The following is a 144,179-nucleotide window of genomic DNA, read 5'->3' on the forward strand; positions in this document are numbered from 1 at the left end:
AATTATATTGGAGGATGAGAAGGTCTCTTTCATTTTCTCTAGTTTGTTTGATGAGAAAACCGATCTTCAGCTGTATGTTTATCTAAAGGATATCCCATGCAAAATGTAGAAAATGAGCACGGGGATTTTCCTCACCGTGACAGTTGTGAAACTACAAGACACCGCATTAGCAAACAATCATATGCTTTCAGGCTGTTGTCTGGGCATGCTTGAAGTTTCACAACAACTGGAATAAAGCTGCTGACCACTGTTCTAACATGTGGCTGAAGTTCTATTCTCCAGTCCATGCATACAGTTCAGATAATACACGAAAAATGGGCCATTTTAAATATTTTACAAAAAAAGCTCATCTTGTACAAATAAGCTCTTGAAGTACATGTCACAAGACAGTGTAACGTTAATCAATAAGGAACATAATGCATTTAACCATGATAGGATAGTAATCACTGACCCACTGCTATCTGCGCTGATGCGAGTTTCGCTGTTGCTTCATCAAAGCAGTTTTCATGCCAATCCCAGCCATGTAAACCCAAGTGAGCAAAACATGGACTGGGTGCAGCGGCGCCCTCCCATCCAATTCATGTAAAGATGCCCCATTTATTAAATGGCTTGTGCCTATTAATGAAAATGTCCCTTCATTAAGACAGGTGTGTACAACAGCAGGCTTAATGAATTGGGCCCATTGTGTTTTGTTTTTGACCCTATAAATACACATAGACTGAACATGAGTCAACAGTGTGATGCAGCAGCAAAAAAGGCAAATACAATTCTGGGATGTATTAACATAAGCATACAGTCTAGATCACGTGAAGTCATTATCGGTCTTTACTCCTCTTTGGTCAGACCTCATCTGGAATACTGTGTACAGTTTTGGGCAGCACATTTTAAAAAAGACATTGACAAACTGGAGCAAGTTCAGAGAAGAGCGACCAGAATGGTGACTGGTCTACAAACCATGTCCTATGAGGAACGGTTACAGGATTTGGGAATGTTTAGCTTGCAAAAAAGAAGACAGAGGAGACTTAATAGCTGTCTACAAATATCTCAAGGGCTGTCACATTGTAGAAGGATCATCTTTATTCTCATTTGCACAAGGAAAGACTAGAAGCAATGGGATGAAACTGAATGGGAGGAGACACAGATTAGATATTAGAAAAAACTTTTTGACAGTTAGGGTGATCAATGAGTGGAACAGGCTGCCACGAGAGGTGATGAGTTCCCCTTCAATGGACGTCTTCAAACAGAGGCTGGACAGACATCTGTCTGAGATGATCTAGTGAATCCTGCTTTGAGCAGGTGGTTGGACCAGATGACCCAGGAGGTCCTTTCCAACTCTACCATTCTGTGATTCTACACCAAGTGGCTAAGGTCGTGGTTATGAAGAAGCATCTATTTATGCAGTTTCCTTAGCCCTATGAGTTGTGTCACCTCATACTCATCAGTGCAGAATACTGTTTGTTTTGCATATCCTGTGGCATAGCAGCCTGACCCCCAAAAAGGGGAGACTAACAAACAATGGTAGGAACAAATATATGATTTCTTAATTAATATGTGCCATTATTTTGCATTCTCCTCCCTTTTTGGGTAGAATTCATACCATCATTATTTTGCACATAGCCATTATAGTCACATTTTATTTTTATTATAGTACATAATTTATTTTAAAACTTTACTTTTGTATTTTCTGTATACACAACAGCATTGTGACAAGCAAATTCTGTGACAATTAAAAACAAAACTTGGGCAGATTAAAATGTGTTTTATTGGGAATACTATCATTTTCTTATATAGCACCATCATATTCTGCAGCACATTACTGACATTATCATCGCTGTCCCCATTGGGGCTCACAATTCTCTATCATTATGTCTTTGGAGTGTGGGAGGAAACCCACGCAAACACAGGGAGAACATATAAACTCCTTACAGATGTTGTCCTTGGTGGGATTCTACTAACCACTGAGCCACCATTCCTTGTGATGATGTGATTATCAAAACACTTGTTCAATTGTCAAAATAAAAAATGATATAGACAACACAAACAATGTTTTAATAAATGTCCTTCACCATTTCCCTTGTAGTAATACTTGTCGCACATCACAACAAAACAAAACTAAAAATGAATAAAGAACATGCAAGGTGCTTACATTTTTTTTTTAAATGTAGGAATTGTTGAAACCTAGCAGCGTAAAAGTGACCCGCAAATATGGTACTGAAAACTGAATATATATTTCTCAAGTATAGTTATCCTATCTGTGGCCTTTCGCTGATATTGCCAGCCTTTCCTCCCTTCAACAAAAAGTCAAAGGGAAATGTTGATGGCAGTGATAAATCTGAACAACATTGAAGGAGCAATGGGCCACTAATGTCAGCAAGGGAGCTAGTAGACGCCAAGGAGAGGGTGTCAGGTAGGTTGACTATACAGAAGAAATATATGGTCACTTTATTAGTCCTAGGCTGCAGTAAAATCGCTTATGAAGACATGCTTCAACAATCTAAACAAAAATGTTCTTAAAAAGAGGGAGTATGCAGAACAAGTAACCACGGAAAATAGGCAGCTGTATTCACCAACATCAGGACACAATATTAATGCACTGCCGCATCCAGCAGCCCTCCATGATGAAGGTGGAGGCAGCATAGGTGTAAAATACTAGTTGTTACATCAGTATTTTGCACCTGTGCTGCCTCCACCTGTATCATCAAGGCTTGATGCATCCTACAGTGTATTGTGTCCTGGTGCTGGTAAATATGGCTGCCTTTATTCTGTGATGTTTCTTGAGTTTTATGTCCATTTCAGTGAGTTGTAAAGAGGAAGTAGATGTGTTCACTAGGCCACTTAAATACATTGAAGAGGATTCTAGCATGATTAACACTGCCATATTTCATGGTGCTTGCACCAACCACAAAGCCATACCAGCCATGTGGTACTTAACCCCTTAAGCCCCGCGGGTGGTTTGCACGTTAATGACCGAGCCAATTTTTACAATTCTGACCACTGTCACTTTATGAGGTAATTACTCTGGAACGCTTCAACGGATCCCCCTGATTCTGAGATTGTTTTTTCGTGACATATTGTACTTCATGATTGTGGTAAAATTTCTTCCATATCACTTGCGTTTATTTGTGAAAAAAACGTAAATTTGGCGAAAATTTTGAAAATTTTGCAATTTTCAAAATTTGAATTTTTAAGCCCTGAAATCAGAGCGATATGTCACACAAAAGAGTTAATAAATAACATTTTCCACATGTCTACTTTACATCAGCACAATTTTGGAACCAAAATTTTTTTTTGTTAGGGAGCTATAAGGGTTAAAAGTTGACCAGCGATTTCTCATTTTTCCAACAAAATTTACAAAACCATTTTTTTTAGGGACCACATCACATTTGAAGTCACTTGGAGAGGTCTTTATGACAGAAAATACCCAAAAGTGACACCATTCTAAAAACTGCACCCCTCAAGGTGCTCAAAACCACATTCAAGAACTTTATTAACCCTTCAGGTGCTTCACAGGAATTTTTTGAATGTGGAAGAAAAAAATGAACATTTAACTTTTTTCACAAAAATGTTACTTTAGACCCAATTTTTTTTATTTTCACAGGGGTAACAAGAAAAAATGGACCCCAAAATTTGTTGTGCAATTTCCCCTGGGCACGCAGATACCCAATATTTGGGGAAAAAACACTGTTTGGGCGCACGGCAGGGCTCGGAAGGGAAGGAGCGCCATTTGACTTTTTGATTGTAAAATTTGCTTGAATAATTAGCGGACGCCATGTTGTGTTTGGAGAGCCCCTGTGTGCCCAAACATTGGAGCTCCCCCACAAGTGACCCCATTTTGGAAACTAGACCCCCCAAGGCACCTTTATAGATGCATAGTGAGCACTTGGAACCCCCAGGTGCTTCACAAATTGATTCGTAAAAATGAAAAAGTGAAAAAAAAAACACTTTTTAATTTTTACGAATCAATTTGTGAAGCACCTAGGGGTTCCAAGTGCTCACTATGCATCTAGATAGGTGCCTTGGGGGGGTCTAGTTTCCAAAATGGGGTCACTTGTGGGGGAGCTCCAATGTTTGGGCACACAGGGACTCTCCAAATGCAACATGATATCCGCTAACAAATTGTCGGCTAGCCCCAAACCCAGCCCTAACCCTAGCCCAATCCTAACCCAAGAGTTTATTTTTGACGCCGTTCCTTGTGCGGTATAAGTGATTAGACGACTTTATTCTTCGGGTCGGTGTGATTACAGCAATGCCAGAATCATATGGGGTTTTTATGACTGACAGCTGTCACACACTAAAAGACGCATTTTTTGTAAAATCCAGTTTTTGCATCGCCATATTTTGAGAGCTATAATTTTTCCAGATTTTGGCAGACAGTCATGTGACGGCTCGTTTTTTGCGGGATGACTTGACGTTGTTATTGGTGCCATTTTCAGGCACGTGACGTTTTTTGATCGCTTTCTATTCCGATTTTTGGGAGGCAGAATAAACAAAAACCAACAATTCAGGAATTGTTTTTTTTTTTTTTTTTTTTTTAAATTCTGTTCCGCGTGTGGTAAAATTGATGAGGTAGCATTATTCTTCGGGTCAGTACGTTTACAGCAGTACCACATTTGTATCATTTTTCTATGTTTTGGCGCTTATACACAATAAAAGCTATTTTATAGAAAAAAATATTTTTTAGCATCGCTTTATTCTGAGAGCTATAACTTTTTTATTTTTCGGCTGATGGAGCTGTATGGCGGCTTGTTTTTTGCAGGACGAGATGACGTTTTCAGCGGTATCATTTTTATTTATATGCGTCTTTTTGATCGCATGTTATTCCACTTTTTGTTTGGCGGTATGGTGATAAAGCATTGTTTTTTGCTTTGTTTTTTTTTTTTTTTACCGTTCACTGAAGGGGTTAACTAGTGGGACAGTTTTATAGGTCAGGTTGTTCCGGACGCGGCGATACCAAATATGTGTACTTTTATTGTTTTTTTTTTTTTTATAATAATATTTATTGATGAGTACATTATATTTTTATTTTTGGTGGATTATTTTTTTTATTTTTTTTTTTATATTTTTGCTAATTTTTTTTTTATTTTTTTTTCTACTTTCACACAGTTTATACACTTTATTACTTTGTCCCACTCTGGGACTTTCACTTTTTTTTCTCTGATCGCCTGCATGGCACAGGAATGCAGCACCATCCCTATGCCATGCAAGCTGTCAGAAATGCACAGTGTGAAGATTGCTTGGAGATGCACTGCGCATGCCCAAGCAATCTTCCTGCTCTCTGGTGACCCGGATGTTGTCATGACAACATCGGGTCGTCATGGCAACACCCGGGAAGCCTTTGCAGACTGCGCTGGAAGCCGGAAGAGGAGGTGAGTATCGGCGATCACCTCCCCTTGCCCCCGCAATGCCGCGATCGACTTCGATCGACTTCGATCGCAGCATCGCGGGGGTTAATGTGCTGGGAGCGGTGCAGGACCGCTCCCTGCACATAGTACCGGGTGTCAGCTGTGACAATCAGCTGACACCCGGCGGCGATCGCGCCCGCACAGCCTGTGTGCGCGCGCGATCGCCATGACGTACTAATACGGGTCTGGCTCTTAAGTCCCAGGGCACAGACGCGTATTAGTACGGCAAATGTTGTTAAGGGGTTAAAGGGGTTTTCCTACGAATGAAAGTTGATTTTAATCAATAGATCTTGGAATAATAATAACTTCCACAATTGGATGTGTTTAAATAAAATGTTCCTGTGCTGAGATAATCTTATAAATGTGCCCCTGCTGTGTACTGTGTAATGGCTGTGTCTGACCATGCAGGAACATGGTCTGATCATACCACTGCTCCTGGGCAGGGGGAAGCAAAAGAGTATACAGACATTACAGCGGGGGATCACAGCTGATTCTTTTTGTGAGATAAAACATTTATCTTCCTGTTTTAAACAATGTTTTTCTTCAAAGAATCATCTGTGATCCGGTGCTGTAATGTCTGTATACTCTCTTGCTTCCTCCCCTGCCCAGGAGCTGTGGTATGACCAGACCATGTTCCTGTACAGTGAGACACAGCCATTACACAGTAGGGACACATCTATAAAATCTCAGCACAGGAACATTTTATTTAAATATATTCAATTGTGGAAGTTATTATTCAAAGATCTATTGATTAAAATGACCTTTTGTTCATGGAAAAACCCCTCTAACAGCCTCATAAACGGTCAGGAGACAAGTTTGCTTTAGCATGGTGTTCCCCACATGGACAATTAAATACAAGCCTGTTAAGATGGCCTAATTATGTATTCACACTTCAGTGCATCGCAGAACATTCATGCAACTCAATAGCTAGAACAACTGGTGTTCTTAAAGGGACTGTCAACACAGAATGACTGTTCAAACCAAGTACAGGAGCTCGGTGCATCATGGCAAGGCCAATCATTTACGTGCACATTCCCACCACTTGTTTTCCATCTAACCCCACCCTACTCTGGCTCTATAAAGCTTAGAGCTGTCAAAGAAGGGAGGTGGAGATAGAGAGAAAACAAGTAGGTGGGAAGGGGGAATTAAATGTTTGAACACGCCAAGGGTTTGAGGATTCAGAGGATGCCAAGGTTTGAACAGTCATGCTGTGCTGACAAACTCTGTTTAATACCTTGACTAAAAGCCTAAATGCCAACAAGGCTCAACTCAATGGACCATATAATACTGAAGGGTGACTTCACAATAAGCTCCGTATAGCCAGATTTTAATAAACTAAAACTGCTCATCACAAAAGTGACTTGCGTACATGACCATATTGTGGACGGGAAAAAGAGATGCCTGGCATACCATGCAGTATTGTAGTATTGGATGAGGTGATATTTATTTTCACAAATTTTTATTTTAACAAATTCAAAATTTAGAGAAAAATATGCTCAAATTCTGATTCCAAATTCTAGTAGGTTTGAGTATTTTGTTCACAAATATGCACTGAAACAAGGGAAGAATAAATTCACAAGCCAGTTTTATTTCCAGTCCATAATCAATGCACCACTCTTTGCTAGTATGGTACATCAGAATTAAAAAAATTTTATTAAGAATTTAATTTTTTTGTCATTAGGAAGGGATTTAAAAAAAGAAAAAAAAAAAAAAGAAAAAAAAAGAGGGTTCTCATAGCAAACACTATGATTGCATCATTGCGCTGACTTTTTTTCCTCACTTTCAGTTGAATAGATAAGTTTGCATAGCAAATTGGACCATATAGGGCGTGTGTGTACGTGTGCTGCCATTGAAATAATGACGGGTGAATGAATCCGAAGAGTGCATTTAGAAAGGAGGATAATATTGAACATTCATTAGACATGTATAAATAGTTATTACCATCTCTACTGGGAAATTAAATATACCGTAAATATACTCTACATGATCAGAATTGTAATATGAAAGTATCAAGTAGGACAAATCAATTTATTTTTTGAAATTCATAAACGTTTCACAGAAAAGCTTTAGCACCTTTAATAAAGTAATCTAAAAGCAGAACAAATTTTCAATCTTCTGGGTTGCACAGGGTTTTTACATTTGGTATCTTAGTAGTGATGAGCGAGTATGTTTTGTTAACCCTTTCGCTGAGTATACTCGGGTGAGCACAGAGTATTTACAGCTGCTCGGTGATGAGGTTGAATCGCTCCCGTGTGCATTATTTGCGACTGACAGTTTTATTACATGGGAGGAATGTCTATTTATTACACATTCCTCACATGTAATAAAGCTGTCAAACAGTTGCAAATCATACACACGGGAGCGATTCAACCATATCACCGAGCAGCTGTAAATACTCGGAGCTCGACCCGAGCATACTCGGAACAGAACATACTCGCTCAACACTATATCTTAGGCATTATCTCTGAACTTATTAACATAATAATCAGTACATCTGTGTGATATACAAGAAATAATTAGGAGTTCTAGTTAGAATAATAATATATTTTTTGGGGGACTAAAGATTGATTGAAAATGTACATTAACCATTTTAGTTGGAATAATCAGTGCACAAGAGCAATACAATACATATTACAATGTGTAATAAACATTATGAATATAAGGCGCCAAACTAAAACCAATCCAATTTATTACTAAAAACGCAAAGAACTACAGAGAATTATAATATAGTTTATGAAGAAATGTTTTTTTTTGGAGGGGGGGGGGTGTGTAAAGTAATATATAATGCAACCCGTGTTCCTAAAAAATTAGGTCGCTGTGTAAAATGTACAGAAAATACGGCAATGGTTTGGAAATCTTTTATAGCCATATTTTATTCACAACTTAGTGCAAAATACCAGAAATTGAAAGTTATTTTTTTTCAAATGATATGTAAAAATTACTAACAAGGGTAATTTAGAAATTGATTATTATAACATTGCAAAAAAGGTGGAACAGGGTTATCAAAAGGCTGGAAAAGTAAGTACAGTCATGGCCAAAAGTTTTGAGAATGACACTAAAATTATATTTTCACATGATCTGCTGGCCTCTGGTTTTTATTAGTGTTTGTCTGATGTTTATATCACATACAGAAATATAATTGCAATCATATTATGAGTATCAATAGGTTATATTGACAGTTAGAATGAGTTAATGCAGCAAGTCAATATTTGCAGTGTTGCCCCTTCTTCTTCTTCAATACCTCTGTAATTCTCCCTGGCATGCTCTCAATCAACTTTTGGACCAAATCCTGACTGATAGCAGTCCATTCTTGCATAATCAATGCTTGCATTTTGCCAGAATTTGTTGGTTTTTGTTTGTCCACCCGTCTCTTGATGATTGACCACAAGTTCTCAATGGGATTAAGATCTGGGGAGTTTCCAGGCCATGGACCCAAAATCTCTATGTTTTGTTCCATGAGCCATTTAGTTATCACCTTTGCTTTATGGCAAGGTGCTCCATCATGCTGGAAAAGGCATTGTTGGGCGCCAAACTGCTCTTGGACGGTTGGGAGAAGTTGCTCTTGGAGGACATTCTGGTACCATTCTTTATTCATGGCTGTGTTTTTAGGCAAGACTGTGAGTGAGCCGATTCCCTTGGCTGAGAAGCAACCCCACACATGAATGGTTTCAGGATGCTTTACAGTTGGCATGAGACAAGACTGGTGGTAGCGCTCACCTCTTCTTTTCCGAATAAGCTGTTTTCCAGATGTCCCAAACAATCGAAAAGGGGATTCATCAGAGAAAATGACTTTGCCCCAGTCCTCAGCAGTCCACTCCCTGTACCTTTTGCAAAATATCAGTTGGTCCCTGATGTTTTTTCTGGAGAGAAGTGGCTTCTTTGCTGCCCTCCTTGAAACCAGCCCTTGCTCAAAGAGTCTCCGCCTCACAGTGCATGCAGAAGCACTCACACCAGCCTGCTGCCATTCCTGAGCAAGCTCGGCCCTGCTGGTAGTCCGATCCCGCAGCTGAAATAGTTTTAAGATACGGTCCTGGCGCTTGCTGGTCTTTCTTGGGCGCCCTGGAACCTTTTTGACAACAATGGAAGCTCTCTCCTTGAAGTTCTTGATGATGCGATAGATTGTTGACTGAGGTGCAATCTTTGTAGCTGCGATACTCTTCCCTGTTAGGCCATTTTTGTGCAGTGCAATGATGGCTGCACGTGTTTCTTTAGAGATAACCATGGTTAACTGAAGAGAAACAATGATACCAAGAACCAGCCTCCTTTTAAAGTGTCCAGTGATGTCATTCTTACTTAATCATGACTGATTGATCCATTAACACAGGTGTGGGTGTTGATGAGGACAGGGCTGGCGATCAATCACAAACCATGTTAGCTGCTCGTTTTAAGGCAGGAATGCAATGATGTTGAAATGTGTTTTGGGGGGTTAAAGTTCATTTTCTGGGCAAATATTGACTTTGCAAGTACAGTAATTGCTGTTAAGCTGATCACTCTTTGACATTCAGGAGTATATGCAAATTGCCATTACAAAAAATGAAGCAGTAAACTTTTGAAAAATTACTATTTGTCTCATTCTCAATACTTTTGGCCATGACTGTAGTACTAATAAAAAAAAAAGCAGCTTGTGGGTCAAATTTCAACTAAGTCACATAACTTTATGAATAGAGCTTGTTAGAGAGGCAGAGTCTCTCAAAACCAAAGACAGTCAGATTCAGCAATCTGTAAACAGTGTAAAAATTATGGAACAATTTCAAAACAAATATTCCTCAACGTAAAATTGCAAAGAATTTGAAAATGTCTCCATCTACGGTACATATCAAAAGATTCAGAGGTTCTGGAGAAATCCACTTCAACTTCTGATCTGGGTTATATGTTCTGCTGTGAATAAAATATGGCTACAACAGATTTCCAAATCATTACATTCTTGTGTTTTTTTTTTTTTTTTTTTTTTTTTTACAGAATGCCAATTTTTTTGTAATTGTAGTTGTACAAACTTAATGATTTTATGTAATGTAGGATGTAGGTTGGCCAACCTGACATGACCCAATATATCAAGTAGATAGTTGCATCCCTGATTGTATTGCTCTGAGTGCTAATGGACAGCTATACACTGCATATTATATATGCACACAAACACTCAACATTGAAATTCTAACACTGAGAAGGACAAGACGTAAGGTTATGCAAATCAAGAATTAACAGATGTCACCAAGAAGTGCAAATAACTCAAATTTTCAAGCACGTAGCTCCAATCTGTGGCAAATGGGAGGAGAATAAATCAAGATTGAAAGCAAGTTATTTTATCTACATGAAACCTCGAAAATCAGATTATGATTTAGTCGACGGGCTAGTTATCGCCACCTGTTACAAATTGAGGAGGCTTGATTATTGAATAGAGACCTTGAGTTATCACTCCAACAGAACTGCCCAGATTCAAATTCAGCAAATCACACAAACTAACAGGGAAATTCAATTGCCATCAAAGTCATTCAATGCAAATTAAATGTTACTTATTATGCTCTTGGGACTCTCCAGGTCCCTGATCATAATAAATGTAGAATGTAAAAACTACAAAAAGAAATGAATAGTCACCTCACTGCTCACCTGTCCCGCTGCATGCATCCTCTTCGATCTGCTTTAGGCCATGTGCCCACGATGCAGAAATGCCCTGGATTTTTCCTGAGCGTTTCTGCATCTCCCTGGCAGAAAAAACGCATGCGGATTGTACATGCGGATCGTACATGCGTTTTCCTGCCAGGGACATGCGGATGTGAAGCGTTCTTCACATGCATTTCCGCATGCGGGTTGTCAAGCGATTTTAGCATCACTTGGAAAGTGCTTGACATCTTGGTCACACTATATAAATCCATGCAGCCGGCATGCATTTATATAGTGTGACCGAAAGAATGGTAAAAAATATACACATTATACTTACCTTCTGATTGCCCCGGGAGTCTTTATTCGATGCGTCTCGGCTTGCCGGCAGCTCGCGGTACACTGAAGGACCTGCCGACGTCAGCGGCCGCGTGACCCGTCACATGACTAAATTACGTCAGCGCAGGTCCTTTAGTCTACCGTGAGCTGCCGGCAAGCCAAGACAAGCACACCGGGGCCATCAGAAGGTAAGTATAATATTTATTTTTATTTTATTTACAGGTTCTATGGTACCCGGGTCTGGAGGAGAGTCTCCTGTCATCCACACCTGGGTACCATCCGTACATTGGAAAGCATGGAATGCGCATCTACATATACAGTGATGCGGATTACATGCGTTCCAATGCAAGTCAATGGCGGCGAAAACGCAGTGCTTCCGCAAAGTAATTAGCGCTGCGTTTTTTTTCCGCAATGATAATCCGTAGCGGAAATTTCCGCAGCATGTGCACAGCACATGCGGATTATCATTGGGGAACATGGCAGACCTTCTACCAAGCGTTTCTGCAGCGGTATTGCAGCTGCGGAAACGCTTAAAAAACGCATCGTGGACACAGCCTTACTCTGTGCCAGGAATCAGGAATGCTGCAGCCGACTAGGTCTCTGATGTCAGAGTGCCATGCTGTCGAGACGTGCATTCCCATAGGCACAGATTGGGCCTCGGCCAACGTTCATCGTAACAGGTTGTTCGCTGCGATGGCACAGTACACAGTGACGTCAAAAGGACTAGCTGGAGCCAGAAGCAAGCCGAAGATGATGTGCGCAACAGGCAAAATGAAAATAAGAGGAGGATTGCGGGGGTGACAGGACAGGCAAGTGGTGATTTTTTTAAATTTTTTTTTATTTTTAGCTTTTGACACCTCTCTACAATTGAGCAAACTCACAGCCTCATTTTGCTTAATTTGCACAGAGCAAACAGAAAAATATCTATTTCGGAGAATACAAATTTTTGGAAAACAAGGTGCATTTAATTTTATTTAAGTACATTTGCTCATCTCTAGTCAGCTTTGCACAATGTCATTCTTCCAACCATTGGGAAACACAACGAAATGGAATAACAGCAAGAAATGCACAGAGGAAAACCTCTGCATGGATGGAGCACTAGACTAGAAGAATGGCGCATAATGATCCATTCTGTACGCCAAGTGAAAATGGACGTCACATGACAAGTCAAAGGCATCACAGGGTCCAAACAAACCATTAGAAGCAGTTTACACTACAATGGGCTATGAGCCAGACATAATCTACAGGTATTCCATTGACCTCATATCACTCCTCTCAAAGGCCATCATGTTGCAGAGGAGCAAGATGGTAACGAAGGTCTATCCTCTTCAGCAATGAGTCCGGGTTGTGTCACGGATGAGATGATACTCTGGAGACCATGTGGGCAATGTCATGAAGACGACTTTACAAGGGAACATCACACCGATCCTACTTCTCAGGTTATGGTATGGAGTGGTATAATGTACAGTAGCCAGACCCTTCTAGTCTTCATTACATGTACACTAACTTGGTGTTACTTTGGTTGTAGAAGAAATGTTACAGCAGTTTCTTTAAGGGGTCCCAGGAGCAGTTTTTCAACACACCACCAGGCCGCATGTTGCTCATAAAAGTTTGAGCAGCTTGCATGACCTAATCTTGCTTCCACAGCCTCCAGACTTCTCTCACATCAAACCCATCTGGGACCTCAGTGGTGGCAAATGAAAAGGAAACTGCCAGCAGCGGCTCTTGATTTGTGTCTGGATGCCCAGGGTCTACCTGCACTATGTACTTTACAGGAGACTATCTACACAAGCAAAGTCCCTTCCTGTAATTAGTCTCTATCTCTGCAGCTAAAGATGAATTGTCCTAACAGACAGTGGACAACAACTTCAATAAGAGTCAGCGAGGGACCTGGTGGCAGGCACATTAGGGCAGTTTTACGGGCATAAGACGTAATTTTCTGTAAACAAAATGTACAATTTTGATATTTGATATAAAACAAATATGATTTTTGAAATGACAGTTACTAAGTACTAGTACTGTTCACGCAGCTTCCCCTTGATCAAACGAGTCGGATGAATAACTAGGGTATAGGACCTACTTTCTATTAACACTTCAAAGCAGTAGCTGGCTTCTTTTCCAAGGGCATCTGTTAAACTCATTTAAGAGGATCTATCACAAAGTCTGATCATTCAGGCATCATGCTCTTGGAAAACATTATAAAAAAAAACAAAACACAAACACATTACTGGAGTGTCCGAGTCTAAGTAGAGCTGTAGCATAGGGAGGAGAGATACCCCAGGCTTCTAGTAGGCAACATAGTTAACGATCCTAGTGGAAAAATAGGCAATCAACAATAAAGATAACTAGCAGGTAAGCATCAGCCAAAAGGTAGTGACTTAGTTTGTGTTTCTGGTGAAATTTTATAAAAAAAAAAAAAAAAAAAAAAAAGAAGTGTGTTGACAGTAAGACAAGCCTAGATACAGCGTTGCTTCGGAAAGCTTCATCCTTGCATTCATCTCTGCTTTCCTAAGGGTAAAAATTGTAAAAGTAACAAACATTTAGGTGCAAAAGAATAAAGTGACAATCTTGAGATGCAGTGACACACGGATTTAAGTGCTTCCATGATTTATTTTTATACATGATGTATTACAATTCAATCTCTTCAAAAAGCAATCTGATAGAAAGAAAAAGGAATGGTGTAGATAAGGCAGTGCTGAATTCTGACTTTAGCATATTTTACATGCAAACATTATACAGATCAATTGTTTTACATGCACATTAGAAACAGAGCAGACTTACAGATTGGCAGATGTGAACAGCATTCCAACCACACCAGTAAAAAAAATCCTTACATAATAGAAAGCTTTATAAAAACCCTAAAAAACAATTCTGCGAGTTAAATGTTCATTCTCCAACACCTCGCCCCAGTACTACGTGTACCATGGTCCCCCGCCGGTCCCAGTTTACATTTCAGCACTCACAATGTACCCTATTTGACTGCTGCAGACGATCACTTGACCCAGAGCTGATGTCAGTAAGTACAGCATGTGGGTGCTGAAGATGTCAGATGGCAATACATCACTGCTGTGGGACGAGGACCATGGGAGACTGCTGGTCATTTTGCTATTTTAACATTTATTTCCATGATATAAGTATCAGTAAGTTTCACTACTCATTGTAGTATTTTCTGGCCAGTATATATTAATAAGGCAACCATTTGTTTAGTTCAATGTACATAGAGATAATTCTATACAAAATATACAGAAAATAAAGGAAATTAAGTAGAATTTCAAAAGTACTAGACAGAATTGTGAACCCCCCGCTTCATATAATCACTCATGTTCAGAAGGAAATATCTTGATCTTGTACAGAAATGCCACTTTCATCTCCCACAATATCAATAGCATAATAAAGCACTATAATAAATATTGCTCAAAAACAATGTCTTAAGGCAATACGGTACAGCACTCGAGAATGGCAAAATAGTTACCATCCAAGTACAAAGCGCATGGAGGTGGAAATAGACATTTCTTGTCATTCATAATTTCTCATCTATGGTCTTTGGCAAATGTGAGGATGTGGTGCAGATCTTGTCCGGCGTACATACATTTCTATTATCGGATTCCATGTCTGCTGAAGACTCCTCAACCTGCAACCCAAGTGATAGGAAAGCCAATGTTATAATCATGTATGGTCTGTAGTGGAAACACAATCTTTTTATTTATATAGCGCCAACATATTCCACAGCGCTTTACAATTCAGACAATTTACAGACATTATCGGCACTGTCCCCATTAGGGCTCACAATCTACATTCCCTACCAGTAGCACACATTGCTGCCGTCCATGCAGGACAGTGACTCGTCAGACTAGCTCCTCTTCTCTCTATATATCTGGGAATCCCATCCAATCATTAAAAGGGGAATGAGGCGAGTGGGTGGGCGAGTGGGTGGGTGGGTGGGAGGGAGGGAGGGAATGACGGCATCCTATATGGCTATGGCTATGGCTGTCTGCTAAAACCAAACTTATCTAGCATGACTCCCTCAGTTACCGCACATGATTCTAAATGGTGTAAAATACAGATTTTTGGAATGGTTGTACATTGCCATAGGGTTCTCCACCCTCCCTACACCTAAGGTCTGGTGGCTAAAAGCTGCACCTTTCTAACAGTTATTTCCCATGGGGCAGGTGAGGCAACAGGTTTTGAGAGTACCGAGGTCTCCGGAATACCTGTCAACACAAATGAACAGGACCCGCAGAGTCAATTGATAGAAAATCTTGTTTTTTGGTCGTTTTGTAAAAATTCTGTGTGTGTCTATAGAAAAGTCATTTTACATAGAGGTTGTACAGGATTAGAAAATCATGGCAGCTTTCTTCCAAAAACAGTGGCACACCTGTTACAGGGTGTATGTGTAAGTGCAGTTCAGCTCCACTGAAGTTACAGGGTTGTACCAAAATTATTAAGCTATCCAATGGATAATGGCCAACTTACCGATCTCGGAAAACATGGCTCTAGAAGCAGAGAATCGGGCCCTGCCTGCAGAACCCTGTCTTGAATGGAGTGGATGTGCGCATTTTCGACCTCTGCTCCATTCAATGTCTACGGGACTGTTGGAGAAACCCCCTAATATGACTGAGCTGCAATACCATGTGCAACCTGTAGACAGACATGGAACTTTTTTTTTTCTTTTTTTTTTTTTTTTTTTAAACGTTATTCGACATCTACAGAAACCTTCTTAAATGCTTGGATCTTCGGATGAAAATAATTTTTCAAAGAGGAACTCATTAAAAATCTTGTACCATTTCAGAATGAGTTACCAGTGAATCTGTCAGCGAGCTTACCAGCTAGAGATTATAACACTTATCTTTCTTCTCTTGAACAATCTTGTAAGAGGATTTATGACCACATCAGTTCAGCTCAACTTTGATGTGGTTATAAATCAACTTAAAAGGGTTTAGGAGAATAAAGAGAAGCGTTACCAATCCCTGCGGTCAGAAGTTCACCGACAAGTTACCAGTGAATCAATTCTACAGCCTGCAATGAATAGGAATTCATAGAGGCTATAGAACTCTACTGTCCAAAATTTAAGGAAACTATTGCAAAAGGTACCTTGTCAAAAATGCATGTTTTCTGTAAAAAAAAATCCAAATCTTAATTGCCCTATACCAGCCTTCTAAGTCTTGTCAGATTCTTGGAAACCATGCAAGGTTTTTCTCACCTCACCCACTGTTTTTCAATCTTAAGGGCTTTCCGATTTATATACAGTTGAAACCAGAAGTTTACATACACTATATAAAAAGACACATATGCCTGTTTTTCTCAATATCTGACATGAAATCAGAATAAACCTTTCCCGTTTTAGGTCAATTAGGATTATCATAATTTTTTAATATTTGCCAGAATAATGAGAGAGAGAGAATGCTTTAAGGCATTTTTATTGCTTACTGCAAAGTCAAAAGTACATTTCATTAGTATTTGGTACCATTGCCCTTAAACTGAATGACTTGGGTCAAACGTTTGGGATATCCTTCCACAAGCTTCTCACAATAGTTGGTCGGAATTTGGGCCCATTCCTCCTGACAAAACTGGTGTAACTGATCCAGGTTTGTAGGTCTTCTTGCTCGCACCTGCCTTTTCAGCTTTGCCCATACATTTTCAATAGGATTGAGATCAGGGCTTTGTGATAGCCATGCCAAAACACTAGACTTTGTTATCCTTAAGCCACTTTGTTACCATTGTCCATTTGGAAGACCAATTTCTGCCCAAGCTTTAACTTCCTGGCTGATGTCTTGAGACGTTGCTTCAGTATTGCCACAATCTTCTTTTCTCGTGATGCCAACTATTTTGAAGTGCACTAGTCCCTCCTGCAGCAAAACCCCACAACATGATGCTGCCACCCCTGTGTTTCCCAGTTGGGATGGTGTTTTTAGGCTTCCAAGCTTCTCCGTTTTTCCTCCAAACGTAACAATGGTCATTATGCCCAAAAAGTTAAGTTTTAGTTTCATCAGACCACAGGACATGTCTCCAAAAATTAAGGTCTTTGTTCCTGTGTGCATTTGAAAACATTAACCCCTTTGCAACCCATGCCGTATTAGTACGCACATTTGCGTACCCCCCGTTCAGTGAGGGCTGCTGCGCTGAGCCCTCACTGAACCGAGCACATGTCAGCTGATTCTTACCACTAACATGTGCCCGCAACAGCCGCGGGTGGAATCGCGATCCACCCGCAGCTGTTAACATGTTAAATGCCGCTGTCAATCTCCGACAGCGGCATTTAATGCGCGCTTCCGGGTAGCGCGTCATAGGCCCTGCCGTAACGTGATCGCGGGTCACCGATGGGTGGGCATGACAACCCAGGGTCTGCAGCAGACGCCTGTGGTTGTCATGATCTGGTCGCTATGAGCGCCACCTAGTGGTCGGCGCTCATAGCACAGGACCATTTCTGCTGCATGCAGGGGGATCTGCTCGTCCCCTGTATGTAGCAGAGCCGATCGGATAGTTGCTGCTTCTAGTCTCCTATGGAGACTATTGAAGCATGCAGTAAGTGAAAAAAAAACGTTTTTAAAAATATTAAAAAAAATATAAAAGTTTAAATCACCCCCTTTTCGCCCCATTCAAAATAAAATATATAAAAAAAAAAAACCTACATAGACATATTTGGTATCGCCGCGTTCAGAATCGCCCGATCTATCAATATAAAAAAAGAATTAATCCGATCGGTAAACGGCGTAACGAGAAAAAAATTCTAAACGCCAGAATTACGTTTTTTGGTCGCCGCAAAATTGCAATAACGGGCGATCAAAACACCGGATCTACCCCAAAATGTTATCAATAAAAACGTCAGCCCGGCGCGCAAAAATTAAGCCCTCGATAGCACTATTTGGGGCTTCATATGGGGCACATTATAACCTCGCCCGAGTGTTAAAAATGTTGTCTCAACATGTGCTGAGAGGAGGAGCAGGGTGCCCAACTACTCTTTATACTGAGGGTCAGTGCTGAGGAGGCTAATAAATTGGTTTTACAATACTGAATGTGTCATGTTGCAACTTTTCTTGCAATTATTACCGTGGATCAGTCCTGATATTAGGCCTCCTTGTCTTCCAACTCTTACCAGTCATCTCGCTTCAAACTGGGAAAAATTGATAGTTCGCCAAGGTTTGTCACAGACCCGTGGTGTCATGACCCCTATTTGATAACTTAGCATTTCTTCCTGTAGTCAAATGACACTCATTATTGCCCTCTTCTTCTAATATAAGGCTTTGCCACATTCACTGGGGATTCTATCATTGCCCCACTACACTGTGTGCAGAATTATTAGGAAAAGTTGTATTTTAGAGGATTATTTTTATTATTGATCAACAACTATGTTCTCATTCAACCCAAAAGACTCATAAATATCCAAGCTTAATATTTTTGGAAGTTGGAGTGTTTTTTTTTTTTAGATTTGGCCATCTTAGGAGGATATCTGTTTGTGCAGGTAACTATTACTGTGCAGAATTATTAGGCAACTTAATAAAAACCAAATATAATCCCATGTCACTTGTTTATTTTCACCAGGTAAACCAATATCAGTGCACAACATTTAGAAATAAACATTTCTGACATGCAAAAACAAAAAAATTAGTGATCAATATAGCCACCTTTCTTTATGATGACACTCAACAGCCTTCCATCCATAGATTCTGTCAGTTGCTTGTCTGTTTTCGATCAACATTGCGTGCAGCAGCCACCACAGCCTCCCAGCCACTGTTCCGAGAGGTGTACTGTTTTCCCTCCCTGTAGATCTCACATTTTATGATGGACCACAGGTTCTCTATGGGGTTCAGATCAGGTGAACAAGGGGGCAATGTCATTATTTTTTCTTCTTTTAGACCTTTACTGGCCAGCCACGCTGTGGAGTAGTTGGATGCATGTGATGGAGCATTGTCCTGCATGAAAATCATGTTTTTCTTGAACGATACCGACTTCTTTCTGTACCACTGCTTGAAGAAGTTGTCTTCCAGAAACTGGCAGTAGGTCTGGGAGTTGAGCTTCACTCCATCCTCAACCCTAAAAGGTCCCACAAGTTCATCTTTGATGATACCAGCCCATACCAGTACCCCACCTCCACCTTGCTGGCGTCTGAGTCGGAGTGGAGCTCTCTGCCCTTTATTGGTCCAGCCTCTGGCCCATCCATCTGTCCCATCAAGAGTCACTCTCATTTCATCAGTCCATAAAACCTTTGAAAAATCAGTCTTAAGATATTTCTTGGCCCATTCTTGACGTTTTATCTTATGTTTCTTGTTCAAAGGTGGTCATTTTTCAGCCTTCCTTACCTTGGCCATGTCCCTGAGTATCGCACACCTTGTGCTATTTGATACTCCAGTAACGTTGCAGCTCTGAAATATGGTAAAACTGGTGACGAATGGCATCTTGGCAGTTTCACGCTTGATTTTCCTCAATTCATGGGCAGTTATTTTGCGCCTTTTTTGGTCAACACACTTCTTGCGACCCTGTTGGCTATTTGCCATGAAACACTTGATTGTTCGGTGATCGCGCTGCAAAAGTTTGGAAATTTCAAGACTGCTGCATCCCTCTGCAAGACATCTCACAATTTTGGACTTTTCAGAGCCCGTCAAATCTCTCTTCTGACCCATTTTGCCAAAGGAAAGGAAGTTGCCTAATAATTAAGCACACCTTATATAGGGTGATGATGTCATTAGTCAACACCCCTCCTCATTACAGAGATGCACATCACCAGATTTACTTAATTGGTAGTTGGCTCTCAAGCCTATGCAGCTTGGAGTAGGACAACATGTATAAAAAATATCATGTGATCAAAATACGCATTTGCCTAATAATTCTGCACACAGTGTAGAGTGTTCTTTCCCAGAGTGAATATTATCTTGGTATGAGCATATTCAATTTAAAAATCTCCTGCAGTCACTTCAGGGGGTGCTACTCCCACCACCTTCAAAGCACCATCTTCCCATGTGGTTTCTCTTCTTTATCGCTTACTATGAGGACCAACGGACTCAATCTCTTCTTTTATAAGCTCATTGGAGCAAAACTTTGCAATTAGTTTGTCTACAGCGGATCAGCAAAAAATTATTTGACTGACAAATTACTTTTGACTTGCCAAGTGAAAGGAAAGAATTAGATTATTTCCAGATGGTATAGGTGTCCCACACTTTTACATAAGCTTTACCCTGCGGTGCTAGAGGAGTTCTTGAGGTGCATTACAGAGGCAGGCAGTGTGGTTGCCATGCTCTAAGCTTCCGCAAGAAGAAGATAACTACCGAAACGTGCGTCGGGGTGGGAGCCACACTTACTATCAGGATCCTATACAGGTATAGGTTTATTTTCTTTTCTTTGAGCCTTGCCAATCACAGCTATTGAGAGAAATATATAATCCTATGTGTGCACTGCCGCAGAGATTTAATAAGCACAGATCTTGGTCTTAGACATGGCCCAGATCTCTCTGTTGGCCCCTCAATTGCAAAGAGATAGATCAGATTCTCCTAGCTCCACTGCCTAGCAGAGGTAGGTCACACACAACCTGCTCAAACTATTAGAAGGATGAAGTTTATGATTTTGTGATTTATTTACACACTGAAAATCAAATGTTGAAAAGACAATTAAGTCTCACCCTGTGTTTGAGATATGACAGGTAGGTGTCCCAGCCTACTGTGATCACATTAATGTAAATGACACGATACTTAGGTGACAGGAAATAAAAGTTGATCATTTGGGCAGCAGGCCACACAGTCCAGTCAGCCTGAAAAAAAAAAAAAAAAAACAATAAAAACCTTGTTAGTCAATGTAATTTATGGCAATAAGATTAATGTAATCCAGGTGATATGGCGCTCTAGTAAATGAGCATATAGATAAAACGTCACCATAAAAACAAAAAACAGTTTATTTAAAGTAAAACGCGTTTCAGCTGCAAACAGCCTTCATCAGGTATAGCATATGTTGTGTACCTGATGAAGCCTTTCGGCAGCTAAATGCATTATATTTTAAATAAAGCCACTTTCAATTTTAAGGTGACCTTTTAAGTCCACTGATTTTATTTCTTCTTTGTTATTGTCTGGAGCTCTTCTTATAGGCGACACCTTCACATTTCAGGTGGGTTGCACCTGGATGAAATGCGATCTCTCTCCCCCTAAATGCTACATGAAGTTGTGCCCTGATGTGCACATCTCAGCCAGGTGAGAGTCCTCATACTGATATACTATCATTATTTACCAAATTACTATGCTCAGATACAGCTGTATTTCTCCCCTTTTTCTCCTTTTAGGCTAAGTGCCCACGATGCAGAAATGCTCCGGATTTTTCCTGAGCGTTTCTGCATCTCCCTGGCAGAAAAAAAAAGCATGCGGATTGTACATGCGTTTTTCCTGCCATGGAAGAGTTCTTCACATGCATTTCCGCATGCGGGTTGTCAAGCGATTTCCAAGCGATTTTAGCATCACTTGGAAAGTGCTTGACAACTTGTTCACACTATATAAATCCATGCAACCGGCATGGATTTATATAGTCTGTCCAAGTTAATAGTTGAAAAAAAGATTAAAAATGGTAAAAAAATAATAAAAAAAAAAAAACATTATACCTACCTTCTGATGGCCCACGGTCTTTTCTCCGCTGTGTCCGGCTCGCGATTGTCTAAAAGGACCTGCCATGACGTCATTTAGTCATGTGACGGGTTATCATTGGGGAACATTGCAGACCTTCTACCAAGCGTTTAAGCGTTTCTGCAGTGGAATTGCCGCTGCGGAAACACTTAAAAAAAAGCATAGTGGGCACACAGCCTTAGATGAGATCAACTCCATTTATATTAAGAATATCATTCAAACCAGAAATCATTTGCACACACGCACCTTATAAAACTCCCAAAACTTGTCTTTAAACTCAGCAAAGCTGTCTTCTAATTTCTGTCCTTCCATTAGGCCCATACCTGTACACGGACAAGGGTATGAAGGAGAAAAAAAAGAAAAAGAATAAAAAAAAAAAAAAAGATTTGAAGCCTGTACTAGTTTCAAATATGTACACATCTGCCACAGTATAACATAGCCGCAAATTGATATTTTAAAAACTGCACAAATGTACAGTATTCATACAGAAGCGTCTATGGATTTACTTTGTAGACTGTAGTGTATGCAACAGGTATCGAGACTATGCCACAGCACTAGCAGGCATTGGGACTCGGGATGTAAATTGCTGATGAACACTTATAGAAACACTCAGAAACAGATCACACTGAAGGGTAAATCGCTAACTCTAAAAAAGGACATCTGCCTTTAGCCAGCACCTAGGGCATGTATAATAAGCCTTCGAGCAAGTGCACCCAGTATGCTGCCTAATAAAGCATCTTGTAAACTCAATTTCTTTAGTGCTGAGCAAGGAACGAAAATTTATTGCATGCTATATATAAGACTGATACACGAATGCTACATTCAGGTGACCGAGTTAAAGGGAATCTGTCAATACGAGAAGTAGGACAGCAGGAGGATGATTCAATTTATTATTACAATTTAAAAAACAATAGATCGATACGCTCTTGGGATTCACACAGTAAATACTGCTGCCAGAGATTGAAAGCGGATTTTAAAAGGTTAACAGCACTGGGTGGAGCTCGGCTCAGATTGCGGATGTTAGAAGCAGTTGATGGCTGAATATTGCAGCCAATAAAGCAAAATTGGGGACCCACCATATGACGCGTTCATCAAGAAGTGTTCTAATATTGTAAGGAAATCTTACCCAAGAAGTACCATAGTCCTAGAAAAGGGGAAGCCGCCAGTTGGTCAATTAGAACCTTTCGCAAAACAATTTTGATCCCACGGCCAGGAAAAGTCCTATCCAGCCACGAATACCAAAAGTGCATCATGGGGCCCATAGAGCAACCTATAGCAAACATACGACCTGCCAGGAAAATCAGAATAAAGGTCACATTTCATTACAATATCCCAGTACATCAAATCACACTTATGTTATATCTTATATTAGGAAAAAAAAATGTACGTACACAATATGCATTGTTTTGTAGCCAGACATAATTCACACCACTAAGTGTTTGCCCCCTTCCTTCTTATTCTTTTGCATTTTTGTCACAGTTAAAAGTTTCAGATCACAAAACAAGTGTAAATATTAGACAAAGATAACCCAATTAAACACAAAATACAGTTTTTAAATTAAGGTCTTTATTATGAAGGGAAAAAGAAATCCAAACCAACAGGGCCCTGTGTGAAAAAGTTATTGTCCCCTAAAATCTAATAACTGGCTGGACCACCCTTCGCAGCAACGACTACAATTAAGTGTTTGCGATAACTGGCAATGAGTCCTTTATAACACTCTGGAGGAATTTTGGCCCACTCATCTTTGCAAAATTGTTGCAATTCAGCCACATTGGTGGGTTTCCCAGCATGAACAGTCTTTTTAAAGGTCATGCCAAAACATCTCAGATTAAGGTCAGTACATTGACTAGGCCACTCCAAAGTCTTAATTTTGTTTTTCTTAAGCCATTCAGAGGTGGACTTGCTGGTGTGTTTTGTATGATTGTCCGGCTGCATAACCCAAGTGTGCTTCAGCTTGAGGTCACAAACAGATGGCCGGACATTCTCCTTCAGGATTTTTTTGGTAGACCGCAGAATTCATGGTTCCATTTACCACAGCAAGTCTTCCAGGTCCTGAAGCAGCAAAACAGCCCCAGACCATCCCACTACCACCACCATATTTTACTGTTGGTATGATGTTCCTTTTCTGAACTGCTGTGTTACTTTTAAGCCAGATGTAATGGGACATACACCTTTCAAAAAATTCAACTTTTGTCTCATCAGTCCACAGAGTATTCTCCCAAGAGTCTTAGCGATCATCTAGATGTTTTCTGAAAAAACTGAGATGAGCCTTTATGTTCTTTTAGCTCAGCAGTGGTTTTCATCTTAGGACTCTGCCATGTAAGCCATTTTTGCCCAGTCTCTTTCTTAAGGTCAGTGTTCATGACGCCACCATAACTGAGGCAAGTGAGGCCTGCAGTTGTTTGGATGTTGTTGTGGGGTCTTTTGTGACCTCTTGGATGAGTCATCGTTGCGCTCTTGGGGTAATTTTGGTCTGACGGCCACTCTTGAGAAATTTCACCACTTTTCCATGTTTTCGCCATTTGTGGATAATGGCTCTCACTGTGGTTTCATGAAGTCCCAAAGCTTTATAACCTTTTCCAGACTGATAGATCTTAATTACTTGGTTTCTCATTTGTTCCTGAATTTCTTTTTATTGCAGCATGAGGTATAGCTTTTGAGGAACTTTTTGGCTACTTTACTTTGTTAGGCAGGTCCTATTTAAGTGATTTCTTGATTGAGAACAGGTGTAGCAGTAATCAGGCCTGTGTGTGGCTAGTGAAAAGCCAGCTGTGATAAACCAGTGTTAATTTAGGTTTTAAGGAGGGGGGGGGGGGAAATCACTTTTTCACACAGGGCACTGTAGGTTTGGATTTCTTTTTCCCTTAATAAAGACCTTCAAAACGGCATTTTGTGTTTACTTGTGTTATCTTTGTCTAATATTTAAATTTGTTTTGTGATCTGAAACATTTAAGTGTGACAAACATGCAAAAGAATAAGAAATCAGGAAGGAGGCAAACACTTTTTCACACCACTGTATGTATTACTGTAGGCTTGGAAGGGGATATATTTCTACCACAGGACTTAAAGGAGTTGCTGAATAAAAACAAGTTATCACCTACCCAGAGTCCACTTCTGCTCCCGGTGTCTGTTATGGGCTAACATCACGATAAAAAGCTGCAGCCAATTTCTAAGCTCAGCAGTTCATACCATTTATAAGGGCAAAGTGCTGAGCTCACTGATAGGCTGCTGCACTGTCAATGTGATGTTAGCACCGTAGACAGTAGACATTGGGAGACAGACTTAGAGCTGGACCCAGGGACAGTGAATAAAGCATTTTTTTTTTTTTTTTTTTTAAACAAGCTGTGCCTGTGTACAGGGTTATCAGAAAACACATTTTAATGAATTAACATATCCCTTAAAAGGGGTTTGCCCACAATTTTTTTTTAAATGGATTGTTTTGAAACAATAAACAGGTCAGTTCTGACTTTTCAGCACCCCCATTGATTCAGCGCAGGACGAACTCCATTCGGAAGTCAACAAAAATACTGATGCCTGTGATTGCTGTATCCAATCAGGTGACTGGCCATCATCTGATGACACCGCGATTCTAGTCACCTGGCCGCTGCAGCCAATCACAGGCTTCAGCGGTCCTGGTAACTTTCTGAACTGAGAAGATAATGCTTCTGGATGCAGTACGGATCTCCGGCCTGCGTTCAATCCGCTAAAAAGGTGAGTACGCCTCTGTTTATGGCTTTAAAAACATCCATTCCTAAATAAACTTTTTTCTTCAGTGTCAGACAACTTCTTTTAGCGGTTCTTTACTTAGTGATTGTGAGAGAACATTTACCTGTCCGCATCCAGTCTCGCTGTTTATCTGGATGTCTTCTCAGCTCTCGCGTCTGCTGGATAGTATCACCAATGCCCAGCAATGCTCCACAGCTAACTGTGTTGGTGACCAACAGAAATCGTCCCCTAAAGAAAGGCTTCCAATAGTCCGATACTCGAGCTAACAGCACTCTACCCTGGGGAAGCATCTTGTCCGAATGTTACCGACTGCTGGATACAGTCCCACATGGACCTGGGACAGTACTCGCTGAGGGTTACCTGTAGGCTACATAAAACCAATAGGAATGAGTACCAATATGTTCTTAACTACATCACACCAGCTCACTCATAGAATAAATATTGGTTTAAAAAATGGAAAATGTTTAATTTTATTTAAAAAACAAAATATATAAAACATTTTTTAGTTTTAAAGAATATAAATTTGGTATTATGTTTTCGACCAGCAGAAAAAAATGTGGCATGTTTAAAAAAACAAAAGAAACAGGATTATTGCTACATTCCATCTCCCAAAAATTGTAATAACAAGCAAAAAAAAAAAAAAAAAAAAAAAGTCTTAGGTTCCCCAAAATGGTACCAGTGAAAGTAAGAACTACAAGTTATACTGTAATTTTTTTTATTATGACTTGTATGCTAGACTAATTTGTAGAGAGTTCAGAAAACAGTTTACAATAACAATCATTTTAGCAACAAGGAGAGAAGGCATTTAACTTTATTACTACACATTAGCGCAAAATGTTATTGTGGCCATTACCATCGTTCAATACAGCAAAGCGGCCCACAGACCATATAGATTGTGTAGCCTGGCTCCACATCCATCTAGCCGGACGGATTGGTGAGAGTATTTATGCTGGAGCCAGAGAAGGATATGAACAGTAATTTAACTGCATATAAAAAAGCAATAATAGTTGTACATCATGACGTGACAGTCAGGTGTCTGGATTTCTAGTTTAAGAAAGAAAAAGACAGTAAAGAAAAATGGAGATTAAATACCTCTCAAATCAAAACGGGACCAGCAGGATATGGGACAAGGTACATCCCACCGGATTGCGATTCAGTGACCTACAAAAAAAGGAGCAGAATGATCAAGCAATTTGCAGGGATTGCTACCAAACCATATTGGAAGCCTAGGATCTGAAGAGTAAGAATGGCCTGCTAGTATCAAGGTGTGATATCAAGAGGATGCTCTTCGGGAATCTTGAAGACAGCAGGAGATTGAGGCTGAGACACAGAATTCAGGGAGGTGTCACTTGTAAGTGCTGTTTACCAACTGTGAAGGATTTATCACTAAGATTAACATTGCCCGGTTACTGTAGTTCGGCAACACCCCCTCTTGTGATTAGAACCTCACTGTCTATGGAGATTGTACATACAGAGCCTGGTGTGGGCGGGGTTAGCTTTCTCAACTCTGCTTCATTCTAAATCTAAAAGCTCTGATTGTATCAGAACTGCTGCACCCAGTAATCTAAGTGATACGTCGCTGGATTCAGCTTCTCTTTACCTGCATCATACTGCTCTCAGATGAGATTGCAGAAACCTGCTGACAGATTCCCTTTAAGGATGTCCAGAGTAATCACTGAGAAGGAAGATATCCAACAGCCATTTCCAGAGGACTCTTCCAGCTGCATGGAGATTAGCTGATATAGCTGCACTATGCCATTTCCAGAGTCTCTGCTTTGCTTTATACAGGGGATTCCATGTGAGGGTCTGCTACATATATATCCAGTGTAGGTCACTTCTGAGAGCATTACCTGCAACTGTCCGCACCAGCAGATTTTGCTACAGGTCCGCAGGTAAGCCACAATATTTGGGCTTTGAAGATTTTGTCTTCGCCATGGAAATTCCGATGCAATTACACTAATTAAAATGGTACTTTCCCACTGCAGAACTACAGCAGAAATAAATCAGTGATTCTCCTAATTTGCTGCATTGACCCCCCTGAGGGAATATACTATAAATGCAAATTAACACATGCAGTGAAATGAGCATAATTAAAATGCAAATAAAAAAAACAAAAACAAAAAACACCACACATTCACATGACTGACACCAAGGAAACTGGTAGGGAAAACAAGGATATTCACTAGGTGAATATACTGTATATTTTCAGCATGCTTGGCTGCATGGATGACCCCACTAACCCATCAGAGTTAACTCTACATTTTTTTGCACTCTCTTTTTCCTCCCTTATTCACAACAGGCATAATTTTTTGACTTTTCCAACTACAGGTGCTTCTCACAAAATTAGAATATCATCAAAAAGTTAATTTATTTCAGTTCTTCAATACAAAAAGTGAAACTCATTATATAGAGTCATTACAAACAGAGTGATCTATTTCAAGTGTTTACTTCTGTTAATGTTGATGATTATGGATTACAGCCAATGAAAACACAAAAGTCATTATCTCAGTAAATTAGAATAATTAACAAAAAAAAAAAAACACCTGCAAAGGCTTCCTAAGCATTTAAAAAGGTCCCTTAGTCTGTTTCAGTAGGCTCCACAATCATGAGGAAGACTGCTGACTTGACAGATGTCCAGAAGGCAGTCACTGACACACTCCACAAGGAAGGTAAGCCACAAAAGATCATTGCTAAAGAAGCTGGCTGTTCACAGAGTGCTGTATCCAAGCATAATAATGGAAAGTTGAGTGGAAGGAAAAAGTGTGGTAGGAAAAGGTGCACAAGCAACCGGGATAACCGCAGCCTTGAATGGCCTTTTCTTAACAATCCTTTCAAAAACTTGGGGGGAGATTCATAAGGAGTGGAACTGCTGCTGGAGTCGCAGCTTCAAGAGCCACCACACACAGACGTATCCAGGACATGGGCTACAAGTGTCGCATTCCTTGTGTCAAGCCACTCATGACCAATAGACAACTCCAGAAGCGTCTTACCTGGGCCAAGGAGAAAAAGACCTGGACTGTTGCTCAGTGGTCCAAGGTCTTGTTTTCAGATGAAAGTAAATTTTGCATTTAATTTGGAAATCAAGGTCCCAGAGTTTGGAGGAAGAGTGGAGAGGCCACAATCCGAGCTGCTTGAAATCTAGTGTGAAGTTTCCACAATCAGTGATGGTTTGGGGAGCCATGTCATCTGCTGGTGTAGGTCCACTGTGTTTTATCAAGACCAAAGTCAGAGCAGCCGTCTACCAGGAAATTTTAGAGCACTTCATGCTTCCCTCTGCCGTCAAGATTTTTGGAGATGGAAATCTCATTCTCCAGCAGGACTTGGCACCTGTCCACACTGCCAAAAGTACCAATACCTGGTTTAAAAACACTATCACTGTGCTTGACTGGCCAGCAAACTCGCCTGACCTTAACCCCATAGAGAATCTATGGGGTATTGTCAAGAGGAAGATGAGAGACACCAGACCCAACAATGCAGACGAGCTGAAGGCTGCTATCAAAGCAACCTGGGCTTCCATAACACCTCAGCAGTGCCACAGGCTGATCGCCTCCATGCCACGCCGCATTGATGCAGTAATTGATGCAAAAGGATCCCCGACCAAGTATTGAGTGCATTTACTGAACATACATTTCAGTAGGACAACATTTCAGATTTTAAAACATTTTTCAAGCTGTTATAAAGTATTCTAATTTACTGAGATAATAACTTTTGTGTTTTCATTGGCTGTAAGCCATAATCATCAACATTAACAGAAATAAACACTTGAAATAGATCACTGTTTGTAATATACAGTATATATATATATATATATATATATATATATATATATATATATATATATATATATATATATATATATATATATATATATGAGCTTCACTTTTAGTATTGAAGAACTGAAATAAATGTACTTTTTGATGATATTCTAATTTAGTGAGATGCACCTTTATATAGTCATATGACAGCAAAGATATTTTTGAATGAAAACATTCACTTTCCATACAATGCACTGAACAATGGCGGGGGGGGGGTTGATTATTTAAGCATAGTGAAATTGGATAACAAAACGCAATCCTACAATTTTTGGGGTGGATTAGTTTTTATGGTGTTGACTGCGCTTTAAAAATACAAATTTCATATAAATAACCCCACAAAAATATACAAGTAGTGGACTTCAGATCCTGATAAGACTATCTGTCCCTCAGGAGATGCATAATATGTACATAAAGAAGACAAACAATTACCTCAGTCTCTCTAACTTCCAAAGTCTAAGGCCACGTGCACACGTTGAGTATTTTTTGAGGTTTTTACAAATAGTAAGCCAAAACAAGGTGTGGGGGATCAACACAGAAGTGGTGACGTGTTTCTATTAGACTTTTCCTCTTTTCGGCTTACAAATACAGTACGTTAAACCAACACATCTCACTAGCTAGTCTCGCGTTTCGCTGTCCCTCTCAAAAAAACAACTCCTCAGGAGGCACCAATTCATAAAGACTAGTGATGAGCTCAAGTGATGGTTACTGTAGTTTGCCTAGGGTGCTCGGGAATGCACCGAGTATCGCAGGTGCTCGAGTGACATATTCGAATCCCCATGGTCGCATGTTTCGCGGCTGTTAGACACAAAACATGCAGGGATTACCTGTCAAACACGGGCAATCCCTGCATGTTTTGTAGGTGTTTAACAGCAACGGGGATCCAAACATGTCACTCGAGCTTTTTAATTTTAAAAAGAATGTGTGTGGGAGGCCTAGTGATGTAATACCTTATCCACTAGGGTCCAGTGAATAGTTATATAGGTATTAGATGATCACCCCTATACATTCACAAGGCAAATCCTATCGTACTACAGTGTAATTTATTTAATGGCTTTCAGCTTGATCTCGAGCCATTGCAGCTTGGGTGAAAGCTGTGTAGGAAGATCGACCTTGTACAAGCCTCTAGCTCCGCCATGGTCTTCTTTGCCGTTATCTTGACTGCATCAAGCCATCAGGTTGCTGATCTTCCTTGTTCCTTCTAATCTTCCCACCATGATAAACATGGTGTACTAAGACAGCCGTAAAGGCAAGCTCAAATCTAACTCATGCCCCGTACATAGACTGGCCCTTTATTATCATTGTGATCATCGCTATCTGTGTTTGAACTGATTGTATAACTACCAGAAATCAATATATTTTCCTTATTTCACATCTTATGATTTCTAGGTCACTTATGAATGGGAGCCCCTTTAATCACATCCATCACTCTAATTCACAGTGAGAGTCCATACATAAATGCTAAGACCACTGTCACTAATGATGTGGCACTACCAGCCCGGTCTCCATAGCTCACAATGAAATAGATCACTCGGTGTGCAAAGACTATATAATATAGGAGTTTCACTTGTTGTATTGAAGAACTGAAATAAATTAACTTTTTGATGATATTCTAATTTTGTGAGATGCACCTGTAGGTTTGTTTTTGGAACGAGAAAAATAGTGTGAGTGTGGGGTGTCAATTTAATTAAAAAAAAAAAATTATTATAATATATATATATATATATATAACCCCCCCTGGATCTAACCATTTGCTGTCAGAGGCAGGTGTTGGCTGTGTAACACAGCTGGCACCCCTTGAAAATAAAACAGGCCCAACTTCTGAGCCCGCTCCAAACACACACACACACACACCTGACTGTGACCTACATGTACAGTACATCACATATCAGGAAGGGGTTAGCACAAAAAAAGTGGTGCTACTGAAAAATAACTCCTCATGCAAAAACACAAAAAAAACCTCATAGCGCAGGGCGGATTACAGCATCATCATCATCTCTGAAAGGGGAGACACAAAAAATAATCCTGCGCTCTAACACAATAGGTGAGGCTGACAAAGGGTTAATAGTGACTGTTCCTCCCTACAGGCAGCTTAGTGGAAACCGGACACCCCGGCTCCTCTAGTCACTGACAGCAAGCGCAGTGTACCCGAGCACGGTGTAACCCAGGGTAACACTCGCTGGCCCCAGATCCCCGCACAGTAACCATTGCATTCGGTGCGGTAATGGGGCATCAGTCATACTGCTGCTATATACAACCCGGGTGCACTCACCTGCTAGGAGGACAGGACGCAGCTCAGGTATCTGCTAAACATGTGATTCCGGCTTCAGACATATGACCAGAAGTGAGCCTCGAGCACCGGAAGTGAACTGTCTCCGCCATCTTTAGTGAGGGAAAGCCAAAGAATACATTCTGTTGAGTTTGTGACTAGCTTTACATCCGGGTGTTTGGTGCGGATACAGCCATGGCTGGGTTATGTGCTGTGTGCATTATACAATATATCTATAATAGATGTGCAGACCATTCCCACTGTGCTGGCCATCATAGCAGCCATGAGTCACAATGGATGTCATATGGGATGCTTTACTGTACACTAGCATGGAAATGACACCCCATGTGTGCCTACCACGGATGCCTGCTGCAGTGTCTCACTCCAATGCCAAGGAATATAAATATAATTAATGCGGAAAGTCATAATGGGGAGCTGCACAAAACGTTATTAGAATGACATCACATATGGGGCCACACCTAGAGGCAGGTCAGCAATAGATGGTATTATAACACTGCATAAAACATACACTGCTCAAAAAAATAAAGGGAACACTCAACACATCCTAGATCTGAATGAATGAAATATTCTCATTGAATACTTTGTTCTGTACAAAGTTGAATGTGCTGACAACAAAATCACACAAAAATCATCAATGGAAATCACATTTATTAACCAATGGAGGCCTGGATTTGGAGTCACCCCCAAAATTAAAGTGGAAAAACACACTACAGGCTGATCCAACTTTGATGTAATGTCCTTAAAACAAGTCAAAATGAGGCTCAGTATTGTGTGTGGCCTCCACGTGCCTGTATGACCTCCCTACAATGCCTGGGCATGCTCCTGATGAGGTTGCGGATGGTCTCATGTGGGATCTCCTCCCAGACCTGGACTAAAGCATCCGCCAACTCCTGGACAGTCTGTGGTGCAACGTGACGTTGGTGGATGGAGCGAGACATGATGTCACAGATGTGCTCAATCGCATTCAGGTCTGAGGAACGGGAGGGCCAGTCCATAGCTTCAATGCCCTCATCTTGCAGGAACTGCTGACACACTCCAGCCACATGAGGTCCGGCATTGTCCTGCATTAGGAGGAACCCAGGGCCAACCGCACCCGCATATGGTCTCACAAGGGGTCTGAGGATCTCATCTCGGTACCTAATGGCAGTCAGGCTACCTCTGGCAAGCACATGGAGGCCTGTGCGGCCCTCCAAAGAAATGCCACCCCACACCACTACTGACCCACTGACAAACCGGTCATACTGAAGGATGTTGCAGGCAGCAGATCGCTCACCACGGCGTCTCCAGACTCTGTCACGTCTGTCCCATGTGCTCAGTGTGAACCTGCTTTCATCTGTGAAGAGCACAGGACGCCAATGGCGACTTTGCCAATCCTGGTGTTCTGTGGCAAATGCCAAGCGTCCTGCACGGTGTTGGGCTATGAGCACAACCCCCATCTGTGGATGTCGGGCCCTCATACCACCCTCATGGAGTCGGTTTCTAACTATTTGTGCAGACACATGCACATTTGTGGTCTGCTGGAGGTCATTTTGCAGGGCTCTGGTAGTGCTCCTCCTGTTCCTCCTTGCACAAAGGCGGAGGTAGCAGTCCTGCTGCTGGGTTGTTGCCCTCCTACGGCCCCCTCCACGTCTCCTGGTGTACTGGCCTGTCTCCTGGTTGCACCTCCAGCCTCTGGACACTACGCTGACAGACACAGCAAACCTTCTTGCCACAGCTCGCATTGATGTGCCATCCTGAATGAGTTGCGCTACCTGAGCAACTTCTGTGCTTTGTAGAGTCCATCTCATGCTACCACGAGTGTGAAAGCACAACCAACATTCAAAAGTGACCAAAACATCAGCCAGAAAGCATTGGTACTGAGATGTGGTCTGTGGTCCCCACCTGCAGAACCACTCCTTTATTGAGTGTGTCTTGATAACTGCCAATAATTTCCATCTATTGTCTATTCCATTTGCACAACAGCATGTGAAATTGATTGTCAATCAGTGTTGCTTCCTAAGTGGACAGTTTGATTTCACAGAAGTTTGAAAGTTTGATTTACTGTACTTGGAGTTATATTCTGTTGTTTAAGTGTTCCCTTTATTTTTTTGCAGTCATCAAAGGAAAAGTTGGCTACTTTGAAGAACCTAGAATATAAGACATATTTTCAGTTCTTTCACACTTTTTTGTTAAGTATATAATTCCACGTGTGTTAATTCATAGTTTTGATGCCTTCAGTGTGAATGTACAATTTTCATACAGAAAAATCTTTAAATGAAAAGGTGTGTCCAAACTTTTGGTCTGTACTGTATATATACATACATACACACACCGTCAAAATTGTTGGTACCCCTCGTTTAATGAAAGAAAAACCCACAATGGTCACATAAATAACTTGAATCTGACAAAAGTAATAATAAATTAAAAATCTATGAAAATGAACAAATGAAAGTCAGTCATTGCTTTTTAATCCTGCTTCCACAGAATTAAAAAAAAAAATTAAACTCATGAAATAGGCCTGGACAGAAATGATGGTACCTCTGAAAATAATGTGACAAAAGGGACATGTTAAATCAAGTTGTGTCCACAATCTTGTAATCAGTCAGTGGGCCTGTATATAGGGCTACAGATACTCACTGTGCTATTTGGTGACATGGTGTGTACCACACTCAACATGGACCAGAGGAAGCAAAGGAAAGAGTTGTCTCAGGAGATTAGAAAGAAAATGATAGACAAGCATGTTAAACGTAAAGGTTATAAGACCATCTCCAAGCAGCTTGATGTTCCTGTGACTACAGTTGCACATATTATTCAGAAATTTAAGATCCATGGGACTGTAGCCAACCTCCCTCGACGTAGCCGCAGGAGGAAAATTGATGACAAATCAAAGAGACGGATAATACGAATGGTAACAAAAGAGCCTAGGATAACTTCTAAAGAGATTAAAGGTGAACTTTAAGCTCAAGGAACATCAGTATCAGATTCCACTATCCGTCGTTGTTTGATCCAAAGTGAACTTCATGGGAGACGACGAAGGAGAACACAATTGTTGAAAAAAAATCATAAAAAAAGCCAGACTGGAATTTGCCAAACTACATGTTGACAAGCCACAAAGCTTCTGGGAGAATGTCCTATGGACAGATGAGACAAAAATGCAAGTTTTTGGCAAGGAACATCAGCTCTATGTTCAGAGACGGAAAAATGAAGCATATCAAGAAAAGAACACTGTCCCTACTGTGAAACATGGAGGAGGCTCTGTTACGTTCTGGGGCTCCTTTGCTGCATCTGGCACAGGGTGTCTTGAATCTATGCAGGGTACAATGAAATCTCAAGACTATCAAGGGATTCTAGAGAGAAATGTGCTGCCCAGAAAGCTTGGTCTCAGTCGCAGGTCATGGGTCTTGCAACAGGATAATGACCCAAAACACACAGCTAAAAACACCCAAGAATCGCTAAGAGGAAAACATTGGACTATTCTGAAGTGGCCTTCTATGAGCCCTGCCCTAAATCCTATTGAGCATCTTTGGAAAGAGCTGAAACATGCCGTCTGGAAAAGGCAACCTTCGAACACGAGACAACTGGGGTAGTTTGCTCATGAGGAGTGGGACAAAATACCTGTCGAGAGGTGCAGAAGTCTCTGACAGTTACAGGAATCGTTTGATTGCAGTGATTACCTCAAAATGTTGTTCAACAAAATATTAAGTTAAGAGTACCATCATTTCTGTCCAGGCCTATTTCATGAGTTTAATTTTTTTTTCTGTGGAAGCAGGGTTGAAAAGCAATGTCTGACTTTCATTTGTTCATTTTCATACATTTTTAATTTATTATTACTTTTGTCAGATTCAAGTTATTTCTGTGATCATTGTGGGTGCTTCTTTCATTGGATGAGGGGTACCAACAATTTTGACCACGTGTGAGATATATATATATAAATGTATTTATTTAATTTTTTCCAAAGATGATACAAAATGGGAACAAAACAATATGATATATACAATTACATTAACAGAAAAAAGGAATAACGAAAGAAAATTACTAAACCTGATGTTGCAGGAAAGCACTCCAATTGGGAGCACACAGCGAACTGTGTCTTCCAGAATGAACAATGACCAACACCCAATCTCATTTTTATCAGCTAAAAGGCAAAACCCACATACCTTCCCTTGGTGAGCTAACATGGGGGCTGGTTATGGAATATGCTAGGTCCTTCAGCATTCCATGAGCTCCCCAACTTACAGTATATCTTCGCCCCTGGAGGTCCCAGGACGTGGATATTGTCGTCATGTTTCTTATATTGATTTTCTCTGTCTATATAAATGAAACACTGCATGGATACCACCATTCATTGACCCGTTAAGTTGGAGTTTTAGAATGGCCTTACAGTGATGTGAGTGAGTGCGTTATGTTCGTCCCTTCAATAGGACACTGAAAAAATATGTCCCATAAATATCAGATTGATGCAAACCCCAATATTCATCACTGGTTCTGACTGGTCTGCGATCAGTTCTTTGATCAGAGGGAGCACTGTCCTGGTAAGTGTACTTCCCCCACCTCTGCGTATACAAATCTCAGCCTTGGTGTATTCTTCCCAGTAAATCTCCGTGCTGTAATTACCTGCGCATTGCAGAGCAGCTGCTACAATGGAGGTTGCAGTGTCCGTTCTCTCACACACTTTCCCTGTTAGAATTAGTTTTCTCTCTTCCTCAGCCACAATTAATCCCAGATGTTTAATGTGTGGATGATATGTCCCCTCTCTGGAGATGTCTGTATGGATTTTACATTTTCTTCTATGACGCTTTATCATCAACAGATTAATAGCTGCTGGAAACGGACATCAAAATATGAAAAAAATCTAAGTAATACAAGTGTATTTTGTGTGCATTTTCTGCATGGCTAGGTTTGTAGAAAATCTGTAGTGTAATACAGGACCAGATACATAGATGAGATTTTGCAGATTTCAATTTACACCTTGCAGACATTTCACAATTTGTAAAGGGACCTCTGTTTCGGACTATGTCAATTCTCTGTGGATTTTTATTGTAAACTAGCAGTACCCGGCCACGCGTTGCTATGGCTCAGTGTTGCTAAATGGAAAAAGAAAGAAGAGAAAGAGCACGTTTCTAAAATATTTAATTTCACAATGCTTGTCGGTATACAATATTTTTTGTTGGGGGTATAGCATGTGTTGCTTTTACGTCCAACAGCTGGTATATAAAAACGTGTATTCGAATTGAACATCCATTTTTATATATACAGTTGGTATGGAAAGTATTCAGACCCCTTTACATTTTTTACTCTGTTTCATTGCTGCCATTTGGTAAAATTCTAAAAAGTTCATTTTTTTTCTCATTAAAGTACACTCTGCACCCCATCTTGACTGAAAAAAAAACAGAAATGTAGAAATTTTTGCAAATTTATTAAAAAAGAAAAACTGAAATATCACATGGTCATAAGTATTCAGACCCTTTGCTCAGACACTCATATTTAAGTCACATGCTGTCCATTTCCTTGTGATCCTCCTTGAGATGGTTCTACTCCTTCATTGGAGTCCAGCTGTGTTTAATTAAATTGATAGGACTTGATTTGGAAAGGCACACACCTGTCTATTTAAGACCTCACAGCTCACAGTGCATGTTAGACCAAATGACAATCATGAGCTCAAAGGAACTGCCCAAGGAGCTCAGAGACAGAATTGTGGCAAGGCACATATCTGGCCAAGGTTACAAATGAATATCTGCATTACTCAAGTTCCTAAGAGCACAGTGGCCTCCATAATCCTTAAATGGAAGGAGTTTGGGACCACCAGAAGTCTTCCTAGACCTGGCCGTCCAGCCAAACTGAGCAATCGTGGAAGAAGAGCCTTGGTAAGAGAGGTAAAGAAGAACCCCAAGATCACTGTGGCTGAGCTCCAGAGGTGCAGTAGGGAGATGGGAGAAAGTTCCACAAAGTCAACTATCACTGCAGCCCTCCACCAGTCGGGCCTTTATGGCAGAGTGGCCTGACAGAAGCCTTTCCTCAGTGCAAGACTTATGAAAGCCCGCATAGAGTTTGCTCAAAAACACATGAAGGACTCCCAGACTGAGAAATAAGATTCTCTGGTCTGATGAGACGAAGATAGAACTTTTTGGTGATAATTCTAAGCGGTATGTGTGGAGAAAACTAGGCACTGCTCATCACCTGCCCAATACAATCCCAACAGTGAAACATGGTGGTGACAGCATCATGCTATGGGGGTGTTTTTCAGCTGCAGGGACAGGACGACTGGTTGCAATTGAAGGAAATATGAATGCGGCCAAGTACAGAGATATCTAGGATGAAAACCTCTTCCAGAGTGCTTTGGACCTCAGACTTGGCCAAAGGTTCACCTTCCAACAAGACATTGACCCACAGCTAAAATAACAAAGGAGTGGCTTCAGAACAACTATGTGACCATTCTTGACTGGCCTAGCCAGAGCCCTGACCTAAACCCAATTGAGCATCTCTGGAGAGACCTGAAAATGGCTGTCCACCAACGTTCACCATCCAACCTGACGGAACTGGAGAGGATCTGCAAGGAAGAATGGCAGAGGATCCCCAAATCCAGGTGTGAAAAACTTGTTGCATCATTCCCAAGAAGACTCATGGCTGTACTAGCTCAAAAGGGTGTTTCTACTGAATACTGAGCAAAGGGTCTGAATACTTATTACCATGTGATATTTCAGTTTCGCTTTAATAAATTTGAAAAAAAATTCTACATTTGTTTTTTTTCAGTCAAGATGGGGTGCAGAGTGTACTTTAATGAGAAAAAAAAATGAACTTTAGAATTTACCAAATGGCTGCAATAAAACAAACAGTTGAAAAATTTAAAGGGGTCTGAATACTTTCCGTACTAAATATATTTTAAATAAAATCAGATGGGGCACTGCTGGCACTGTTGATAGCTGTGCTCATCAGGCAGGCATGGTGGAGGCCTGTACTCTGCACAGGTCACTAAAGAGATTGGCACTTGCTATCAGGTGTCACAATGGAGCCGGTCATGTCAGGGATTGCTAGTTATGCAATTCCCTAGTACAGAGGGAATGTGACAGGAGGGGGTGCAGAGATGAAGACAGGCGGCAGAGGAGGAGGGGGTGATTCGCTTCACATGTCCCGTGGCCGGTATCGGCCAGATCACAGAGTCGCTCCTGCCGGTGGCACGGTGCTATTTGCACTCACTCGCTATGCGGCCACTGCTGCGAGGGTCGGGCCCAGTTTAGCGCCCAGAGCAGAGGCCGCTGCCTGCGCATCTCTGTGCAGCCTCCTTCTCCCTTTCCCTCCCCCCCTTGTTGTTACTCAGTCGGAAATAAGACTCACCTGCCGGAGAAGAAGCCACAGCAGTAGCTGTGCCGGAGAGCAGAGGCGATCGCCTCTCAGGTGGTGAGCAGCAGCGTCTTTTGGCCTCGTCATTCCCCCCCAATCCCCACAGGGGACACAAAAGGAGCAGAGCACAGGCAGCGGCTGGTGCGAATGAAGGAGGGGGAGAAGAGTTTATGAATGAGATGTCACTAAAAGGGGGTAGGGAGGAGAGAATGGCGGGCGGCCGGGGAGAGTCAGCCTGGGACTGGGCTCATAACACCCCCCCCCCCCCCTCGCTGTTGCTTCTACATCCAACAGCTTGTATATAAAAACCATGCATGTATTTGAATGCAACGTTGTGTCAAAATTTCAAAGCAATCGGTGAAGAACTTTTGGAGATTTAAGATTTTGAACAAACGAACATTTACATTATTTATATAGATTTCTCCCTTTTTCATTGCATAGGATGAAATGCACTGCAAAACTGTAACCGATATAAATCAAATCCTGCTACATGTACTGATCTCCTTTGGGGATGTTCATACATTGCTCATTTGCTTCAGATTTTGTTGTGAAGAGTTCTGCGACTGTCCCATTAATCTGAACAAACCCTAATCAGAGGAGCAGAGACAGTTTTCAGTTACAGAAATTTGTGCAATAAAAATGTGTAGTGTGGGAATTCATGCTATAGACGATTCCACAGTTTTCAATATTAATACTTAGGTCTACAGCCACGTGGTGTACCACTGCTCGCCCTCCCTGACATGGGAGATAGAAGTCAGCAACCACCAAGAAATGGAGACTTGAGTCTTAGTGGAGGTGCAGTCAGCGAAAGGAAACAGCTGTTATACGATGGTGGCACTGTATCAAAGTAATGAGGGTACCCACTCTTTCAGTATATGAGATATAGATATACATACGGTTGCATTTATTTGTCGTGGTTGCAGTACTTGCCGTGTCACAATGTAATGCGGCAGAAACACCTAGTAAACTTTGGTTGCGCGACAGGTGTTGAGGCTAATGTCACTATATAGCCCCAGTCTAAAAATAAGCAGAGTACTGTTGCCAGAAGGCTCCTATAAGGTATCTTGATAAATGACAACAAAGTTAGTTAAAAAAAAAAATAATAATTATATATTTTTATTATCTATATACTGTCATGTAAGAATACATTTTTTAAACATTGTGTTGAATCAAATTACAAGAATTTCTTTGCCGCCTAATTATTCAGTTGAAACAAACAGAACCCTTCTTTAATGGGGCAACTTCTTTCTTCGAACAAGCTTCTGGTTTCACCCCCTGTTTTAGAAAACAAGCATGCATTAAATCAGTAACACTTCATAAGCAGTAATAACTTTCCATGAACTAAAAAGGAGCAAAATCACTTGAATCTTATTCATAGATATCCGTGGTGTTTATATAGTCCAGGGTTGTCCTAATTCAGCGAAGGATAGTGTTACCTGTATGATGACATGCAGAGATAGCTGTCAATCACTAGTAGTACCACACACTAGACTCCTAAGTATGAAACACCAGGGATTTCAGTGCAAAAAAAAAGGTGCTGACTATTTTCCAACAATCCAACATATTCTGCTCTTCTGCAATATGCAAGTTTCCCCTTTAAGCAGTTGCAGATATAGTTATGCACTAATTTATATATATACAGTGCTGGCCAAAAGTATTGGCACCCCTGCAATTCTGTCAGATAATACTCAGTTTCTTTCTGAAAATGATTGCAATCACAAATTCTTTGGTATTATTCTCTTCATTTAATTTGTCTTCAATGAAAAAAACACAAAAAGAATTGTCCTAAAGCCAAATTGGATACAATTCCACACCAAACCTAAAAAAGGGGGTGGACAAAAGTATTGGCACCCTTTGAAAAATCATGTGATGCTTCTCTAATTCGTGTAATTAACAGGTGCCACAGGTAAGTTACAGGTGCTAACAGGTGTTGGCAATAACTAAATCACACTTGCAGCCAGTTAACATGGATTAAAGTTGACTCAACCTCTGTCCTGTGTCCTTGTGTGTACCACATTGAGCATGGAGAAAAGAAAGAAGACCAAAGAACTGTCTGAGGACTTGAGAAACCAAATTGTGAGGAAGCATGAGCAATCTCAAGGCTACAAGTCCATCTCCAAAGACCTGAATGTTCCTGTGTCTTCCGTGCGCAGTGTCATCAAGAAGTTTAAAGCCCATGGCACTGTGGCTAACCTCCCTAGATGTGGACGGAAAAGAAAAATTGACGAGAGATTTCAACGCAAGATTGTGCGGATGGTGGATACAGAACCTCGACTAACATCCAAACAAGTTCAACCTGCCCTGCAGTCCGAGGGTACAACAGTGTCAATCCGTACTATCCATCGACGTCTGAATGAAAAGGAACTGTATGGTAGGATACCCAGGAAGACCCCACTTCTTACCTCGAGACATAAAAAAGCCAGGCTGGAGTTTGCCAAAACTTACCTAAGAAAGCCTAAAACGTTTTGGAAGAATGTTCTCTGGTCAGATGAGACAAAAGTAGAGCTTTTTGGGAGAAAGCATCAACATAAAGTGTACAGGAAAAAAAAAGAGGCATTCAAAGAAAAGAACACGGTCCCTACAGTCAAACATGGCGGAGGTTCCCTGATGTTTTGGTGTTGCTTTGCTGCCTCTGGCACTGGACTGCTTGACCGTGTGCATGGCATTATGAAGTCTGAAGACTACCAACAAATTTTGCAGCATAATGTAGGGCCCAGTGTGAGAAAGCTGGGTCTCCCTCAGAGGTCATGGGTCTTCCAGCAGGACAATGACCCAAAACACACTTCCAAAAGCACTATAAAATGGTTTGAGAGAAAGCACTGGAGACTTCTAAGGTGGCCAGCAATGAGTCCAGACCTAAATCCCATAGAACACCTGTGGAGAGATCTCAAAATGGCAGTTTGGAGAAGGCACCCTTCAAATATCAGGGACCTGGAGCAGTTTGCCAAAGAAGAATGGTCTACAATTCCAGCAGAGCATTGTAAGAAACTCATTGATGGTTACCGGAAGCGGTTGTTCGCAGTTATTTTGGCTAAAGGTTGTGCAACCAAGTATTAGGCTGAGGGTGGCAATACTTTTGTCCGGCCCATTGTTGGAGTTTTGTGTGAAATGATCAATGATTTGATTTTTGCTTCATTCTCTTTTGTGTTTTTTCCTTGCAAGCAAATTAAATGAAGATAATAAGACCAAAGAATTTGTGATTGCAATCATTTTCAGGAAGAAACTGAGTATTATCTGACAGAATTGCAGGGGTGCCAATACTTTTGGCCAGCACTGTATATAACTGTAATTATATATATATATATATCAGGGTTTGCTTAAGGATAATGAAAGGAATAACAAATTGTCAATTTAAAGGCTGTTGAAACATTCTCCCCACCAAATGCTATACAATGAGCGCAGACCTCACCCCACAGTATGCAGCATATAGTGTACTTGCAGGTCTGACAAAGCTCAGCCCGTGGCGGGCCATCACAGGAGGAGGACCAAGATGTCAGCTTTGGGCTTTCAGCAGGCTTCAGGCAACTATCAGTCCCCTGCGATCTTAGTGGCAGGGGGATGATGGGAGTTAATACATGTGCACTGACAATGGTGTGCTTTAAAGCTGCCGTCAGAAATTGACAAGTCACATTTGAATGGTTAAATTGCAGCGATCAGAGCTAACTATGGTTGCTGCAGTTACAGGCAAATGACGGCTATGGTAACGCAGCAGGCATTAGCCAGTGATGAAGCCAGCTCAGCTCCTGACCAGGATCCATACTTTCCTTGATGGCGACCTATAACTGTATTTCATAGGTCAAGTGGTTAATATACAAATATACAGATATTAATAAAAATCCCCCTGAGGATGCAACTATGAGACATATGTTGTGGGGGGTAAGCACTATTCTGTCTCTATAGAGTAAATAAGGCCACAGCCCCACTATTAGTATTTCTCAGGAGTGGGTGATAAATGCAGAATTGGTGACTTGTTTCTATTATACCTTTTCTCTGATTGTTCCTCACCTGGTTTTGGCTCCCACTTCTGAGAAAAAATACTTACCGAACACTGACCAAATACTGATAGTGGGGCTGTGGCCATAGAAGAGGAGTAGTGGTACTCACCCAATGACTACTACTTTTTTCACATGTTGGGAGTTATCACATATGCACCACAGACCTATAATAAGTCTTTAAGCCACACAGTGTATTGGCTGACTTGCATGCTTATTATACTCATAATAAAAGGGGTTATTCAGATGTAATAATTATTAACGTGTAGGCTAATATTCTCACCCCAGTCAGGAGAGTCATTCTTTGGAATCTCAAAAGTCCCTTTTTTACCATGCAGGGTTTTTTTTTTTTTTGCATGAAAGAATATGGTGTTTTTTTTGCCAATAGCACAAGATAGCAATTAAACACTTATTCCCTAGGAGTCCCGAAAACCCTCACTGATGACAAGGCCTCCTTCACACGTCCATGTTTCCAGTATGTGTGGTAGTTTGTGTATTTGTGGTATTCATGGGGGGGGGGTTTGAATCTATGGTGCTGTGCACATGTCCAGGTTTTTACATAAACAGTTTGTCCGTGCAAACCACATGGAGATATGTCCATGCTCTTCTGGTAGCACGGATGACAAGGGCCAATACAAGTCTATGGGTCAGTGAAGAACACGTACAACGGATGACATGTGCTGCATGTGTTTAACATTGCAAAGTATAGAATTTAATTCTCTTTATTCATACCGGAAAAACCCTGATGGTAAACATGGACACATGGATAAAACACTGATGGAAGACAGATGTGTGAAGGAGGCCCGAGAATGGAGCAGCGCCCACAGAACTGCAATGCTGTGCAATGCTGTGCTACCAACACTGTATAAGAAGAAAGCTTCTAGACTTCATAGAGACTTTGCCTATGGTACCCACAGGTCACCCATATGAGCTGTTGATCCATGCAATTTGTGTTCATTATGGAAAAACCCTTTTAAAAAGTACATTTTAATGAATAAATCATGCAATAAAATTGGAATGTGAAAAACAAACACGGTGGCTTCTCCCCGGCCGCTACACTGGATTGACTGGTCTCTCCCTGCGTGTGCCGAAGCCGCCAGGGACCTGCCTGTCCATGTAGTCTTCCATGAGGATTTTAGAGTAAGTTTTTCTTAGAAGCGCAGAGCGTTTCAGGGTCAAAAATACACAGCTGAGATCATACAGCTAGTGCCTGATATATGCCGATGGTGGATCAGGCAACATGTCAGGTTCACCTTAACGTGATATAAAGTGGTTTAGATGCGGTGTTCTCATACTGTAGAAGGGTGATTAGTACATGATGTGCACCGGAATAGGATGAATTATGACAAACACAATACTCACAGTGTACAGGTCACACACGAGGCTGAACAGTGCACTCAAGGCTGTATCCTGTAGTGTATCGTTGTGTTTCTAAAACAAAGAACATGAAACATTTCAAGATCTATAAAACATTGGCAGACAATTAGATTAGTAGAATGAGGAACTGTCAAAGCTATGTCCTATAATGTGCTGAAGGCTTGTAGAGGCTGAAGAATTAGAAGACATAGAAAAAGTGGGGAAGAACATATGAAATTTAAAATAGAGAATCATGCAGCCACGTGGCCATTTTGGGAGAAGCCAAATGTGTTAGGCCAGGGGTCAACAACCCTCAGCACCCCATTCAAAGCTTTCACGCTCATCATTGAGCCAAGATCTAAATCTCTGCATGCGCCATTTTCCTGAAACCCACCACCAGGAGATCAATAGCTCCTGCCTCCCACCACCAGCACAACCCCCTCCTCCCAGCCTAGTGCCTGCAGCATTACCCTGCTTCCACCAAGGCGACCCCGCCTCCTGTGATACCACTCCACAACCACCCCAGTAAACTACAGTCAGACTAGAACATTCACCCCCATTTTCCTCCCAAATTTGTGAGAAAGTGCATCTTCTAGTCTGAAAAATATGGACATGTGGTCATAGGGAGCTGAATAAAATGATACCTTGATTTCTCTGTCATCTGATGTTTTATTCCAGAGAAATCCACCTTTTTTCTTTAATATGTAAATGAGCTGTTAAGATCTGTGGGCTGGACATAGATTCTTGGGGAAATCTGACTCCAGAGATTTTAAATGTGTGAGGGCAATACCAGTGTGAGACATGCAACGACTGACCGTCTGCTCTTCTGATCGACATCTTACACCTGTATATCTTAAACAGCTCATAATATAATAAATATAATATACACACATTATATACATACTTCACTGGAATAAGACATCGGATTGCAGATATCAAGGTATCATTTTATTCAACTTTCTATGACCTACATGTCCATATAGACAGATTAGGAAGAACCCTTCTGAAAGATTCCTTTTAAGGCCACGGCCCCACTATCAGTATTCCGTCAGTATTAGGTTAGTATTTTTTCTCAGGAGTGGGAGCCAAAACCAGGTGAGGAACAGAGAAAAGGTATAATAGAAACAAGTCACCAATTCTGCATTTATCACCCACTCCTGGTTTTGGCTCCCACTCCTGATAAACAATACTGACCGAACACTGATAGTGGGGCCGTGGCCTAAGAGTCATTATCTTTCTGCCTCTGTCCGCTGGGAGGGCCGTTTGCTCTTGAAGACTGCCAGTTTGGACCAGCTGCAAAGCCAAGCCAATGGCCCAAATTTCACACTGATTCTGCAGAAGCAAAGCTGCCTCTGCTAGCCATATTGTAGAGCAAAGTGCAGGGGCACAGTCTTTTTAAAGGGTGTCGGGCAACATTCCCAGCTGTCTGGCTCAGAATACGGAACTCCCACTGAACTGAGGATAGGAAACCGGCAAGAAGGTTTTGTAATATTTAAATTATTTGTGCTACTAACTCTAAGGCTATGTGCCCACGATGCAGAAATGCTCCAGATTTTTTTCTGCATCTCCCTGGCAGGAAAAACACATGCGGATTGTACATGCGTTTTCCTGCCAGGGACATGCGGAAGTGAAGCGTTCTTCACTTGCATTTCCGCATGCGGGTTGTCAAGTGATTTTAGCATCACTTGGAAAGTGGTTGACAACTTGGTCACACTATATAAATCCATGCAGCCGGCGTGGATTTATATAGTGTGACCAAGTTACAATGCTGCAAATGCAGCATCAATAGTGAAAAAAATAAAAAAAAAATTATATATATTTTTATATTATACTTACCTTCTGATGGCCCCCGGTCTCCTGTACGGTGCGTCTGGTGTCTTCGACGGTTCGCGGTGGTGTAAAAGGACTTTCCATGACGTCATTTAGTCATGTGACCACTGACGTCGGCAGTCGCGTGACCTGTCACATGACTAAATGACGTCATGGAAGGTCCTTTTACACCACCACGAGCCGCTAAAGACAACGGGGGCCATCAGAAGGCGAGTATAATATATATTATATTTTTTTTATTATTGGAATTCTTTTTTAAAACTACAGGTACTATGGTGCCTGGGTCTGGAGGAGAGAGTCTCCTGTCCTCCAGACCCGGTACCATCCGCATATTGAATCGCTTAACCGCTTCCCGACCACCCACTGTAGATAAACGTCGGCGCTGCCTGGGCTCTGTGCAGCGCAGACGTTTAAAAACGGTGGGTGGTCCCGCAGCGCTCAGGACCCCCAGGGTCCTGCAAGCTCTGCGGGTGCGGTGCAGAGCGATAGCTCTGACAGGGAACATCATCAGGACCTGATTGGATCAGGTCCCAGTGATGTTAACCCTTTGCTGTCTTCTATATGCCGCGATCTATAGTGATCGCGGCATATAGAAGACAGCAGGAGGAGAGGGGGTCGTCCACTTACCTCTCCGACGGCCCCCTTATACCTTCCAGGACCTGACGTTGCTATGGCAGCTGGAGGTCACATGACCGCCTCCAGATCTGCCATATATGGTGTCCTGCTGCTGAAGCCAGGCAGGAGACTGACTGTGAAACAGTCAGCGAAGATCTCATGTAATGTAATATATGTCTATTACATTACATGAGATCAGTGATCAGAAAAATAAAAATTAATGTCCCATACAGGAACGAAGTAAAAATGTAAAAAAAAAATTACAAAATAAAAATAAATAAATAAAATATTAAACCGATAAATCCGTATATTTATGCAAAAATAAAAAAAAGTACACATATTTGGTATCGCCGCGTCCGAAACAACCCGAGCTATAAAACGGTCACACTAATTAACTCCTTCTGTGCACACCGTAATAAAAAACAGAGCAAAAAAAACTATGCTTTTTCCTCATATCGCCAAACAAAAAGTGGAAAAAAATGCGATCAAAAAGCAAAATGGAAATAAAAATGGTACCGCTGAAAACGTCATCTTGTTCCGCAAAAAACAAGCCGCCATACAGCTCCATCAGCCGAAAAATAAAAAAGTTATAGCGCTCAGAATAAAGCGATGCAAAAAAAAAAAATTTTTTGTATAAAATTGTTTTATTGTGTAAAAGCGCCAAAACATTAAAAAAATATACAGTAAGTGTAGTATCGCTGTAAACGTACTGACCCGAAGAATAACGCTGCCTGATCACTTTTACCACACGCAGAACGGCATAAAAAAAAACAAATTCCTGAATTGTTTGTTTTTGTTAATTTTACCTCCCAAAAAACGGAATAGAAAGCTATCAAAAAAATGTCACGTACCCAAAATTGGTACCAATAAAAATGTCAACTCGTCCCGCAAAAAACAAGCCGTCACATGACTGTCGGCCGAAATATGGAAAAATTATAGCTCTCAAAATATGGTGATGCAAAAACTAGATTTTGCAAAAAAAAAGCGTCTTTTAGTGTGTGACAGCTGTCAATCATAAAAACCCGATATAAATCTGGTATCTCTGTAATCGCAACGACCCGAAGAATAAAGTAATCTCATCACTTATACCGCACGAGGAACGGCGTAAAAAATAAATAAAACCAATTCTTCACCTGCTACTGATTTGTTTATTATGTCTCCCAATGTGCTCACCACACATCTAGATAAGTTCCCTAAGGGGTCTAGTTTGCAAAATGGTGTCACTTGTGGGGGGTTTCCACTGTTTAGGCACATCAGGGGCTCTCCAAAAGCGACATGGCGTCCGCTAATTATTCAAGCAAATTTTACATTCAAAAAGTCTAATGGCGCTCCTTCCCTTCCGAACCCTGCAGTGTGCCCAAACAGTGGTCTTCCCTCACATATGGGGTATCAGCGCGCTCAAGAGAAATTGCACAAAAAATTTTGGGGTCCATTTTTTCCTGTTACCCCTGCGAAAATAAAAAAAATTGGGTCTAAAGTAACATTTTTGTGAAAAAAGTTAAATGTTCATTGTTTTCTTCCACATTCCAAAAATTCCTGTGAAGCACCTGAAGGGTTAATAAAGTTCTTGAATGTGGTTTTGAGCACCTTGAGGGGTGCAGTTTTTAGAATGGTGTCACTTTTGGGCATTTTCTGTCATAAAGACCCCTCAAAGTGACTTCAAATATGATGTGGTCCCTAAAAAAAGGTTTTTGTAAATTTTGTTGTAAAAATGAGAAATCGCTGGTCAACAAAAAAAAAAATTTGGTTCCAAAATTGTGCTGATGTAAAGTAGACATGTGGGAAATGTTATTTATTAACTATTTTGTGTGACATATCTCTCTGATTTAAGGGCATGAAAATTCAAAGCTTGAAAATTGCAAAATTGTCAAAGTTTTCGCCAAATTTCCGATTTTTTCAGAAATAAACGCAAGTGATATCGAAGAAATTTTACCACTACCATGAAGTACAATATGTCACGAAAAAACAATCTCAGAATCAGGGGGATCCGTTGAAGCGTTCCAGAGTAATTACTTCATAAAGTGACAGTGGTCAGAATTGAAAAATTTGGCCCGGTCACGAAGGCAAAAACAGGCTCTGGCGCGAAGTGGTTAATATCCGCATGTGTACATGTAGTCATGCAGATATTATGCGATTCAACGCAAGTCAATGGCGGCAATTACGCCGCGTTTCTGCAAAATTAATGGATGTGCCGCGGATTTTTCTGCAATGATAATCCGTATGTGCTGTGCACATGCTGCGGAAATTTCCGCTGCGGATTATCATTGGGGACCATTGCAGACCTTCTACCAAGCATTTAAGCGGCGGAATTGCCGCTGCAGAAACGCTTAAAAAAAAAACAAAAAAAAAAAAACGCATAGTGGGCACACAGCCTTACAGTTGCTGTATCTTTTAAAAAACAAAACCACACATCACATGATTGCCAGTCGCTCAGCTACATCACAACACACAACTTACCCCATTAATAACCACCCAAGGCACATACTCATGCGGTGGATTTAGTGAATCTGTTTTTATGGCATTTTCATGCATGATTTTATTCCCTAGGTCGCCATTCACACAGTCCATAACAGTTTTGGCCGACAGGTCTGGCTGATATGCTGCAAGGCACTGTAAAAGTAAATCACAAGAGAAGAGAAGTTAGAGATTCACGCATTAAAAAGGGAACATCTCGCGCTTTATTTTTGTACCTTTAAAAAAAAAAAAAACACACACATATGAAGGGTACAGTTTTATTTGCGGATGTGAAGTGTCATGCATAAAGGCTTTTCTCCTCATTTTCCACAGGGGAAGCAGGGAACCTCTAACAGCGTATACTTGTCAATACAGGATACCCTCCTTAAGATGCATCCCTATGCATTACCTTTTATCCTATATACACTGATTGACCTCTGCCTTGTACATTTTGGGCAGTACATGCTTTATTCCAACCACCTACCCCCCCTCCACATGGTCACTTCCCTGATGACATCTCAATGCATGTGAGGGAACTATTTATTTTGGGATAATATTGACAGAACTACACTAGGGTACTGCCCTTGTTAGGGCGAGCGGGAGCATGTGCATGGGGCATGGTTGGGTAGATAAGCGTTACACATGACCTCTGCTGCACGTGGGACTCCATGGACTTCTATATCCTCACGTCTAAAATGGGTAAGATCTGAACCATCTTTTTATGTTCTATGGCACCTTCTGTCCAATAGGTTACATACCTATATTAGGTTTTTTATCCACTTGTAGTATTGTTATATACGGTATTCTTTTTTGCATGTGTTTTTCCCCTTGGGAATATCCCCATTTTATTCTATTTATTAAAAGAGTTGTTAAGAGCGTCTCTCCATGCTGCATAGATCAAACATTTACACAGCTAATCTGGAACCCTCATGCCATGGGAGACTGGCAAGTGTCTGACTACCTCTCCTCCTTGGACTCCTCGAATGTCTAATAAAACGTCTTTAGATAAAGAGAAATAAACCATAATTATTTGCTACTGTGGGTCAGCTGTTCCTTAAAGGATTTGTCACATGTAATAGTGGTCATTGATGAATCATGCATATCTGCAATCAGATGCTTCCCCCCCCCCCCCCATGACAGCATTTGGAGGTGGGAACAATAAATCATTGTATGCCTGTCTCTAGTCTTCTACGAAAGGAAATCTATTCTTTTCATAAATACGGTTACGCATTTTTTCTGTTACCCTTGATAACTAGTTGCTATAAGATCTGAGACCTGAATTCTTCATTTGTGGTTGGGTGCTTATTGTATGGCTGCCTTTAGTGATAAGCAAGTGTGCTCTGTTAACCCTTTCAGCGAACATACGCGGGTGCTCGCCGAGTATTTGCAGGGTGATTGAATGTTATGTTTGAGCCACTGTGTGCATGATTTGCGACTTTTTGACAGCTTTAAATACATGTGAGGAATGCCTAACAAATAGGCACTCCTCACATGTATTAAAGCTGTAAAACAGTCAAAAATCATGCACACGGAGTGACTCAAACATAACACCCAAGCACGCTGAAGATACTCGGAAAACATCAGAGCATGCCCGTAAATCTTGAGTAAGGAGCATGCTTGCTCATCACTAGCTGCCTGTCATTGACCCAATTTTACTAAAGTCAAAAGGTATTCTTGCATAGGGTTAACACTTTAACACTACTAGCACAGATGTAGAAAATATTATGACTCAGAACGCACAAGAGTTATATCACCATCTGGTGCGGGACTCGCCTTTGCTCGCTGCATTCTTGCCTTACAATACGCACTGACAGTGCGCTCCTGCTGGCTTCTAATTTGTAATTCGAGCCAGAGAGGGAGTGCATTGTCACTGTGCACAATAAGAAGGGAGCTTGTACTGAGTATATCTCACAGTTGACAACCAACGCATGCTAGCCCAGTCCCTGATGACACCATTTCAGAATGGGGACAGAGGCTGCGGCAGTGACTACAGCCTCTGCACCCTGATGAGGTCCCATTTGAGCATCACAAGATGGGGATTCTCAAACCGGAAGTAGGAGAGAGAGATAAATATCTGTCTCGATCAGGGACTAGCTACTCTTTTTAAAGCATATTAGAAAAACTATTAGATTACTACATTGAATAGATATTGATTTTTATCCCAAATGTCTTCGTTTAGGATCACCTCTTTAAGCATTACCATAGTCAAATATTAAACAGATGACTTGGTCCGCAAAGAGTGTGTCTGACTGCATCAGGTGAAATAAGTATGCCTCAGGAAACGACCTGTGTTCACTATAAGCTAATAAAGAATAGTAGTTTTTTTTTTTCCCTATATATTAAATACTTTATTTCGTTTTGACTTACTGGCTCCAAAGCACTTGTCAAGTTAGAGGACTGTTCAATGCAGAAAATAACGGAAAAATAGTTTTGCAGGTCCTTCAGATGATACATAACACAGGCCTAAAATAAAAGTACACACAAGAGAAAAGTTCATACAGCAAGAAATACAAGAAAAAAAAAAAGATGGTTTGTTTTGCTACTTTAGTGTTTTCCCAGTTGACATTTATGGGATCAACAGACCATACTGTGGTGTTAGAAGTTGTTATGGTGGTCTATAGTCAGAAGCATGGACACAAGTTACTTAGACTGCATTGAAGAAAAAAAAAATCCTAACTATGTGGATGGATTCTGATAACATAGCATTATATTAGTTACTGCTGTAGTAAGCGTATGCATTTTAGTTTGGTTCTATGGGTAAAATGATAAGTCGATTTAGGAGGTATGGAATAGGAAGGTAAGACTGTCATCTGGTCTTGCAGGTGACGGATTACCTAGTTGGTCAAGACTACATGCACAGTTAAAGGGTTTGCTACATTGAGGCATTATCGGAGTAACATTTCCCATCTCCCCTGAAATATGTCTATTAATTGTGACTGGCGTTGATGCAAATTATGGTCCATGGCCAGCATGTGTTACGTGTAATGTTTCCATTAGTATACAGACCTCGATTGTGTTTACATAGCATTCACTTGGTCCGTGCTGACAGGTAAACTCCCATTTTCCAGAGACATTCTTCTCCTAGACAGTAAACAAAATAAATGCTGTTTATGTAGAGATAAATCTGACTTTTCTAGCAATCCTTGGAATTTCAGTTCGAGTGGCATTACAAATCCATGTTCCCTGCACCTAACAATATATTTACCAGATGTCTCCTGCCCTTACCAGTAACGCTCTAGTCCTGTTCATCCTTCTTGTGACTGCACCTCCTGACTTATTGGAAGTCAACGCTAACAGGCCCAATCTCTCCACATAAGTGTATGAGAGCCTCAGTCTTTCTGGCACTCACACTTACATTGGAGTAGTGACTTCCATCTCATCCAGCAAACACTGGAGCGATCCAGCTGGTCACAGCCTGCAGAAGACGACCGGAGCGGAGAACATAAGAAGACTGCAGCTAAGGCCACAGCCCCACTATCAGTATTTGGTCAGTTTTTTTTTCCTCAGGAGTGGGAACCAAGAGCAGGAGTGGGTGATAGAAACAAGTGCACCAGTTCTGCATTTATTATACCTTGTCTCTGATTTTTCTCAGGCGTGGGAGCCAAAACCAGGTGAGGAACAAATACTAATAGTGGGGCCGTGGCCTTATAAGTATGATACTAGGGGCAGGGAACCTAGATTAGGGGCACCACTTCAGCAGAGACAAAACGCCACAGTTGTGCTTTAATCTTTTCTGGACCCAGATGCAAACAAAATGAATTTGGACCATCAACTACAGGCATTAAACAAAAGGACAAACCTTCAAACTGGCTGAAAAATAGTCATCCATGATAATTAGTTTTGATTTCTGGGATGATGGGTGGGAAAACACACACTAAATTTCTATATAGCGTCCGTTTCCGCAGCTTGTCTTATCAATAAAATCGTGACCTATAAAACATCAAATCTGAAAGTAGCTCCTACAAAAGGTGACAGCCGAAGAGGCAGCAGAACTTTGTTGCGCTTTTGAAGTGTTTACCCTAGTGAAATAGAAAAATTACCAACATCTCAGTAAAACAAAACACAAACTGTAATTATGCTGTATGGGTGTGGGAAACAGGATTTACAGGCTAGGTTTTATTATGTAGGAAAATACAGAAATCACAAAAGGCTAAACAAAATGCTTAACGTACGAGAGTGCTTCAACCCATCATGTTTACCTCTACATTTCTTCTCTATAAAGCTAAAATATATAATGTGTCTCTTAAAGGGAATCTGTCAGTAGGATCAACCCTCTTAAGCCACCTATATGGGCATGTGGGTCATAGAAAGCTGAATAAAATGATGAGGTCGCAGATATCTGCGACCCGAATAATTATATATATTAGTGTAAATGAGCTGTTCAGATCTTTGGTCTGGGCACATTGTAAGTTGTGTACCGAAAGTGTTCTTCAGGACATGGCAGAGCCATGGGCAAGAAAACCAACTCTTACACAGTTAGTTCCCAAAAGAACCCCCCACACTGGAGCTAGACCAATCACCAACTCTCTTTTGGTTATTGGGGAAATGTCACCGTTGCTACCCCCTAACAGCATGCACTGAACTCCCGATCATCAATATATTAACGGCTTATTCTTACATCCCTAAATAATCATGTAATATAATGCATTTTAAATCATACAGAGTTAAAACTTTAAATCAAAATATAAACAGTCAGTGTTATACTGGTGTGGATACAGATTTACACAAGGTTATTATAGCGCCATTTATTCCATGTCGCTTTACATGTGAAAGGGGGTATACATTGTTTTTGCTATGAGAAATCTTGACCAAAAATGCAACGCCAAACTGGTACGGAAGGAGAGAGGACCCTGCCCGTGAGGGCTCACGGTCTACAAGATTATATCACTCGTGAACCGACACATCTCACATCTCCCTGAGAATCTGCTCAGAGAGCTCATTTTAAATGGAAGAAGGCCAGTGCGAGACATGTAGATCAGGAGAGCAGACTGTCATTACATGTCTCACACTGGTAACTCCCCTTTTAATCTGTGGAGGCAGATTCTGTGCGTGTGTGTGCGTGTATCAGTGTCTGACCCATAATCTGAACAGGTCATTTACATATATTAGGAAAAGGGTGATTTCTCTGGAAGACATTGTATCGCAGATATTTTATTCAGCTTTCCAGGACCTGAATGCCCATATAGATGGCTTCAGAAAGCTGATCATACTGACAGATTCCCTTTAAAAGTTTGGTTTAACAGATGTAGAAAAATAGAAACCGAATTACGGTAAGTCTAATTCTAAGACCCTCGACGACTGCACCAACAGGAAACAAAACGTTAAATAGCCCTCCCCTTCTCTCTAACCTCAGAATTTTTCCAAGGACCACACTGTATGAATGCTTGAAATATTTATTAACACCAAGGAATTTAAATGAACATAGAGTTTTTATACGGGGGAGATTACCCGTGCTGTCGTGAAGGGTCTTAGAAACCAAAATTACCGGTTAGTCTAATTCTATTTTCTCTAATACCCTCCACGGACAGCACCAACATGAGTAATACCAAAGAAAATCGTTAGGGAGGGACTATAGCCTGCAGAACTTTTCTGACAAAGGCTAAATCTTTTACAGACATTAAATCTAATCTGTAATGCTTGGTAAAGGTATGGACCGAAGACCAAGTAGCAGCTTTGCAGACCTACTCGATGGAAGCGCTGGCCCTTTCAGCCCATGAGGCGGACATGGCTCTGGTGGAATGAGCTTTTAGCAACACTGGAGGAGGCAGATCTTGACTTTTATACGCCTCTGTGATTGCTTTTTTAATCCAGCTAGCTAGAGAACTCTTGGAGGCCTTCTTCCCTTTGTTCGGTCCCCAATATTGAACAAAAAGATTCTGATCCTTCCTCCAAGGCTCTCTGTTGTAGATAGTAAAGGATGATTCTTCCTGGGACCATGTGAAAATGGGATGATACCTTTGGAAAGAAAGAAGGGTCTAGGCGGAAGATTATTCTGTCATCCATGATTCTCAGATAAGGTTTCCTGACGGAAAGGGCCTGGATCTCGCCAACTCTTCTTGCTGTTATGGCTACTAACAGAGCTGCCTTCCAAGATAGTTTGTCCATCTGAGTTTGGGTCATAGATTCAAAGGGAGGGATAGTTAAACCCTTTAGAACTATATTTAGGTCCCAGATAGGAACCACTATAGGCCTTCTCTGGTGTAAAGATGTGCGGTTGTGGATTTTAATAATCACCTAGGCAGGTTATCGATGCAATTAGTTTTATTCCTTCCGACCATGGTGAACAGCAATTCCAGGTAAATGTCCAACAGGCAATTCTCTTAGTCCTTGAGCTTCCAACCTGGGATCAGTAGTTCCACTGCCCCGTACCAGGTGATACCCACTGTCCCCCAACTTTTTGTATCTCCTGCCGGTATATTGGCAGTCACAGCATATGCTCCTTCAGATGATGGATATCACGACCGCAGCCCGTGATTCCACCCAGCTCTCCGTCCGAGTCGCAATGAATCTTCTTTCTCCTGCACAGGGTTCAGCCCCCTGAATCGGCAGAAGAGCTCACCCCTCCCTCCCCCAGCTAATTGTGCCTAAAGCCCCCGTCTCACATAGCGAGATCGCTGCTGTGTCACGGTTTTGGTGACGCAACAGCGACCTCACCAGCGATGTCGCTATGTGTGACACTTTGCAGCGATCAGGCCCCTGCTGTGAGGTCGCTGATCGCTGCAAAGTGTCCTGGACCATTTTTTGGTCGTTGCTCTCCCGCTGGTCAGCACACATCGCTGTGTGTTACCAGCGGGAGCAGCGATCAGGCTGGTAACTATGGTAAACATCGGGTTACTAGGGGCACACGCGCACCTAGTAACCCGTTGTTTATCATGGTTACGAGCCTGCTAAAGTGAGCGGTAACCTCCCGCTCACTGTAGCAGAGTGGTAACCATGATAAACAACGGGTTACTAGGTGCGCGTGTGCCCCTAGTAACCCGATGTTTACCATAGTTACCAGCCTGCTCTTGCTTCAGCAGGCTCGTAACCAGGAGCAGGACATCGTGGAAAGATTCTTTCCACGATGTCGCTGCTCCCCTGATCGTTGGTGAGCCTGCCTGTTTGACAGCTCACCAGCGACCACATAGCGACGCAGCAACGATCCCTGACAGGTCGTATCGTTGTCGGGATCGTTGCAGCGTCGCTAAGTGTGACGGGGCCTTTAGTGGAGATATTTTCTCAGGTGGAACTCATCCCCTAGGTTTGCATGTGACACTACCTGTGGTGATGGAGAGAACAATGGCCCAAGGTCTCGGAGATCTGGTCAGTGAATGGAATAGATACCTGAGGTTGAACTGATGAGCAAACAAATCACTAACAAAACACAGCAAGCAAATTTCTAACAAAATACAAAAATAAGATCGATGAAAATGGGTGCTCAGTGCAGGAAAAGTATTTAGTAAGTGGCCAGGTCCTCACATCTGGCATATTCTAGAGGTTGCCGTTTCCAGACATTAGTACTGATCAGGAGGATAGGAGTGACCTCGCCTTCTTCTAACCATTCCTCCTGGGCTGAATTTTCAGTCTCAGTCTGAGAACATTTCTGGGGCGTACTTACTCTTTTTTGATACTGAGGGACCCCCCGAAAAAGATTGAGAAGGTGGCTAAGGACGACTGGATCTCCTGGCACACCATGCCCCTGACTTTATCCATTAGGGATGGTTGTTCCTCACGGACAATCTTCTCCGTACACGGCTGACATAGGGCCTTTTTTGAGGGTGGGAGTTTATCGCAAATGGCACATCTGCGACTTGCAGGTTTTTCTTTTGATTTTGGTGCAGGATCCTTGTCACCCTAAAATAACAAGGGAAAGACATAAGAACGGATCCTGCACCAAGACTGACTTACCTCACCAGGCATACTCACTGGGCCAGGGTTTGCGCCGGGCTGCGCTTTAGGGGCAGACATATCCATCTTTAGAACCTCAGTCCTACCATCAGGGTCCTTTTATACAGGAACCGAGATCCAGCGCTGTCCTCATCCAATAGGATGAGCCCCCCCCCCACAATGTCAGGTCCTCCAATCCTGATTGTGAGGAGCTGCCCATTTTCTAAAGACTGATACTTTTCCAGCAACAGACCACCATTTTTGTTATTATTGTGTTTTATTAGTGATTCACTTGTTATGTTTTATATAGTTCTACTAACTTGTCAGTATGTGCACTATATTCACTTGTAAAACGTCCAACATTCCACTAATCTGTATCTCAGGAGTATCTAACCATTGTTCCAATAATCTCGTTATGTGTGTGTAGATTGTAGACAGTGGAGCCGTCCCCACAGGGGGTCTTACATGCAGTCTCAGATGAAGGCTTCTAGAATATTCTTCATTGTTTAGCGAACAGTGAATGTTTAAAGGGGGAGGGTGTGATCACTTCTGAGCTGGGAGGGGACTGAGCCCAGTGGAAGAAAGGACAGACATGTTTTAGGAGAGTTGGGTGGAAGGATTGAAGGAAGAGGATGGAGACAGTGAGTATGGCCTTATACAAAGGCAGTGGAACTACTGAACCCAGATTGGGAATTTGAGGACTGAGGGAACTGTTTTTTGGCCATTTACCTGGAATTGCTTATTACCATGGCTGTGATCAATAAAAGATTGCTGCATCGTTAATCTGCCTAGGTGATTACTTACAACCCACAACCTCGGATCTTTACACTGATTATTGCGTTTGTTTTTTTTTGTTTTGTTTTTTTTTTATTTCAAAATTTCCTGCCAAAATGGAGGTGCGTTCCACCCTGGAACGCAACCGGAAGTGAGGACGTGGCCATTGAATGGACCGGCGCATGTCACTTCCTATGCGCTCTCCATGTGGCCGGCTATACACCGGAGGAGAGCGTTGCGCGCAGGGAGAGGGGGAGACATTGCAAATGGCTGGGGAGCTACAGGAGGCCCCAAGCCAATATCTTCTCACCATTCAGCATAGGATGAGCGCTGGAGGATAGTGCAATCCCGCCGGGAGGCAGGAGCAGCGGACATGGAAGGAAGGCACTGGGCGATTGATCCATGGCTGCCCAGCTGAAAAGGTAATGATTTTTTGGGGAGCCGATTGCCGGTCACAGCCCCACCAGAAGAAAACCTCTTCATCCCTTAAAGACCGGAAAAACACAGAGGTTAGAAGGAAGGGGAGGGCTATTTAACCTTGTTTCCTGTCCCTAATTAGGATGGGGAGGCAACCTCCTGTTGGTGCTGTCGTGGAGGGGATTAGAGGGGAGGAGAAAAAAAAAAAAAAAAAAGGTATAATACATTGACTAGTTTATAGTCCAAGACCTGACTTAGCCTCAAATCTGGACATAGATCCTTACCTGGGCATTTCCATAAGGCACCAACGTAACATTCATAATCTCATTTAACATTAGCCAAGTTGGGAAGAGTTGCAAAACAATAAATTTTCGACAAGCTCCACAAAGGCTCTCATAGTACAATTCAACCTGTACAGCCGGCTCATTTTTATTGTTCTGGTTGTGAGAAAAATACTCCATGCACTGTTGTTCTACCTGAAAATAATTGAAAACACAAACATTGTTTTTATATAAATGTGACCAGACATAAAGCAAACATTAAAAGGAGTTATTTTTTCCCCCCAAAGACATAATGAAATACGCAGTTGGAGGTGTCTCAATTTGTTAACAATTATACTAGGTCATGAATTATGGGGTTTACTAAAATTGAAAAGCATGTTGTTTAGTTATTTTTAAAGCTGATAAATCCCCTGCCGCCGGTGTTTACTGGGCGGCAGCAATGACATATCCCATCACCTCCTTACTAACCAAAATCCCACAATGTCTGTCTGCTATTTCATCCTTCTGCTCTGCTAGATTTCTAAAACTTAACATGGACAAAACAGAATTCATCATCTTTCCGCCATCTCATTCAACCCCCCCAACTGACCTATCCATCATAGTCAATGGCTGCCCACTGTCCCCAGTCCCTCAGGCTTGCTGCTTTGGGGTAACCCTGGACTCTGAACTCTCCTTCAAGCCACATATCCAAGCCCTTTCCACTTCCTGCCGACTCCAACTCAAAAATATCTCCCGGATTCGCGCATTCCTCAACCATGAATCTGCAAAACACTAGTGCACGCCCTCATCTCCCGCCTTGACTACTGCAACCTCCTGCTCTGTGGCCTCCCTTCCAACACTATTGCACCCCTCCAATCCATCCTAAACTCTGCTACCCGACTAATCCACCTGTCCCCCCACTATTCCCCGGCCTCTCCTCTCTGTCAATCTCTTCACTGGCTCCCCATTGCCCAGAGACTCCAGTTCAAAACCCTAACCACGACATACAAAGCCATTCACAACCTGTCTCCTCCATATATCTCTGACCTAGTCTCCCGCTACATACCTGCACGCAACCTCCGATCCTCACAAGATCTCCTTCTCTACTCCCCTTTTATATCCTCCTCCCACAATCGCATACAAGATTTCTCCCGTGCTTCCCCCCCTACTCTGGAACTCTACCCCAACACATCAGACTCTCGTCGACCATGGAAACCTTCAAAAAGAGCCTGAAGACCCACCTCTTCCGACAAGCCTACAACCTGCAGTAACCACCACTCCACAAATAATGCTGCACGACCAGCTCTACCCTCACCTACTGTATCCTCACCCATCCCTTGAAGACTGTGAGCCCTCGCGGGCAGGGTCCTCGCTCCTACTGTACCAGTCGCTGTCACATTGTGTTCAAGATTATTGCAATTGTTCTTGTATGTATACCCCTTCTTCACATGTAAAGTGCCATGGAATAAATGGCGCAATAATAATAATAATAATAATAATAATAATAATAATAATAATCTGCTCACTGAGGTTAATTGCTTGCCTCCGCAACATACAGCACGAGACTGTTGCAACCCGTGACTGGTTGCAGCGGTTATTTGACATTATTGCAGTACAGTAAATATAGACACGGAGCACCAGAGCAACAAACAACTTTGTTGCGATGTATCAGGTTTTTTGATCTCTGAAAACCCCTTTAAAATTTTCTGGATGCCTATAGGCAGGGATCCCGTTTTTTTAGTCTACTTTTCCACCTTTTTAAAAAAAAATGTATGCAAGAATTAAAGAGCATTGCAGAAACCCTATATCAATGCTCTGTCTTTTCTATGATAATCAAACCCAATGTAAAGGGTTATCAGTTTTGCTAAAAATGATATTTGGATCAGTGCCCAAGAAACTATGTATGGTTATTCTGCAGATGTAATGGATTGGAATGAATTAAGCATCTTGTTCTTGTGCCCTTTTACTATATCACTGGCTTCTGAACTGTAAAGAATGAGCGCAAAGACTGCAACATAGAAAAAAGTGTAGCTTATAAAAATAACACAATAGTAGGATTGGAAATTCTCAGAAATCGAGATACTGAGGCTAGAAAAGTCTTAATGATTCTTAATCCTCTCACATTTCTGATTAAGAGGAGCAGGTGACTATTTTGCTGCTCATCAAGTTAATACAGATTTAGTGGTTTTGCAAAAAAAATAAAATAAATAATATAGTAATATTGCAATTTGAACCCTGACACTGTAGTTTCAGAGGCTGATGCCTTACCATTGAGCTATCCAGTCAAGTGATAGTAACTGGCAGCCTTTCTTGTCTTATGAGATTCACCATGGAAACACTCAGGGTGACTAAAAGTAATTCTGATGTTTGAAGAAAATCACACATCAAAATCAAACATCATTTGAATTTGGCTTGGAGGAGGTATTTCTGAAAGTTCCAATCAGTTTCAGGCAGGTTTGCACTGAATCATATAACTCCTAGGTTTCATCAACTGAGTTTGTAGCTCAGTGGTTAGAGCACTGGCTTCTGGACACAGAATTTTGGGTTCAAGTCCGATCAGCGAACAGTGACTTTGTTTTTATTTTATTAGTACACTTGTCAAAGTCACTTATCAGAATGATGTCAGTTTGAGGCTACATACCCTGTCTGACGTTTGATTTTGATATCTGATCAGGTCCTAAAAATGGACACTGTACATTAGGCCATGGCCCCACTATCAGTATTTGGTCAGTATTTTTTTTTCTCAGGAGTGGGAGCCAAAACCAGGAGTGGGTGATGAATGCAGAATTGGTGACTTGTTTCTATTATACCTTTTCTCTGTTCCTCACCTAGTTTTGGCTCCCACTCCTGAGAAAATAGGAATTATTCCTACCGTTAATTACGTTTCCAGGAGTCCATCATAACGGCACGACAGGAGTTAAGTCCTCTGTTCCTCTAGGGACAGGAAACACATGAGAGGTTAAAAGACCGACCCCCCCCCCCCCATCACACCCTCAGCATTTGTACTAATCATTTACCTGCCTGAAGGACTTTACGGCCATAGGCTAATTGTTGACTGGACAATACATTCAATTTATAATGTTTACTGAATGTTGATATACTAGACCAGGTTGCTGCCATGCAGATTTCGCCTACTGAAGCTCCCGCTTTCTCCGCCCAAGAAGCAGAGATTGCTCGAGTGGAATGAGCTTTAAGAGAAATTAGGGGATCCTTCCCCTCTGATTCATATACGAGGGCGATAGTCCTGGTCAACCACCTTGCTAGAGTCGGCTTAGAAGCTTTCTTGCCTTTATTCACACCTGAGAATTGCAGAAAAAGATTTGGAGTCTCTCCTTCAGGGGGCTGTGACTTCTATATACCAAATAATTGCCCTCCTGATGTTCAAGGTATGGAAGGATTTTTCCTTTTCATTTTTTGTGAGACTCGCAGAAAGACAGCAGTATTATTTCTTGATTCAGGTTCGTACTGGACACCACCTTAGGGTGAAAGGAGGGATTCAGTTTAAGAACCAATCTGTCCTCCAGAATCTTAAAAGGTATTGGTCTAGAACTGAGAGAGTCTGTATCTCACCTACCCGCTTCGCTGTAGTAACTGCCACAAGAAAGGCTGATTTCATAGAGAGCAGGTCTACTGATGGTTCTTCCAGGGGTTCAAAGAGAGAGTTGCATAAAGCTGTCAACACCAGGTTCAGATCCCACGGCGGTACTAGACTCCTTATCGTGGGTCTTAAACGAGAAGTTGCTTTTATGAACCTTGATATCCATGGGTGGTCTGTTAAGGAGTAGTCCAAAAAAGCACTTAGGGCCGAGATATGAACTTTTAACGTATTTGGCCTCAGACCCCTCTTGAAGGAAATCCAGTATCTTTGGAATATTGGGGCGAGACAAATTTCCCACAGACTGACCTGCAAAGCTACAGAACTGTTTCCAGATCCTAGAATAGATGGCAGACGTTACTGGTTTCCTACAGGCTTGCAGAGTTGTAATTACTCGATGAGAAAGGCCCTTAGAGGCTAGGATCCGCCTCTCAGGTTCCATGCTGTCAGTTGGAGGAATTGGATGTTCAGATGTAACAAGGGACCCTGCAATAGAAGATCTTTCCTGGCTGGGAGTCTGGATGGGAGATCCAGTGTAGTAGAGGGAACCAGCTCTTTTTGGGCCAGCAAGGCGCTATCAGAATAAGAGCTCCCCTCTCCTCTTGGATTTTCCTTAGTACTCTTGAGATGAGAGGTACTGGAGGAAAAGCGTACACCAGTTTTGTTCCCCATAATTGAGAAAGGGCATCTATTCCTTCTGGGCTGTCGGCTGGGTCCAAGGAAAAAAAAGCGCTGCAGCTTCCTGTTTTTTTTTTTCTTGTCGGGAACAGGTCTATAAACGGGGTGCCCCATCGTTGAATGATTTGATGAAACACCTGGATTCAGCTCCCAATCTGAGGGACCAACTCTTGCTCTGCTGAGAAAATCTGCTACCACATTTTTTTGGACCCCCTTAGATGAATAGCCGATATTGAAAGAACATTTCTCCGCCCAGTGGAAAATTCTTGCCGCCAAGGATTGTAACCATTTCCCTCTTGGACCTCCTTGCCGATGAAGAAAAGAGATGGTGGTGCTGTTGTCTGTGAAAACTTTTACGTTATTTCCTCTGAGCAAATGTTGACATCTTTGAAGAGTTTCCCAGACCGCCTTTAGCTCCCTGAAATTTGACGACCTGTGTTGTATCTCTTTGGGCCACATCCCTTGTAGATATCGGTTTCCTATGCTTGCTCCCTAGCCTTTTTGGCTGGCATCCGTATGGATTTGGATTGAAGGAAGAAGGATCCAGTCTACTGAATTTTCTAATTTTGAAGGGTCTGTCCACCAGGAAAGGGAGTTTTTTTTAGTTCTCTTGACAGTCTCATTTTCTTGTCCAATCCCGACGGTCGTCTGTTCCAAACTGACAGGATCGATTTCTGTAACGGCCTTGAACAGGCCTGTGCCCATTTCACGCTCTGAATGCATGAGGTCATCAATCCTAAGATCCGCATGGCGTATCTGATTGAGGTGGTCTTCCGTTTCTCGAAGTTGTAAATTTCCAGTTTTATTTTTTCTCTTTTCTCCTGGGCCAAGGAGGACTTCTGAAGACTGGAATCTAAGAGTACCCCTATAAATACTTTTGTAGTACTTGGATGGAGGCTTGATTTTTCCCAATTGATGTTCCACCCCAAATATTCCAGGGTTTTGATCGTATGATCTTGTTGACTGAGAAGAAGAGACTGACTCTGCCACCAACAATATATCGTCCAGGTAAGGGATGATTACAATCCCCTGTGTTCTTAAGGCCGCTACTTCTGTCATAACCTTTGTGAATATTCGGGGGACCAAGGATAGACCGAAGGGTAGGCAAGTGAATTCAAAGTGGTGTACTGTGTCCTCTTGCTCTAGAGCGAACCTTAGGTATTGCTGGTGACTTGGAACATGGTAATATGCATCGTTGAGGTCTAGGGTGCATATTACCGATCCCTTCTCTATCAACGGAATGCTGGTTTTTATAGTTTCCATTTTGAACCTTTTGTATTACACCCAATGGTTTAGGGGCTTGAGGTTTATAACCGTATGGCGTTTGCCTGAGGGTTTTAAACACCGAGAAGAGGGAGGAATAATGGCCTAAACCCTGCTCTGAAGGGGGGACCTGTTTTACCACGTGCAGGGATTGAAGGACTAATATATCCTGCCATAGACTTCTGAGATCTACGGGGGAGCGAGGACGAGTGATTTGGAAACGACGAGGGGGGGGGGGGGGTAGTATGGGAGAAGTCTATTTTGTAACCTTCCCCTAAGGAACGTAGGATCCATTGATTTTTTGTAATGGACGCCCACTTGTCCTGAAAGAAACGAAGCCTGCCCCCTACTCCAATGGCGTCATGGTCTAGCTGGGGCTCCAGAGGCGGCCTGATCTGCTCTGTCCTTTCCTCCCTTCCTGTAAGACCATCTCCCAGTCTTACCCTTACCCCTGTAATCACGTTTAAGGGATCGACGGGTTCCACGAAAGGGCCGGTATCTTTTAACCCTATCCTCGGGAAACCCTTTTTTCTTGTCGGACGCTCTTTCTAGGATCTCGTCCAACACTGGACCAAAGACCCGGGTACCCGAAAAAGGAATTGAGTACAGCTTATTTTTTTTGAGTGGCTATCACCCGACCACGTTTTTTAGCCATATTGCCCGTCAAGCGGTATTACATAGTACACTACATCTAGCTGCGAACCTGACCGATTGGGCTGAGGCATCAGTCATGAATTGTGTCGCCAGTTTTAACATAGGAAGAGAGTCTGATAGCATTTCTACAGGGGAGTCGGACCTAATTTGATCTGACAGATCGTCCAGAGGCACGTGGATATTGCCACTGAAGTGGCAGCGATATTAGATTTGATTATGGCTGCTGAGGCTTCCCAACTCCTCTTGAGCATGCTCTCCGCCTTCCTATCCACTGCGTCTTTGAGGCAAGACGAATCTTCAAAGGGGATGGACGTTTTCTTACCCACTTTCGCTATTGGGACATCTACCTTAGGGATTTCCTCCCAAAGTTTGATGTCCTCCGGATTGAAAGGAGGATGGGATTTAAAGTCTCTTGGCACAATGAGTCTTTTTTCCACTTCTTCCCATTCCTCCATAATCATCACTTTTAGATGCTCATTTACTGGGAACACTCTATTCCTCTGAGTCCTTGGACCCGCGAACATTTTATCTTGTCTGGAGTGGGAGACCTGAGTGTCTTCCAAGTTCATAGTATGTCTAACGGATTTCAATAGCTCATCCGTATGTTCTGCAGAGAAGACATTTTTTTCTCTCTTGGGAGGGTAACTGGGAGAAGCGATCCTCATCCTCTTCCAGACTGTGCTCTGATGCCGAGTCTAAATATTCCCCTTCCATCTCCCACCCGGATCTTTTCTGGCGAGGAGAGGGTTGAACTATTTGGGGTGACGGTTGCATATGGGAAGGTATAAGGCTCGAGACTGTGTTCTGGACCTCCTCACAGATCATAGATCTCATGTCCATCAAAAAGGAAGCTTTTTCTTCTTTTAAAACTTCAGCTATACATTCTTTACACAGCCTCTTTTTATTTGAGTCCTGAAGCTTAGTGTTAGAGGATACACATCTTTTAGATTTTTTGGAGGACGATCCAGACCTCTAAGCTCCCCTATCCTAATTCAGAAAAAAGGGGACACAGGAGATTGCTAATAAAAGACCTGGGTTCAATTATCCAGGCAAGGGCCTGAGACTATACTCCCACTGCCCAGTGACTCTGAAGGGGCTTCTGATTGGATTCCATGGTGTCAGAGTGAGTGTGGCTGAGGTGTACCCTTTTATAGGGTCTTACCTGATCAAGGTTGGTAGCTACGCCCCCAACGATAACCGCCATTCCTAATGTGTCCTGGAGGCTCACCACCGCCTCGGGGCACCTGCGGTCTAGGCGCCGGAAGTCCCGCCTCCAGAAGGAGAAGCCCACGTGGCGTGCGTTCCCCAAAGCGGATGTCCGCTTTCCTGACTCCGCCTCCCGGAAGTTTCGGCTCCCGTACACAGAGCTCCTCCATGGAGCGCACGCCGGCCCTTCATAACAACGCCGGCGGGTCAGTGCAATGCTCAGTGCCCCCTGTCCGGGGGATACAGCGGCAAGCGGCGGTTTTCTGGCTGAGGGAGTATCAGCATTGGACTGTCAGCATAGAGCCTCTGGACCGAAGGAAGGGGAGAGTTTTCAGACCCCCTCCTAATAACCAACCCCCCCCCCCCTCCCGATTCCCCTGGCTCTCAGGTAACTTCAATCTTCAGAGAACCTCCCCATAGCGTCCTGTCCTGCTAGGGACAGGAAAAACACTGAGGGTGTGATGAGGGGGGGCGCTTTTAAACCGCTCATGTTTCCTGTCCCTAGAGGAACAAAGGACTTAACTCCTGTCATGCCGTTATGATGGACGTACTGGTAAAAAATACTGATCAAATACTGATAGAGGGACCGTGACCTTACAGGACAACTGGCCTCGTGCATCCTATTCCAACCACTCTTTGCTGATTGATAATGCTGTTTGAACTGAAAAATAAAGTCATCTGTGCGCACACCGACCCTGTAGGCACTTGTCACTGCAGGAGCAGAGTCGGTGCACACACATGCATCTCTCGTATTTGTACACTGCTGATTTTTCACTTCCGACAGGGTAGGGTGGGGTAGGGTGGGGTGGGGTGGGGTGGGGTGGGAGGGGGGGGGAATGGAACGTTGCACTTCCACCAAGCACCCACATTTGCACAGGGATTAGAGATCATATACCGGATAATCAAGCATAATAATTTTTATCTCTTATATGAACATCTGATTAATTTGTACTGTGCTGTCATACTCCTGTCGGCCAGTCCGAGCATTGCGTTGTGATCCTCGTGCCCATCCCCTAAAGTTTGTAGTGAAAGATACCATGGTATCTGAAATGTTATATTCATAAGGCAGGGAGAAACATCTTAATATAAAACTTCCAGATTATTCTCAAGAGCTTATTTGAAAGGCAATTTTTCATTAAAAAGCCTCAGTTCAAGAAAGTTTGCTAGCCACACCAGCAGACTTCTCAGTGGTGGCCAGTCTCCTAGGCAAGGAGTGCAGTTCTTACAAGCCTTTTGCAGTATTGGAGGAGTGCAGTAGCACTGAAGCTGGAGAGGCAAAATTGCATCTGCAAGCGCAGAGTTTTGGCTAGCAATGTGATGAAGCCACTGATCCAAACTGTCAGTCAAGCAGGAATACACACCACCTGGCAGCTGAAATCTGCCCAATGGCATCACTCTTGGTCTAGTAAGTAAATGCTCTATGTATAGGGTGGGCCATTTATATGGATACACCTAAATTAAATAGGAATGGTTGGTGATATCAACTTCCTGTTGTTTGTGGCACATTAGTATATGGGAGGGGGAAAAAAAAAAATTTCCAGATGGGTGGTGACCATGGCGGCCATTTTGAAGTCAGCCATTTTGAATCCAACTATTTTATTTTTTTTATTTTCAATGGGAAGAGGGTCATGTGACACATCAAACTTATTGAGAATTTCATAATAAAATCAATGGTGTGCTTGGTTTAACATAACTTTATTCTTTCATGAGTTATTTACAAGTTTATGACCACTTATAAAATGTGTTCACAGTGCTGCCCATTGTGTTGGATTGTCAATGCAACCCTCTTCTCCCACTCTTGACACACTTATAGCAACACCACAGAAGAAATGCTAGCATAGGCTTCCAGTATCCGTTGTTTCAGATGCTGCATATCTCATATCTTGATGGTATGGTGTGGTATATGGGGTACAAAGATAGTGGGGCCATTCTTCATCAATGGAAACCTCAATGCCACTGGATATCTAAAATTTCTACATGATGATGTGTTGCCCTCTTTATGCACTGAAGATGGCACGCTCCCTGAGTTTTTCCAACAAGATGGTGCACCACCACATTATGGGTGTCAGGTCCGAGCATTCCTACATGAACAGTTTCCTGGAAAGTGGATTGGTCATCGTGGGCCAGTTGAATGGCCACCAAGGTCTCCCGATCTGACCCCCTTAGACTTTTATCTTTGGGGTCATCTGAAGGCAATTGTCTATGCTGTGAAGACACAAGATGTGCAGCATCTGAAACAGATACTGGAAGCCTGTGCTAGCATTTCTTCTGCGGTGTTGCCATCAGTGTGTCAAGAGTGGGAGAAGAGGGTTGCATTGACAATCCAACATAATGGGCAGCACTTTGAACGCATTTTATAAGTGGTCATAAACTTGTAAAAAAACTCATGAAAAAATAAAGTTACGTTAAAACCAAGCACGCCATTGAGAATTTCATAAGAAAAACAATAAGTTTGATTTGTCACATGACCCTCTTCCCATTGAAAAAAATAAAGTTGGATCCAAAATGGCCAACTTCAAAATGGCCGCCATGGTCACCACCCATCTGGAAAAATTTTCCCCCTCCCATATACTAATGTGCCACAAACAGGAAATTTATATCAACCATTCCCATTTAATTTAGGTGTATCCATATAAATGGCCCACCCTTTATTTAGTAAGTCAGCAGGGTCTGCTTTATGCCTCTAATATGGGAGGCAGGAGGCAGGCATATTGGCTGTATAGGCCCCCAGAAAGTCATAATGGCTGCCCTCTCAATAGCCATTTGTATTCACGGCAATGAAGTGAAGCGAGCTTAAGCAAGTGTGACCAGCAGCAGTCACATTAGTAGATGGACCTGCATATTGATATATACTATGAACACCAAGTAGAGCCATATGCAAGAAAACACCATAACCATTTATGGTATTGTTTATTTAAAGGCAAGTTGCAAATTTAATGGTTTTATGATCTATAACCCCCCAATCTACCATTACCCCAATTGGCACGAGCTGGGTAAAGCGCCAGAACTGGCGCATCTAATGTGATGCGCCAATTCTGGGGCGGCTGTGGGATTGGGAAGGGCCCAATAACCAGGGAGCTTTCCAGCCTGATTATACGAGTACACAAATGCCTGTTTTACCTGTGCTGGTTACTAAAAATAGGGGGGGGGGGGAATTATGCCACATCATTTTTCTCATTCTTTTATTTGCAAAATACAAGCACAGTAAAACTACACACGCAAGGCACTAAATCTCACAGATAGATAGATATTATATATATATATATATATATATATATATATATATATATATATATATATATATATATATATATATAGCAGCACCACCACACATGCATGTTTGGTATGGGCATGGAGAATCAACTTGTCTGCCCATTTTAAGCACACAATGAACAGGGTAACACCTCTTGAAAGAAGGGGAGGAGAGAACAGGAGTGCAAAAAACAAAGTCACCAGGTGTGAAGGGGTTACTCAGCATCAGATACCTGACCATGGGCTGTGTCTGAAGAAGCAGCCTGACTCCATTGAAGTGAACTCACCTGATCCGTGATGATACCACACACAACCTGTATACAGGCCATATTTTATCAAATAATTTACAACTCTGAAGTTTGAGGGAAACATTAATACTATTCTTCACAAGTTAAAAATAAAAGTGTTAACGCTGGAGACTGTTCAGTCCAGGAGATACAACTTACCTGTATAGGGCTAAACTACACAACCTTGAAGGTTTCATGTAGTCCTGGAACCATGGTGGTCTTTTCCGTGTGATACAGCAGTATCTATTAATAGCATTGGATTTGGATAATAACAAAGTTGTGTAACTTTAAGAAGCATAGTAAAGCATGTAATTAGAAAGTGGTGACAGCAGTGAGCAGGGTCTCTGTCTTACCTTACAGGCCTTGGCAATCTCCCAGCTGCTGCACCAGTCTCTTGGAGGGTGGTCACACAAGTGCTGGGAGTAAGCTCCTGCCAGGTACAGCATGAAGAACAGCACAGCAGCCCTCATTGTGCAGTGTTCAGCAGTGTCTGCTCCAGAAAGTGGAAGCAACTTACACATAAAGCCACTCCCGGCAGCCTCCGCTCTTCCTGATCCGCCCACAGTCTACATGTGCCAGTAAAGATGGTCTGTACGGATTAATTATTTCGAAATAATAGGGGATTTTTTCCACCTATTAGAAAACTCCCCAAGAATTTATTTTAGTCATACTAAACTAGTCATGGCTCTTCCTGATGTTCCTCTACCCTGAAGCTGACGCTGGTTCTTTCTTATTTTCTTGTACATGTGCGATCTCTGGCTTTCACGAATAGCACTCATACTTATAATATACTATGGGGCTGTGCACATGTCCGATTTTTTCCTCAGAAGTGGTCCGCGGAAAAAATCGGAGACATGTCCAATTTTGATACGAGTGTCGGATAAAAATCTACAATGCTATGGTTCCGTGAAAAACATCTGACCCCACTCGGATGATGTCTGGGTGCAGTCCGATTTTCAAGGACTGACAGAATGGAGAAGATGGAAAAACTTTTTTTTTTCCTTGCTCTACATTCGAGAAAAACCAACACCACTTTGATCAAAGTCTGATCAGAGTAATCTGACCATTTTCCTCGGATGTGGAGAAAACTGTCATGTGAACCTTTCTTTACTAACAGCCATCTCTATAGCAAAGTCTGAGCAGCGACCATTTGTGAGGATACAGGATTAACACTATACGCAGGTACCAGGTATATTTGCAATACATGTCCAATGTATAATCAAACTGCGAGTTTCGACTTGAGGATCACTTTAGGCCACATTCACACGTTCAGTATTTGTAAGCCAAAATCAGGAGTGGAACAATCAGAGGAAAAGTATAATAGAAACATGTCACCACTTCTGTATTTATCACCCACTCCTGGTTTTGGCTTAAAATACTGACGTGAAATACTGAACATGTGAACGTGGCCGAAAGAACTTCTCTACTTTATAAAAAAAATATATATTTTTAGATAGCTGTCACCTGAACGATGGTTTGGCCCATCTCTCCCAGCTCTCCCATACACAGGAGCTCTGTGTTCTCTATGAAGATGGCACAAGATTCTCTTGTGCAGATGGTAAAAGCCACTGAGCTCACAGGCTGGGGCGCTATCAATGTGATATTAATACCGAGGACAAACATCACAGACCGAGTCATGAGTGGAGAGCTTGCACTGGACCTAGAAATGGTAAGAAATGCTCAGTTTGTTTTTTTTTTGTTTTTTTTAAATATATAAACTTTTAGCTCAAAGTTTTCTTAAAAGGGGAAAATTTAATTAAGTGTTTATTTCCCCTCTAGTGCCATTACAAGGGATAAGTAGCATTGTATTATTCTCATTCTAATCAATAACTCCTTGAACAGCAAGTCCATGAACTTTCCTCCCATCTCGCATCCAACTCACTCTTTGATGACCTACAGTCCGGCTTCCGTCCCCACCACTCTGTCGAAACTGCCCTAATCAAAATTACTAACGACTTACCACCAAAGCTATCAGACAATTCTCTATACTCCTCCTTCTAGACCTGTCCTCTGCCTTCAACACAATCAACCATTTCCTCTTACTACAAATCCTCTTTTCCCTTGGTGTCAAGGACCTTGCCTTATCCTGGATATCCTCATACCTTTCTAACCGTACATTTAGTGTTTCCTATTCCAATACTACCTCCTCACACGGCTCTCTCTTTGTTGGTGTCCGTCAAGGCTCTGTTCTGAGACACCTTACTTTTCTCAATCTATACCTTTGGCCTAGGACAGCTCATAAAGTCCCATGGCTTCCATTTCCACCACTACGCTGATGACACCCAGATCTACCTCTCTGTTATCTAGAATAGAGGGTCTATCAACCATATCCTCCTTCTCCTTTCGCTTCCCAAAACTTAGCGTGGATAAAACTGAACTCATCATCTTTCCTCCATCTCACCTAACCACCTTACCAGATCTATCTATCACAATTAACGACCCCACTTTTTCTGCAGTACCAGAAGTCTGCTGCCTCAGAGTTACCCTCGACTCTGCCCTGTCCTTCAAACCGCACATCCAAGCTCTTACCACCTCCTGCTGCCTCCAACCCAAAAATATTTCCAGAATCCGTCCTTACCGCAACCCTGAATCTACTAAAATGTTAGTGCATGCCCTCATCATTGTCATGCTTCTGGATTCAAACTCTTGATCCTGTGTTCTGTGGTCGGCGTCTCTTCCCGTTGAGCCACAACAGATTTGCCTTTTCTTTGGGTGTTTTATTTCTATTATCTTTGTTTCTCTCGGTTTTGGATAACAGGTGTTTTTCATTTACTCTGTTTGTCTGTCCTATCACCTGTCGGGTGCAGCTTTAAATACCTCCCCCTACTGTTGTTTCCTGCTGGTGACATACTTTGTTGGATTCATTCACTTTGCTGTAGATTGTGTTGGTTGCAGTTGTTATGTGTGTGATTCCTTTATTCCTTAGGGAACTGCTTCTCTAGCGATCCTAGGAGCTACTAAGGACATTCAGGATAAGCTGCCGTCAAGTGGGGGAGCCATTGCGTTATCATAGGGTGTCAACCTCCGCGGTCAGGCAGGGACAGACCAGGGTCAGAGAAGGGCGTTTCCTAGTCTGAACAGGGACATGTCAGATTCAGGTGTCTGCCTCCCTGGTTTGTGTGCTTTGGCAGTCATAACAATCATCTACCACCTTTACTACTGCAATATTCTCCTCTATGGCCTTTGTTGGGAAAAAATGAGGATCTTGAACGAGGCACACTAGTATTTTATTCAGAACTTACTAATAGGGTATATGAAAATAGGCTCCATGAATTGAACAACCCTTGCTTCTTCTTGGGCCCCAAGGTTTCAGAACAAATATACTCAACAAGGTAACTCTGGAAAAGTAGTCACTATTATTTTTTTTCCCCAATAACCACATTTTCTTTTTCAAACCATCCCCACCATGCCCCTTTCACACCCCCAGTATTTGGACATCAGCATTAAGAGAACTGCTAAATCTGCAGCAGATAAAACAGTGATTTTATCAAAATGACAGTATGCAAGTAAATGATACATTGCTGAAATTAGGGCATCTGCCCTCAAATCATGCTCCTCTTGTGGGGTAGCAAAAACCTAGTAACAGATTCCTTTACAGACTGACTCAGACAGCTATGTGATGTCTGAGTATAGCATAACACATGTCTGTTAATAGCATAACACCTGTCTGCTGAGAACATTAAACATTTGTTTGCTACAAGTTCTGGACTGACTAAACATCTACAGTTCTTGTGTATATTTACACTAGTTTTGTGTCTTCTGATGATTCCTACTCCGCTTGTCTGCCAGCCGACTTGCCTACCCTGCTGTCCGGGTCATTACTGATCCAGGTGCTGTCCAGCAAGTCGTGCCCGCTCTATCATCACCCAGAGAATCCACCACAACTGATGAACCCGTAACATACAGCACTCTATAAGTACTATATTCGGAATCCGATAGTCATGAAAATTATTACTGAATTGCTGGCAACGTCATTGAAATGTAATTCTGTTACTCTCCTTAGCTAGACAGTCTCATTCTGTGTAGGGTATGTATAGAAAGCTTGGGTTGACTTGCACAGATGGTCAATACATTTTTGGATTCTATTTGGAATTAGCTGCTTTGTTAATTTACAGAGACCATGAAACAGTCTTTCTGCAGAGATGTATCAATGTGTGAAATGTTGCAATAGAAGCAATGTAAGAACGTGTAAATGTGTAACAGAAAAAAAGAGAACCTGAACTTGAAAAGAGATTACATCTCAGTGTGGGCCAACCCTGACCATCTGATATAATCAATAGTACAGTTAATATCCCCACATATACTCACAGAGAAGAAATCCATTACTTTATACATGACCATATTGAGGAGACAAAACACTGAAACACAAGATAAACCTGCCAATACACCATGAAAAAAAAACTAGCTTCCCTATCCCCCAAGCTTTCCACAGCTTTCAAATCTTCATCTCTATGGATGAGCACACTCACTCCCCTGCATTAAGATGAAAAAAATAGAGTGAAACTCCTGCCCAAACCAATGTGTTTTTTAGGCCCGGCCCCACTATCAGTATTCGCTCAGTATTTTATCTCAGGAGTGAGAGCCAAAACCAGGTGAGGAACAATCAGAGAAAAGGTATAATAGAAACAAGTCACCAATTCTGTATTTATCATCCACTCCTGGTTTTGGCTCCCACTCCTAAGAAAAAATACTGACCAAATACAGATAGTGGGGCCTTGGCCTAATAGTTGAACTACCGAAAGTCTTTTAATTGTACCCGGTTAGAAAAATAGTCACTTAATAAGGTGTAGGGATTCACTTTCCCTGGTAGACATTAGACCTTACGTAGCGTTCACTCAAGCAATGCAGTTTTGATCCAAACACGTGCAGTTTTTATTGCTTTCTACAGGTTGCACAGCACCAAAACAACAAACTCATAAACATAAATCACTAGCCTTATCCAGGTGCTAACTAAATAGAACCAGCGCCGGACTGGAGTACCTGGGCCCACCGGGAAAAAATCAATCTTGGGGCCCACCAGCACCATGCAGTTACCGTATATAGGAATAACATAAGTCCACAAACTCTTTCAAAATGAATCAACTTTATTAACCAATAAATAACCAATATAATGAATAAATAACAAACTAAAGAAACACTCCTGGCAAAAGAGGAACACTGTTATCTTATTCACACCAGTGTGTGATAAAGTGCCATAACAGAACAATAACAATAAATACTTTCAAGGTACATTCTCTTAAAGTATAAGTGCCACAAATTGAACCTGCATCTATCTAGCATCCCAGCAGCCAGCTTCATTGTAGCAGCACCAAACTTGGCCCACTGGGAAAACTTAAAGAATTCTGTAAGCATTTTGGAAGTTTGTATTGAATGTTTTCCTCGCCTCTATAATACAGTACCATTCAATTGTTAGTGAAAGGCCCAAAACAACAAATAAACATACACTAACAGTCATTCAGCAGCAAAATGACAAAAGTTTTTTTTTCAGAACAGAAGATGACATTGCATACTTATTAATAATGTCATCATAGTCTAAGTTCCTTGAAATGTCATACTCAATGTTCAACAGAAGGAGTGACTCTAAAAGCTCCTGTCCAATCGAAGACCTCAGACTATTTTTTACAATTTTCAGCTTTGAGAACACTCTTTCACATGAAACCTGGGTGCAAGCAAGTGTAAGAAGGGTCTTGTAAACTGCAAAAATGTTTGCATAAGCAGCAGAATGTAAATTGTAGTAATATAAAAGTCTGTAGCAGCAGGAAAGACAGTTTTTTTGCGGGACGAGTTGTACTTTCAGATGCAATCATTTATTTTACCATATAGTGGACAGGGAAATGGCAACAAAAATTCCAAGTGCAGTAAAATTGCAAAAAAAGTGCAATTACACATTTGTTTATTGGGTTTTTTAGTCACCATGTTCACTATATGGAAAAACCGACATGACAGGGTGATGCCTCGGGTCAGTACGAGTTTGTAGATACCAAACATGTATACCTTTACTGGTATCTAAGTGGTGAAAACAAATTCATAAGTTTGAAAAAAAAAATCACACTTTTCGCGCCATGTTCTGCGCACCGTAGTGTTCTCATTTTTTGGATCTGGGGCTGTGTGACGGCTTATTTTTTGCGTCTTGAGCTGACGTGCATCTCTGCTGCTGTGTAGTAGTCACAACACAGGGAGAGGTTAAACATCCAAGTACTTAATATGTATTGCAAATAAAGAATGTTCCCATTCTTAATATCCCAAAAAACAAATGACTGACAACCATCCCTAGACTAATAATACCATATAGAAGAGAGAAATACTGCCACACCATGAGAAGACCACATATTACCACCACATAGTGACTGTATGAATAATACCACATACAAGGGACATATTCCGCCACGCCATGACCATGGCACATAATGGCACCAGATAGTGACTGATAATAAAAATGTAAAAAAGCTCTGTATATAGACTCAGTGTACAGATAATGTAGAGATTATCAGTGACATTACACACAGGAGCTCTGTGCATAATGTCAATGTAGAGGTAATACAATGATCACCAGTGACATTACACACAGGAGCTCTGTATATAGAGTCAGTGTACAGATAATGTAGAGATTATCAGTGACATTATACACAGGAGCTCTGTGTATAGTGTCAGTGTGTGTGTATAGGTAATACAGTGATCACCAGTGACATTATACACAGAAGCTCTGTATATAGTGTCAGTGTACAGGTAATGCAATGATCACCATTGATATTATACACAAGAGCTCTGTATATAGTGTCAGTGTGTGTGCATAGGTAATACACATACTCACCAGTGATGTCTCTAGGTGAAGTTCTTTATCTGCCGCAGACCGATATATCACATCCAGGTGAACAACTGGCTACGTCGATGGTGCCGTCAACAAGGATTTGGATTTCTGGATCACGGAATGAATTACCTATACGATGGACTACTTGCTAGAGATGGGGTGCACCTTACGAAGACTGGAAAACATGTATTTGGAAGTTGCCTTGCTACACTCATCAGAAGAGCTTTAAACTAGAACAATGTGGGAAGGGAAGCAAAAGGCCAGAAAAAGCCATACAGCTGACAAATACTATTGAGATCTCTGCTACTGGAAGTGGAAAGGAAGAACAAAGACAAAACAATTTAAATAATAAAAATATGGGAGGAAGAGAAACCAATCACAAACTAAAATGTTTTTATACAAATGCACAAAGCATGGGCAACAAACAAGGAGAATTCGAACTACTAATGCAGGAAAAGGAATATGATGTCATTGGAATCACTGAAACTTGGTGGGACGATACACATGATTGGAATAAAAGGCTAAAAGGATACAACTTATTTGCAAGAAACAGACTTGATAAACGAGGAGGAGGTGTTGCATTGTATGTTAGAAAAGTGTATATCTGCACAGAGATTGAAGCTTCAGAGACTGGGAGTTCTGTGGAAACTGTTTGGGTAAGAATACAAGGAGAGAACAACGGAAAGGACACCATTGTAGGCATTTACTACAGGCCACCTGGGCAAGCTGAAGATATGGATGAACTCTTTATGTATCAAATGACCAAGTTCTCCAAAAAATATGACGTAGTGGTCATGGGAGATTTCAACTATCCAGACATTTGTTGGGAATCTCTCTCAAGTAAAACTAACAGGTCAAGCAAATTCTTATCCTCTCTTGCTGACAACTTTATCTTCCAAAAGGTAGGGGAGAAAACAAGGGGATCTGCTACTTTGGATCTAATCCTTATAAACAGGGAGGAAATGGTTGAGGAGGTAAAGGTGGCTGGGACCCTAGGAGGCAGCGATCATGCTATTATAGAATTTTGGATAACTAGAGGAGGAAGACATGTGAAGACTCAAACTTCAAGGTTAGATTTTAGAAAGGCAGATTTTAAGAGACTCAGAAAGAGAATAGGAGGGATCCAATGGCTGGATGTCCTTAAGGACAAAAATGTCCAGGAAGGATGGGAAATTTTTAAAAATGAGATTCTCAAAGCACAATCGTTAACAATCCCGAAAAGTAGGAAGAATGGGAAGCATTTAAGGAAACCAGGATGGATGAACACAGAACTTAAACACATGCTAAAAAGAAAGAAAGAAATGTTTATTAAATGGAAAGAGGGAGGCATATCTAAAGAAGATTATAATGCAGTCTGCAGATCCTGCAGGGCACGTATCAGGTTAGCTAAAGCTGACAATGAATTAAGGCTTGCAAGAGATGTCAAAAGCAATAAAAAAGGATTTTGGGGGTATGTCAAAAGTAAAAGAAAAGTCAAAGATGCTATAGGATTTTTACAGGATGAAAATGGAGAAATGGTAAGAGAGGATGTTGAGAAGGCCGAACTTTTTAATTCCTATTTTGCATCTGTTTTCTCTCAGAAAGAAAATGTAACATCAACTGATCTTCACTGTCCTTTTAAAGGAATAGAGGAATCCAAGTTATCTGTAAACAGAAAGATTGTGAGGGAATATTTAGCTAACATAAATGAGTTCAAGTCTCCAGGTCCAGATGAATTACACCCCAGAGTACTGAAGGAGATCGTAGAAGAAATTTTAGAACCACTCTCCATAATCTTTGAAAATTCTTGGAGAACAGGAGAAGTCCCAGAAGACTGGAGAAGAGCAAATGTTGTTCCTATCTTCAAAAAGGGGAAGAAGGTGGACGCAGGGAACTATAGGCCGGTGAGTCTGACTTCTATACCAGGAAAGATCTTTGAACAAATTATTAAACAACATGTATGTAAGTACATGGATAAGAATGAAGTGATTAACCAGAGTCAGCATGGGTTTGTAACTAACAAGTCATGTCAGACTAACTTAATTTCCTTCTATGACAGAATCACTGACTGGGTGGATCAGGAAAATGCTGTAGATATAGTATATCTTGACTTCAGCAAAGCATTTGACAAAGTATCTCACACCATCCTTATTGAAAAAATGACCAAGTATGCAATGGACCAGGCAACTGTTAGGTGGATTCATAACTGGCTTAGTGATCGGACTCAAAGGGTGGTTGTAAATGGCTTCACATCCAGCTGGATGAATGTCTCAAGTGGGGTACCACAGGGCTCCGTCCTGGGACCTGTATTGTTCAACATCTTTATCAATGATTTAGATGAAGGAATTGAGGGTAAACTGATTAAATTTGCTGATGACACAAAGCTAGGAGGGATAGCTAATACTAGAGAAGAGAGAGAGAGGATTCAAAAAGACCTAAATAAACTGGAGCAGTGGGCAGCAACCAACAGAATGGTTTTTAACAGGGAAAAATGCAAAGTACTACATCTGGGCAATGAAAATGAAAAAAGCATATACAGAATGGGAGGAATAGAGCTAAGCAACAGTACATGTGAAAAAGACTTAGGTATACTAATAGATCATAGACTGAGCATGAGTCAACAGTGTGATGCAGCAGCAAAAAAGGCAAATACAATTCTGGGATGTATTAACAGAAGCATACAGTCTAGATCACGTGAAGTCATTATCGGTCTTTACTCCTCTTTGGTCAGACCTCATCTGGAATACTGTGTACAGTTTTGGGCACCACATTTTAAAAAAGACATAGACAAACTGGAGCAAGTTCAGAGAAGAGCGACCAGAATGGTGACTGGTCTGCAAACCATGTCCTATGAGAAACGGTTGCAGGATTTGGGAATGTATAGCTTGCAAAAAAGAAGACTGAGAGGAGACTTAATAGCTGTCTACAAATATGTCAAGGGCTGTCACATTGTAGAAGGATCATCTTTATTCTCATTTGCACAAGGAAAGACTAGAAGCAATGGGATGAAACTAAATGGGAGGAGACACAGATTAGATTCCGTCTTTTTTTTCTGTTTACTAGAAATTCAAGGTGGGTATGTCTAATTTGGCGTGAAACCATGAATTTCGGGCTTAGTACCAGCTGATAATACAAAGCTGGCCTGGTACTAACCCTATTATTACCCAGGGTGCCACTCACCACCAGGGCCGCTTTAATAGCCGGGTAAAGCACCTGGAAATGGTGCTATGATGAATGCGCCATTTTCAGGGGTGGCTGCGGGCTGCCATTTTCAGCGTGGGGGGGCCAAGAACGCTTGGGCCTTACCATGCTGCGAATCCCAGCCCCCAGGTGCCTTGTTTTATCTGGCTGGCGATCAACATATGGCGGGAGCTGGGCAATGGTCTTGATTATCAAATAATATATATCTGACAAGAGTCCATAGACTCTGCTGGCTCCAATAATATATACCTGACAGGAGCCCATACATTCTGCTGCCTCCAATAATATATACCTGACAGGAGCCCATACATTCTGCTGCACAGGAGCCCATACATTCTGCTGTCTCCAATAATATATACCTGACAGGAGCCCATACATTCTGCTGCCTTCAATAATATATATGTTACAACTCTCCTGTTAGTTTTTTTTTAGTTTGCTGGTCACATGACCATTTTGCCTATTTAATCCGGCTCCGCCCTCCTGGCTTTGCTGGACTTCATTTGTATTTACTACTCTTGAGCTAGCTTGTTGCTCTGTTGCCGTTCTCTGTTAGTTTTGCTAGGTCTTCTGACCCCTATGCCTTTTTGTTGTGTGTTTGTCTTTGACTGCTACTATTTCTGCTAGGAGGTGTCCAACTTTTCCCAGTCCCTAGATCTTGTAGGGATCCCTCCCTCACATCTATAGGTCTGCGTTCAGACTAGCCGAGGACTTTAGCGGGTCTGATCGCAGGATCAGGTTCCCCGTTACATCGTAGGGATCTAGTTTAGTTCTATTGTAGGGACAGATCTCCTCTCTTTCCTTAGTCTCTGTAGCAGATCATAACAGTAAGTCCAGCCATAAAAAAAAAAAAAAAAATTCTCTAAGGAAAGACCTCCAGTTTTCCATCATGGTCTCGGTGCAAGATTTGGCTCAACGCTTGCAGGGACTCTCTCTGGAGGTGACCAAGCTCCAACAACACGTGAGTAGCTGTTCTGGAGCGCATTTTGTGGAACCTAAGGTACGTCTGCCTGATCTATTTTTTGGCGAACAACAAGATTTTTTTTCTTTTAAAAATGCTTGTCTATTATATTTTCGTTTGAGACCCGGATCCTTTGGTGATGAATCACAGCGCATAGGGATCATAATGTCACTTTTGCGCAAAGATCCTCAGGGATGGGCCTTCTCTCTCCAACCTAGTGATCCGTGCTTTAGATCAGTGGATAGTTTTTTTTCTGCTTTGGGTTTGTTGTACGATGATCCTGATCGTGTCTCATCTGCTGAGTCTGAATTAAGACGTTTGAGGCAGGGATCAGGTAATGTGGAAAAATATTGTTCTCACTTCCGTCGGTGGTCTGCCCAGGTGGGGTGGAACGATTCTGCTTTGAAAAGCTTGTTTCTTGCAGGGCTAGGTGAAAGGGTAAAGGATTTACTGATTGATTATCCCACACCTGGAAACTTGCAGGAGGCAATGCAATTAGCTATACGGGTGGACAGGAGACTGCGTGAAAGGGTTAATGAGAGCAAATCCTCTGCTATGTCAGCTTCGAGTCCTGAGAGGGTCTGTGCTGACAATGGAGAGCCGATGGAAATTGGGGCGATGGCACCCCGCTCTCAGGAAAAAGACCGCCGACTTTCTGAAGGCTTGTGTTTCTATTGCGGAAATTCTGGTCATTTTATTAAGAGCTGTGTGCTTCGTAAGAAGAAAGAAAAAAAAATGGTCAGTCATGCTCGTATTGCCTGTTTAAATTCTAAGGGAGTATTCCTATCTGCCACTACTGCTGCTCAGGATGAATTAATTGAATTTCGGGTATTTGTGGATTGTGGATCTACTCTGAATGTGATTGATGGGGGATTCTTGGAAAAACTTAGATTAGAACCTAAAACTTTGTCATCCCCTATTGCTGTGGTTTCTGTCGATGGCTCTCCCTTGAAGAGTGTTACTCACAAGGTCTGTGAATTTCCCCTCACTATTAATGGTATTCATCAAGAGAATTTGGATTTGGTGGTATTGGATAATTTGCCTTCTCCAGTAATATTGGGGTTACCCTGGTTAAAATTGCACAATCCTGTACTGGATTGGTCTACCAATGAAATTAAGTCCTGGAGCCCTAAGTGTTATGACAAGTGTTGTAACGGGCGCATTGCTGCTGTGGATAGAGGGGAATTGCCTGTACCTATTCAGGATTTTTGGAGAGTTTTTTCTGAGGAGGAGTCGCAGGTTTTGCCTCCCCATAGAGACTATGATTGTACCATTGAATTTGTCCCTGGCGCGACTCTTCCTAAAAGTCGTTTATTTAATCTTACTATTCCTGAGAGAAAGGCTTTGGAGGAATACATACAGACAAGCTTGGCCGCCGGTCACATTAGGCCTTCCAAGTCTCCTGTGGCTGTTGGATTTTTTTTTGTAAAAAAAAAAGATGGCGGTTTACGTCCTTGTCTGGACTTTCGTGAGATTAATAAAATTACTGTACGCAATCCTTACCCACTGCCATTGATTCCTGATTTATTTAACCAGTTAGTGGGGGCCAAGTAGTTCTCTAAAATTGATCTCCGGGGGGCATACAATTTGTTGCGCATGAAGGAGGGTGATGAATGGAAGACTGCTTTTAACACTCCTGTGGGTCATTTTGAGAATCTGGTTATGCCTTTTGGTCTCACCAATGCTCCAGCATTTTTTCAGAATCTTATTAATGATATCCTTAGACCTTTAATCGGCAAAAATGTGGTTGTGTAGTTGGATGACATTTTGATTTATTCGCCGGATCTGGAGTCTCATTGGCGGAGCTTATGTGAGGTATTACAGTTATTAATGGACAATTCGCTTTTTGCTAAGCTGGAGAAATGTGAGTTCGCTGTACAGAGAATTAGTTTCTTGGGCTACATTATCTCCAGTGAAGGTTTTGAGATGGACCCGGTTAAAGTTCACGCTGTGCAGGAATGGCCTAGGCCTATTGGTTTGAAATTGATACAGAGGTTTTTGGGTTTCGCCAATTATTACAGAAAATTCATAAAAATTTTTTCTATTATTGTCAAACCGCTGACCAATCTCACCAGGAAAGGTGCTAATGCGGTTCAGTGGACTATTGAGGCCATTGAAGCTTTTGTGTTTCTAAAGGAGAGGTTCACCTCTGCTCCCATCCTTATGCAGCCGGATGTGACTAAGCCGTTTTTGGTTGAGGTTGATGCTTCTTCGGTGGGGGTTGGTGCGGTGTTGTCTCAGGAAAACAAGGATGGAGTACATCCCTGTGCCTTTTTTTCAAAAAAATTTTCCGAGACTGAACTTAATTACGATATTGGTAATCGGGAATTGCTGGCGATTAAACTCGCATTTGAACACTGGCGTCATCTCTTGGAAGGTGCTGAATTTCCCATTCAGGTTTTCACTGATCATAAAAATCTGATCTATCTTGATGCTGCCAAGCGCTTGAATGCCCGTCAGGCTAGGTGGGCACTTTTTTTCTCGCGGTTTAATTTTTCCGTTACTTACATCCCGGGTACCAAGAATGTTAAAGCGGATGCTTTGTCTCGCAGCTTTTCTCCCATGGTCGGTGTTGAGGAGGAAGAGGAGACCATTTTACAAGAAGGTGTTGTGATTGCTGCTTTGGACTCCGTTTTGGAGGATGAGATTCTTAAAGCACAGGAGAATGCCCCATCTAACACTCCCCATGGGAGGTTGTTTGTGCCTAGGACCTTTAGGAGAGATTTGTTTGTTGAGTGTCATGAGTCTCGGTTGGCAGGTCATCCAGGAATTTCTGAGACCAAGAGACTTGTGGGTCGCAGTTTTTGGTGGCCTGGATGGCAGAAGGAAGTCATTAAGTGGGTGCGCCAATGTACTGTGTGTGCAAGATCCAAGTCTTCGCATGCTCCTGCTGCGGGGTTGCTTTGCCCTCTGGAGGTTCCTAGTGCACCTTGGACACATCTGGCTATGGACTTTATTACTGACGTTCCTCCCTCTGAAGGTTTCACCGTCATCTGGGTGGTCGTGGACCGTTTTAGCAAGATGTGTCACTTGGTTCCCTTCATCAAACTGCCTTGCGCTAAGACACTCGCCAAGGCCTTTGTCAAGGAAATTGTCAGACTACATGGTGTTCCTACTGACATTGTTTCTGATAGGGGACCTCAGTTCGTGGCTCGTTTTTGGCGTGCCTTTTGTGACAGGTTGGGAGTTCATTTGTCGTTTTCATCCGGATATCATCCTGAGTCTAATGGCCAGACAGAAAGGAAGAACCAGGATGTTGAGCAGTTCTTGCGTTGTTTTGTGGCAGACAATCAAGAGGGGTGGTCTGAGTTTCTGCCACTTGCTGAATTTGCTCTTAACAACCATACATCCTCTTCTGCTGGGTGTTCGCCTTTTTTTTTGTTGTTCTGGGAGACATCCGTCTTTTGGGTCATTTTCCAAATTGGTTTCGGCTGTGCCTGAGGAGAAGAGTTTTTCCGGTGATTTGGAGAGAGTTTGGACGGATGTGCATGGTAATCTTCAGGAGGCTAACAAGAAATCTAAGAGGTACTTTGATAGGAAACGGCAAGAGGTTTTGTTTGCTGTTGGTGACATGGTTTGGTTGTCCTCTAAGAATCTGCGATTGAGGATTCCTTCTAAAAAATTGGGTCCCAAGTTCGTAGGGCCCTTTAAGGTACTTCAGATAGTTAACCAATCTGCTGTTAGGCTGGAGGTTCCTACGTCCTGGAGGATTAATCCGGTGTTTCATGTTTCTCTGTTGAAAAAAGCTGATGTGTCGGATGGTGACGCCTCAGCCACTGTTTGTCACGGGTGTGTTGCCACGAAGATCGTCACGAGTACACAGCCTGACTTCTCGCAGCTGACTTGTTGGTGCTTTGTGTCTCTCGGCAGTGAGGGAGTTAATTCTCTCTCTCTCTGGGCTAGATGAGGTCCAGCCTCGCCCAGCTGCAATCAATACTTCTGTAGTGAGACTCCTTCATATACCTGCTGGTCTGTTTGGGAGGTGTCGGTGAAAGCATTTCATTCAGACTGACAGAGCGGATCGTGGTGTTTGGAGTTGCTGAGATAAGTGTATTTGGAAGTGTTTTTCCCTTTCCTCACTTTATCATTTATCTCCTTTCCCGTTGGTTTTCCCTCTGTTGTAGTTGAGTAGTTGTTTGTATGCAAGGTGGTTTTGGTTTTTCCCTTGTACTGTCTCGTTCGTCTAAGTATTGTGTTTGGGCATATTATGTCTTGTTCCCTTTGGTTGTGATCGGGGTCCTTCTCAGGACTAGATTACTGTGGTGCAGGGATCTTCAGGAGGTAGGGGTTACGCTGGCGGCCTGGACCTCTGTACCTTTAACAGTACCTCCAGGTTGAGGGATTAGTCAGGGCCCCAGCTTAGGGTCAGCTTAGGCCCCCTATCTCCAGTATACGGAGACAGCGTGACATTTTCACCGACCCAACTTAGTTTTTCTCCAGCTACCATGGATCCAGTAGCCAGTCTAGCTCGGCAATTGCAGAGTTTGTCCATGGAGCTGGCGGACGTTAGGTCCAAGGTTTGGCATCCTCAGGAGCAAGCCGGACCAGAACCTAAAGTAGCTCTCCCTGATAGGTTCACTGGGGGGCGAGACAAGTTTTTTGTTTTCCGGGAGGCATGCAAATTGTACTTTCGGCTGCGGCCTCGGTCATCGGGGAGTGAAGAACAAAGGGTGGGAATTGTCATCTCGCTCCTACAAGGGGACCCACAATCCTGGGCGTTCTCTCTTCCCCCGGGTTCCCCGGCTCTCCAGTCAGTGGATAGGTTTTTCGCTGCTCTGGGACTCGTATATGATGACCCAGATCGGATCTCCCTTGCTGAGTCTAAGTTACGTAGGATCCAGCAGGGAGATCGTCCGGCGGAGGAATTCTGTTCGGAGTTCCGTAGGTGGGCCACGGACACCCAGTGGAATGACCCGGCTCTTAGGAGCCAGTTTTGTCATGGTTTATCCGACAAATTACAGGATGTGTTGGCACAGTATGACTCTCCCGTGTCACTGGAAGCCGCTATGGCCCTTGCTATTCGCGTGGACAGACGGCTTCGGGAGAGGTGCGGGATAATTCTACCCCCTGTGATGACTCCACCTCCTACAAGGTCCCCTCATATGGTGGTTCCCCTGGTCAGTCCAGAGGAGCCTATGCAATTTGGAGGGACATCATTTTGGGGGAGGGGACCGGTGGTGCGCCATAAGGCAGGAAGGTGTTTCTTCTGCGGGAGAAAGGGACATTTTATTGGGGGGTGTCCATCCCGTCCCTTGCAGAGTGAAGAGTCGTCGGAAAACTGTTAATCCCAGGTTGTGTGGTGGACGGCAATCTGGGAGTAGGTATTTCGTCCCTAGGTTCGTCTCAGTTTCTCGTACCAGCGGAGGTGGTGGTGGGTACGAGAACTGAGAGGATATCTGTTCTTCTGGATAGTGGGGCCGGGGCTAATCTGGTTGATGCTCGGTTTGCCCGGGTCCAAGGTATGCGGTTGAGTGAGTTGGCTAAACCCATCCCCATATTCTCGATCGATGCCAGGCCTCTCGGTCAGGGAAGTTTTTTGCAAGCTGTACATGATGTAAAACTTCAAGTGGGGGCAATACATAAAGAACTGTTGTCTTGCTACGTGTTGGAGGGTCTTCCCACTCCTATTGTGTTGGGCCTTCCTTGGTTAGCTAAGCATAACCCGGTTATTAATTGGCAAACCAGGGAGATAAGCCAATGGAGTAAATTCTGTAATAAAAACTGCATGAACACGGTCATTGGTGCGGTTACTCCTTGGGTCTTACCTCCATTTCTGGCGGACTTTGAGGATGTATTCTCGGAGAAAGGGTGTCAGGAACTACCTCCTCATCGCGTGTATGACTGTTCTGTAAAACTGCTCCCTGAGGCCAAGTTACCTAAAGCTAGGTTGTATAACCTTTCTGGTCCTGAGAGGCAGGCCATGAAGGATTATATCTCAGAAAGTCTGGCTAAGGGGCATATTAGACCTTCATCTTCACCGGTGGCTGCGGGGTTCTTCTTTGTTAAGAAGAAAGATGGAGGCCTACGCCCTTGCCTGGATTTCCGTGAACTTAATCGGATTACGGTCCGAGATCCGTATCCGCTCCCACTTATTCCCGATCTCTTTAATCAGATCGTGGGCGCCAAATGGTTCTCTAAGTTGGATCTCAGGGGGGCGTACAATCTGATTAGGATGAAAGAGGGGGATGAGTAGAAGACGGCGTTTAACACTCCGGAGGGGCATTATGAGAACCTTGTCATGCCATTCGGTCTGACTAATGCCCCGGCGGTGTTTCAACACTTTGTTAATGACATCTTTCGCCGCCTGGTGGGACAGTTTGTTGTCATATATCTGGATGATATCTTAATTTACTCGCCGGATCTGGTGTCTCATCAGGAGCACGTTAGGCAGGTGTTACAGATCTTGCGGGATAATAAACTGTATGCCAAGTGGGAAAAGTGTGTGTTCGCCGTACAGGAACTCCAGTTTTTAGGCTTCCTGGTTTCAGCGTCCGGTTTTCGTATGGACCCTGGGAAAGTGCGGGCAGTTCTTGAGTGGGATCGGCCAGAGAATCTTAAGGCACTACAACGTTTCCTGGGGTTTGCTAATTATTACCGGAAGTTCATTCGTAATTTCTCGTCCATGGTTAAGCCTCTCACAGACATGACTAAAAAGGGGACGGATTTTTCTAGGTGGTCTGACAAGGCTTGTCAAGCATTCTCCTCTTTGAAAAAATGTTTTGCCTCGGCGCCCATACTCATTCAACCTGATGCGTCTCAGCCATTCATTGTAGAGGTAGACGCTTCCGAGGTAGGGGTGGGAGCAGTATTGTCACAGGGTTCGTCCCCTGGTAAGTGGCATCCGTGCGCCTTTTTCTCTAAAAAATTGTCGTCCGCTGAGAGGAATTACGATGTCGGCAATAGGGAACTCTTGGCCATTAAGTTAGCTTTTGAGGAGTGGCGCCATTTTTTGGAGGGGGCAGTTCATCCGGTCACCGTCATCACCGATCACAAGAACCTGCTATATCTGGAGTCCGCGAAACGTCTGAATCCCAGACAAGCTAGGTGGTCATTGTTTTTTACCAGGTTTAATTTTGTCGTTACATATCGTCCTGGGTCAAAAAATGTAAAGGCGGATGCCTTATCTCGTAGTTTCCCGGGGGCCGGGAATACGGACGACCCGATTCCTATCCTTCAGGAGGGGGTGGTGGTTTCGGCAGTATGCTCTGAGCTGGAGGAGGAGGTATTGGAGGCTCAGGGGGACGCCCCTGTTGGACCTCCAGGGAGACTGTTTGTTCCAGATCAGTTGCGACAAAAGGTGATCGAGGCACACCATAACTCTGTTTTTGCAGGACACCCGGGGAGTAAAGCAACTGTGGATCTCCTCTCGCGTCGGTTTTGGTGGCCTAACTTACATAAGGAGGTGGTAACTTTTGTCGCGTCCTGTGGGGTTTGTGCGCGCTCTAAGACCTCACATACCCGTCCGTCTGGGGCCCTCTTACCTTTGAAGATCCCGGAGCGTCCTTGGACTCATCTGTCTATGGACTTTATTACGGACCTCCCTCGGTCTTCGGGTAAAACGGTCATACTCGTTGTAGTGGACAGGTTCAGCAAGATGGCACATTTTATCGCTCTTCCGGCTCTCCCTAATGCTAAAACTCTTGCGCAGGTGTTCATTGGGGAGATTGTGAGGCTTCACGGGGTACCATCCGAGGTGGTGTCTGATCGGGGGTCTCAGTTTGTGTCTAAGTTCTGGAAGGCGTTTTGTGCACGGCGGGGGATGCAGTTGTCATTCTCTTCGGCTTTTCATCCTCAGACCAATGGTCAGACGGAACGTATGAACCAGAGCTTGGAGACATATCTCCGGTGTTTTGTGTCAGAGAACCAGGAGGACTGGGCTTCTTTCTTACCTCTGGCAGAGTTTGCTCTTAATAATAGGCGGAGCGAGTCCACTGGTAAGTCCCCGTTTTTTGGGGCATATGGTTTTCACCCCCAGTTTTGTACTTTCAGTAGGGGGGGCTCTTCGGGGGTTCCTGAGGAGGAACGATTTTCCTCATCACTCGCTTCAGTATGGAGAGGGGTGCTGAAGAATCTGAATACTATGGGGAACCGATACAAACGTATGGCTGATAGGAGGAGAGTGTCTGGTCCGGACCTAAGTGTGAACGATCGGGTATGGTTGTCTACCAGGAATATTAAACTTAAGGTTCCCTCCTGGAAATTGGGTCCCAGGTTCATTGGGCCGTACAGAATCAGTTCTATTATTAATCCGGTGGCATTCCGTCTTGATCTCCCCCCTACGTTTAAAATTCACAACGTGTTTCACAGATCATTGCTTAAGAGGTATGTGGCGCCGGTGGTACCGTCACCTTTACCTCCCCCTCCAGTGGTTGTCAATGGTAACTTGGAGTTCCAGGTATCGAGGGTCATTGATTCACGCTTTAATCGCCGGTCCCTTCAGTACCTGGTTCATTGGAAGGGGTATGGTCCTGAGGAGAGGATGTGGGTTCCTGCGTCGGATATTAACGCAGACCGATTAGTTCGGGCCTTCCACACGACTCACCCGGATAAACCTGGCCCTGAGGGTCCGGAGGCCCCTCGTAGAAGGGGGGGTACTGTCACGGGTGTGTTGCCACGAAGATCGTCACGAGTACACAGCCTGACTTCTCGCAGCTGACTTGTTGGTGCTTTGTGTCTCTCGGCAGTGAGGGAGTTAATTCTCTCTCTCTCTGGGCTAGATGAGGTCCAGCCTCGCCCAGCTGCAATCAATACTTCTGTAGTGAGACTCCTTCATATACCTGCTGGTCTGTTTGGGAGGTGTCGGTGAAAGCATTTCATTCAGACTGACAGAGCGGATCGTGGTGTTTGGAGTTGCTGAGATAAGTGTATTTGGAAGTGTTTTTCCCTTTCCTCACTTTATCATTTATCTCCTTTCCCGTTGGTTTTCCCTCTGTTGTAGTTGAGTAGTTGTTTGTATGCAAGGTGGTTTTGGTTTTTCCCTTGTACTGTCTCGTTCGTCTAAGTATTGTGTTTGGGCATATTATGTCTTGTTCCCTTTGGTTGTGATCGGGGTCCTTCTCAGGACTAGATTACTGTGGTGCAGGGATCTTCAGGAGGTAGGGGTTACGCTGGCGGCCTGGACCTCTGTACCTTTAACAGTACCTCCAGGTTGAGGGATTAGTCAGGGCCCCAGCTTAGGGTCAGCTTAGGCCCCCTATCTCCAGTATACGGAGACAGCGTGACACTGTTCCTCCGGTGGTGGAGGACGGGGAATATGAAATTTCCCGCATCCTAAATTCTAGACGGTATAGAGGGAGTTTGCAGTATCTCGTCGCTTGGAAGGGTTTCGGACCTGAGGATAACTCATGGGTAAGGGCGGATGATGTTTCTGCTCCCAGACTTGTCCGAGCGTTTCACAGGAGGTTTCCTGGTAAGCCTGGGCCTAGGGGATCCGGAGGATCCTCTTAGAAGAGGGGGTACTGTTACAACTCTCCTGTTAGTTTTTTTTTAGTTTGCTGGTCACATGACCATTTTGCCTATTTAATCCGGCTCCGCCCTCCTGGCTTTGCTGGACTTCATTTGTATTTACTACTCTTGAGCTAGCTTGTTGCTCTGTTGCCGTTCTCTGTTAGTTTTGCTAGGTCTTCTGACCCCTATGCCTTTTTGTTGTGTGTTTGTCTTTGACTGCTACTATTTTTGCTAGAGGTGTCCAACTTTTCCCAGTCCCTAGATCTTGTAGGGATCCCTCCCTCACATCTATAGGTCTGCGTTCAGACTAGCCGAGGACTTTAGCGGGTCTGATCGCAGGATCAGGTTCCCCGTTACATCGTAGGGATCTAGTTTAGTTCTATTGTAGGGACAGATCTCCTCTCTTTCCTTAGTCTCTGTAGCAGATCATAACAATATACCTGACAGGAGCCCATAGATTCTGCTGCCTCCAATAATATATACCTGACAGGAGCCCATGGATTCTGCTGCCTCCAATAATATATACCTGACAGGAGCCCATAGATTCTTCTGACTCCAATAATATATACCTGACAGGAGCCCATAGATTCTCCTGCCTCCAATAATATATACCTGACAGGAACCCATACATTCTGCTGCCCCCAATAATATATACCTGACAGGAGCCCATACATTCTCCTGCCTCCAATAATATATACGTGACAGGAGCCCATACATTCTGCTGCCCCCAATAATATATACCTGACAGGAGCCCATACATTCTCCTGCCTCCAATAATATATACCTGACAGGAGCCCATAGATTCTGCTGCCTCCAATAATATATACCTGACAGGAGCCCATACATTCTGCTGCCTCCAATAATATATACCTGACAGGAGCTCATACATTCTCCTGCCACCAATAATATATACCTGACAGGGGCCCATAGATTCTGCTGCCTCCAATAATATATACCTGACAGGAGCCCATACATTCTACTGCCTCCAATAATATATACCTGACAGGAGCCCATACATTCTGCTGCCTCCAATAATATATACCTGACAGGAGCCCATACATTCTGCTGGCTCCAATAGTATATACCTGGTAGGAGCCCATAGATTCTGCTGCCTCCAATAATATATACCTGACAGGAGCCCATAGATTCTGCTGCCTCCAATAATATATACCTGACAGAAGCCCATAGATTCTCCTGCCTCCAATAATATATACCTGACAGGAGCCCATAGAAGATTCTGCTGCCTCCAATAATATATACCTGACAGGAGCCCATAGATTTTGCTGCCTCCAATAATATATACCTGACAGGAGCCCATAGATTCTGCTGCCTCCAATAATATATACCTGACAGGAGCCCATACATTCTGATGCCTCCAATAATATATCTGACAGGAGCCCATGGATTCTGCTGCCTCCAATAATATATACCTGGTAGGAGCCCATACATTCTCCTGCCTCCAATAATATATACCTGACAGGAGCCCATACATTCTACTGCCTCCAATAATATATACCTGACAGGAACCCATAAATCCTGCTGCCTCCAATACTATATACCTGACAGGAGCCCATACATTCTCCTGCCTCCAATAATATATACCTGACAGGAGCCCATACATTCTCCTGCCTCCAATAATATATACCTGACAGGAGCCCATAGATTCTGCTGCCTCCAATAATATATACCTGACAGGAGCCCATACATTCTGCTGCCTCCAATAATATATACCTGACAGGAGCCCATACATTCTGCTGCCTCCAATAATATATACCCGACAGGAGCCCATACATTCTCCTGCCTCCAATAATATATACCTGACAGGAGCCCATACATTCTCCTGCCTCCAATAATATATACCTGACAGGAGCCCATATATTCTCCTGCCTCCAATAATATATACCTGACAGGAGCCCATACATTCTCCTGCCTCCAATAATATATACCTGACAGGACCCATAGATTCTGCTGCCTCCAATAATATATACCTGACAGGAGCCCATACATTCTCCTGCCTTCAATAATATATACCTGACAGGAGCCCATAGATTCTGCTGCCTCCAATAATATATACCTGACAGGAGCCCATAGATTCTGCTGCCTCCAATAATATATACCTGACAGGAGCCCATAGATTCTGCTGCCTCCAATAATATATACCTGACAGGAGCCCATAGATTCTGCTGCCTCCAAAAATATATACCTGACAGGAGCCCATACATTCTCCTGCCTCCAATAATACATACCTGACAGAAGTCCATGGATTCTGCTGCCGCTGCCTGGGGCGACGCCGGGTCCGTCCTCCACAGCGCGCACAGGAAGCTGTCCCAGGGCGATGACGTCATCGCCCTGAGACTGACTTCCTGTTCACGTGCTGGTAGTGTCGCACTGCGCAGAGGAGGCAGAGGGGCACTGCGGCAGCAGGCAGAGCAGGGAGATCGCTCTCCCTGCTTTGCCGCTGCAGAGGGCCCATCACTAATCATATCGGCAGTGCTGCCGATATGATTAGCAAACCAGGGGGGCCCTCTGTTCTCTGTACAGGGCCCAGGGGTGGTAGGGGGTGGGGCTTGGGGGCATGGCCAATGGGACATGGGGCCCACCGGGGGTTTTCTCGATCCTCCGGTGGGCCAGTCCGCCCCTGAATAGAACAGACACTGGCTACTCATACACGGCTGAGCTAGCCCCAGCTCGGTCAAAAAAAGCAGTTAACGACCATAGTAATCACTGATACTTGCGGTTCTTTGTACACGGACTGTGCATTTAATCATGATCACTTATGTCAGTGCGGGCTCACCCAAACAGATTACAGTCCATTCTCCCAGAGCAGACTTCATACACAGAAGAGGCACGATCCCACCAGTTGCGGTATCCCCTTCAGCCCGAGCTCCAGCAGCTTCCAGTGCCAAACAGAAGTACTCCGGGCACAGTTCACACTGAATAGACTGCAGCTTCCACATGTTACTCTGCAGCTCTCACAAACAGACTACTTAGGGCAGTCTCGATTCAGAGAGAGACCCTGGCATGTCTCTCTCTCTCTCAGCCACAGCTCACATTTTGGCTGGCCACTCACCAGTAGCACACTCAACTCTGCTCAACATTCAGAAGACTGACACACCCTCAGGAGACTGCCACTCCATGAATTTACTTCCTGGTTCTTAGCAAAACCCTACAGATGTTTCTAATCAAGACCTGCAGAGGTGGGATTTAGCCCTGCCCTTCCCAGCTATGCTACAAAGGTCAAAGGCACTGCATATTTTCACCTTTTCAGACAGTCCCTGTACATTTCAAGTAAGTATCTTAATGTTGTTCCTCACATCTAACCCCATCTATGAAAAAGTCTTCTGTGGCAGGAAAAGGGAGAAATAAAAAAGAAAGATAATGGAGAAATGTAAAGAAAAAAAAAGCATCACCCCTTACTCGACCCCTAACTATCCCATTATTTCCTGCCCACTGCACAAAGTAGCATCACTCGCTCACCCGAGCGCCACACCCACCCCTCCTCCTACCACACATAGCCACTGCCGAATCCCTTTCACTCAGATGACTATAGTCCCTTTATGTCCAGCCAATCATTAATTTCTTCTGGAGAGTTGTATAAAACAAGGTTTTATCATCATAAACTTTTCTTTTCCTGGCAGGAAGCATCATAAAATTTGAGATTTTAGCTTGAAACATTCTCTTGTTCAACTTGTTTATAATTTTTTTTCAAGATGGCTTTGATTCCTCAAGACTAGCATGGACAACGCCGGTCTTAATGAGTAGGCATATTGGAATCAGGCGCTCCTGATTCATTAAGAGCCATATGCCTCTTTATGAATCAGGCATGTGTGAAAGAAAGCATGTACCTCACCACAAATCGTACTCCAGTCAGGGACACGGAGTAAGATTTTGGGCATAAGGTACACCACAAGTCGTAATGAATTAGACAAGCTATGGCTGCATGCCCCCACTGTGTCCCAGCTCCACACATTATGGTAGAGATGGGCAAAATCGGCGTGAAACGTCAAAAGTTATACATATTTTCCCACAACCTCAAGTAGTGCAAAAATGTTGTGACTTATCAAGTGTTTGATGCCTTAAATCTGACAAAAATTCTTTGGTGAATCCGGACCCATGTTTTTGTCAGTTGAACAGATAATTTCAGAGATAATAGAACAATGTGGGCCTCCACACAGATTTTTCTTTGACGAGACCCAAAGGTTCTTTCCACTCAAAACCACTGGGGATAGATTTCCTATTTCTATAGTCTAGTGGTTCCCAACCTTTCTTACTGTAAGAGCCACATTCCGCTCTGAGAGATGATCTCGAGCAGGGCTGGCTCCAGGTTTTTCTGCGCCCCGGGCAAAAGATACTCAGTGGGCCCCTTTAACACATACCACGATTCATGATGGACAGATACCGCAGAGAAATATGTATATAGTACAATGCAAATATTTCACTTACTACATTACATGAGTGATATCTGTTGTAAATTCTACAATAGCTCAGAAACCGGCGAATTGCTCCACACAGAATACTGGCCCTCTTATAATGCCCCAATGCAGGCTGTTCCCCCCTTATAATGCCCCATGCAGGATGTCACCCCCCCATATAATGCCCCATGCAGGAAATCATCCCCCATATAATGCCCCATGCAGGATATCACTCCCCCCCTCATATAATGCCCCATACAGGATATCACTTCTCCCCCCCATATAATGCCCCATACAGGATATCACTTCTCCCCCCTATATAATGCCCCATGCAGGATGTCACCCCCCATATAATGCCCCATGCAGGATGTCACTCCCCCCCCATATAATACCCCATGCAGGATGTCCCCCCCCCCATATAATGCCCCATGCCTCCATACATTAAAAAAAAAAATCAAATACTCACCTCACTCCTCACCTGCTGCCGCTGCTCAGGTCTGGACTCCAGCGTTGTCCTGCTCTGCGCTGCCTGTGATGGCTCAGGGGAGGGTGCGGTGGATAGACGTCACTGCACCCTCTGACCTGAGACGTCACAGGCAGCGCACAGCAGGAAGACAGCGGATCTGTGGAGGAACAGGGAGAGGTAAGTATCCGGCTGCCGGGGCCCTGAGCAAGCGGGGGAGAAGGACGGGCGCTGGCACCGCTCTTCTCCGCCCACAGCCCGGCGGGGTGCCCGACCGCGAGTAGGGCCCCCCGCCTGCTCAGGGCCCCTGCACTTGCCCGGGTGCGCCGGGTGCTGACGCCGGCCCTGGTCGAGTCACCCATTATCAGCATACTGACAGCCTAAGCTTTCCCACAGAAAACACTGAGATCTTGTGTCCGCCTCACTTATAGACAGTGTACTTACATCCAGGGTTTCCCACTGCAACCCCATTTGGTATTCTTGCATCAAGCACTACAGCAAGCAAAGTCAAGTACCCCTTGAACTAGCTATATCACCCTATCACCAGCTTACTATATTTATGCCCCCCCCCTACCTCTGCTGGCCTATATTTGCACATTCAGATCTGTAATTCTGTGCAGGGCTTGTGCTGTCCAGCTCTTTGTTTGAGGGGACTTTCGGCCATCTTGGACATTACCTAATGTTACATGATTATTGTATTGTTGTACTTTGCTGCCATCTACTGGCCATTGTTATAATACTGTATGTTATAACATGTATTATTCTTGTGTTTTACCCACAAACCCCTTCGGTCTGTAACTCCTCCTATCTCCTTCTCCTCACTTCCTTCTTTTTCATCACATCCATCTTGACTACACATGCTGCAGGACTGGAGAAAGGATTCTCTTGTTACCACTTTACCTGGCGCTTCTAATACCTACAATTCCTACCCTTTCCTCATCCTTCACCTTCCCTCATCTCACCTCATCAAGAACTGTAAATAAATCTGTTGAATTCATCACTGCATCATCATTCCGGATTACCACGTGCAGTTCATGAGGAACAGGAGCGCAGGTCAGTGAGTTGACGCTATATGCCATTGCTTATACAGAGATCCGTGTCACATCCCTCAGACACATCTCGCCCCATGTACATCGGTGGCAGAATAGTAACAAGAGACCTAAGGCTATGTGCCCACGATGCAGAAATGAAGCAGAAAATTTCTGCAGCATTTCTGCATCTCCCTGGCAGAAAAAACACATGCAGATTGTGCATGCGTTTTTCCTGCAGAATACATGCGGATCCACATGCATTTCCACATGCAGATTGACAAGCACTTTCCAGGCGATAGCATCACTTGGAAAGTGCTTGACAACTAGGTCACACTGTATAAATCCATGCAAGCAGCATGGATTTATACAGTGTGAACCGTAAAAATTAAAACAAATAAAGCTATACTCACCCCCGAGGCCCCGGCGTGGCTGCAGCGCTCGTTCCTGTCTGGTTCCTGGCTGCCGGCATATCGCGAGACAGAGCGGTGAAGGGCCTGCGGTCACATGACTGTGACGTCACCGCAGGTCCTCAAGCGATGCCGGCATTCAGAGAGAAGACGCCGGACAGGTGAATATAAACTTTATTTGTTATTTTATTCTTTTTTTACAGGTACAATGGTACCCAGGTCTGGATGAGAGTCTCCTCTCCTCCAGAACTGGGTACCATCCGCATATAGAAACGCATAGAAGCCGCTTGTAGAAATGTACAGTCGCGGTTTCTATGCGTTTCAATGCGTCAGTGGCGGGAGTTCCGCTGCGCTACCGCAAAATTAAATGACATGCTGCGGATTTTTGTGCGCAGCATAAACGCTGCAGAAAAATCCGCAGCATGTGCATAGAACATGCGGAATCCTCTTGGGGACCATGGGGTGCGGATTACCTAGCGTTTCACAAGCATTTATGCTGCGGAAATTCCGCAGCATAAACGCTTGAAAAACGCTACATGGGCACCCAGCCTTAGTCTTCAGTATCTGTGTGCATATGCATGTCTGCTAGCAAGTCTATGACCGTCCACCATCTTAGCTAAAGCATGTCTACAAAGGGCACAGTGGATCTCTCTGTGGGAGAAGCACATCATGTTCCTGACACCACAGATGCTCCAGGAGCAGAGTCCACACTTACTGCAGAGCAGGATGTACGACCCAAGCGTGTAACCAAGCCAACACAAAAGGTCAGAGAGAACCTGCAGACAACCAGAGATGAGCTCCATGATAACATAGATCATTTATGGGGCAGAGTTGATCATTATTTAGCAGCTCTTCCACGTGCTAACAATGACACAGCAGATTTAACTGACAAATTGCAGAGTTTATCTGCCGCCTATGATCGCTACCAGAGACTGTCTGTTAAGTATATTGCATTCCTGAGTAACTGTGATATGGTTGATGCCCCAGCAGAGCTGGCTGAAAGGGAGACTCTTCTCCAAGAAAAGACCGCATTAGTGCAAGATGCCCAGGATAAGGCAGAACTCCGCATCGCACACCTCCAAGAGGTTAGGTCACATCGTACAACCTCGACCAAAATCACATCTCGGTCTTCCAGATCATCTCAGTCCAGGAAGTCAACATTGTCTGACAAGATACTGGAGATCCGTGCATCTGCAGAGGAAGCTAGAGTAAGAAGCTCCTTTGCTAGGAATGAGGCTGAAGTAGAAGCCTAATTAAAAACACTCCAAGCAGAAAGGGAAGAAGTAGCAGCCCTCGCTAAACTGAAGGTCCTTGAACAAGCACTAGGTCAAGATGCTAATATGGACTGCTTTATTCCAGGAGAAATGGAGGACCCAGCTGATCGCACTACAGACTGTGTGCTAAAACATTTACCATCTGTACTAGCGCCACCTCCAATCCACCACACGGATTCACCCGTAAGCCAAGAAATGTCGCCACCTACTGCCGTCAAGGTAACTTCCAGCACTAACCCACAATTTAGGCCGCAGCCAGCAGACCCTATAGAGACTAAACCACGACTTAACCCTCATGCCACATCATTCCGTCCTGATCCTTCTCAGTCATATAAGCCAGAGAACTTACATTCCCCAGGGATACCACAAGTTAATCCTGCAACTATGACCGGGAGGTCGGACATGTCTGAATTCGCCAGATATATGATTCGCAGGGAGTTAATAAACATCAGTCTCTCAAAGTTTGATGATTGTGCCGAAAATTATAGAGCCTGGAAATCAACCTTTCAAGCAGTAATCCAAGACCTTAATCTCACCGGCAAGGAACAACTAGATTTGCTTGTCAACTGGTTAGGTCCTGAATCAGCGGAGCGCATCAAGACAATAAGGGCAGTTCATGTGGACTATTCAGATGCAGGTCTTATTGCAGCATGGGAGAGACTGGAGCAAACTTATGGCAGCTCAGAAGCCATAGAGTCTGCCTTATTTAAGAAACTGCAAGCCTTCCCAAAAATAACTAACAAGGACAATTGAAAACTGCAAGACCTGAGTGACCTGTTAAAGGAAATAGAATTAGCAGGACTCATGGCGTGACTCCGGTAGTTCTCAAGTTGCCAAAAGGCATGCAGGATAAATGGGCAGACCACGGCTCACGGTATAAAGGACAGCATAATGTGTCTTTTTCCAGGTTCGTCAGTGATCAAGCTCGGAAGAAGAATGATCCCAGCTTTGACTTCACTGAACCTACTCCACCAGCTTTATCATCATCATCATCTACAAGGTATGATAACAATATCACCTAACGTAGAGAGTTAAGAAGCACAGTATCCGTGAGAAAGACTGACGTTCCACTTACTGCACCCTCTTTTACCAAGACAAACGCTGTTGCTCCTAAAGCTACGGACAGTAACCGTATGTGCCCTATTCACAAAAGACCTCACCCACTTAAGGAATGCCGTGGATTCAGGGCAAAGACTTTGCAGGAACGCAGAGATGCTCTCAAGGAGCTAGGAGTATGTTACAAGTGTTGCCCCTCCTCAGACCACCTTGCTAAGGACTGTAAGGCTGTCATTAAGTGCACCGAATGCAGTAGTGACAAACACATTACATCTATGCAGCCCACACCAGCTCCACACAATTCACAACCTTCTGCAGCACCCAATCCTGCTCAAAAGCATGGCGGGGAGCCACAAGTTCCTGATCCAGCTGCAACTGCTGTTTCCTCCTCATGTATGGAAGTATGTGGAGAAGGGACTGCTCCTAAATGCTGCGCTAAGGTATGTCTGGTCAATGTCTATCCAGAAGGACAACCCGACAAGGCCTCCAAAATGTATGCCATAATAGATGAGCAAAGTAACAGGTCTCTAGCAAAGCCAAAACTCTTTGAGATCTTCAATATAAAAGGACAAACGGCTCCATACACCCTCAACACCTGTTTTGGTCGTATTGAGACTTCTGGTAGGAGAGCCTCTGGGTACGTTATCTCTTCAATCAAGGGGAATGTGCACATACCCTTGCCAACTTTAATTGAATGTGACCAGATACCTGATAACAAGGAAGAAATTCCCACTCCGGAAGCCACGCTTCATCATCCCCACTTGAGGCACCTGACTAACGAAATTCCTCCTCTGGACATGAATGCTGATATTCTAATCCTACTGGGGAGAGAAATTCTAAGGGTCCACAAGGTGCGCCAACAATGCAATGGCCCAGATGATGCTCCATACCCCCAAAGACTTGATTTAGGCTGGGTAATCGTGGGCAATGTATGTCTGGATAAGAGTCACAAGGCATCCAAGGTCAACTCCTTTAAAACGTTTGTACTTCAAAATGGTCGCACAACTCACTTCAAACCATGCTCTCATCACTACGAAGTGAAAGAAAGGTTCTCTGACTTCATCCAAGAGCCTGACATCATTCCCACTCCCTATGGTGACAACTTAGGGAGAACAGTGTTTCGCACAACACAAGATGACAACAATGTCGCCTTATCCATAGAAGACAAGGAATTTATTAAAATAATGGACAGTGGATTCTTCAAGAACGAATCTGACCGTTGGGTCGCTCCCTTACCCTTCAAGGGTACAAGGGCCATGCTTCCTAACAACCGAGAACAGGCCTTATCAAGGTTCACCTCACTGCAGAGAACATTGAGAAATAAGCCTGAAATGAAGGACCATTTTGTAGCCTTTATGGAGAAGATATTTCGCAATGACCATGCAGAGCCAGCTCCACCCTTGTAAGCCAATGAAGAATGCTGGTATCTACCTTCCTTTGGAGTATACCATCCAAGAAAGCCTAAACAAATCAGAGTGGTGTTCGATTCAAGTGCCAAACATGATGGTGTATCTCTGAACGATGTTCTCCTCACTGGTCCCAACCTGACTAATAACCTGGTGGGAATGCTCATGAGATTCAGAAAAGAGCCAGTCGCCATTACTGCTGACATTGAACAAATGTTCCATTGTTTCATCGTGCGACAAGATCACAGAAATTATCTCCGTTTTCTATGGCACCGAGACAACAACACCAGCAAGGAAATGGTAGAATACCGCATGAAGGTGTACGTGTTCGGAAACAGCCCTTCTCCTGCAGTTGCTATATATGGCCTACGTAGGACCGCCTCTGATGGTGAAGCAGAATTCGGGAAGGACGCCCAACAGTTCGTTGAAAAGGACTTCTACGTGCACGACGGTCTCAAATCCCTGCCCACAGCGGAAGGAGCCATAGATCTGCTCAAACGGACACAAGGTATGCTTTCTAAAGCTCATTTAAGATTGCATAAAATTGCCTCCAACAGTGCTGTTGTCATGAAGGCTTTTCACTCTAATGATCATGCTTCAGAATTCAGAGACTTGAATCTAGGTTCAGACAACCCACCAGTACAGAGAAGTCTGGGCTTGAGATGGAACTTGCTAAAGGACTCCTTCAGCTTTCAGGTTAGTGGTACAGAAAAACCATTTACTAAGCGTGGGGTTCTGTCAGTGGCGAACAGTCTATATGATCCACTCGGGTTTGTTGCACCCCTGACTATACAAGGCAAGCTTCTGTTAAGGCAACTCTCAGAGTCTATTAAGGACTGGGACGCACCACTCCCTGCTGACAAACAACTAAAGTGGAAGTTATGGAAGGAATCTCTTTGTGCCTTAGATAAAATCCACATACCACGTTGTTATACTCCAGCATCTCTTGCTATGAGTCAAAGGAAAGAGATCCATATATTCTCTGACGCCTCTACTGAAGCTATTGCAGCTGTTGCGTATTTGAAGGCTATAGACTCTAACAATGAAGCCCATGTTGGATTTCTATTTGGAAAGGCTAAATTGGCTCCTAAACCTGAACACACCATACCCAGACTTGAGCTCTGTGGAGCTGTACTAGCCATCGAGATTGCAGACTTCATACAGAATGAACTAGCTATTCATGTGGATGACACAAGATTCTACACAGACAGCAAGGTTGTTCTGGGCTACATATACAACCAAACAAAACGCTTCTATGTCTTTGTCAGTAACCACGTTGAAAGCATCAGGAAATCCTCTAAACCTGAGCAATGGCAGTATGTTCCATCCCATCTTAACCCTGCTGACCTTGCTACTAGGCCAGTGTCTGTTGTTGTTCAGTGCACAAGAAATAGGCTGAACTGGATGGACGCTTGTCTTTTTTCGGCCTTATAAACTATGTAACTATGTAACTATGTTGGTGCCTTCGCAAACTCTTCTTGGTTAACAGGAGCGGAGTTCCTTTGCGGCCAGTGTGAAGAGACTGCCATTGAAGACAGCTTCAGTCTTCAGGATCCAGACGTTGACCCAGAGATCCGTCCTGACGTCAGCACCCTCATCACCAATTCCAAGGAAAAGGATGGCTTGCACTGTCGGTGATTTGATCGCTTCTCCACATGGACAAGGCTTGTTCGTGCTATTGCAAGGTTAGTCAACATCGCACAATGCTACTGCAATAAGGACAGTAACGCTGAGTGTCGCGGTTGGCACATCTGTCATAAGCCTCTCTCTGCAGAAGACATTGCTGTGAGTGAACTGTTTGTGATACGTAATGTGCAGCAGAATGTTTTTCACAAGGAAATGGAATGTATACTTAAAAAGCAAGATGTCCCTAAAAACAGCCCTATTGTCGACTTAAATGCCGTAATTGACAAGAACAGTTTACTGAGAGTCGGTGGTCATTTAAACAAAGCCAAGTTGGAGGAGGCAGAAAAGAATCCTCTAATCATTCCTGGCCATCACCACATCACCACTCTGCTAATACGACATTACCATGAAAAGGTCAAACATCAAGGCAGACACTTCACTGAATGTGCCTTAAGAGTTACAGGCCTCTGGATTGTGGGAGCAAAGAGACAAGTTTCCCATTTAATTTATCTTTGTGTTCAGTGTCACAAGGCAAGAGGAAAACTGCAACAACAACAGATGTCTGATTTGCCTGCTGATAGGACAAGCACAGAGCCACCGTTTACCTATATTGGTTTGGACGTTTTTGGCCCGTGGGAAGTCACTGCACGTAGGACCAGAGGCGGACACGCACAAAGTAAACGTTGGGCAGTGTTGTTCACATGCATGAGTGTACGAGCAATACACATAGAAGTAATAGAATCAATGGATTCCTCCAGTTTTATCAATGCCTTAAGACGATTCCTCGCCATAGGACCAGTCAAGCAAATAAGGTCTGATTGTGGAACAAACTTTGTAGGTGCCTGTGGAGAACTACAATTAGAATCAACAGCAGTCCAGGATTTCTTGGCAAACAATGGCTGTTCATGGGTCTTCAACCATCCTCACGCTTCCCATATGGGCGGATCATGGGAAAGAATGATAGGCATCACTCGTCGGATACTGGAGTCTATGTTGATGGACTCAAACCTCTCGAGACTCACTCATGAGACCTTAACCACTTTCTTAGCAGAAGTATCTGCTATTGTAAACTCAAGACCACGTGTTCCCATATCTGCGGATTCGGAATCTCCTGCTATTCTTACACCAGCAACTCTCCTCACTCAGAAACTTGGAACCGTTCCTAATCCACCTGAAGACTCTGTGTCCGGTAACAAATATCAGAGGCGTTGGAAACACGCGCAACATCTGGCTAACTGTTTCTGGAGTAGATGGAAGAGGGAGTACCTTAATCTTCTTCAAGGACGAAGAAAATGGCAACAAGTTAAGCCTAGCTTACAAGTAGGAGATCTTGTTCTCATGAGAGACCGGAAAGCGGAAAGAAACGCATAGCCTATGGGACTTATATCGAAAACCTTTCCAAGTGAAGATGGCAAGGTGCGCAAGGTGGAAGTAACAGTCACGAAGCAAGTTGACCACAAATCTTTCATTAGGCCTATATCAGAGGTCATCTTACTTATGTCGGTTGAGAATTAAGGACTATCCATTTAACCACAAGGAACTTTCCAAGAACTGTAACCTATGGATTAAAATTGGGTTGGGGACAGTTTGGCCTAGTGCGGCTTCTCCAATCCGAAGATGGCCATCCTTTGGATTGCTTCAGGAACTGTTATAGACATTCGTCTACCTCGTTGTTATATGTTATTGTTGCATTGCATGCATTGTTTGTCTTTCAGGTTGAGGTATCCCTCAGTACTTCATGAAAACACCTCCACCTCAAGACTGTTAATATAGTGAAATCCAGGGATTTCAGACGGGGAGTGTGCTGTCCAGCTCTTTGTTTGAGGGGACTTTCAGCCATCTTGGACATTACCTAATGTTACATGATTATTGTATTGTTGTACTTTGCTGCCATCTACTGGCCATTGTTATAATACTGTATGTTATAACATGTATTATTCTTGTGTTTTACCCACAAACCCCTTCGGTCTGTAACTCCTTCTATCTCCTTCTCCTCACTTCCTTCTTTTTCATCACATCCATCTTGACTACACATGCTGCAGGACTGGAGAAAGGATTCTCTTGTTACCACTTTACCTGGCGCTTCTAATACATACAATTCCTACCCTTTCCTCATCCTTCACCTTCCCTCATCTCACCTCATCAAGAACTGTAAGTAAATCTGTTGAATTCATCACTGCATCATCATTCCGGATTACCACGTGCAGTTCATGAGGAACAGGAGCGCAGGTCAGTGAGTTGACGCTATATGCCATTGCTTATACAGAGATCCGTGTCACATCCCTCAGACACATCTCGCCCCATGTACATCGGTGGCAGAATAGGGCTTCTCATAAAAGTCACATCTGGAGACCTTTTTTTCATAGCTGTTTGCTATAACCTGGTGCTCCCACATTTGTCTCCTGAGTCACAGGTTGGGGACCCCTGCTATAGTCTTTATTAACCGTAGTTGAATAAAATGCTAATTCTCCCTTCCATTTTCACCCTGTGGGATACTCCAAATATGCAGATTACATTTATGACATCTTTCCTTCATATCTACGTTTTTATTTGAGCTGGGAGTTTTCAGCTGTTATAGAGACTATTTCCTTCCTATTCCCACCACCATTTTCTTTAGGGAGGACACCAGTTCCTCATTTCTTTGGTTCTCTGACAAATATTATTAAGAACAGTCCATGTCATAGAATTGTTTCCTCTCATCTCCCCATGCTGTAATCTTAAATAATCTAAAGATATGTTGCTTTTGTGTACAACCATCAGGATTTCTCCCATAACTTTGCTTTGAGAATTATCAGCTGGACTCACAGATTTGTCAACTTCTAAAATCGAGTACCTAGAGCTTGCTGATAGTTCTGGCCCATAAAAGGGAGATTTTTCTGGGTGTTCTTAAATTTTCCCTGTGAGGATTTTTTTGAACTGTTGATTTTTATTGAAAATTTTTTGGTCAAACATAGTGATTATACATCAAGGAAACATAGTACAAATTTTTGAATAAAAAAAAGGAAAGGACAATAATAAGGAGAGCTGTCGGAAGGGAGAAAATGGGGTGGGATGGGGGAGAGGATGCTCGAGGGGGACTCAAGTTCTATTTCTTGAATGAAATTTATTAAAGCATCACTCCAGCATTTTTTTTAAATTTCAGCACTGTTGTTGCTACTTACTTGTTACTATGTAAGTTTCCTGCCCTTAGTCTTATATTCACCACCTGCCGTCTTCTGTTCTTCCTGGCACTGCCCTAGTCCTGGCCCGCCATCTTGTGACCGCAACTTCTGACTGACCAAAGGTCAGAGGTAAAGGTCACAAGCTCTCAATGCATGTCTTGTTCTGACTCTCATAGACTTACATTGAGTGGTGACCTGTGGATCGGCCAGCAAACACTGAAGCGATCAGGCAGGTCAAAAACTGCTGGACACCGACCGGAGCAGCGGCAATAAAAGATGAAGATGGCGGCTGGTGAGTATAAGACTAGGGGCAGGGAACTTAGATTAGTAGCACCACTCCGGCTCTGCAATAAACAAAACTCGCTGGAGTGGTGCTTTAAAGGGAATCGGGGTTAGTAGAAGCATGCAGACGCAATGGTGGTGTGGCGTAGGGACTAATGCTACTGTATTCTGCGCAAGGTTACCAGATTTTCTCGAATGTATGTACCCTATAGTATTAGTATAGCTAATAGTTTCTTGTTGATCATATACCAAGAAATTCATCTTTTAACTTCCGAGAAGTCTAGTCCCAGATTTTTCCAGGCTGAGACAATAGTTTGTCTAGCCACAAGAAATATAAAGGAAATAAGGGTGTGGGACTGTTTGGGGATAATGTGGATGCATTTTTTTAGTAATGCCTCTCAAGGATTTTTCTTTAGGTTTTGATCTTTGACTGAAAGAATGAGGAACTATACCCTGATCCAGAGCCTATATGCTTTGGGACAGAACCACCATATATGGTACATGTTGCCTGTGGATTGAAAGCCTCTGAAGCATTGGGATGAGTAGTTAGGGATAGCTTTAGCAAGTCTGGCAGGGGTCAGATACCATCTCATCAAAACTTTATCATTTGTTTCTAACATCAAAGTTTTTAGTAAACCACTTGTGGTGGAGGACCAGATTTGAATCTAGCCTGAGTCGATTAAAGTAGCACCATCTGTACATCTGTAGGTGACATGGTTTAAATGAGAATAGAGAAGTGACATAGTACCTGGGCATGAGTGTTTTGGCAGCATCTCTGTTCAAATGGGGTAAAGGAGTATGGTGTGGTTGTACTTCTCAATAGTGAAGTAATAAAATGTTTGAGCTGTAGGTAACTAAATACCTCTTTAGAGGGGAGATTATTTTTTTATTGGAGAGCAGGAAAAAGGGATGATGCCATCTACATTATATAGGTTGTAAAATCTGGTGATCCTATCTGTGATTCATGCATGGGGGGCTCCAAGCCTGGAGGGAATTGAGTGTTGCCCCGCAAGAGTGCTAAAGGTTTAAAGGGAGAGATAAGGGCTGAAGAGTATTTGAATGAATCCCAGATTTTGAGTAAGGGTACCAGTGTTTACTCAGGGGAGGCCTTCTCTTCAAACAAAATAATTAATCTTTAGTGATGAGCGAGCACTAAAATGATCGGATGCTCATTACTCAAATTGAGCACTTTGGACTGCTTGGGTGCTCGACTCGAATAACGAGTATAATGGAAGTCAATGGCAAACACAAGCATTTTTCCGGCAGACCCTCCCAGAAGGTCTGGGGGGGGGGGCAATTAAAATCGCTGCAATGGATGGGAAAAGTGCTCAAATGGAATGCGAACAGGATGGGAAAGATGCCTGGACGCATCTTTAACTCCCAGGTCGCTACTGGGAACAATGTTGTCAAAGTATTACGCTACTTTTACGGACTGGCAAAAACATACCAAACCGAAGTTAAAACAGATTTTACAGGAAAAAATATTAGGAAACATTCTTTCCTGTATAATCACTTGTATGTACATCAAAATTAAAAAGAGAGACAAACTGCCTCCTCCACCCCTTGGGCTATGTTCACACACAGAGTTTTTGCTGCGTTTTTGAACTTTCTCATTGCTTTCAATAGTGAAAAAAACATCCACCGATTAAATGTCATTTTAACATTTTACTAACTTATCTGAGCATGTTGTGTGTGTGTGTGACATGGTTAGACACATCCTGTTTAATTTATGAAGGAGGGACTATGAAACTCACAAAGCGGTCAATGCAAGAACTGCCAAAAATTAGAAGGAAGAGGGACTCCGATACACCCTGTATTAGATATAAAGGAGGGCTTCATACACATTCTGTTAAAATTGTTAGGTAGTGGGACTCCTAGACTCATGAAGCCTATGTGTTATGCTCGCGCCCGGACTGACTGGCATGAGCGTGATTAGTGATCCCACTGTACCATGAACCTAGGAGTGCCTGGAGGGGCGTAACTAAGTATCAACCCGGTCCGACCAAGGTCGCACGGCAGCTCAGTCGACTCCGTGAACCAGGGAGGAACCGAGCAGAGGGACCAGGTGCTACTCCAGGTCAGACCCCGGTCACAGCTGTTGAACCACACCGGGGAATGCAGGAACAGGCAGGTTAGCTGGTATGCAGACAGGTGGGTACTGGCAGGCACGGCTGGTATGACGGCAGGTGGGTACTTAGCAGGCACGGCTGGTATGTAGGCAGGTGGGTACTGGCAGGCGCGGCTGGTATGCAGACAGGCGGGTGCTGACAGGCACGGCTGGAATTCAGACAGGCAGATGCTGGCAGATATGAACGCAGGCTGGATAGGGACCAGTACAGACTGGGATACAGGAACAGAGCCGCAGGTGCAGTGGACTAGCAGAGCAAAACCGAAGGAGCGGTGAACAAGCAGAGCGGAGGAAAACCACAGGTGCGGTGAGCAAGCAGAGCGGAGCAAAACCGCAGGTGCGGAGAACAAGCGGAGCAAAACCGCAGGTGCGGAGAACAAACAGAGTGGAGCAAAACCGCAGGTGCAGAGAACAAGCAGAGTGGAGCAAAACCGCAGGTGCGGTGAACAAGCAGAGCGGAGCAAAACCGCAGGTGCGGTGAACAAGCAGAGCGGAGCAAAACCCCAGGTGCGGTGAACAAGCAGAATGGAGCAAAACCGCAGGTGCGGTGAACAAGCAGAGCGGAGCAAAACCGCAGGTGCGGTGAGCAAGCAGAGCGGAGCAAAACCGCAGTTGCGGTGATCAAGCAGAGCGGAGCAAACCCGCAGGTGCGGTGAACAAGCAGAGCGGAGCAAAACCGCCGGTGCAGTGAACAAGCAGAGTGGAGCAAAACCGCAGGTGCGGTAAACAAGCGAAGCACAGTTGAACCGCTGGAGCGGTGAACAAGCAGAGCAGAACAGAACCGCAGGTGCGGTAAACAAGCGGAGCAGAGCGGAACCGCCGGAGCGGTGAACAAGCAGAGCAGAACAGGTGAAGGCAGATAGGACAGGGCTCTGTTCACATGGAACAGACTGGAAAATACAAGAAGATGGTTAGAACACAGGAGGTAGATACGAAGGCAGGGAAAGGGGACAAGCAGAACCAGATACACACAAGGTACTTGCAATGAAGTAGCAAGTGGACACAAAACTCACAAACAGAGGTACAGAGACAATGAGTTGGAGTTAGGTGCAGGTTCAGACACTGCAGGCAAAGGGAAGGTACGGACATAGAGAGAAACAAGTAACGGGCTAGGACACTGTTCAGACAGGAACTGAACTGGGAACAAGATACAGGAACGAGCCTGGGAACTCAGCCCCCAGGGTGGCGGAAACAGACTAGAAGTCAGAGATACAGGTAGCGGCCCTGGGTACTCGGCCCCCAGGGTGGCAGAAACAGAATAGAAGTCACAGGTACAGGAAAAGGCCCTGAGTGCTCAGCCCCCAGGGTGGCAGACAGACTAGAGTCAGGACAGGACCTGGCACCTCAGTTGCAAAAGACAAACTGAATGAAAGTGTTGCTCAGGCACCTCCCACTGGGTGGAGGGGGTTTAAGTATCCAGTGACTCACAGCAATAGGCTGGGGACGCATTAGGACTGTGCACACAGTAGCTATAAGAAACAAGGAGAAAGCTGCGCCAACGCCCTAAGCAATCAGACAAGAGACATGGACACAGCAGGTACTGGAGCAAAGAGTGCAGCATGGATTGACAGGTAAGATTGCGGTCTTGCATGGTGGGAGGTGGTGCACCATGCAAGCACGCCGCCAGGGATGTTACACTATGCACTAAGTGCAAGGACTGAAAAACAATTATCCCTGGGGGCTATACAAATGTATATATGTAAGAGAGTTGAAGAGGTAGATATCATACATATCCTGTAAAAATGATAAATGAAAGCATTATACACACCCTGGAAAAATTAAGAGCGAGGACCGCCTGATGACCCTCTCAAAATTTGGAGTGAGGACCACATGATCACTGTGGTGAAGTTGGCAGCATCAAGCCTTGCTATCAGAAAATCCAAGTGATGTGGGGAACCCACAGGCTACATTAAAGATGACAAATGTTTCTTGGTCGGAAACATTCGGTGGGTATCTGTGGGTCAGATATCTTGCCCTCATCTGAGCCTAGGTCACCCACGGAATTCTCTTAAGGAGGGGTGGAGGGAGGGAGAGAGCAGTGGCTGCAGCCTGTGAGCCACAGATTTGGTTCAAGTCCGTGGACCATCAAAATAAAACCGCACTTATCAAATGGATGAAAGACCCCAATGCATCTCTTGTATTGGATGCCTGAAGCTCCTTGTTGTGCCAGTTGTACCCTGAGTTGCCTCGAATCACGCACTCCTTGTTGTTGGGCACAGATGGTCGAAGGTTTGGTTTGCCCCTTAGGCATAAACAATGATAATCCCCAGCACTGTGTAGCATTTGTGCATGAGGACTGACATTTACTGTCCAAACGGGACCCTGTGAAACTGACCGGAGGGGAGAGAGTTTCAGGAGGGACAGTTTTGATGAAGAAGCGGGTCAGGTGACCTTGATGACACAGTTCCCTGTTGTAAAAGTTCAGCGCACCAAAACAGGAGGAGATTTTGTGCCAAGAGAAGGTATGGTCAGGACATGTGTCAAAGACGCTGAGGCTAGTGTGCCTGGCCATGACAGTAATCGAGAACCAGCAGGTTGGAGTGCTTCTGGAAGCAAAACCCAGGCGGCGCCAGACAAGTTCTGTTATCCAAATGATTCCGGTCAAGGCCCGAAGACAGGCCTGCGCCAATCAAGACCCGGAGCCCAGACAAAGCCAGTCAAGAGCCGAGGCCCAGTCCTCATTCTACTGGGTATGGGAGACACCCGCCGTTGGTCAAGCACCGATGATCCGTGGGAAACCTCCGCTTGGGGGTGGACATCTCATTGGTGCAACCTGTGCAGCCACACAGGGGCTCAAGAGGTAAGGGGGCCCATTTCTACCTCCAAAGTAAAGTGTATACACTATGTGTAATGGCTTCCAAAAATTAGAAGGAGACACTGTGATACACTCTGAAAAAGACATAGAGGAGAGTCTCAGAATTTTTTTTTTTACCATTTGGAAGGAGTGGGACTCCTAGAATGGTAAAGCCAATGCACTATGTGCAAGGGCTGAAAAACATTTACCCCTGGGGGATATACATATTGTGACAGAGTCACTTGTGATGTATGTGAGGGAAGATATGTTTCATTAAACTACTAGCTTCAGTGAACTGAACCTACAAGTGTTCTCCAGCATTTTATGTGTTGGGGGTTAAACCACCATTTTAAAATAGAGTGGGTTTTTGTGAATGACCATTGTGAAAGGTGGGAGATAATTCACCATATTTCCACCTCAAGAGTGTGGCTGGGGAAGGTAAATGCTTAATCACTGTTTTTTTTTTCTGTTGTGAGTTTGGAGAAGGTAGTCTCCAGACTTTGTGGAACTTCAGCTCAGGAGGAGCTGAAGTGTGTTGCAACTTAAGCGGGCGAATCCATCATACATATGGACTGTGCTATCATTTATATTTTGTTTTCCCATTATGCCAGCAAGGCCATTTTTAGTTCGTGGAACCTGCAGTGTTTTATGCCGTTTTAAATAAGCCTGCAGACGAACACGTTCCTGTGTCTACAGCCGAGTGAGTCGTCTTACCACAATATACATATGTAAGAGGATTTTAAAGGTAGGCCTTTAAAAATCATATAGTAAGGCATCATACATTTGATTAGAGTTAGCCTGTCAGCATTTTCTGTTGACAGGTGGATGCGCCTATCAGTTATTATGTCCCCGGTGGCACTAAAAACCCGCTCTGACAAAACGCTAGCAGCAGGGCAGGCCAGTACCTCCAAGGCGTAGAAAGGACAGTTCATGCCACGTGTCCAGATTGGACACCCAATAGTTGTACGGCACAGCAGAATCATTAATGACGCTGGTACGGTCAGCTAGGTACTCCTTAATCATCTTCCAAAACTTTTCCCTCCTTGTCAGTGTACCCAACGTATCAGGGTCTGGGCACTTGGAGGATTTAATGAAACTGTTCCAGACCTTTAATATTGTTACCCTGCCTCTGTTGGATCTGTTGTGTGTCTCCCTCGTCTCTCCTCTCTGGTTGCCCAAGGAACTATGACCTCTGCCTCCAGCGTTGGTAGATGGGAATTTTTTCACTAATTTTCCAGCTAAAGTGGGCGCCAGTCCCTCCTGTGCCACCTCAGGGCATCAGGTTGCCTCGAGGCTTCAAATAGACTGAAGGAGGGGTTGAAATATATCTTCTTTTATCTCCTGGGAGACATTTTAAAAGGAAAAGTCCTGAGCCATGTGGGGGAACGTCTCCAACCCATCATGGGGCACAAGAAATGCATGTAGAGGGCCTTTGTCACAGGTGTGTCAGGTTTGACAGACAGTTGTTCTGGATCCGGCTGTAGAAGGTTGCTGCGCTTGGCCTTGCAGACACCTTCTTGATCCTGTCATCATCCCTCCCTCTCTAGGACCCAGCGGTGATCTCCACCTTCTGCTGCTAATTAACACACCCTTGCTGGATCTTTAAATACACTCTGTTTCCCTAGAGAGTTGCTGGTGTTAGAGTAAATTCCTCTGTTCGGCTAGAATGTCCTTGGAGTTCCTTTGTGGATTGTAGTCGAGATCTCTCTGGAGTCTTCTCAAAGCTAAGTGTATCCCCTTGTCTGTTTTTCTTGTTTGTCTTTAGTTGCAGTGGGGCTGACTAGTGTTCACCCCTCCCCCTCCCTATCTAGGGCCTAGCTCTAGGGTCAGCCAGGGCTAAAGTATCCTGCTTGGCGACAGGTGTGGAAGATATTTAGAGACGATGGGGGAGTCAGGGTGTCATTAGATCTGCTTAGGGGTCTCCTTATTTTCCGGGTTATTATGAATCCCGTTTCGGTGCTGGCAGAGCAGCTTCGAAGTTTGTCACTGGAGGTGACTGACCTTCGATTAGAGGTCCAGCAGTATCTGCAGCTGCCGCAGACTCCTAATGTTAGGGACTCTGTGAGTAAGCCGGTCCAGCTTGAACCCAAAATTGCCCTCTCGGACAGATTTTCAGGAGGTAGAAACAAGTTTTTTGTATTTAAAGAAGCTTGTAAGTTGTATTTTAAGCTTCGACCTTTCTCTTCTGGAGATGAGGAGCAGCGAGTGGGGATTGTGATCTCACCGTTGCAAGGAGATCCTCAATCCTGGGCTTTCTCTTTTGCCACAGGGCTCTGCTTGCCTCCGATCGGATGAAGTATTTTTCGGGGCTCTGGCCCTCATCTATGATGATCCTGACCGAATGTCCTTGGCTGAATCCAGACTGCGTCGCCTTCAGCAGGGGAATCGGTCAGTGGAGACTTATAGTTCCGAATTCCGTAGATGGGCAACCGATACCAAGTGGAATGACCCAGCTGCCATGTCATTGGCTATACGTGTGGATAGACATCTTCGGGATAGGAGGGTGAGACTACCTTCACCTGGGCCCCCTTTTCGGGGCAACCCCCCTTGGCTGGGGGGGTGGTCTGGGGGTGACCCTGTACTTATGGAGTTGGAGGATCCCATGCAGTTAGGGGGAGCTACTGCGTCGCATATTTCCCTTGAAATCTGCAAGAGAAATGGGTGTGGTTTTTTGGGGTAAAAAGGGACATTTTATTGGGGTCTGTCTCTCGGTTGCTAAGCAAAAAGAAACTCGATTAACCGTTGGTAGTGTGTAGTTGGATAATAAGGGGGTGAGTTTGTCTTCAACATGCAGTTCTCGGTTTGTCCTGATGGCAGAGGTGGTGCTAGAAAGCTGGACTAAGAAAATGTTGGTATTTATGGACAGTGGAGCTGGAGTCAGCATGGTTGATGATGGGTTTGTCAGAACTCATGGGCTTACTTTCTGTACATTAACTTAGTCCATCCCTATTTATTCCATCGACTCAGTGCCACTTGCACAGAGATCTCGGACTTAGATTGTACATAATATAAGACTGAGGGTGGGGCCCCATTCATTATGAAATAATTTGGTGTTATGTCCTGGAGGGCCTCCCCACTCCTGTTGTACTGGATCTACCCTGGTTGGTGAAACATAATCCGATAGTGGATTGACTGTCATGAAAACTGTTTAAACTTCTCCCTTTCTGCGGTCTCTACGGAGACCATACCTTCATTTTTGTCTGGTTTTGAGGACGTATTTTCTGAGAAGGGGTGTCAGGATTAGCCCCCTCATCGTGCATATGACTGTCCTATTAACCTGACTCCCGGAGCGAATCAACCCCTCCTCTTCGCCCATGAAGGCAGGGTTCTTCTTCGTTAAGAAGAAAGATGGGGGTCTCCATCCTTGTTTAGATTTCTGGAAATTTAATCAGATTATCATCTGAGATCCTTTTCCTCTTCCTCTGATTCCAAATTTATTCAACCAGGTTGTGGGAGCTAAGGTGTTCTCCAAGTTGGATTTAAGGGGAGCCGACAATCTGGTTAGAATCAGAGAGGGTGAAGAATGGAAAATGGCGTTCAATAACCCTGAGGGGCATTTCGAGAGACTGGTTATGCCTTTCGGTCTGACCAATGCACCTGTCGTGTTCCAGCATTTCATAAACAATATTTTCCATCATTTAGTGGGCGGGTTTATGGTGGTCTATCTGGATGATATTTTGATTTACTCACCTGATTTTGAAACGCATCAGGGTCATGTTAAACAGGTACTACAGATATTAAGAGATAACAAACTATATGCCAAACTAGAGAAATGTGTTTTCGATGTCCAGGAGGTGCAATTTTTGGGGTACCTGATGTCATCATCGGGTTTTCGGATGGATCCGGAGAAGATCCGTGCTGTACTGGATTGGGACCATCCCGAGAACCTGAAGGCATTACAGCACTTTCTGGGCTTTACTAATTTTTAACAGCAATTTATCCAAAACTATTCGGTAATTGTGAAACCCCTCACTAACATGACAAGAAAGGGGTCTGATCTTTCAAAATGGTTGAATGCCGTCCAGCAAGCTTTTTCCTCTTTAAAGAACTGTTTTGCCACAGCACCTAGACTCAGTTAACCCGATGTTGCTCAATCTTTCATGATAGAAGTTCATGCATCGGAGGTGGGAGTTGGGGCTGTGTTGTTTCAGGGATCATCCCCTGGTAAATGGAGTCCATGCTCTTTCTTTTCCAAAAAATTGTCTTCAGCCGAGAGAAATTATGAAGTGGGTAATAGGGAGCTTTTGGCGATTTAAATTGGCTTTCGAAGAATGGCGACATTGGTTGGAGGGGGCAGTCCATCCTAATACTGGTATCACGGACCATGTCATATTTTTAGTCTGCTAAACGTCTCAGTCCTAGGCAGGCTAGATGGTCTCTGTTTTTTACTAGGTCCAATCTTGTTGTTACTTTCCGTCCAGGGGTTAAAAACATCAAGGCTGATGCTTTATCCCATAGCTTCCCTGGTGGTGGTGACCATGAGAACCCTGCCCCGATTTTGCAGAAGGGGGTAGTCATTTTGGCTAGACCTAGAGGGAGAGGTGTTGGAGGCTCCCGCCTGCCCTTCAGGGAGATTATTTGTACCATCTAATCTGCGCCGTAAAGTAATCAGGAAACACCACAACTCTGTGCTTGCTGGTCATCCAGGTGGTAAGGCAACTGCGGATCTCCTTTAACGTCGTTTTTGGTGGCTGGGGTTGCATCAGGATGTGGTTGAACATGTGTCTGCTTTCAGTATTTGCGCACATTCTAAAGTATTGCATACCCGTCCATCTGGTCTTCTTCTGCCGCTGCCTATTCCTAGCAGACCATGGACACACTTGTCCATGGATTTTATTACTGACATACAGGTATCTGAAGGCAAGACTGTGGTTCTGGTGGTTGTAGATAGGTTCAGTAAGATGGTTCATTTCATTGCATTACCGGCACTTCTGAATGCCAAGACTCGTGCTCGGGTATTCATTATTGAGATTGTGAAGCTTCACGGGGTTCCTTCCATGTGCTGTCAGACCGGGGGTACCAGTTTGTTTCTAAATTCTGGGAAGCTTTCTGTACTCGACTAGGGGTGCAGTTGTCTTTTTTTTCTGCCTTCCATCCTCAGTCGAATGGACATACCGAGCGCATTAATCAGAATTTGGAGACTTACCTCAGGTGTTTTGTCTCCGAGAACCAGGAGGATTGGGCATCTTACTTACCGTTTGCCTAGTTTGTTATTAATAATAATCGCCAAGAGTCTCCAGGCAGGTCACCTTTCTTTGGTGCATTTGGCTTTCATCCACAGTTTGGTACCTTTAGTGGGAGAGGGGCTTCTGGAGTTCCTGAGGAGGAACGTTTTGCTTCATCGCTCTCTTCTGTGTGGCGGGGAGGGGGGGTTCAGAGTAATTTGAAGATCATGGGAGACAGATACAAATGTATGGCTGACAGGAAACGCTCGCAAGGTCCGGACCTAAGTGTGAATGACTTTGTGTGGTTGTCTACCAGGAATATCAAGCTGAAGGTTCCTTCCTAGAAGCTGGGACCTAGATTTATTGGCCCCTATAAAATAACCGCGTCATTAACCCAGCAGCGTTTCTTCTTGAGTTACCTCAGGCTCTTAGGATCCACAATGTTTCACAGGTCTCTGCTCAAGAAGTATGTGGTCCTCTTGTGTCCTCCCCCCTGCCGCCGGCCCCAATCATGGTTGATGGCAATTTGGAATTCCAAATTTCGAAGATTGTGGATTCTCGTCTTCAACGTCGTTCCCTTCAGTACTTGCTGCTCTGGAGGGGTTACGGTCCAGAGGAAAGGATGTGGGTTTCAGTATCAGAGGTGCATGCCCCTAGGTTGGTTCGTTCTTTCCATGCCTCTCATCCAGAGAAACCTGGTCCTGAGTGTCCGGAGGCCACTCGTAGAAGTGGGGGTACTGTCACAGGTGTGTCAGGTTTTAAAGGTTGAACTTGATGGACCTAGGTCTTTATTCAATCTAAGTTACTATGTTACTATCATCCCTCCCTCTCTAGGACCCAGCGGTGATCTCCACCTTCTTCTGCTAATTAACACACCCTTGCTGGATCTTTAAATACACTCAGTTTCTCCAGGGAGTCGTTGGTGATAGAGTAAATTCTTCTGTTCAGGTCTGGAATTGTAGTAGTCGGCTAGAATCTCCTTGGAGGTCCTTTGTGGATTGTAGTCGAGATCTCTCTGGAGTCTTCTCAAAGCTAAGTGTATCCCCTTGTCTGTTTTCCTTGTTTGTCTTTAGTTGCAATAGGAATGACTAGTGCTCACCCCTCCCCCTCCCTATCTAGGGCCTAGCTTTAGGGTCAGCCAAGGCGAAGTTATCCTGCTCTGCGATAGGTGCAGAAGCTATTTAGGGATGATAAGGGAGTCAGGCTGTCGTTAGATCTGCTAAGGGGTCTCCACTTCCCCTTTCCCTAGTTGCTGGACTTCCCCCCTTTTCCCATCATATTATGTTGGGTTCTTCCTATGCCTAGCATGACAGCCTTTCATCCATCTTTCTAATATAAGCTTTAATACCTCTCCTGGGTGGACATATCATTAGTGCAACCTGTGCTGCCGCACAGGGGCCCAAGAGGTAAGGGGGCCCATTTCTACCTCCAAAGTAAAGCGTATGCACTTTGTCATGCATTTTATTTCATTTATAAGAAATCCCATGCCCACTGTGCTTTTTTTTTGACGCTGCATAAACTCACTCACAGCATGTCAATTTCTGTAGCGGAGACGCTGAGTCTACTGTGCAGATTTTGACCAATTGAAATGTCATTGCATGTGGTGGATCTGCATGTACTGACAAAACAAGTGTGGCATTAGAACGCAGCGTTTAGCACGCAATAAAAATACATTGCATCCAAAGCGCTGCTGGTTGCTGATCGTGGGGATGTAGCAGCTAACCAAACAGCTGTGAGCTGTTATTAATAGCCAAGGAACATGTTGGGCTAAAAATAGCAGCCCCCATATTCAAATTTGAATGGGATTAGAGGTAATGGGATTAGGTGTCACTGACACCAAGCCCTAGGTTTAGGGATGAAGAAGTGTCAGCCAGACACCATCATTACTAAACCTGTAAGTAAAGAGTTAAATAAACACGCACACCGAGAAGAAAACACTTTATTTAAAATAAAACAGACACATTCATTAATCATTTAAATTAACCAATATACTCACTCCAGGTCCGACGGTAATCCAAGGTTTAAAGCAATGTCCCACGTTTCTTTTTCCAAATATCTTTATTTAGCTCCAAAAAGCATTCATTGCTGTACAAAAACGCATGCAAAAAAACGCATGCAAAAACGCACCAAAAATGAGGCAAAACGCTCAGTTTTTCCGCAGCGTTTTTGCTGCCAAGAGATGCAGAAACCTTGCAGAAATTTCCGCAACCAAATACTCAACGTGCACACATAGGCTTACAGATCCACTGTGGTGCCAAAAAAGCAGAAACCCCCAACAAGTGACCCCATTTTGGAAACTAAACACCTCAAGGAACTCATCTAGGGGTGTACTGAGCATTTTTAACCCACAAATGCTTCACACCTATAAGATTGGGCTGTGAAAATGAAAACGTAATCTTTTTTCCAATAAAAGTTTACATTGGCCTCATTTTTTTCATTTTCACAAGGGGTAATAAGAGAAAATGGCCCAACATGTTATGCAACATTTGTTAAGCAATTTCTACCATGTACAGTAATATCCCACATGTGGACATTGGATGGGAAGGAGCACCATTTGGCTTTTCCAATGCAGATTTTGTTTGAATAGAGTGTGGGCACCATTTGCAGAGCCACTGAGGTGGTACATCAGCAAGAAAACCCTCCACAAGAGACATCATTTAGAAAATTTCAAGGGTCAAGGAATTCTTGGGGTTTAATGAGTATTGTGAACCCCCAGGTTGCAGCACATAATTATATATAATTAGGCTATGAAAATAAAAATACAGTACAGACCAAAAGTTTGGACACACCTTCTCATTTAAAGATTTTTCTGTATTTTCATGACTTTGAAAATTGTACATTCACACTGAAGGCATCAAAACTATGAATTAACACATGTGGAATTATATACTTAACAAAAAAGTGTGAAACAACTGAAAATATGTCTTATATTCTAGGTTCTTCAGAGTAGTCACCTTTTGCTTTGGTGACTGCTTTGCACACTCTTGGCATTCTCTTGATGAGCTTCAAGAGGTAGTCGCCGGAAATGGTTTTCACTTCACAGGTGTGCCCTGTCAGGTTTAATAAGTGGGATTTCTTGCCTTATAAATGGGGTTGGGATCATCAGTTGTGTTGTGCAGAAGTCTGGTGGATACACAGCTGATAGTCCTACTGAATAGACTGTTAGAATTTGTATTATGGCAAGAAAAAAGCAGCTAAGTTAAGAAAAACGAGTGGCCATCATTACTTTAAGAAATGAAGGTCAGTCAGACCGAAAAATTGGGAAAACTTTGAAAGTGTCCCCAAGCGCAGTTGCAAAAACCATCAAGCGCTACAAAGAAACTGGCTTACATGAGGACCGCCCCAGGAAAGGAAGACCAAGAGTCACCTCTGCTTCTGAGGATAAGTTTATCCGAGTCACCAGCCTCAGAAATCGCAGGTTAACAGCAGCTCAGATTAGAGACCAGGTCAATACCACACAGAGTTCTAGCAGCAGACACATCTCTACAACAACTGTTAAGAGGAGACTTTGTGCAGCAGGCCTTCATGGTAAAATGGCTGCTAGGAAATCACTGCTAAGGACAGGCAACAAGCAGAAGAGACTTGTATGGGCTAAAGAACACAAGGAATGGACATTAGACCAATGGAAATCTGTGCTTTGGTCTGCTGAGTCCAAATTTGAGATCTTTGGTTCCAACCACCATGTCTTTGTGCGACGCAGAAAAGGTGAACGGATGGACTCTACATGCCTGGTTCCCACCATGAAGCATGGAGGAGGAGGTGTGATGGTGTGGGGGTGCTTTGCTGGTGACACTGTTGGGGATTTATTCAAAATTGAAGGCAAACTGAACCAGCATGGCTACCACAGCATCTTGCATCGGCATGCTATTCCATCCGGTTTGCATTTAGTTGGACCATCATTTATTTTTCAACAGGACAATGACCCCAAACACACCTCCAGGCTGTGTAAGGGCTATTTGACCAAGCAGGAGAGTGATGGGGTGCTACACCAGATGACCTGCCCTCCACAGTCACCAGACCTGAACCCAATCGAGATGGTTTTGGGTGAGCTGGACCGCAGAGTGAAGGCAAAAGGGCCAACAAGTGCTAAGCATCTCTAGGAACTCCTTCAAGATTGTTGGAAGACCATTTCCGGTGACTACTTCTTGAAGCTCATCAAGAGAATGCCAAGAGTGTGCAAAGCAGTCATCAAAGCAAAAGGTGGCTACTTTGAAGAACCTAGAATATAAGACATATTTTCAGTTGTTTCACACTTCTTTGTTAAGTATATAATTCCACATGTGGTAATTCATAGTTTTGATGCCTTCAGTGTGAATGTACAATTTTCATAGTCATGAAAATACAGAAAAATCTTTAAATGAGAAGGTGTGTCCAAACTTTTGGTCTGTACTGTATATATTTTTGTGAAGAAAATGCAAGGTAATCTCATGTCAATCACTGTGCACTGCTGGCAGTTTTTTTTTACAGAGCTCTACATATGTAAATTTGACACCACTGCAGCTCAAGCAGAGGGGAGGGGGGCTGAGAAGCAGGAGTGAGATCCCTCACATCAGCTGTGACAGCCCATACCTCGACCATGTGCTCTCTTTGTTCAAGAAACATAATTCAACAGTAGTTATGGGAAAACGATATATCCGAGTGATACACAAGATAGATTTTTGGAAACTGGAAGGAAGGGAGAATCCCACCAGCCCTTTCTCCACCGCCCAGCTAGCAAGGATAGGCAGATATGAAGCACAGCCTTTCAGAAGTCCCTAGGGCTGCTGTGTTTGGTCTCCAAGTGTAGCAGGGGCCCAGCTGGGTCCGTTGATACCACAACTGGTTCCCTGGGACCATCCCGTAAGGAGGTATAGCCCATTTTAGTTTTGGAGACTCTTAGCTAAGTGGGAACATAGGTGGAGACTTGGGCTTGAGGAGGGGGAGGAACCCAGAGAGTTTAAAAACTCCTGCAGGTCTCCTCTCACCTGTCTTTTCCTGGGGGAGCTCATGCCATCAAGACGTGTAGTAGAAGTCCACCAACCAAGTGAGGGCCCACAACCTCCCCCATTTGGCCGCCCATCCCCCGAGCCAGGCTTTCCATCTAAACTAGTAACTGATTTTAAGATCTGCTTAGACTTGTTGCACCATGCTTTTGTATTTGTAACTCTGACCACTGTATGTATATAGTAGATTGTTTAGTGAGCCCTTATGGTGATTAAATATATAATTTAACCTTGGCCTGTTCTTTTATCTCGACCTCCGAACCTTACGTCTGTTGTTCGGTCCAACGAACATGCTACCAGGCTGGTTTCTAGCCCGATATAAGTCTGTTATATCAAATAGGAACTGGTGGCAGCTCTACCCAGGCTGACCAGGCTCTGCTTCACTGGAGTAGTGAAAGAGCCTCTCAAGCCTGTCAGGGGTGCGACTGACTGTGGGGCCACGTCAGTGTCTGCATGGACCACCTTTTCTCACTCCCTGGTGCCTCTCTGTACCTGTGTGGACAGGAGGTGACGGTGTAAAACTGTACCAATCTGACCTTACGCGTCCTTAAGGGGGGGTGCGGAACCTCACGTTGGTGCAAAGGGTAGATCCGTATCACATGCTCCGTCTGGCGTAGTGTGACGTCAGGCGGGTGGCGGGGTGTGAATCAACCGGAAGAAGCGGCAACAGCGGGATTCTGCGGGGCCCCCTGGTGCCGTTCCTTCACAATTTTTTTTACCACTGAAATGTTATATCAGCTACAAATTTTTCATCTTTACAAGGGATAATAAGTAAAAATGGACTCCACAATTTGTTACACAATTTCTCACAAATATGGTGATACCCCATATGTCATCAAAAACTGCTTTCTTGTCACATGATAAGGCTTAAAAGAATGGAGCATCATTTGAATTTTGGAACGCAGATTGCAGATTTGTTAAGGTGACAGAATAGCAGAAAAACCCAAAAAGTGACCCGATATTGGAAGTTTGACCCCTCAATTAATTCATCTGCAGGTGCAGTGACTATTTTTGCTTCAAAGGTGTTTTCCAGAAAAAAGGATGGCATGGTTGTTGCATAGTGAAAATGTCAAATATGCTAGATTATTGCCCAACAGATTGTGCTCAGTTTGTGCTTCTGGAGACACTCAACCCACTAATTGTTAAATTCGCTATACCTTCTACAGTAATGGCATACAGTACAGACCAAAAGTTTGGACACACCTTCTCATTTAAAGATTTTTCTGTATTTTCATGACTATGAAAATTGTACATTCACACTGAAGGCATCAAAACTATGAATTAACACATGTGGAATTATATACTTAACAAAAAAGTGTGAAACAACTGAAAATATGTCTTATATTCTAGGTTCTTCAAAGTAGCCACCTTTTGCTTTGATGACTGCTTTGCACACTCTTGGCATTCTCTTGATGAGCTTCAAGAGGTAGTCACCGGAAATGGTTTCACTTCACAGGTGAGCCCTGTCAGGCTTAATAAGTGGGATTTCTTGCCTTATAAATGGGGTTGGGACCATCAGTTGTGTTGTGCAGAAGTCAGGTGGATACACAGCTGATAGTCCTACTGAATAGACTGTTAGAATTTGTATTATGGCAAGAAAAAAGCAGCTAAGTAAAGAAAAACGAGTGGCTATCATTACTTTAAGAAATGAAGGTCAGTCAGTCCGAAAAATTGGGAAAACTTTGAAAGTGTCCCCAAGTGCTGTTGCAAAAACCATCAAGCGCTACAAAGAAACTGGCTCACATGAGGACCGCCCCAGGAAAGAAAGAGCAAGAGTTACCTCTGCTTCTGAGGATAAGTTTATCCGAGTCACCAGCCTCGCAGGTTAACAGCAGCTCAGATTAGAGACCAGGTCAATGCCACACAGAGTTCTAGCAACAGACACGTCTCTACAACAACTGTTAAGAGGAGACTTTGTGCAGCATGCCTTCATGGTAAAATAGCTGCTAGGAAACCACTGCTAAGTACAGGCAACAAGCAGAAGAGACTTGTTTGGGCTAAAGAACACAAGGAATGGACATTAGACCAGTGCACATCTGTGCTTTTGTCTGATGAGTCCAAATTTGAGATCTTTGGTTCCAACCACCGTGTCTTTGTGCGACGCAGAAAAGGTGAACGGATGAACTCTACATGCCTGGTTCCCACCGTGAAGCATGGAGGAGGAGTTGTGATAGTGTGGGGGTGCTTTGCTGGTGACACTGTTGGGGATTTATTCAAAATTGAAGGCATACTGAACCAGCATGGCTACCACATCATCTTGCAGCGGCATGCTATTCCATCCGGTTTGCTTTTAGTTGGACCATCATTTATTTTTCAACAGGACAATGACCCCAAACACATCTCCAGGCTGTGAAGGGCTATTTGACCAAGAAGGAGAGTGATGGGGTGCTACGCCAGATGACCTGGCCTCCACCGTCACCAGACCTGAACCCAATCGAGATGGTTTGGGGTGAGCAGGACCGCAGAGTGAAGGCAAAAGGGCCAACAAGTGCTAAGCATCTCTGGGAACTCCTTCAAGATTGTTGGAAGACCATTTCCGGTGACTACCTCTTGAAGCTCATCAAGAGAATGCCAAGAGTGTGCAAAGCAGTCATCAAAGCAAAAGGTGGCTACTTTGAAGAACCTAGAATATAAGACATATTTTCAGTTGTTTCACACTTTTTTGTTAAGTATATAATTCCACATGTGTTAATTCATAGTTTTGATGCCTTCAGTGTGAATGTACAATTTTCATAGTCAAGAAAATACAGAAAAATCTTTAAATAAGAAGGTGTGTCCAAACTTTTGGTCTTTACTGTACATGTGGACACAAACTGCGGGGCTCAGAAGGGCCCATTTGAATTTGGGAGCATAGATTTCTTAGGATTTTTTTTATTTTGGGGGGGGGGGGCGTGGAAGGGGGTCATATCACTTTTCCAGGGCCTTTGTACTGTCAGTAATGTGGAAATCCACTTTTTTTCCAATGATGGAACTGATTGGGGGCTTGTTTTTATATGGGATGAATTGAAGTTTTTCTTGGTACAATTTTGGGGTACGTAACAGTTTTTGATCACTTTTAAGTCTAGCTTCACATTTATTCTGCACTCTATGCTGAGCACTTACATCAAGGTTTTTGTTTAAATCCCCCAAATATGAGATTCACTGACAGAACTCCTGATGGAACCACCTGTCCGGCAACTGTTTTGTCAGTGTCCACCTTTGTAAGCATAAACACAACTGTGGTCTAACGCGCTTTTGTGTGGGAGGAGGACGCTTAAAAACGCCTATGGACATCCCCCAAAAAATGCAATTTCGACGGAAGCACCGATGTGAGTACTCACTGTAGAGGACAGGATGAATGTGAGGCTAGCCTGATTTTTGGTAGGCAGAATGAACAAATGAATGTTTTTCACCACGCAGTTTAACTGATAAAACAACTTTATTCTTCAGGTCAGTACAATTACAGTGATACCAGATTTATGTGTTTTTTTGTTTTATTACTTTTGCACACTAAAAACTATTTTTTATCAAAAATATTGTTTTTATCGCCATAATCTGATAGCTATAACTTTTTATTTTTTGACCAACAGAGCTGTGTGACTTGTTTATCGTGAAATGAGTTTGAAATTTTTATTGATTCATTTTTTGGGTACAGGACACTTTATAATCGCTTTTAATTCAGGTTTTTGGATGCAGAATGAACAAAACACAGCAATTCTAGAATTGTTTTTATTTATATTTTTATGTCGTTCACTGTGTGGTAAAATTTAAAAGACAGTTCTTTGGGTCAATACGATTACAGTTATACCACATTTATACAGGTTTTGATATGCTTTGCTACTTTTGTACACTAAAAACAATATTTTACAAAATCTAATTCGTTTTTGCATTGCCATATTCTGGGAGCTGTAACATTTTTATTTTTCTGCCAACAGAGCTAAGTGAGGCCTTGTGCCTTGTTTCTTGCAGAACAAGTTGTAATTTTCAGAGATACAATTTTTTTTAAATATGACTCGTTTTTTATTCCATTTTTGCCTCTCAGCTTGATGAAAAGGCAACATTTTTGTTACAGTGTTCACAGTTTTATAGTTTGGACCATTCCAGATGCAGCGATGCCAATTATTTGTACATTTCTTGTTTGTTTTTGTTTCTGTGCAAAATCTTTTTTTTTTTTTTTAAGGTGAATGTTACGGATCCAGGTGGTGGAACCTCTGTGCTGCTGTGCAAGGAGGGACCCAGAGGGGCGTAACTAAGTATCAACTCGGACCGACCCAGGTCGTACGGCGGCTAACGACTCCGTGACCAGGGAGGGACCGAGCAGAGGGACCAGGTGCTACTCTGGGGACGACCTTGTAAGGGAGCAGGTGACTCCCACGGGTCAGATGGCTGAGACTGACCGATACTGCAGATGGGCACAGCAGGCAGGCTGACGAGAGATCCGGGTAGATGAACTGGCAGAGACAGCAGGCGACAGGCAGAAGTCTCTAGGTAGGCTGTCAGGTAGTCACGGCAAGTGACAGGCGGGAGCCTCTAGGTAGGCTGTCAGGTGGTCACGGAAAGTGACGGGCAGGAGCCTCCGGGTAGGCAGACAGGTGGTCACGGCAAGTGACAGGCGGAAGCCTCTAGGTAGGCTGTCAGGTGGTCACGGCAAGTGACGGGCAGGAGCCTCCGGGTAGGCAGACAGGTGGTCACGGCAAGTGACAGGCAGGAGCCTCCAGGTTGCAGGGATAGAACAAAGCTTACTCCATAGATACGGTATCGGAACCAATCTTACTATATAGTTACCAAAATCAAGTCCAAGGTCAGAGTATCAGAAAGCTAGCGGATCAAGACAAAGGGGTAAGTCAAACAGGCGATCAAAACGAAATTCCAATGTCACAAACTGAGATCAGGATAGAACTCAGAGCACAGAACAGATAAACGCACCACTTGTGCAATACTACAATTGACAAAGATCCCTAAGCACAGTGCCCGGGAAGCTGCGCGCGCCGGCAGCAGAAGCAGGAAGAGGAGCGCTGGAGGATGCCGGGCAGGGAGCGTGGCGGTGAGAGGGACTGCTTCTCTGCCTGGCAGGGAGCAGAGACGCCAATGCTACAGTGAAGCAGTTGTCTGCTATTTTGGGGGATGTTTCTACATTTTTCAAAGTTTATTTAACTTTTATCTTACATTTTTACTTAATGCCACTAGGAGACGTGAATATTTTTCACTTTCTGTGCAATACTTATTTACTGCATTGTTTTACACTGACTCAGCTTGTTAAACTCTGCTTATGGCAGGGCCTAACAGGCCATGGCAACTATTGGGACCCACAATTGCGATCGCTGGGTCCTTATAAGCTCTTTCACCTTTTTAACCATCTAGAGGAGGCTGTCACAACTTACAGTGACATCTAAGGCTTAAAAAGACTCAATCTGTGCTAAAACCAATCATGTCAATCAGGTGCCGCATTAAAGCAGTTGAGGTTACAGGCATTAAAAATAATGGTGGCTGGTACACAGATATGGAAAGAAAATGGAGCTTACTATATAGATTAGAGATTAGAAAAAAACAAGCTTACTGCACAGATATGAGAACAGAACCAAGCTTACTAAATAGATAGTGGAATTGAACCAACTTACTACATAAGGAAACAAAACCAAGCTTCCTATATAGATACAGGAACAGAACCAAGCTTACTACATAGTTGCAGGGATAGAACAAAGCTTACTCCATAGATACGGTATCGGAACCAATCTTACTATATAGTTACCAAAATCAAGTCCAAGGTCAGAGTATCAGAAAGCTAGCGGATCAAGACAAAGGGGTAAGTCAAACAGGCGATCAAAACGAAATTCCAATGTCACAAACTGAGATCAGGATATAACTCAGAGCACAGAACAGATAAACGCACCACTTGTGCAATACTACAATTGACAAAGATCTGGCAGTTGTCAGAGTGCTAAATAGCCATGTCATTACCCAGAACAGATGACACCTGGAGGAGATACCACAGACCTAGCCAGATAGAACGGCTTAGCTGTCAATCACAGCACTAACACCTCAGCCTCAGATTGGGTGGTAGTGCTGTCACTCGCAATCCTGACTGCTCAACAAGCTCTTGCTCCCATAGGGCGGCAGACCTGTCATTCACAGCGTTCCTAGGACACTGTGAGCTGTTGAATTGTGACTGTACCAAAACCAAGCTTTCTGCATGCATGAGTATGGGACCAGAACCAAACTTACCTTATAGGTATGGGAACAGAAGCACACTTATTCCATACATACATAACCAAGCTTACTGCATAGAAACGTGAGCAAAACCAAACTTACTACAGAACATGATGTGAGAATAAAAAGCATGCTATTCTTGTAGCTTTGCCTAATTCATGAAACAGCATTTTGTGTTGACAAAAAACTGAACACTATACAAAAGTTAATAGTAATTGCCTTTTGCACACCTTTTTTTTAAAAAAATTTGGAAACTTTATTTCCACCCCCCCAAAAATATATATTTTGTTGTTATGTTAAGATTTGGATGTTTTCACACTCTCTGCGCTCGTTACCTTCCTTACCACTCCATGTGCAATTTGCACACCTACCATCACATGTCAACCTCTTTCTCTTCTGTTTTTGTGAATTGAAACAATGAGAGAAGCAGAAGAAAAGTGGTTGGCATGTGATTGCCTCTATGCAAATCGCATGTGGAACAGTAATGTGACAGTAATGTGACGAGTTCAGAGAGTGTGAAAGCATCCGAATCCTACATAGCACTTTACTCAATGTTAAGAGTCAGAGTGAAATTATACAAAAGTCCTGAACACATCTTTAAAAGGAATATGTCACCTCGAGAAATGCAATTTACCTGCAGATATAGGGTTTATCTATAGGTAAATAGTGCTTAAAGCCTGGTTAGCCTGCTTAGTGGATGAGTAGTGACAGAGGGAAAATGAAGTCTTATTCTCCCTGCTGCACAGTGAATTTGCTTTAATAACTTCTTGTCATTTTGAATGACAGCCTTACTGTGCACTTACATGCTGCACACAGGCCACCAATAAGTGTGCTGGGCTGTGATTACAGCGTGCTCACTGTGTAGTGAGAGATGACTGTCAGCTCTCTGCACCGCCCCTATGACTGCAAGCGAGTGGCGGCAGGTGGAATAAAGCTGTAGCTGCTCTTACAGTCAGCGAGCTATACTGGGTTTAAACACGGTTTACCTGCAGATTAGCCCTATACCTGAAGGTTAATAACGTTTCTCGAGGTGACAGTTTCACTTTAAGGGGTAACGTGCAGTCAGAAGAAAAATATAGCCACCTCCAATGTAAAAGAAAAACAAGTCCATATAAAACATAATATAATCTACATCCAGCATATATCCTTTTGGATAGGAGACCTGATATTGTACATATAAAGATGTGGTACTAATCTAGAATAAGGGGTCTTTTACAATACAATATCGGCATTAGCCAAATGAATACATGTGGAAAAACACAAAAAACATATTCAAAGTTAGCACTCTGCAGAGCCCTAGATTGTAATAATCTCATGTAGTACAGCATGCTTATGTTCCACCAACTTTACACCAGGTATACAATATTTAACGGTGTGGTGTATGCTGCATTTTACCATTGAAACAAAATTGAATATCTGGCATAAAGTAAATCATACATAAGCCTAGATCATGTGTCAAACTCCGGCCCGTGGGACAAATCTGGCCCTTAGGGTGATTATATTTGGCCTTTCGATGCCATATGGAGAACTATGTGAGGCCATTATTCTGAATGGAGGACTATGTGTGGCCTATTATACTGTATGGAGGACTATGTGGGGCCATTATACTGTGTAGAGTACTATGTGGGGCCATTATACTGTATAGAGGACTATGTGGGGCCATTATACTGTCGGAAGGACTATGTGGGGCCATAATACTGTATGGAAGACTATGTGGTGCCCATTATACTATATGGAGGCCTATGTGGAGCCCATTATTCTGTATGGAAGACTATGTCTGGCCCATTATACTGTATGGAGGAGTATGTGGTACACATTATACTGTATGGAGGACTATGTGGGGCCAATTATACTGTGGAGGGCTGTATGGGGAATCACAGTTGGGGCATCATACTGTGTTGGGGTCACCATACTTTTCCAGGGAAGTTGAAGGAGGGTACAGTAGGGTCATCATACCGTGTGTGTGGAGCTTACTGTGGATGAATTTACTGTGGGGGTATCATACTGTGTTTGGGGGCATTTTTACTGGCAACATATTTCAGTAGGAAGAAAATGTATTTGTAAGGGCTGCGAAGTTGTGAGATATGCTCTTTTGTGACCCTACCGAATATACTTTTTTTTTTTTGGAGTGAGGGTGGGACCCAATTAGAACTTCTGCTATGGGACGCCATGATTTCTTTGTGCGCCTCTGCCCGTGAGGAAATACCCAATGCTCCTGTCATGTGGTCTGTTTATTAAGATTTATTAATTAAAATGTATTTTGTTTGTGGGACATCTCCTTTAAGTTTGTTTCAGTATTAGATAAGGAAAAAAGTACTTAATTGTACACATTTTTTTTAAATAAATATCAAAGCTGGCCCGCGACTAAGTCCAACTTTGTACTTTTGGCCCTTTTGTGTATTTGAGCTTGACATCCCTGCTCTATATGTACTGTGTGACCATTACTGAGGTCGTTTTTGCCTCCGGGGTTCAGGGAAGCTGGCAACACAGCACCCACCTCCTCCAGGCTTGTCTCCCGTCTGACCCCTATGTTTGATTTAACTCCTCTCTGGCGGGAATGCAGCACTTTATTAGACACAGCGTACTGCACAGCTTTGTCTGCTGTACTGTGATGTGGCCAGGCCGGCACACCAACACATTTAAAAAAGCAGTGCCGGCTCAGTCAATAGAGCAGGTGGCTGAGCAGCTCGGTACAGCTGCTGTGGGAGCTGCTTGGGGGCATATGTTCTTTTGTCCTCCGGCCCAGCCAGACCCTTGTGCCAATGCAGCATGGTGTCAGCTATAATATACAGACGACACATTTTGACATCCATCAGAAGGTGCTATATACTTAATCCTCAGCACTGTAAAAAAACGGTGCTGAGGATTAAAGCCCCTTAATGACGTCATAAAAAGTCATAATATTAGTCGATAAGGTGTTAAATGACGTTTTACATTTTATAATGTGAACAATCAGGCTTTCTATAAGTGATTTCACTGCCAAACTTTGTAGTTGACATAGTTTCTATACACTTCTTCATATGTGCAAATAGAAAATTGAATATCTTACATTCCTTTTGTCAATAGGGAGCAGTTTCAACCAAAGAGAACAACACTTACATACAGGAGTCGGGTGTAAGTACAACACTGTATAAGAGGTTCTCTAAACTTTACTGAATTACATAAGTTATATAACAAAGAAGTCTAATTTCATAATGTGCAAATGCAAAGAAATTAAGTTTATTTGGTGAATCTACTATTTTACCTATCCAGAAAATAGAACACAAACATGTTGCGGAGTTCAATTAGTTATTTTAACTGTAAATATGACCTTGAATCTTAGCAGTGTCTCACAAGATAACAATTAAGCTCTGCTCCAAGAAAATCTATAAACTAATAGAATACAACATAATTAGCTGAAAGCATACAAAATGGAGCATAGGACATTCAAAATGGCAACCACTCTCTAACATTTCCCCCATTTTATTTCTTTTATTAGTTCTTGCCTGACAGCTTCTTTTTGTCATCTCCCCAGAACCAAGACTGTCACAGCCATTCACTAACTTTTCTGACACGATACCTTGTTCATATTATGAAAGATGGTGACTCAGGGAGGTTGTATCATTTGATACGTTATGGCATGTATGGGACAATGTGGAAAAGGGCACTTTGCTGGAGTAGTCTCTGAGGGTATTCTCATCAATATCACCTTGATATCAAAATGGGTCTCTTGTTTTTTTGTTTGAGAAAAAACAACAATCACAGTTACCCAACTTATATATGCCCCCCTAAAAAAAATAGTTTAACCAATAAGCATCTCAATAATAGAAACAGGTTGAATTGATGTGCTGCATACACTGTACATGGGCAGAAAGCTGCCAATTAGTCGTGTAGGTGGGGTTATACAGAGTTCAGCATTCAGAGAACTGGTAGATCTGCAGCAGATAAAACAGTGATTTTATCAAATTGACAGCAGCAGCTCAGTAAGTGATACATCACTGGAATCAGTGACTATGTCTTTATATCATGCTGTTTTCAGTTGGGGTAGCAAAAGCCTGGTGGCAAATTCCCTTTAATTTGCAATATTCATGCAGCACATCACTGAACGTGTCACGAATATTGCCACACATTTGTTGCAATACTCTCATAACATAATGGCAATGAATAAACATTAATATATCACTACAATGTGTACCTAACTGGAATGAGCACTATAATACCTAGCAATAATACATTAGTACAGCAGGCAAAATGTAGCGCCGGCGTCCCTGCCCTCTGCTAGGCAGGGACGCTGTTCCCCTCACCTCCCTGCTCCGTGCCCGGCGTCCTCCTCCCGCTCTGCTGGCAGCGCGCGCTCCTTCCCGGCCACTGTGCTTAGGGCGCGCGCGCTCTCCCTCCCTCTTAAAGGGGCCGCGCGCGCCGTCCTAAGGAGTCCCCAGCCAATGGCCGGAGGACTTCACCATATATAAGGCACCTCCTCCAAAATGGAGGTGCCCGAGCAATGTTGTTGCACTGTTCACTACTCTGCTTCAGCCCTCAGGTCCCGTTGCCAGTTACCTGCCAGATACCTGCCAGATTCCTGCCAGCCTGCTGTCTTATTCCTGCCTGATATTCCGCTACCTGCCTGCTAGCCTGAGGTCCGACGGTCTGCCTTACAACTCCTGTCAGTCTGTCTAAGGACCTGCTTGCCCGCTCACCTGGGAGCGCACTTCAGCTACCTGCCTGCTTGCCTGAGGTCCGACGGTCTGCCTTCCAACTCCTGTCAGTCTGTCTATGGACCAGCTTGCCCGCTCACCTGGGAGCGCACATCTGCTACCTGCCTGCTAGCCTACCTAGAGGCTCCGCCGTCACGTGCTGTGACCACCTGCCTGTCCAGTGACTCCTGTCCGCTCACCTGGGAGCGCTCATCTGCTGCCTGTCCGTTAGCCTACCTGGAGGCCCTGCCGTCACGTGCTGTGACCACCCGCTTATCCAGAGACTCTCGCCCGCTCATCTGGGAGCGCTCTTCTGCCGCCTGTCTGTTGGTCTTCCTGGAGGCTCCGCCGTCACATGCTGTGACCACCCGTTTATCCAGAGACTCTCGCCTGCTCACCTGGGAGCTCAAGTCTACCATCAGCCGCCACAGGTCGTACCAACCCTTTACCCAGAGACTGCCCCGGTCACTTGCCGTGACCATCTGCCCGTTCTTCCAGAGACTGTCCCGGTCACTTGCCGTGATCATCTGCCCGTTCACCCAGAGATTGCCCCAGTCACTTGCCGTGATCTCCTGCCCGTTCTTCCAGAGACTGTCCCGATCACTTGCCGTGACCATCTGCCCGTTCACCCAGAGACTGCCCCAGTCACTTGTCGTGATCTCCTGCCCGTTCTTCCAGAGACTGTCCCGGTCACCTGCTGTGACTGCCTGCCTGGTCGCCACCCGCTCCCTTACAAGGACCGCCCCCTTGTATAGTAGCTCAGAGGTTCCGCCTCCCAGACCCGTTACAGTTTGCTCGGGCCATGGAACCCGGTGGCACCCAAGCTCCCTCGCTCTCGGACCTCTGTCATGAACTGTCCCGTCAGAGGTCCCAACAGGAGTCCATCCTGGGTCACCTGCGGAATGTCAATTCTCGCCTGGACACTCTGACTGCTCCACCAGCAACCACCGCCAGTGCCATGACTCGCAACCCGGCAGCTCCGCTGCCCACCAATACCATGGTATCCTACCCCGGACCCCGGCTTTCTGCACCTCCTCGCTTCGGAGGCGACTCCGCCCAGGCTCGGGGCTTCATTAATCAGTGCACCCTGCACTTTGAACTATTGTCCCACCAGTTTAACTCCGACCGGGCCAAAATTGCCTTCATCATGTCCCATCTCACCGGGGAGGCCCTGGCCTGGCTAAATCCTCTATGGGAGAGAGGAGACCCCCTGGTGTCCGACTTGCCTGCCTTCCTCACGGCTTTCCGGAAAGTCTTCGACGAACCCGGACGGAAGACCTCATCCGCATCATCTCTGCTACGCCTCCGTCAGGGAAGTCTCACCGTGGGCCAATATGCCATACGGTTCCGTACCCTTGCCTCGGAGCTGGCCTGGGATAACGACGCTCTGGTATCCGTCTTCTGGGAGGGTCTGTCCGGCCGTATTAAAGATGAACTTGCCGGTCGGGACGTTCCTACCACTCTCGATGACCTAATAACTCTTGCCACCCGGATTGACCTACGGTTCCAGGAGCGTGCCAAAGAGGTCACCCGTGAGAGGAGGTTTCCACGTCTAGCCCCTACTTTTCAGAAACCCGTCACTCCCTCCGTCTCTCCCCAGGTACACTCTCCTGAGCCTATGCAGGTCGACCAGACCAAGATGGTCAAAACCCGTCAGGACTTACGCCGTGCCGAGGGGAGCTGCTTCTACTGTGGCAGTAAGGAGCACCGGATCCGTGCCTGCCCAGAGAGGTCGGGAAACGCCTGTGTCTAGGTTCGCTCAGAGAGGTCGACCTAGACAAGAATAAATCCTCTCCATCTCTGCTGCTGTCAGTTTCAATCGTCTGCGGGGAGAACCGTTATTTCGAACTAGCCCAACTGGACTCTGGAGCAGCCGGGAATCTTATTTCACAGTCCCTGGTAGAGAAATACTGCATCCCCACCAAACCTCTGGCTGTACCCTTGTCTGTTGCTGCCGTGGATGGGGGTCTCTTACCACGCCCCATCTAACTCATCACCGAATCCATTACTCTGCAGGTGGGAATGCTGCATTCTGAGAGTATCTCCTTTCATGTTCTGCCTGGACTCTCTCACGCCCTCCTGCTAGGTCTACCTTGGCTCCAGAGACATGCACCAGTGCTTGACTGGCAGACCGGAGAAGTCCTTCGCTGGGGACAGGACTGCCATAAGACCTGTCTGGTTCCCGTCCATCCCGTCCGTCTTTCTCCTACCCCAGCTAATCTACCTGGACTTCCGATTCCTTATTGGTCTTATGCTGATGTCTTTAATAAAAAGGAAGCAGAGACACTACCCCGTCATAGACCATACGACTGCCCTATCGACTTGTTACCCGGTACTACTCCTCCCCGTGGGCGTATTTATCCATTATCCGCTGCTGAGACCCGGTCGATGTCCGAATATATTGAGGAGAATCTGGCCAGGGGATTCATCCGGAAATCTACCTCCCCGGCGGGAGCAGGCTTCTTCTTCGTAAAAAAGAAGGACGGCTCTCTCCGTCCCTGTATAGACTATAGAGGCCTTAACCAGATCACGGTGAAGAATAAGTACCCCCTTCCGCTCATTCCGGAGTTATTTGATCGTCTGAGAGGGGCTAGAATCTTCACCAAACTGGACCTCCGTGGGGCGTACAACCTGGTTCGTATCCGTCAGGGGGATGAATGGAAGACGGCATTCAACACCCGGGACGCCACTATGAATATCTGGTAATGCCCTTCGGTCTTTGTAACGCTCCTGCCGTCTTTCAAGAGTTGGTCAATGACATCTTCTGGGACCTTCTCTACTCCTGCGTAGTGGTGTACCTGGACGACATCTTGGTCTTCTCTCCGGATCTCCAGACTCACCGGAGGGACGTTCGTCAGGTCCTGCTCAGGCTCAGGCAGAATCACCTCTTCGCTAAATACGAGAAGTGCCTCTTTGAGCAGACCTCGCTTCCGTTTTTGGGCTACATTATTTCTCAGACCGGCCTACGAATGGATCCAGAGAAACTGTCTGCCATCGAGAAATGGCCTCGACCGGAGGGGTTGAAGGCCATTCAGCGGTTCCTGGGCTTCGCCAACTACTACCGCCTCTTCATACCACACTTCTCTTCCCGGACTGCCCCAATTTCCGCGCTCACCCGTAAGGGTACTAATCCCAAAGAGTGGCCGCCCGAAGCAGAGGAGGCCTTTCTTTCCTTAAAACAGGCCTTCTCTTCTGCCCCGGTGCTGCATCGCCCGGACGGCAACAAGCAGTTCTTCCTGGAAGTTGACGCCTCCTCCTCTGGAGCCGGAGCGGTACTTACTCAAAAATCATCTTCCGGGAGGATGGTAACTTGCGGCTTCTTCTCTAAACTCTTCTCCTCCTCAGAACGCAATTATTCCATAGGAGACCGAGAGTTATTGGCCATCAAACTGGCATTGGAGGAGTGGCGTTACCTGCTCGAGGGGGCTCTTCACCCGGTAATAATTTACACTGACCACAAGAACTTGGCTTACCTCCAGCATGCCCAGAGACTTAACCCGCGCCAAGCCCGGTGGTCCTTGTTTTTTGCTCGCTTTGATTTTGTTCTTCATTTTCGCCCGGCTGACAAAAACGTCAAGGCGGACGCCTTGTCTCGATCCTTTCTGGTGTCTGATCTCGAGGAAGATCCGAAACACATCATCGATCCCGCCAGAGTAATGCAGGTGGCTCCCGTGAGTCTAAATCGTCTCCCTCCCGGAAAGACGTTCGTATCAGTACCTGATCGGGAGAAGATCCTTCACTGGGGTCACTCGTCTAAACTAGCTGGCCATGCCGGTCAGAAAAAGACCCTCCAGCTTATTACCCGGCACTACTGGTGGCCTACCCTGCACAAGGACGTAATAGACTTTGTTTCTGCCTGTGTGTCCTGCGCCCGCAACAAGGTTCCGAGACATCTGCCAGCCGGTCGCCTCCTTCCGCTCCCAGTACCTGCTGCCCCCTGGCAGCATATAGCAATGGACTTTATAACAGACCTCCCAGTCTCTGCCGGTTGTACGGTCATTTGGGTGGTCGCTGACCGCTTCTCCAAGATGGCTCATTTCGTTCCCCTGCCAGGCCTCCCGTCTGCACCCGAGCTAGCTAAAGACTTTAGTCATCACATCTTTCGTCTTCATGGCCTGCCCCTCCACATCGTGTCAGATCGTGGGGTACAGTTCACCTCACGCTTCTGGAGAGCCACTTGTAAACTGCTAGATGTCACCCTGGACTTCTCTTCCGCTTACCACCCACAGTCCAATGGTCAAGTGGAGCGGATCAATCAGAACCTGACCAGTTACCTCCGACACTTCGTTAATGCCCATCATTCTGACTGGGTGGATCTCCTACCATGGGCCGAGTTCTCTTATAATAATCACGAGAGCGAATCCTCCTCCAAATCCCCGTTTTTTGTAGTCTTCGGTCAGCATCCTCGGATTCCTTTTCCTGTCTCCACCTCTGTGGACAACCCGGCTGCGGAATCTCTTGTTAGCAAATTTTCCTCCATTTGGGAGAGTACCCGATCCGCACTCCTTCAGTCGTCCGAACGGATGAAAAGACACGCTGACAAAAAACGCCTGGATCCTCCACAATTTCGTCCCGGAGATAAAGTCTGGCTCTCATCTAAATATGTCCGACTCAAGATACCTTCTTACAAGTTAGGGCCTCGGTTCATCGGCCCCCTGGAGGTCATCAGTCAGATCAACCCGGTGGCCTATAAATTGAAACTCCCGGCCAACTTACGGATCCCTAACTCCTTCCATGTATCTCTCCTCAAACCTGTGGTACTTAACTCTTTTTCCAAGTCTACAGGTACGCCTCCTGCTCCGGTTTTTGCTGAGGACGAGTTTGAGGTAGAGAACATTCTTGCCACCAAAAGGGTAAGAGGAAAGACCTTTTTTCTGGTAGATTGGAAGGGGTTTGGTCCTGAGGAGAGACCATGGGAGCCCCGGGAGAACATCCATGCCCCTCTTATCCTTGCTAAATTTCTGTCTGGCCTTAAAAAGGGGGGCCTAAAGGGGGGGGGTACTGTAGCGCCGGCGTCCCTGCCCTCTGCTAGGCAGGGACGCTGTTCCCCTCACCTCCCTGCTCCGTGCCCGGCGTCCTCCTCCCGCTCTGCTGGCAGCGCGCGCTCCTTCCCGGCCACTGTGCTTAGGGCGCGCGCGCTCTCCCTCCCTCTTAAAGGGGCCGCGCGCGCCGTCCTAAGGAGTCCCCGGCCAATGGCCGGAGGACTTCACCATATATAAGGCACCTCCTCCAAAATGGAGGTGCCCGAGCAATGTTGTTGCACTGTTCACTACTCTGCTTCAGCCCTCAGGTCCCGTTGCCAGTTACCTGCCAGATACCTGCCAGATTCCTGCCAGCCTGCTGTCTTATTCCTGCCTGATATTCCGCTACCTGCCTGCTAGCCTGAGGTCCGACGGTCTGCCTTACAACTCCTGTCAGTCTGTCTAAGGACCTGCTTGCCCGCTCACCTGGGAGCGCACTTCAGCTACCTGCCTGCTTGCCTGAGGTCCGACGGTCTGCCTTCCAACTCCTGTCAGTCTGTCTATGGACCAGCTTGCCCGCTCACCTGGGAGCGCACATCTGCTACCTGCCTGCTAGCCTACCTGGAGGCTCCGCCGTCACGTGCTGTGACCACCTGCCTGTCCAGTGACTCCTGTCCGCTCACCTGGGAGCGCTCATCTGCTGCCTGTCCGTTAGCCTACCTGGAGGTCCTGCCGTCACGTGCTGTGACCACCCGCTTATCCAGAGACTCTCGCCCGCTCATCTGGGAGCGCTCTTCTGCCGCCTGTCTGTTGGTCTTCCTGGAGGCTCCGCCGTCACATGCTGTGACCACCCGTTTATCCAGAGACTCTCGCCTGCTCACCTGGGAGCTCAAGTCTACCATCAGCCGCCACAGGTCGTACCAACCCTTTACCCAGAGACTGCCCCGGTCACTTGCCGTGACCATCTGCCCGTTCTTCCAGAGACTGTCCCGGTCACTTGCCGTGATCATCTGCCCGTTCACCCAGAGATTGCCCCAGTCACTTGCCGTGATCTCCTGCCCGTTCTTCCAGAGACTGTCCCGATCACTTGCTGTGACCATCTGCCCGTTCACCCAGAGACTGCCCCAGTCACTTGTCGTGATCTCCTGCCCGTTCTTCCAGAGACTGTCCCGGTCACCTGCTGTGACTGCCTGCCTGGTCGCCACCCGCTCCCTTACAAGGACCGCCCCCTTGTATAGTAGCTCAGAGGTTCCGCCTCCCAGACCCGTTACACAAAACATAACATGATATACAGTATCTCATGGCTTGGGGTACTGTCACAACTCTGTTGTTGGGTATCCTGGGGCCAGGGGCTCCTACCCTGTCCCTAATGCTAGGGGCGCCATTGCTGGCCCTGTTCCCGGGATTACTTCTGAGGGTGAAGACGTCGGGGCCACGTACCTTGTCTCAACTCCTCAATCCGCCCTCACTCTGTTCCCCCACTCCACCTGGGAAGAGGGGAGTAGTAGTGTATGGCAGTAGCCAAAACAGACTAACAAGGTAATACAAACAGGGCTAAAGGAAAATACCAGTCATACAAATATATACACACAAACAGCAGAGGTAAACACCAGGAAGTGGAGGATGGGGAACAAACCAAAATAGGAGAATAGAATTAACACGCAACCTAAACCACACAACAGTCTAAGCTGAAATCCACTAAACGCTTTCTCAAATAACCACTCTCCACCACACTCCTAGAACCATGCAGCATAAGCTAGCTCTGGCAATGATAGCCTGCCAAAGGCCAGTGTATATATAGGAGTGGGGTGTGGCTAACGCTGGACAGCTGAGAGCCAACAGTGAAATAATTTTGGGGGATATAGATTGTTTAAATGTAATAAGCGGAGACATACACAACTTCCAGCTCAATCCTCTCTGGAGGTCTGTACTAGCTCCAGAAATAATGTCAGAGCACATCTGCAGCCTATAATTGGCTGCATTAGTCAGGTGATTAGCAGAGCGTGTCATCAGAGAAACTCTTGTAGTCACCAGACCGCTGCAGTGGTTCTCTGATTTCTGAACAGGGCAGACACTGCTTTCAGAGCTGGTACAGACTTCTGGAAAGAACTGTGCTGAATCCGTAGTGAAGCTGGAAAGCCAGCATTCCTTCAATTATTATTTTTAATAAATTTATACCAAAAAAAATATTTTACTATCTGACAACCCCTTAAATTTTTTAAATAGGGTGGCAAACTCATTTTCAACCCTCTTAAAGTTACAGTGGCTTGTCCATATAGGCAACAATGCTTGGCATAGCAGCTCAGTTCCATGGTGATTATAGTTTTTTTTAATGTAATTTCTTTGGACTTCAAATTTTTGAAAACATCATGAGTTTGTAAAACAAAGTCTGAAATTGAGGAATTTTATGCTTATTCTATGTGCACAGTTCAAGGTGAAGCGCTGTGACCCTAGGCACCAGTGAAACGGATTCCTCTGGATGTGTGTATGTTACGATATGACTGTTGTATTCCTCACTCAGGCCATATACTGTATGATGGTATAGGAACCCCTAGTTTATGCAGTATACAAGAAAGATCTCAGTCTACTATGTTAACATAGAACATTCTTGTAACATCCCTGGCGGCATGCTTGCATGGCTTACCATCGCCCACCATGCAAGACCGCAATCTTACCTATCAGGCCAGGCTGCACACTTTGCTCCAGTACCTGCTGTTTGTATGTCTCTTGTCTGCTGGCTTAGGGCGTCGGCGCTGTTGCTTCCTGATTCTTAAAGATACAGTGTGCGCAGTCCTAATGCTTCCCCAGCCTATTGCTGTGAGTCACTGGATACTTAAACCCCCTCCACCCAGTAGGAGGTGCCTGAGCAACACTTCCTTACAGTGTGTTCTGTGCAACTGTGAGTTACCAGGTCCTGTCCTGATTCTAGTCTGTTTCTGCCACCCTGGGGGCTGAGTACCCAGGGCCGCTGCCTGTATCTCTGACTTCTAGTCTGTTTCTGCCACCCTGGGGGCTGAGTACCCAGGCTCGTTCCTGTATCTTGTTCCTGGTACAGTTCCTGTCTGAACAGTGTCCTTGTCCGTTACCTGTTTGTCTCTATGTCCGAACCTTCCCTTTTCCTGCAGTGTCTGAAGCTGCACCTAACTCCTACTCGTTGTGTCTGTACTTCAGTTTGTGAGTTTTGTGTCCACTCGCTACTTCATTGTAAGTACCTTGTGTGTATCTGGTTCTGCTTGTCCCCTTTCCCTGCCTCTGTATCTACCTCCTGTGTTTTAACTATCTTCCTGTATTTTCCAGTCTGTTCCATGTGAACAGAGCCCTGTCCTGTCTGCCTGCACCTTCTGCTCTGTTCTGCTCTGCTTGCTCACCGCACCTGCGGTTTTGCTCCGCTCTGCTTGTTCACCGCACCTGCGGTTTTGCTCCGCTCTGCTTGTTCACCGCACCTGCGGTTTTGCTCCTCTCTGCTTGCTCACCGCACCTGCGGTTTTGCTCCGCTCTCCTTGCTCACCGCACCTGCGGTTTTGCTCCGCTCTGCTTGTTCACCGCACCTGCGGTTTTGCTCTGCTCCGCTTGTTCACCGCACCTGCGGTTCCGCTCTGCTCTGCTTGTTCACCGCACCTTCGGTTTTGCTCCTCCCTGCTTGTTCACCGTACCTGCGGTTTTGCTCCACTCTGCTTGTTCACTGCACCTGCGGTTCTGCTCCGCTCTGCTTGTTCACCGCACCTACGGTTTTGCCCCGCTCTGTTTGTTCACCGCTCCGGTGGTTCTGCTCTGCTTGTTCACCGCACCTGCGGTTTCGCCCTGCTCTGTTTGTTCATCGCACCTGCGGTTTCACCCTGCTCTGTTTGTTCACCGCTTCGGCGGTTCTGCTCTGCTTGTTCACCGCATCTGCGGTTTCACTCTGCTCTGCTGTCCACCGCACCTGCGACTCCGTTCCTGTGTCCCAGTCTGTACTGGTCCCTATCCTGCCTGCGTTCCTACCTGCCAGTACCCGCCAGTCTGCATACCAGCCGTGCCTGCCAGTTCCCACCTGTCTGCATGCCAGCCGTGCCTGCCAGTCCCCACCTGTCAACATACCAGCCGTGCCTGCCAATACCCACCTGTCTTCATACCAGCCGTGCCAGCCAGTACCCACCTGTCTGTATGCCAGCCTAACCTGCCTGTTCCTGCATTCCCCGGTGTGGATCAACAACTGTGACCGGGGTCTGACCAGGAGTAGCACCTGGTCCCTCTGCTCTGTTCCTCCCTGGTTCACGGAGTCGACTGAGCCGCCGTGTGACCTTGGTCGGACCGAGTTGATACTTAGTTACGCCCCTCCAGGCACTCCTCGGTTCATGGTACAGTGGGATCACTAATCACGCTCACGCCAGTCTGCCCGGTCGTGTGCGTAACAATTCTTTACTGTTGGAATTGGTATTATAAACAGTATATACGGTAGGTAGCAGGTACAAGTCTTGGTTTTCACTTCATCTTCTGTTTTACACAGAGGCACAGGCTTATTAGTTGAAAGAGGTGGCACAGAGCTTGCAAAGTACTTGTCAATTCCAGTACTTGTCAATTCCACAGCAGAGATAATTAACTAACAAATAAATAACTCTCCATGTCCATAGTATCTTTTTTCTGTCTCTCTTCAGCCCACTTCTGCAGTAGTATCTGTGCCTCAACCTGGTAAGCTTAGTCTCATTCCTATGCTTCCAGGACCATCTTTCACATTGCTTCTTCAGCCCTAATCCTTCTAGCTGTCTTGGGTCCCCAATCCAAATCTGTATTTCTGGCTTAGACCGTGCTCACTACAGATGACTCCCTCCTGTCAGGCTCACTCTTTAGTTTCAAGGATCTTCTGGCCGTGTCTTGTTATTTCATCCACTTCTACAGTACAGTACAGTTACTTTCAGGGCTTGCTACCTTAGCAATCTTCCTATGCCACACACCCCAGTAATATGACTCCAGTCCTTCTTCTCTTAGAACTACTCACTATTTACTGACTCCTCTAGCTAGAAAGTAACTCTCATTTTACTCCCAAATACTCCTCCAATCTACCTTCACTTTCCCAACACAAGTGAATGAATCTTACTTTTCCAGAGAATAATAATACTATAAGCATTTACCAGAAACATTACAAATATAAATTGTATAAATGTTACAGTCATCATCATATATTCAGTATTACATTATGCATTACAATTAACAGCATATCTTCAAGGGGTGCTTCTTCCGCTATCCTCTTACATACAATCTATGAAAAAAAAAGCATTTGTAAATCAAGCTAACATCTGTCTGCTGTGGTTAAAAAGAAATACAGTAAACTTCAGTAGAAATCTAACATTCAGTTCCTCTAAATAACTGTAGAACTGAAAGTTTTAATGTGGAAGTTCCCTAATAATCTGGAAAGTGACTTTTATATTAAATTAGTAACATGCTTATTTAGTGTTGCTTTGTTTTATTTTATTTGCTATAACTACAGTGTAAAATATAGCTGTTTAACAGAGAAAAGAAAAAAGGTAATAAATTGGTGATAGTTGCTCTATCTGAAAACGTACTCTACTACCTTTTTGTTACTTACTCGCTTAATAGTTGGAAGAGACATCTTTTGTAATTACAAACATTTATTCAGTAGCTGTGATTCGAGATGTAATTCTAATAGTGTGGAAAAGATTAATTAATTCTTTTAAGAATTCTTTAAAAAGTGAAGTGTTAATGGTTTATTTTTATGAGTTAACAAAATGCAAAGTGAACAAAGTTTTAGGAAGGTGTGGAAAAAAATGCTGCAAAGTAAGAATGCTTACAAAAATAGTTTGGCTTTCATACTAAGACATGTGGCAAGGCTCATTAAAGGGTCAATGCGACTTTTAGGATTGCTACTTCCAATAGGTTTTACTGGCGTTTGAATTCTCTTCCTCTCTGAAGAGCAATTTGCATATTTAATTTCCCAGAGGAGCATTGCATGACCTATAAGCCTCCTTACATTGGCATACCAGGCTAGTCATGTCACTCTCCACAAGAAGAAAAGTTACCCCTTATATCCTACAAAAATAGAGGCGTTAAAATGGGTTGTCCACTACTCAGACAACACCTTCTCAATCACTATGTTCCCCCCTTATAAAATAATTACAGCTCCACTCACTTCTGGTGCGATTGCAATAGTGACGGCACTGGCTCTCGCAGGACTCATGTGACTTAACAATCCCTGCGGCCAATTAGTGCCTGCTTCACTCTCTCCTCCTAAAACAATGTTCCCATTATTAGGAAGTGGGTCTCCCATTGTGTTTGCCTATGCAATGAATGCAAGGGTTGCCAAAAATTTGGAGGCACTCCAATGCCCCTTGGAAGAGATGTGGAGAAGGGCCTCATAAAAAAATGTTCCCATTAGAAAGGAGCGGGCCTCCTATACTTGTAATGCCCATGCACTAAGTGTATGGGCTGACAAAAAATTTACCCCTGGGGGGTATACATGAACATACTGTATAATTATTTTTTTTTACGGGCTTAATAAACACCCTTTAAAAAAATTATATAATTATGTGGGTGTTGCATCACGTACCACGGTCACCCTGGTGATATGGTGGTGGAGAATGAGGAGAAGGAGGAGGACAAGAGCAAATAGTCAAAATCAGGAAGCGTATACCCAGGGTCAGACTGGGGTGCCTAGGGCCCACCAGGAGAATTGACTCTAGGGGCCCACACTACAGCATCCATAAACGGTTGTATTACGCATTCATTTTTCGGCCTCTCCCACTAAAACGTGTGCCTTTTAGCAAACTATACAGTGTGTAAAAGAGAACTGTATTGTGTAGTGCACTATATCAAAGTGTTTCTTGTTAACCAACTTATTTATTGTAGTTAACAGAATCTGTAATTTACAATCAGTAGCGGTTTTTCTTACACATGGCCATTCCTTGTCCTAGGTAAACCACCCAGTCCCTCAGCCAACTTAAACAATTTTCAAAGTGAAAAAAACGTCATAATCACACTGCGCATGCGCTTTAACGCGCTATGTTCCCAGCGCATGCGCAGTGAATCTGGTAATCACAGAGCCTCACTGCGCAGGCAGCCGGACATCTACAAGTGCGCCTGCGTCCCACAATATCAGCGCTGGCCGGGAACACGATTCAAATACATGGGCGGCGCAGGCAGTGAGCGAATGCAGCGCTCGCCCTTGACTGAATATGACAAGCACGCCCCTATGACTGAAAAGGCAGGTAGGATATAAGTATATTAAACGTTATAAATTCATTATAGCTGCACCGATTTTCATGAAAACAGCTTGTTAGTGATGCACATTGCATCACTATCAACGCTATGGGGGCAGTCTAGAGGGCAGCTAGGACGTGACAGGTTCTCTTTAAAGTGTGAATGACTTGATGCTGTGGGTTCAAATGCAATACCCGTCACCGCATCATCCCTGCAGTAACAAACCTACAACTCCCAGCAGGCCCTGAAGGGTTAAATCTGACAGCGCATGCTGGGAGTGGTACATATCAGAGGCTAAACCACTCAGCACCATACTATCTAACCGTCTGTACACTATATACTGCATATAGTAGCATATATAGACCGTTGTAGCATCTGTGTGCACACCCTCCATGCACTTAATAGCCCTCTGTGTCCATACACATACTGGCTGGTGACCGGTTCATGCAGCGTTATGTGCAGACCCTATTTAGTGTATAATGGTTGTATCATACAATATAAGCACATTTTATCATTTACCTGTCATGTCTCCCTATTTCCTCATAGATTGTAGCTTGCGAGCAGCAGGGCCCTCTCTCCTCTTGGTATCTGAGTTATGTTTATTCTGTAATGTCTTTATTGTCTGTATAAGTCCCCTCTGTAATGTAAAGTGCTTTTTTAATAAATTTGCAAAAATTTCTACATTTCTGTTTTTTTCAGTCTAGTCATATGCAGAGTGTACTTTAATGAGAAAAATAATGAACTTTTTAGAATTTACCAAATGGCTGCAATGAAATATAGGAGGCCAAATGCATTGTATATGTCATATAGGAGGCAGAGAGTGCGGTCTGTTTGTCATATATGAGGTAGAAAGTGCGATCTATACATCATATAGGAGGTATGAAAAAGACAGCACTCACCAATGGATGCCAAAAAATGATCCTTTTATTTCAGATCCAGCATACAGACGTTGCAGCTGGTTCAGGGGTGCGGGAGTGAAGTATACTGGACCCGTGGTGGCGCTGCTTGTGTGC

The 144,179-nt window shown here is 43.9% G+C and overlaps 2 protein-coding genes across 2 annotated transcripts; both read right to left on the reverse strand.

Moving 5' to 3' along the window:
- Positions 1 to 13,926: 13,926 nt before the first annotated feature.
- LOC141149324 (mpv17-like protein 2) lies at positions 13,927 to 31,851 on the reverse strand. The gene is made up of 7 exons (XM_073636883.1): positions 31,742 to 31,851; positions 26,750 to 26,818; positions 25,761 to 26,024; positions 23,058 to 23,219; positions 22,178 to 22,254; positions 20,947 to 21,075; positions 13,927 to 14,967 (listed from the first exon to the last, which is right to left on the reverse strand). The coding sequence occupies exons 3-7, from the start codon at positions 25,945 to 25,947 to the stop codon at positions 14,857 to 14,859; spliced, it is 666 nt and encodes a 221-aa protein (XP_073492984.1). The 5' UTR covers positions 25,948 to 26,024; positions 26,750 to 26,818; positions 31,742 to 31,851; the 3' UTR covers positions 13,927 to 14,856.
- Positions 31,852 to 35,657: 3,806 nt separating this feature from the next.
- On the reverse strand, positions 35,658 to 70,147 carry IFI30 (IFI30 lysosomal thiol reductase). Its single transcript, XM_073636881.1, has 8 exons — positions 69,929 to 70,147; positions 58,665 to 58,856; positions 52,330 to 52,404; positions 51,691 to 51,786; positions 49,327 to 49,479; positions 44,431 to 44,499; positions 39,071 to 40,351; positions 35,658 to 36,559 (listed from the first exon to the last, which is right to left on the reverse strand). Exons 1-7 carry the CDS (start codon positions 70,094 to 70,096, stop codon positions 40,280 to 40,282), a joined length of 825 nt encoding a protein of 274 aa, XP_073492982.1. The 5' UTR covers positions 70,097 to 70,147; the 3' UTR covers positions 35,658 to 36,559; positions 39,071 to 40,279.
- Between the last annotated feature and the right edge of the window lie 74,032 nt (positions 70,148 to 144,179).

The sequence above is a fragment of the Phyllobates terribilis genome, unplaced genomic scaffold (assembly GCF_046119375.1).
Source record: "Phyllobates terribilis strain yellow unplaced genomic scaffold, ASM4611937v1 Scaffold_1__5_contigs__length_1240528914, whole genome shotgun sequence".
Classification (NCBI taxonomy): Eukaryota; Metazoa; Chordata; class Amphibia; order Anura; family Dendrobatidae; genus Phyllobates; species Phyllobates terribilis.

What these genes read in the sequence shown, in the direction of transcription:
- IFI30 (XM_073636881.1), bottom strand. Translation starts at nt 70,096, where the DNA reads ATGTGTAAGTTGCTTCCACTTTCTGGAGCAGACACTGCTGAACACTGC. An exon ending in TGACAAGTGCTTTGGAGCCA is followed by an intron (nt 49,480 to 51,690) that starts GTAAGTCAAAAC and finishes TTACTTTTACAG; the next exon opens with TGCCTTGCAGCATATCAGCC. An exon ending in TCGTGTGTGACCTGTACACT is followed by an intron (nt 40,352 to 44,430) that starts GTGAGTATTGTG and finishes TTTCTAAAACAG; the next exon opens with GGGGTGAAACCAGAAGCTTG.
- LOC141149324 (XM_073636883.1), bottom strand. Translation starts at nt 25,947, where the DNA reads ATGCTTCCCCAGGGTAGAGTGCTGTTAGCTCGAGTATCGGACTATTGG. An exon ending in AGGACTATGGTACTTCTTGG is followed by an intron (nt 22,255 to 23,057) that starts GTAAGATTTCCT and finishes GTCCGTGTACAG; the next exon opens with GTATGGGCCTAATGGAAGGA. An exon ending in AGTTTTGGGAGTTTTATAAG is followed by an intron (nt 21,076 to 22,177) that starts GTGCGTGTGTGC and finishes TTTTTTTTTCAG; the next exon opens with GCTGACTGGACTGTGTGGCC.